Raw genomic sequence first — 129,672 nt, forward strand, 5'->3', positions numbered from 1 at the left:
AAAGCTTGGCACAATGATAAAAGCCAATGACAAACCGATTCATCATACACACAACTGGCCACTCTAAATTGTCATTCTGAAATTTGGGAACATTTTAAACTTGGTCCTGATGGGTCAAGATCGACTTATTAAAAAGACTTCGTGCGTTTCGTTTGAAAGGCGCGCCACAACAGACGCTAGCAGTTCTCGAGAAGTTCGATATATCTCGCGCTCCAGGTTGCGCGGGAATTTGAAACCGAGCGAAGAGCCCTGCATCGATTCGAGACGTGTCGCGCAGTAAGCAAACCGACGAATAACAATATTTCTGGGTAACAAATCCTCCTCTCTTAATCGTCAACCGATCTACGAGCGAGAGAGGAATCGGCGCTGGAATCGGTGCAAGAACACGCGAAAAGAAATCGGTTCGGTTCTGTCGCTAGCTTAAACGAGAACCTCGAGACTCTCGCGCGATCGAGCCTTCTGCTGGCCACACTTCCCATTCGCCTGAACGATCATAGCGACCGACTGGCAGCTGCCCTCGTTGCCGATCGGTCGAACAGGCGGCATTGCCAGTCGAAGCTGGTACCAGAACTTTTGGTTGCTGGAGGCGCCGATCTCGCCGCTCTCCATCCAATTGAGGATCTTCAAGCGATCGAGGGACAGGTCAGCTGGGTCGCAACCCCGACTCGATCTCTTCGCGATCGTCATCACGTTCGGCAGAGCCTTCGTGGCGATCACTATCACTCGGGCCTGCAGCGACGACAGCTGCTTCAGAACCACACCCACGCTCGACTCGTTCCAAACATTCCCCAGGGACTCGGGGCTGAGGATCACGATGGTCCTTCGGCTGGTGGCTGCGTGAGGACCGATCTCCAGGCTCCCTGAAAGACAGATGATTCTTTGTTTTAACGCTAGGTCGACTAGACTGCTAAGGCTGGTCAAATATGACTGGCACAGTTACTGCTTGTGAACATTTTATTCTGTACAGAGATTATAATTTTTGTTCGTTAACCTTGAATTGAATTGAAGAAGAACGTGTAACTTAACTTATCGTTATTTGTATGGATTATGTATATCAAAGACTTGTGATTTTGGCAGTTTGATAAAAATAGGCATACGTTAACCTTGGTGATTTTAGTATTAATAAAAGAGTAGAGCAGGACAGACTTCCATATTCGAATATTTTATAATGTGATCTAGCAGCTGAAAGAATATGGGTTCTTCTTAAATATTGAAATAAATATCAATTTTGTTAACTTCTACTTAAATAAATGAAGTTTAACGCAAAAGAAAGTGATTAATCTATTATCCGAAAATTCTATTACCCAGCCACTTCTGTCTCGCTATTAGTTCGTTTACGAAACACTGTGCAGCCTCGAGTTGCACACAACTAATTCGAAACTACGGCCCTCTCTCCGACAGAGACAGGCGAGATGCAATTCTCAGCGTCCGAGAATGCGGCGAGCAACTTTCTAATTCAATTTACGAACTCCAACGTTGTGATTCCGCGATCCTCGAGGATACTTTGTTATTGTGCGGTAATCTTCCAAAATAATCACATTTGTTAAGGCTACTATTCATGTCCCGCGAGAAGTCCTCTGGAAAGCATTAGAAGCAAACTGAAAAATGTTGAGAAGCGAATATTTGAAAATTTGGAATACTGAATACTTGAGAACTTGGAAATTTCCGAGTTTGAATGTTGAATATTAGAGAATTTAAAGACTTGAATATCTGAGAAATTGAACCTTTGAATATTTGAAATTTAAATATTTGCTAATCTTCCGAAGTAATCACATTTGTAAGTAGACAAGGTACAACTCGTGACCTATGAGAAGTCTTCTGGAAAGCACTAGAGACAAACTGAAAAATGTTGAAAGGAACTTGAATATTGTAGAAACTGAAATTTGAAATATTGTAAAATTTAAAGACTTGAATATTTGTGAAATTGAACCTTTGAATATTTGAAATTTAAAAGCTTACTAATTTTCCAAAATAATTACATATATCAAGTCACGAGGTAAAATTTATGTCCCACAAGAAGTCCCTTAAAAAGCATTGTCCCTAATGCTTTCCAGGGGACTTCTCAGAGGACACGAATAGTAGTTACATTCTATTTCTCTGACAAGATTTCGCGATCGTCCGAGGCAGCCGGTCCTGGGCAAACGAAAAGAGGAAAAAAGAGAATTTTCTCTGCAAGTTATACACTTTGCATCGCAGAGGACCAGGGCCAGGCAGCGCGCAGCAATTTGCATGAGTAAAATCGCGGTTACTGGATGCGCACGTCCAATTTTGACCTGCCAATTAGAAGGAAATTAGCGGCTGAACGTTTTTCGTTGGGCACTCCCGTTATCACGTTGCACACCTAACTCAGCGGTTGATATTCATGAGATGCAAAAGTGAGAGGGTGCGAGGTGTTCGCGAGATCCTTCTCGTTCTACGCGTTGCCCAAACTTTTGCCCATCTTTGGACGCGATACACTATTTTCTCGTTATAAGACTGCCGCTAATTTGCTCTACTTAGCTTGAAATTATTTATTATATATTAAGAAGATCTACTTGCGCAGCTTCTGTCATTATCAGTTCTATCGATGGATCATTAGACAGCGAATTTTTATGCAAATTTCTATTTTCATGCATACAGTTAAAGAAATGGAATTTAATTAAATATTATAAAGTGCAATTATAAAATTATCTTGCAAATGCTAGAAGTTTCTTTTACTTTGTCAGATTCTTATCTAAAATAGGTTCAATTCCAGCATAAAGTATCTGACTTTAAGAATTACAAGGCAATTACAAAATACGACCGCCATTTAATAAGAAGCAGCAAGAAGTGGAATAAAAAATATTTTTCCTCCAGTTAAAGAGTCTCTCTTTATGTTCTTGAAACTTTGGTACAATAGAGGTTTTATCTCTCTCTCAAAAAATTCAAGAAGAACCATCTAACTTTAGTGTTCCTACACCAGAATCTTCCCTTAAATATGTTATTTTGTATGTTGAAATTGTTGATAAATGTATAAAGATGTGCAGTGATCATGAAAGTGATGTAAGTCATTTATTATACTTATTGTTAGAGTTATTATCATAACTCTTTCTATGAGCAAGCAAGTGTATTAATATGCAGTTTTTTGCAGGTGTGTACGCATCGTTCATCAATGAAACATGGAGCAAAAGTCGATACTTACAGTTCTGATGAAGATGAGACAGCTCGAGTGGCATGCACTTGTATCGATGCTTCGTCTCCAGTGTGGGTATCACGATGCCGATCACCAAGCTCGAGTCCTTTTCATGGTAACACACCAGAGCGTCGCATTCTTTGCCATCTGCAATTCGTAAATGCAGTTGATGCAAAAATATTGTGCCTTTATATTTTCAGAGTTAATAAATTTCAGATGAGGATTTCATTATGATTTACAGGAACTGGAAATTCTTTTTTGACTTATATTGAGAAATAAGGCGAGAGAAATTTGGATGGTGTGAAACAGACTTTGCGATAATGACTTTGTCATTGGTTTCTTAGTAAAATTGTGTTACGTGGAATCGATGACATGTGTTATCAATCTCGAATGGATAAGTTGATAATGGTTTTATAGAGAGCAAGGCTATTTTAACTCTCCTTATACGTACTAATTTTAGGTGAGATCATCTTAAGTGAGTTTTTAGAATGTAAATAGATAGCTCCAAGAACTGGAATCTTAAAATAGGAAGAAACACAAAAAGACTTTGAAGATTTGAAAATTAAAATAATAATCTGAGTGTCTGAAACTTTGAAAATTTCAAGGCTTTGAATGTTTGAGAGTTTGAAACTCCAACAAAGGAAACTTTCAAAAATTGAAGATTAGCACTTTAAATATCTGAAAATTTGAACAAATAAATTATAAATGCTTGAAATTTCTTTCTCCACCAAAGTTCATTTCTAAAAACCATCTAAAATTCACTGTTCCAAATGGAAATACTATTTCAAGCTGATAATACACTTCAGTGAATTACACAGACTTTTATTTCCGTCTCCGAAATTGTTCTTCGTATCAGTTATATAAGAAAAAAGGTTCACAGAGCAACGATAAGCACGTTTAAGGCAACAAGGAGGAAGCAAAGAGGCGAAAGATATAAGAGAAGACTGTAGGCGAGTGCATACATTGAGGAACGATAAGAGGAAACGCATTACCGCCATGGTAAACAATCGACAGTTAAAGCGAGCTTCTTATTTGCTCAGAAGGAATCAGACTTTGCAACATAAAGACTGCTCGTGGAAACCTTCGCTACGAAGTTTCTCTCAGCCCCGAATGGCCGATCTGTTACTTTCCAGCGGCGAGAGTGCTCGCAACAGCGACTTTTAAACAATGACTATCGTGAATGCCGTGGCAGAGAGTGAAAGCGGCCGATTGTTCACCAAACGATTTATAACGTGGCGTGAATAAAGGAGAGTCGCTCACGAGCGAAACCAACTTGCATTAGACTACGACTATTCTATTTTATCGACGATCCCTCCTTTCAATTTTAAAAACATTCGTATGTTTGAAAATTAGCCTAGGGTAAGAGACCCTGTTGCTGTGTCTGAAACTATTACTGTGCTTTACATAGATTTTACATAGATTTTACATAGATGTTACATAGATTTTACATAGATTTTACATGAAAAGCACAGTAATAATTTCAGACACAGTTTCAGAGCCTCTTCCCAGATAACATACGACGTCTTGAAGACGTCTCAGTCTTATCGCTACGACTTGGTACCCTGTTACTGTGTGTCTGAAACTTTACTGTGCTTTACTGTGCTTTACATAGATTTTACATAGATGTTACATAGATGTTACATAGATGTTATATAGATTTTACATGAAAAGCACAGTAATAGTTTCAGACACAGTTTCAGAGCCTCTTCCCAGATAACATACGACGTCTTGAAGACGTCTCAGTCTTATCGCTACGACTTGGTACCCTGTTACTGTGTCTGAAACTTTCCTGTGCTTTACTGTGCTTTACATAGATTTTACATAGATGTTACATAGATGTTACATAGATGTTACATAGATGTTACATAGATTTTACATAGATTTTACATAGATTTTACATGAAAAGCACAGTAATAGTTTCACACACAGTAACAGGGTACCAAGTCGTAGCTATAAGACAGACATCTTCAAGAGATAAAACAGACGTCTTCAAGACGTCGTATGTTATCTAGGAAAAGGCTCCAAAACTAGTCAAAGACTGCATCATACAATCTCAGCAAAATCAGAATTATTTCTTCAAAAATTGCCCGATTTCGCGACGACCCATTCAGGACAGAGTATTCGCGAGCAGTCGGATTCTCAGACGGCTAACAAAGGGCGAACGATCTCCGTGAAACGTTAATGGGAGACGATGTCGCGTCGCGTGGTGGTTCCGAGAAGCACCGTAATCGCGGTAATTTTCTACTTTCCGTATACGGGACTCGCGGCGGCACTCGGTGCCCTAAGCCCCGCGTCGACGAGGCCTCGTCCACGAGACGGGGCCCCTATCTGTAACGGGCTACGGTTTACACGTGTAACTCGCGAGCCACGGCCACACGTTCGCGATTTATCGTCGCTGGTTCCAACGATGCTACCATTCTTCGCGCTCCTCTCTGTTCTTGGCGACCGACGCCGCTCTGAGGCGTTGTTGATTGGGGCAGGTGTCTTCGAAAAATTGGCAAGACATGTGAGCATTGAGAGGGGGGCTAGTAGGGTAGGCAAAATGATCCACATGTCTGTTAGCTGTTTAGGGTAAGAGTAGGGACGACTGGGGCTGGTTGAAGTAGTGTTTGGATAACGCACGATGTCTCGAAGGCGTCCATTTTATGTGTGAAATTTAAATTTGAATGTCTTAGAAACGTCCAATTAATGTAGCATGAGAATATAACATGAGATTGTACATGGATGTCCTAAGAATGTCTGAAAATGACTTTCATAAAATGTACCATGAGACATACATGGATGTCTTGAAATAAGACATTAAATAAGATATCTTAAAGACATGCTACATGGACGTTTTAAGGCATCTTAAATTTACATTCTTAAGACATTTAAAAGATGTACCAGATAGATGTTTTAACAATATCTGAAATTTACGTTCTTAAGACGTCTTAAAGACCTATCAGGTGAATGTCTTAAAAGCGTGTGAAATTAATGTCGTTTAGATATCAAGGAGACGTATCATACATCTTTTATTTATCACAAATAGAAACTCGAGTCAGGAGTTTTGTAAGATTTGAAAACCCTCGAATCTCGAAACTTTCCAAACTCTGAAATGTATTTAATTATACTCAATTGCATTTTTATATTTCATTTAATTATATTCAATAAATGGTTTGATTTTCTTAAAAAAATAATTAAAAAAAAAGAAGGTTACTGTTTTAATTTCTGACAAAATTGAGACTCTATGTAGGCAAAAGGAAAATAATGAGTATTCAGGATGTTGTAAAGAATGATTGCATGATTTAAAAGTTACTGCGAAAATGTGGTCATGGTGTGAGAGAATGTGAGAGAAAGGTCTAGAAACTTTTTCTAAGACTCGCGGGACTTCCGGTGTGTGATCAACCGATTTGATTCTTTTATTACAACTGTTGCCGAGTGTGTTTTTCTCTTGTTAAGTTAGTTGTTAATTGTGTTCAGTGAAACAAGTCAAAGACTTATTACACACACTTGTAATACTCTAATTCTAGATATTAAAGTAAGTTATCTTCTCGTTGTACAAACTATTAATAAAAGTTTGGATTCTAAGGCAGGATTTTAAGAATTTCGAGGGTTTCAAGACCTCAAAGTTTCTAATTAGAGTTGAATACTAAAATTAGGTTTCAACACATCTCTAATTTATAAAATAAACTGATTATAAAATAATAACAAGGCAGAGTCTAAAGACAAAAATTTACGTAAATTATTATTTATCTAAATCCTGAGAATTTTGAATCATCAAAATGGTGCGAAGTTCACTTCTCGAAACATGGAACTTCCTAAATTTCGAGGGCTTTCGAGTGTCCCATGCTTACAAATACCTACAATATTACAAATTCTATCCTGAAATTAATTACATTTTGGAATTTGCAGATATTTGTTTGAAAATATTAGAATTTCTGGAATGTCTGTCAGCATTGAGTACACATTCATGGTTTATTAGCGCTCTTAGCTGAGTGGACTCTCAATATAAGCTCGCTGCTACGTTCACCGTACCCTGAAATTACTCAGAATAAACAAGTTCCCTTTATTATACGCTATCATTCGTGCCTTTCATAAAACCAAAGTGAATCAATACGAACACGAGATGATTTTACAAACGTGTCCTTCATTATAAAGCCACAAACCCATGAGCCTATATTAAGGATACTCTATAGATCTCTTATTATACACTATCACTCGTAACCTTCCATAAAAGCAACGTGAATCAATACGAACATGAGATTATTCCGCAAACGTGTCCTCCATTATAAAGCCACGAGCTCATGAACCTACCATCAAGGACCCAGTTCCTGATCATATAAGAGTAAGATGCATGATTTTCTTAACGTCCTCACGAGAAAGTTACCCAAACCCAAAAATGCTTGTTACTCATGAAAAATGTGCGAAAATAATATTAATTAAATCATAATTTATTACTTAAAGTAAAACACATAAAGGGAGCAATATCTGATCACTTAAATTATGCCTCACTGCCAGCTATTAAATTTCACGCATAAATATCAAAATAGGTAGCAATTATTTATCAATTTCTCGGAACAAATTTTCATCAAAATAAATCTCATATATGTATTTAAATACTAAACTGACCAGGAATTGGATTCTAATCAGTAACTGTGCCTTAGATGGTATGTCGAGGCTAGCCTATAGTAGCTTTAGTTAGAGCTATATCGACTCAGAGCGATATAACTATATCGTTCATCTTAATCGTTATTCTTAGCGTTTAGTACTCACACATTTCTCTCTCGAGAACTTAATTAAACTCAGGGAAAGACGAGGGGAGAAAAACGTGAGGAAGAAACAGGGAAAAGGAATTTTCTTGGTGTTTACATGAGCTTAAGAGAGATGAAGCGACGCGGAGTATCGTCGATAGTCGATAGTCGCCAGTGTAATTAAGGTTCGTAGTTAACGAAGCAGCAGTGGGTTTCGATAATTACCGTTCTCCTCGAGAGACGCGAATTTGTCGCGACAGAGCAACACTAAAGGTAGCCAGCAGCGAGCGTAGAAGGCGCCAGCGGATACTAGAACGAGCAGCACCAGCATGCCCAGTAGGAATGATTTCCTCCATGATCCATTCTGCAATCCCAATGTGAACTGCGGTTCTGGAAAGAAGAATTAATAAGATTTGTTATGTAAATGCCATTACTATTCTGAAACACACAGAACTATATAGTTTTTGGAAAGCCAAACGTTGCATAGGCTGAAATGGTCATCTACTCGTGAAAAATTATTTGTATTTGATGTATTTAACTCTTTGGGCACAGGATTTTGAAGAAGAAATGACTCTAGTTGCATAGAAATTTGATTAAAAATAGAAAATGGATGAAATTGATGGGGTATATTGTAAATGCTTTACTTTGTATTATATTGATATTTTAAGATGGGTTGGGGAACATGAGACTGTGGATTAAAGGTGAGACACATTTCATCTCACTATGCCTCGAAGATTTAGACACTCATTGATCAAAATATTGTGCTTCTTGATAAATCAGAAATCTCAGAACATACAAAAAAGCGAATAAAAGAGAAACACAATTAAACATAATACAATTTTTACCAAGAAAAAATAAATTAGAAACAGTAGTCTGACCTACATAGTTTACGTTATGGGTACCTAAGAGTAAAATAAAATTATAGTTAGACAAATTTCTATGCTTGCAACACAAAATGGCCTAAGTTACATATTTCTGTTTTCAAGATACTGGCAATCAAAAACTTTTCAACTTCAATAGTCTTTTATAGACTCCTGTTTTCTTAAGGCCTTATTTCTAAGTGAAAACAATTCAAATTTTTAGTGCCTTTTTCTTCCTGAAAACACAAATTCTATATTCTAGATCTCAAAGAACACCTCAACGCAAATTTTCTAAAAACGTGCCATAGGTTGTGCCTTCAGCCACAGATAGCATTTACCAAAAACAAATCATTCCAATTTACCCAGTTGAGCTCTCAGAAATGCTGATCCACCAATTCCCTTCAAAAGCACCGAATTAAAGACATAAATTCCAAAAAGCTCGCGAGCCCATGCTAAAAGAGCCCCCATAAACGTCCATCGATACATTTTCCCCTACTTTCGCCTCCCTTCAGCCACGAATTCAGTACGCCTATGAATTTCGGTTAATTGGCCGGAATTAATTGGGCCATGCTGTCGCGGGCGGTAACGAGTGGCGAATTAAATCGAGTCTGATTGAAATCGGTACAGGTCGCGTCGATTTAAAGCGCATCGAGCTTGTTAATTAGTCCGCGGGGAGTGCGCGATCCTCTTCGCGTCTGAGCGTCTCTCACGCTCTCTCGCCTTTGCCCATTCATGAATAAAAGCCACGGATGACTTTTCACGTCCGCTGGCATCAGACAGCGATGGCAAACGTTTCGAATCGCTTCGAATCTGCAGGATGTTGCTGAACAGCATGGCGTAACTTTAAGGGGTGATTCTGGACATCAAAAGCATGGACAGCATGGCGTAACTTTAAGGAACGACTCTGGACATCGAAATAGGACGAAAGGCAAGAAGGACCAATGCACACGAGCGATATTCTGACGCAGTATTTCGTTGTGGATTTGGCATAAGGATGATAGAATGTCTGTGAACATCCTTTGAGGACTGTTTTCAAACGCTTGTGAACAGTGTTCACTGGTGGAGACCCAGCTTAAGGAGAGCACTCAATAGCAGCTGTGGTGCAGTGACAAACGTCGCTGAGTACGAAGTTTTTATTCAAAGCTAGATCTCATCAGAATATTTTTTTTCCTATATATTTTTGTAAAAGTAATTATGCTGAAGTTTAATAATATAGATTATTTTCTGCTATTTTATGCAGAGAAGCTGCTTCTCTGCCAGAAGATCAAAAGGCTTGGTTACTCACCTTGTCGGTAAACGTGAGCTGGTAACGTGATCTCCTCATCCACGCCGTTGCTAACTTCGCACTTGTACTCTCCGTAATCTTCCAGCGTTATGTCCTCGATCTCTAAATAAGAGCCGACTATCTGGTTGTTCTCCCTGGAACAGAGTTGTCAGTTTTGAAATTAGTTTATTTGCCTTAATTGGATGCTTGCTTAATATATGCATAATATTTCTGCTGGTAATTATGAAAGTGGTCCAAGTGAGAAGGTTGAAGTTGAATTTCTCGGTTATTCTGCAATGTAAATAACGAATTCATTTTTTTTTAAATTTCTGAATTAAACCACTTCCATGATCACTGGCACATTTATGATCATTTGGTCATCAGAACTCTATGAAGCGAGATATCTTTCAAGCGAGTACTTTCTTAATACTATATGGTATCTAACTCAGAACCAACAATTTTTAAAGCATGGTTAGGCTACAGATTTGTATGCAAATTCACATTTTCATTTTGACCGAAGAAATGGACCTTAATACAGGTCTTGTCCACCCTCAAAATATACTTTCAAGTTTATTCCCATAAACTGTGAGAATTCTGTTCTATTTTGGAACCTTAAATTTCTCGCAAATACTTAAACATATGCAGTCTAGTAACACTGCAACACCTGGACCGTGTCTGTCCTACCAATTCCTGTCCTTATCTACTAACTTAAAGCTGTAACACACAGTTCAACGAGTTTACAAAACGAATGACCCTAAAACCAAGTCTTACGTGTCCCCTGTCACTCTCGAGGCCCCCTCCAGCTAAAACCGCGCGAGACGAGAAAAGAACAGAGCCTCCCCTCGTTTCGTATTCCGTCCGCGCGATGGAACATATTCGCGGTCCACGTGCCTTCTCTCGGCAGTTCGACAACCCTGACCGATTCTCTCGCGAGTCTCCCCCTGGTCTCTGGCCGAGAGCGAAAGGATGGCGAATCGATCGATGGAGACGGCCATAAATCAGTCCGAGTCGAGTGGCCCCACGTTCCCCTGGACTTCTTCCATCGGTCTCTCGCGATCTGCGCGGAGCATCGCGCGGCTTATTAAGCTTATAGAGCCGTCAGCTGTCCACGTGCGTCTGTACTTCTGCCTCGTATCGCTGCAGGACGCGTCCCCCTCGCGGTAAACTAATCGCTCGCCCTGATCGAGCCACCAGTGTCCCTTTTTTCTCAGAACCTCTCGCCCCCCTCCTCCCTCGACACGTGACGCAACGAGGCTCGTTCACCTCTTATCGCGGCGATTCGCGATCTCTGGAATCCATTAATCATCCACGAAGTTCCCGTGAAAAATGAGGACGCTTTGGGGATGGAGTTTGAGGTTAGGTTTTATGGTCGCGTCTAGTAAGATTGCAATGGAGACACTATTACTTCTATGGTAAACACTTTTCTTGTACAGGGTGTTTCATAACTGGGACAGGCTGTAGCTCTTAAACGATGAGAGATAGAATAAGATTTTATTAGAGAAACTTAAACAGTATTGGATGATGCGTCGTTTGGTGTATGTGTTTACTCTGAAAGTGGAGGCATTTCAAAGATCTTAAGGTCGTCTCTATTTCTTTTCTACGAAACTATACACTTTTTGTACACGATCGAATGCCTCTTTTTATCCTCTACAAAAAGGTATTAGAGCACCTGGGTCGAAAATAAATTCGCTCAGACGATACTTCAACTTTATTGTTCTCGGTTCACGTTCGACAATTACTGTCTTCATCATACTCATGTGTCATGAACGTCACGAACGCCTCATGAGTTAAACGTGTTAAATAAAAAACGATTTCTTATTTGTACGTGCACATTCTACACATATTGCTCTTCAGAAATATGCTTTTATATTTGCTATAATATTTGTATTTATTACGTAGTGGTACACTAAAAATATAGTCTCTCTCGTCTGGAATGACCCTATTATCTCTTAAAATAGAATATTACTGTAGCGAAATAGAAAGGTTCGAAATAACATCGAAAGCCCCAACCAAAAAGCGCTAAAAAATTGAATACCCGTCGAACAAACGCGAGACGACTGCGATATGAGCACATCGCGTGGGCGGCCGAGATTGAATTCAGTTTTTGATATTTTTTCGGCAGTTTCCATTACCCTGGCCTCGATTTCCCAGCGCTAAGCGAATTTCGAAAACTCAGGGAAACACCCATGATGGAACTCGATTACTTTTCCGAGGCTCGCTTATCGTGCACGCGTTCCCATTAACATTTCACTTTCCTGGAATCCCTGCTAATCTCGCCAGCAATTCGACGCGATCGAAATTGTTCAGCAGCGAGCTCGACGCTTCGTTCCGCGGGAGATGAGTGGACAATCAATTTCTAGGAACGATTTACCAGCTGATTTTTTTCATTAACGGCGACCGTGATCGCGTGCATCTCCTCGAGATCCATCGACAGGAATGAAGATTGATGGGTCGGTTGTAGGGATGGGATCAAGTTCAGCGTGTACTAACGAAGCTGAGTCAATTTTAATAGCTAAGTTTCCTTTGAGATTTCGAATGCTACTCGTAAGAAATGTTTCACTGACAAGGAATGGTTTTTACGTGTCTGCTTTCGATTGCTTCGATTTTCAGAGATGTTATAGAGGACTAAAAAATATGAGATGTGTTTTTTATTGTGACCAGATTTCATTTTTTGGAGGTGAAGTCACTACTCAAAGATGAGGTGCAAAAAATCACAGTGTTGGCCTAAAGATGATTATAAAATTTGGTGTAAATCTAATTTGTTTCGTTACTAGCTGTATGGATGTTCTTGCCATCAGTCACTCTTATCGAGAGGAAAACTACCCTCACTCGTTTGAAAGCATATTTGAAAGGCTTGAATATTTTTGCACCTCAGAGCCAGAGTAACCCAAGTCCTTCTTTGTTATTTTTCAAGAGAGTTGAAAAATAAATGCGATTACCCATTTATTAACATAGTTTATGCTATTAAATTTCCTTCACTTACGACGTAACTTAACTAGACTCCTATTATTCTAATAAAGTGAAGATAAAGCAATAAGATCCTGTACGAAACTTAATTTTGACAAAAATGAATTCAGGTTACTCTGGTCCTAAGGTGCAGATTTGTCATACTCTATAACTGTTTTGGAACCGATATAGAACCAAGAAAATAAGAGTTATAGAATCGATATCAGAGCAGACGTAGAACCGTAACTGAAACAGACATAGCCCAAAATTTCGGTTCTTCATAACAGTTATTCAGAATAAAAGTTCTTCACAACTGTTTCACTCGATACATTTACATAACAGTTTTATTTTCGGACCCGTTTCAAGCCTCGAGCAGGACATCGATTAAGACTTATATACTGAATCAATAGTAGTTTCCTAAAGAAAATAAAGCCAGCTATCAAAACAACGCTTCAGAATTGGATCTCGTGGCTGTTCAGATAGTCGAGGTTCTACAGTATTCCTTTCTTTCTCGAAGCACTCCTGAAGCGCTCGAACCTATGCAGTCGGATTCGAACCTACTCACAAGTATACTTCAGCCCATCTGTAGTTGTAATAACGGGAGCTCGTAGAGCAGGCCTTGAACGGTCAAAGCATCCCATCGACCGAAATAGTTTGAACCGACTTAACAGCTCGGAATTTATAGCGCTCGCAGAAACGCGGCACGATCGCGGGCAGACCTTAATCTCGCGATGGAAAATCGATGGATCTGATACTTAAGCTCTCCCTCCCCGTCTTCGCCGCTCTCCCCCCCTCGACAGCCCATGTATCTCTCGGTACATCAAACGTCTCGCTTGGCTGGTGATCCCACTTAATTAAGGGAAACCAATAAAGTCGATGCTCTTCCTCTTTACGTCCGTCTCGAATCGACCATCGTTTACCGTGTCCATTGAGACTTAATTAAATCTCGATAATGCCGACCTCTCCTCCCTGCTGCACGATTAAACGGAACCCTTGCTGATTCCAGACTCTGTACACGTATTCAGAAATTCTGGCGGTCCTCATGAATGCTTGAAGAGATCTGTTTAGTGGTTTTTTTTTCGTGGAGACTTTTATAGGAAATTTGTGAAAGCTGCAGAGTTTTTTATTTTTGGGAAAATTGAGATCTTGAAGTTAGTAAAAAGAGCGAACTCCATTATTTCATAAATGCTATTTAATTTATTCGCTCTAAGAGAACGTAAATAAAAAGGGTTCTTGTCGTTTAGATTTATTGAGCTCCTTGCTACCCTCAACGTCTCAATTCATATCGAAGATTTTTATATAGGATAGTTAGCTATATCGTATGGATCTCTTGAAACATATTTGACAGCTTTGAAGTTAATGAATATGGATGATATTTGACGATAAAAGAATAAAGTATGCTTTAAAGTATGAAGAAATAAAAATGTTCCGTGTGACGTCACACAGATGATTTTATCTTTGCCTAAAGGAAGTTATCTGAAGCCGTGTCTACAAGTATACATGGTCTACGATATTTTACGATTTGCAAGGCTGACGAGGCCTCACCCCGCCTCTCTCGTGCGCTGTCTCGCGATTCGACAAAATTCACTCTGCCTACCGAGTCGTTAAAGATTTGGAATGCCTTGGAACGCATCCAACCACTTCCGGTTCCCCAGCGTATTCGACGCGTTTCCTTATGTATCTACGTATTTGCATAGAACGAGCACGACGACGTCCTGAAACTTTACGATCGCAACGCGATATGTACTCGAAGCGGTTAAGTCGTCCTTCTTTCGACGACTTCTCCATGCTTTTTATCGTGGGCGCAGAGAATCTCGAATCGACGAAGTGGAAGCCAGCGAAACGTGGATCGACATTTCCCTCGAATCCAGCCGCGGCTCTTTGTTCGCCTCGAGCTTGTATTCGTTTCGAAATTCGCGGGAAATATGCACAGGTTTTCTGGGCTTAATTAACTTGTATTATGTCTGCGAAGCCTCGAGGCTGATCCCTGTTTTCTATTTTGGAGTGAACAGAGTCAGCTAGTTTGAACTGCCATTCTATAACTAGGATATGTAAGCGGGGAATTTATTCCCTCGGAGTCATTCAGTCATTTGTTTCACTCTTCTGCGCGTGTTTCAGTTGGTCTGTGCTTGCGTGCAACTCATAGGATAATTATTCTGGTAAAACGTATAAATAAATAAATTTTTAGAATCACATGTGTCGTTCACAGTCACACTAGAAATTCAATTCTTCAAATTTTGGAGACTATCTGAATAGTCCCTAGAAAAGACCAAATATTTCAATATTCATGCTGCAGAAATGAATTCGATGATACTTGCATGTTGCAATTATTCGAATAAGAGTAGCACAGAAGCACGCAACAAAGAAATACATTAAGTCACGCTGCAGCATAGTTTCCAGATGCAACAGAAACGCAAAAACTTTGAAATAAAGTCGCGTTCAATTGTTCGAAAACTGGGTCGCGTTTCTCTTCGACGAAGGGCGAGCCTGCTGGAAGGAAGGTGGAAGCAGGAGCAAAAGGACAATGCGCGTGACGTAATTTCCTGTCGGCGCGGGTGGCGACGGCAGCTCGGAATAATTAAACGGCGCGAGACCCGCGATGACAGTCCCCGTTGTCCTGCCAGACGGGCCTCGTCTGTCAAATTCCAACTGGCTGAATCAGGCCAGATTAAGTTTCCACCGAGGAGACAGTTTCGCGTGCGTAGGCACAGGTCAGGCAGGATTAAATGTCCACGCTGCGATTTCTCTCTTTTTCGCGTGCACTCGATGCGCATCGAGCATGCTCAACGCAATCTTTCGATTCTAAATCGAAATCCTGCCATTTCAGGGTGGCTTCTAGTCGAGAGGTCGAGAAACAGGGACTTCTTTGAGAATTTTTTCCAAACAAGTGGTGAGACTTTTTAATACGAGGGCTTCGATCACTTCTTTATCTGCGTTTAGAGAATAATCGAGAATTTTGTCAATGCAAAATAATAAAAATTGCTGAAGTTATGGAATGATATACGTAACATTGATCGTGTGACTTCTACCTGTTCCCAAGAATCAAAAATGCATTGAAGGAAACACATTTTTAGTTTGTTGAATATGTAAAAACGAAAACGGCAGAGTTGTTGAAGAGGCTGACAAATGATGAGAAACAGCATTGTTTTAAACGATGGAAGACACGTATGCAGCGGTGTGTAGATAGGGAAGGAGAGTATGTTAAAGGGGATGAAAGTTGAATGTAACTTTATTTGCAATAAATCACATTTTTCACACCAGTCTCGTTATTTAATTGCCACATCTCTTAATGTTGAAAAATAGCGTTGAAATGATTGAAAGATAATATTTGAAGGGTGAAAAATGTCTTCAATTAAGTTCCACTTCTCTAATTTTGTATATGAAAATAGGAATTTACATAAACATCTATTGTGCTAGAAAGAACATTAATCAATTGTTCAAGAATTAAAAATGCTACAGTCCTATATAATAAAGATGCTATAAATATAGAAGGATATGTATGATTTAATGAGAATTCCAAGCCAAATCCATTTCTGGGCTGAAGAGCCAACATTAATAAAATTATCGTTATTATTATTATTACCTACAATCTTATTTTAAGTCCCATATTTCTGTCATCACTAGGCATTTGTCAGTTGGACCTCTCGTAAACTATTTCGAACTAAAACTACTATAACTGCATTTTATACAAAAAAAAATTCGACTTTTTACCTAACGTCTCAGCAAAACCGAGGCAAAGCTCGCTGGAGCGTAAGACTCCCTCGAGGGGAAAAAAAGGATTGTAAAAACTGCTTAAAGCACCCGAGCGGGCGAACATTAAACGGTCATTTTTTCGGGTCGTTGGTAATTCTGCGAGCAATTTAACGCTAAGAGGACACGAATTCCATGGGCTCGCATCTAACGATCCAACTGTGCGCGTGCTCGCGACGTAACCGATCGAAACGTCCGATACACTAATTTAATCGGGAGCATTGGAGGACGTGCTCCATTCCGCATGCGCTCGAGCTTCCATCGATCGCGAAATCGAATCAGTCAAACGGGCAAATGTTAATTAATCCGTTTGTCGTGGAACTATTGTAACTTTGTCTTGACGTTTTCGCTGTTACTGTTCAATTTTAAATACCGTTGCATTCAGCAATTGAAATATTTCAGTGTTGGAATATTTGAACACTGGCCAGCATAAATACTCATTTCAGTAATGAGATAGTTGAAAATAAATGAGATTGCAGCAATAAGCCCTAATAACATTTGGTGGATGTGGAAGAGAATCATTTGCATTATTATTGGATACTGATACGAGCTACAGTAATTTATTGATATGGATAATAGCAGTCAGAAGCATCTTTAGTTACCTTGTGAATTTTACAAAATAAATCTACTTGAAACTGATTTTTTTCGTATTTAGTTACTAGTTTAACTAATAAGAGACATTTTCGAATTTTCATACACCGATTTGAATGAAATTTTAATTTTTGTAGAATAGTATTCTTTTGCTTTAAAAAAATATTTGATATCTATTTTTTTATATCAGTAATCATCCAGATGTAAGGGTTGGTAAGAGCTCCCGAAGTTGGGGGTGGAAAACATATTTCTTTCAATATCTCGAAAACTACACATGCCAAATGAAGATTTTTAAAAACACACCCTTTAAACCACACCACACGTAAATCGTCTAAAAGTAAGCTTGAACTTCTGTTTAAGAAAAAAATGAAACCATGTGGAGCGAGTATTCAGTTTACTACATATGTAAACCTTCTCGCCGCGGTTTCACTTCCGGTGAAAGTTCTCAGAGTCGAAAATCGATCAAGACAAATACGTCCTCATCAAGGACCAGCATCTGGTAAAAACACTCGCCCTCCTTGCCCTCTCTCAATTGTATTACACAACGCGACGGTGAAGAATGAAACGAAATGGAACAAAAGCTGATTGGCTGCGAGCGATCCATTCAACGAAGTTCAACGACGCTCGCCAACTTACCCCTTCGAACGGTTTGGGTTTGCGAGGGTTTGGGTTTGCGAGGGTTTGGGTTTGCGAGGGTTTGGAGCAGCCATAGATGAAATTACGAGCAATGGAATTTCGTAGAGAACTCGTTTCAAACGAATCAGCCCACTCTCTCTTGCACCATCACCCTTCAACCATGTTCGGTTGTACAGTTTCCCTTTGGAGAGCAGAGCAGAGTTGCCATACGATTCCCTCTTTGTGAATAGTGAGGGAAAAATAAGAGCTGTCCTATCTCTACGCTGTAGACAGCGTGGTTCACTTGAGTAAGGTCACTTAAATATTTCTTTTTCTAATTGTGATGACAAAATGTGTATATGCAATTTGAAGCCACATGTGGCACGTTACTCGAGGTAATGATATATATATTTCGCGATTAATGCAGTGTTATTTGTCGTCATGTTTAGTGCATACTGGTTAAATCTTGCTCTTAGGAGGGAATTCGTGTGGCAACTCTGATGTAGTATCTACCTTGTTTTCCATAACGATGTGGATGAGAAAAGGGGAAACCACCACTGAAGGCAAGGAAGGCCTGTCTTGAACAGTTCTATTTGAGGTCCACACTTAAGTGAGACCTTTAGCACAATGCAATAGGACACTAATTATTTCTTCCCCCACTATACCTAAACAGAGAATTCGTATGGCAACCCTGATGTAGCGTCTCTCTTGCTTGCCACAATGTGAGTGACGAAAAGGGGAACCACTGAATGCACGCGTGCTTGAGCAGCTCTATCCAGAGCCTAGACTCCAGCTAGATCTCAGCAACACAATCCAATAAGACACCCATTATACCCAAGGAGGGAATTTGTGCGGCAACCCTGACGTAGTGTCTCCCTTGCATCCCACAATGTGCATGAGAAAAGCGGAAACTACCAAGGAAACGCGTGCCCTATCTTGAACAGCTCCACCTAGGATCTAAACTCCAGTGAGACCTTAGCAGCACGATACAACAGAACACTGATTATTTCTTCCCCGCCTCCCAATTTCCCCCACTCCGACCAAACAGGGAATTCGTGCAACAATCCTGCAGCAGGCGATGAAAAAATGATCCCGTGGGAAAAATAGTTCGTCCATTGGCAATGGCAGCGACATTCCCGCGGCATTAATCGATCCCTGAGTTAAGTTTGCTCTCCTCCTCCCTCCTCGACTTCCTCGTTCCCCTGGAAAATGGGGTATTATTCGAGAGGAACGGTTCGGAATCGAGTTACTGGACCGCCCATTATACGACGGGGCCATTAATATTAATTCGGCTTCCGGATATCGAAGGGAATTGAACGGATTACGCGGGAGATTTAACTCGAAGCCGCTTTCCTCCAGCGGAATTTCAGCGTCCGTTCTGGGAAATAATGGCGTGCAATATACTTTCGAGGTTTCTTTTGAATTCATCCAGGAAGCGAGCGACGCGGCTCGCTAAAGCGTGCAGCGAGGAGGAGGAGGGAGGGGAAACGGCGGAACGAGGCTGAACTCGGGGATCCCCCCGATGAGGCGGATTTCGTTTGCGAGGGAATGCCCCGCAAACTCGAAGTAATTTCCCAAGAAATTGTTACGAAAATGAAATTAAATTGCGGGGACGGAAACGAAGACGGTTACCGCCTTCCCTGCTTTCCTCCTCGCGGTTTTACGGTCCTGGGATTTTTCCTGTCGCTGATGCCCTTCACTAAGGAAATTTCCTTATCTCTGATTTTGTTGGATGTCGCAATTAAGAGAGTACGTACACTGCGTTCATAAGCTTTTGAAGACACTGATTATGTGAGCATTTAAGTCTGAAAAAGGAATAAGAGAAGAGTAAGAAATTTTTCATCTAATGATACGCGTATGAAGGGAAGAATTGTGTTCATAGCATAAAACTGTCACCAAGAAATAAAAGTTATTACATTTTCTTCTCATCGAAGATTTCATCACTCTTCTTTATGGCGTCAAGATTTGTATTATTTATTGTTCAATTGATGACTACAATGTTAAACACGCTTTCCTTGAAACTACGTTTTTTAAATTTATCGATCACATCATCGACTGGAATTTTATACACTCATTTTTTATGCGATTTTCTAGTCGTTATCCTAGAACTGCTCGCCTCATTAAACCGCCGCGTTTCTAGTCGATGCATCGCGAGAAACGCCATACATCGCGAGTCTCGTGACGTTCCTGCAACTTCCGCCGTACCGAGCGCTAAAGTTTTCCAGCTGTTTCAAGAACTCTCGCGCCTCCGCCAGCGACTCGAAAGTTTCCCGAAGCTGTCTCGAAACGACGGCCAAGATTTTATGGGTGATTCTGACGAGACGACCATGGTAGTCTCCTCGTAATTTCCGCAGCCCGAACGGTCGAGGTTCTTTTCAACGTCGGAGTTATTCCTCAAAATCCTGCCAGACGTATCCTAAGGCGGTGGCACTCGTACGGTTTCATTACCCTCGCGAGCTGCTGGAGACGGATGACAGTCATGCCCGTGTCGCGGAAACGCGGCGAACTTCGCTCCGAGGCGGCGTCAGCGAATTTCTCGATGGCTGATGGAAATAGGGGGCCTGTTGAGGGAAGTTCGCTCGCTCGTCGAGGTACAGAGGAAAGTCGTTCTTATGCAGAAAGTACTCTAATCAAGTACACGACTTCTGGTTTCATGAACCGTCAAAGACTGTGAAATGTGAATGTGATTTCGCTATCCACTGTACCGTTAAGGCGAATGTTCCAATACCTGGATGCTTAAGATGTGAAATATCTCATTACCTGAGTGCTTAAGATGTGAAATGTCCCAATACTTGAATGCTTAAGATGTGAAATGTCCCAGTAAATGAAGAACCTAAAGATGGGTTTATACTACATATTGTATGACAAAGTTACACAACTTTCTATAAAACACAAAAAAGACAGCTGTGTAACATTTCTTTTTTCTCCTTTTTAAAAAATTATGTAACATTGAAGTATCTCCTTTGTTTTTAGTAATACGAAATTCTAAAGAATTAAGAAAAATGATCCTATAAAAGATTGTTCCTCAACAGGATAAGTCCCAAGTCAGACACAGAGAGATAAATAGAAAATGGCTTAAGCCAGACACAGAGAAATTCAGTAAAACAGATCTCAAGTCAGATATAATAAAATCAGTAGAATATACCCCAAGTCCCAGTAGAATAAATCCTGAGTCAGACACATCAAAATCAGCAGAATAATCTTCACATCAAACACAGGCAGATAAGTAGAATGAGGCTTAATCCAGAAACAGAGAAATCAGTAGAACAGATCACAAATCAGACATACTAAAACCACAATAAGTCCCAACTCAGACAGCGAAATCTCGTCTTATTTTAACATGTAGAATAACCCCTTAAAATGTCTGACCACTAACAATTTATAGAATGAAACCCAGGTCCTCTGACGATAGTACGTGTCCCAATACTTTCAGACAGGAGCGTGCATCAAGACACAGCCGAGACGAATGCAGCAAAGACGGCTGTCATAAAACGAAACAGCTCTCGTCGTCGAGACGTCATCCTCGATCGCGCGATGACAGCGTAGTCTAGATACCTGTCGATAGAAGTCGAATGAAAGACAAACAGAAAGTGACGGGAGCTCGCGTGAGTAGTCGCGGGAATCGGTGATCTCATTCGATCCCGACGACACGCTTAAGGAATATGAGAAGCCCGACGACGAAGCGACGGGGACCACCCATGACCCGGCCGAGGGCGCTCGCTATCTCGCCACGATGATCGAGAGCTCGACGACAAAACGAGAGGCAAAAGGAGAACCGGCCAGAGGCCCGTGACCCTGGCTCCGTTTCATTCCGGTCTGCGCGACCCGGTTCTTCCTCTCTTCCGTCGCGACTCGACCTCAGACTTTTGTCTGAGAGCAGCGAGACGCCAGGCACAGGCTTCTTATCGACGCTGGGACTCAACCTTATGCTCTTGCATGGGTTTAATTGGGGCCTCCAGTTGGCGATGCGTGCGCACGTCGAGCGTTCTGTCTCGTGATCTTGTTTCGAGGTTAGGATTCTTTGACATCTGGGTTTCAGATGCGATCGCTTGATGTAGAATTAGCTTTTGAAAGGTAGATTTGTGTTTAGAGGGCTGGGTGGGATAATACGAGCTTCTAAGGGACAAAATGATCACCTTTCTTTTTAAAAAAATTTCGTTTTTATCGTTGAAGGATGTGACTAAAGGCGGGTCTACGCTACAGGTTATATGATGATATTATGTGTCTTGCTAGAAAACAGGGAAGAGAGATGTTATACGTACGTCTCTTTTCTGGGGTTTAGAAAGTTACAGGGATAAAGGCGGGTCTACACTACATGTAACTTTGTTATATAACAAAGTGAAGCTGAGTCTACGCTACAGGTTATGTAACAAAGTAAAGCTGGGTCTATATTATATACAACTCTGTTATATAACATCTACAATTGCATGACAAAGATATGTATCTTCTCAGAGAACAGACATATATTTGCTTATAACTTTAAAACTAAGACCGACCGCCTATTACAGGATGATCAGTTTACCTGTAAACCTTCACCCTCCCAACGCCCATTAAACTGTTTCCAGGGTGATCACTTTAACTGGAAACCTTCTACTAGCTATTATGAGGGTGAAAATTCCCAGCTAAACTGATTACCCCATATACATATAAAAAAAAGTCGTCCAAAATCTCGTCCTCTACAAAATACCCAAAGATCACCGAAATCAGCGACGGCGCGCCTAATCTGCAGGTTCACCCGAACTTCAAGTCGCATCTCTCATCTCGGTGTCTGCAAGTACCGCGGCGACCGATTCGCCGAGGAGTGTCGCAAGAAATCGAGACCAGGCGGCACGCATCGCGGCAGCGGATGCTGCTGGACAGGCGGACGAACCGTCGGTCGACATTTTTCTGTTTCCTCTCCGTCCGGCTGTCCAGTTTCGAGCTGGAATCGGTCGGCCCGAGGGAGAGAGGAATCGGCAGCGGAGCAACGGAAAGGGACACGCGAAAAAGGGGCCGATTCACCGAGGAAAGAGACCAGGGTATCATTAGCGTAATGACGGAGCTCGCGCAGACAGAGGGAACGAGAAAGAGAGAGAGAGAGAAAGAGAGAGGGTCAGAGATTCCACGGAATTTCTTGCGGCCTCGCTCCCCCTCTGGCTCCCTCTCACGATCGTTCCATCTCGCTCTCTCGCCTCTCTGCGGCGATTTCTTCCGTGGAAGGACGGATTTCGTGCTCGTTCTTACCCGGTCGCTCGGCCACTCCGCTGGGTTTGTCTCAAGCGTTATTACGTCTATAATGCCCCGAGAGGGTCGCCGCAAAAACCCTCATCACTGAACCCGCGATCTCGCTTCGTCGACCCTGACCAACGCTCCCTTGCGTCTGTCTCTCTCCCAAGCTTCTCGACGCCCTTTTTTCTTTCTTTCGTTGACTCTGACCGCTCGTTTCGCCGGAGAGAGTGGCGCGCGTTCGCGGAACCGCGGCCGATTCCAGCCTCGAAATTGCGCGCCGCTTTTGTCTCGGACCGCCGAATCGCGAGCGAGAGCCAACGAGCGCGGCGTCTCTCTCTGCGCGGCGGACACAGGGGAAAGCTCGTTCGAGGAAGAAATCCTTTACGTAACTCCGCTTTCCGCGGCGAGCTCGCGGAGGCCTGATTGGCAGCCCGCGAGGAGATTGTGGTTAGGTGCTGCACAGGGCTGGCGAGTTGGCAGACGAAGGGAATGCGGGTCTAATTGGCCGTGGCGAAATAAGTCAGGCTGCTTGGGTAGGATCGGTGATGCCACAGGGCGGGACAAAGTGTATTCCAGCGACGTTGGAGGGTGGGAAAGTGGGTGTGCAGGGGGCGATGCAGTTAAATACTGTGCAGTACTGCCTCTCCTATTCCTCTTCTATTCTATGACGTCATAGGGAGACATTTTGTCCTGGCATGTGGCAATATAGCGTTAGAGAGTTTAGAACTAATATAGGATGAATTTAAAGTAGTTTGAGGATTTGAAAATTTTGAAGTATTTGTGTATACAAATTTCTTGATATTTGAGGTTTTAAAAATTAAAATATTAGGTTCATAAATTACGAAAAGGACTTGTGAATCAATCGAATATGTATGTAAATACCACGGTTTTTTAGTTTAGTATTTACGAAAATTCTAAGTTTGAAATTGTCGAAAGCTGAATTATTCCAAAATTTGAAATACTGAATTATTAGAATGGTCAAAAATTTGAGCGATTCAATTATTGGAATTTTCTAAAATTTGAAATATTAAATTATTCGAATTCTTTAATATCTGAAATACTGAATTATTCAAATTTTCCAGAATTAAAAATTCTGAATTATTCAGATTCTCTGGAATTTGAAATTGAGGATTTAAATGTTTCCAAAATCTAATATTCGAATTTTCAGATGATTATATACTCAAACTTTCAACAAGTATTAAAGTTTTCAAACCTTGAAACATCCATTTAAATGTATATAAATGTATACATCTTTAAAGCTGGGTCTACACTACATATTATGTAACAAGGTTATAGAACTTCTAAGAAAATAGATAAGAGAAATGTTATACGTATATTTTTTCCGTTTTCTACAAAGTTATATAAACTTTATCATACCATATAATGTAGACTATTATAAACCCAGCTTAAGGATTCATCCAACTATTAACTCCAAATTCAAGGAAAACCTGAGTTCAAGTAAACCAAACCCAAACAAACCATCCAAATCAAGCTCCCCAAATCCAAACCTCTACAATCCACAATCCTCCTCCAAAGTTCCTCAAATCAAACCCCCTACAATCCTTTTCTAAACCTCCTCAGCCAATAAGAAGCACACAGAACCTCTACCACTCTCCTTATCAATAATTCGAAAGTACGACGCTCTAACCCCGTCCTTGCCAGCGTGAGAAAACGCAGCTCTCCATTTTTCCTCCCAGCCGATTCTCAGAACCCCACCGCCTGGCATAGTACTCCGCCCGCGGGCTCTGGTATACCGAACGCCTCTGTGCCCCGTAAAACCGCGGAGGAACGACGGACATAATTTACTTTTGCTCGGTCCGCGAGGGAAGCACCGCCTCAGAAGCAATAAGGGAATTTGTCGCCGAGGCAGCGGCGCAAACAGTGGAACGACGCATCGCGCTGCTCCTCGTTACGCTCTGCACGGTGCCATTATCGTAGCGGCGGATGCGGTCACTAATTGGAGGGCTGGCTGGCAGCACAATTTCGAAATTCACCCGTGAGACGCACGGTTGAACGCGAAAGCATTTGCATTCGCGGAAACCGCCGAGGACATCTGTCCCCCCCCCCATGGACATCGACAGAAATGTTACGCGAGGCTACCTTCCATGGACAACACGCTGCAGGAATCGATGTAATTTCATAGCTCCCGCGCTTAATGGAAACTCCTGGATTTTCTAAGACGCGAGGCTGCTGGTTCAGTTTCGCCAGGCGGCCAGATTGCGTTAGTTTCGGAACCAATTACAGTCTGGAACGGTTTTCGAGGGAATCGAGGGTAGACAGAGCTTGGCGGGATTCTCGATTACATTGGGGAAACGTGGGCATGGAAGGGTGTGCCAACTTTCGGTTTGCGGAAGGAAGTGCGAAGGAAAAACTGGGGAATGGGGAATCCCTGATTCCTGTGATAATGTCCGCGGGGTTTCATTAGCACTTTCAATGCGCCAGGCGCTTTGCGTGGACTCTGCGCGGAAATCCTGTACGGGAGAACTTTCGTGGAATTGAATTGTTCGGATAAAGGAATTGTCGTTGCTGTAACTGGTGACAATTTGGTGATAATTGAACCTCGAAAGCTGAGAGTCTAGTTGAAGTCTTGCAAGAATTCATGTTACAAGTAAGTTTGACAGAGGAACAGAGTTGCTGCGCAAATTTTTTTATTAGGGACAGTGGGGTAAATTGAAATAAGGAGTATCACGTTACTAAAGTTTCACTCAGTAGAAGGACCTAGACCTATACTAATACAGCACTCATTATTTTTCATCCCCCACTTTACCCAAGGAGGGAATTTATACGGCAACCCTCTACACGAATTATAGAAATTAATAATTTTGTTCCAAGTATATAAAAAGATCTGCTGCTTTTGGAAAACATTGTTTGAAGTCATGTCACTTTTGAAATACCTGCATATGAGGTATGGTAATTTGTTCGAGGCGATTCTGTGGGAAGCTAAACGCTGAAGTTCCTTGGAAAATTGAAGGAAGGAGGGGAATCGATCGGAGCTAAACGGTGTAGAATCAATTAAAGGGGTAGTGAGTAATTGAAAACTAATGGAATCGAAGAGTTAATTAAGGGTTACGAGATCTGAGAATATTGGAATTTCACTTTGATCCAGGGCCCTGTGTATTGTTCCCTAAAAGCTCGAGTATGCGCGTGAAACAGTAACAGCTCTTCAATTAGAAACAATTCTTGTTTTAATATTTGTGGCTAAATAATAATTATAAAATGTTTCTACTTTATACCATGCAAAATTATAAATAAACCACGACAGAATAGAGGTATCGCAAGTAAATGGGTCATCACAAAAATTTGACTAAATTTTGATATAGAATCTATTCCAAGAAGTCCTTAAATATAAAGTACAGTTTATTTGGATAATATCTTGGAAAGTATTTTTGCAAATAACGAGTAGCTATTTTTTAAAATTATTATCCACAGAAATTCTATTATTATTATTAGACAATCCTATCCTTTTTATCAACATTATTAGTTTAGCAAATAATTTTCTTCCAAACTCATAAATAGTTTTCTACTTGCTCTGGGAAACACACTTTCCTAAGTTATCTCATTTTCGAAATACACCTACGATATTCTACTCGCTCATTCCACGCCAAATCGATAATTTTCCACCCCCAATGTCAGAAACTTTGCTCATAATGAAATACCATATTTACGTGAAATTACGAAGGATTTCCAGTCATCAATCTGTTGGTTTCGAACACTTTACAAAACTACCAATCAATTTCCTAGTTTTCGTCAACTTTCATAAAAACGAGCAGTTGTCACAGCTGCGTCTCGTAATCAAAATCCTTGCCTCCCTTTCACGGGCTGAACTAATCAGTTGTGATAGTCAGAATATTGATCATGTGGTTTGGTATTGAACTGAAAAAACGCAAAACACAAACCGACCAGAACAACATCGCTACATGTCGAACTCAATATTGCATCGTTTTCACGTATTCTGTTATTCCTTAAGAAACGTGAACTGCATGCATACATTTAGAACAATTTCTATTTTTGTATGTATAGTGTACAGCAGATAAACCTCTCAGGAGGTCTGAACGCTACTAATAATAACAAAAAATAAAAGAAAATCGAAGTCCCACCCACCGATAAAATCATAAAGAGTTCATTTCCTGTTACACTGAGTCGACGTCCATAACCGAAGTGAAAGAAGAACTCACCTGGACACTCTGTGCTGAGCGATTCTACCATGGCTTGGCAACGTGACGTTACTGTCGCTTTTCGACCAGGTCACTGAGTTCTTCGCATCCGGTAGTTCAACTTTTCCGAGATAAGCCTCGCAGAACAGTCTTGCCGCACCTCCCAGGGGAACCAGCTGCGACGCTGGTCTGTACGTTGGCAGAGGCTTCCCTGTATACCCTCCAGACTTCTCCCCTGGAAACAGAATGCATTTACTGGTCATAACATGTTATTATTTATCAGCGAGTGTGCAACCAGTAGCACGAGCGAAATTAAAATGTAATGCGCAGGGCGTTCGACTGCAAGGGGGTGAAAATTTAAGAGGTGTTCGAAACGTGAAAACTTAGAGGGAGAACACATTACTGTCACGTCACATATTAGAGCAAGCTTGTTTCATATTGTAGCAAAATAGATCTAAAACGAGGAAAGAACCTTAGTTCACACTATGGATTTGCTATAGTATGTCATCTGAAGTGATGTTAGATATTATAGCAAATTTGTTTCATGCTATAAGAAAATAGGATTAAAACAATAGATAAACTTCGGCTTACACTGTGAATTTGTTATATGTTGTATGTAATGTGCGTTCACGTTATGTGATAATAGTGTTTTGTGTTTCATTATTGTTTGCCTGAAGTTTTTCTCTTGTTTTATACCTATTTCTCTATAATATGAAACAAATTTGCCATAATTCGTGACGTGAACTAACGTGACGTGTAATAATGCGTTCGCACCCTCTGTCGCCTCACGTGACCTCATGTTGCACACTATAGCAAGTCGATAGCGTGAGCCGAGGTTTTTCCTTGTTTTAAACCTATTTTACTGTAATATGAAACAAGTTTGCTATAATATGTTATAATTTACTATAATAACTAATGTTACGTGAAACCACATTAAATATTATACAAATCTGTTTCATATTATAGCAAAATGGACCTAAAGCAAGGGAAAAACGTGAACTCACACTATGCAATTGCTATAATATATAACATAATTTCACGTGACTTTGAATTTGAAAAACAGAGTACAGCCCATCCCAGATTTTCAATAAACTTAATTATCTCAGATTTTTGATCTCATACTTTCGCCTCTTAATTATCTCATATTTTTCATTTTCAAGATGGACGAACATTCAGCAGTAGATATTACTTTCAGAAAATTCATTTTTTCAGCAGAATGTTACTAAATTCTTCAATCTACGCCATGTGCATCTAACTGTCCAAAGTGCAGCAAGCTCAACGCGTCTAGTCTGTCGGTCGACGAGTCCCCGCTAAAATAGTTTTGGAAATCTTAGACAAGTTCCCAAGCTCGATGTTGAAGATGGAGCAGCGAGAGAAGGAAGGACACGATTCTGTCTAAGTACATTAGTCCTGACGTCTGCGTGTTTATTAATTTCTTCTTCGCTGGCTTCGTATATAGCAGCTGCATTGTTCCTGTTTGCTAAAACGCATGCTATAGTCTTGGCGCGCGATTTAAACTGGCAAATATGCCGAAGTTCTGCTGACTTGACTTTGAAGCTGAAGAAGCTTCACGAAATTTCGTCTTGAAGGACGAATAGAAACTATCGTATTAACGTCTCAGTTTAGTCCTCCCTGTTATCCTTTAATCGTAATCGTTCAGCGAAGACGCTAGAGAAATCGTGACTCTTCAAATTTTGTAAAATTTTTGGAGTCCATTGAAACGTTTTTTAAAAAGTAAAACTAGTACATAAGAAGATATTTTAGATAATAGTTCTCATTGACTCACTCATTTATGTATACGAACTATTTTCCCTGCTGTTGAATCATACCATGAAGTATTGTTCACTCATTACAGAGCACCCTATACACTGGATATTCCCATAATTTAACTATCAGGAGATTGATAAATCCACAAATATTGAAATAATGTGAAAGAATTTGATTTCAAATTTATCAAGATTTCATTTCCCTCGTGGTCTCGAGCAAACTTTCCTCTTCTGCGACAGGAGACAAAAGAACCGAGGTACAAGCTGCTCGTGAAATGGGAATCGAGGCTAACCAACTTCTGGCTAACTTTATCCCGCCAGATGGACAAAGACGGATTCCTTCCCTCGGGATAACGCTCGAATGGCGCGCGCAACGCTCCTCTGGAATTCACCCTGGCTCCCTCCCCCAGCTTCGACGAGACAAAAGCAAACCGGAAGGGCGGCGGGGTAAACGGATGTTCATCGAATGCCTCGGAGAGATTTAATTCAATTCGACGTGTTTGAATCGCCGAGGTCCAAACTTGCCCGAGAAGGGGATCGTTAGGTCGTTCCATCCAACTCGAACGCGTTGAATTCGCGTTAATGCCTCCTGCCCTCTCTCGCTGCGATCGAAGGGAGCCTCTTAAACGATCTCGCGAGCTCGACACAACGCGCCCCGCCGTTCCATGTTCACGGTCGATCGATACGAGTCCCGAAACGTAACGGGATTAATTGGAGTGCCCGTGGCGGGAATCAACGGGCTTTGTCTTTTGGCTGCGAGGACACCGTGCATACGGAAGCTCATCCCCTGAAACGCCTGTGCCACGGTTGTTGGACAACGATTGCTGTTCAATTTTAATCCCCAATCAGCGAACGATTGGAGTAAAGCTGCACGTAGAATGAATATCAGGAAAGTGGTTCGTTTATTTATTTGCAAACGGGTACCTTTTGGTATCAAACTTTTTAATATATAAGACAGATTAAAGGTGTATTGAAAATGGAATGAAAAGTTATTTGCTGTATAAAATCTGATTTTCAGAACTCGATGAATAGTGGATAATAAATGATAAAAAAAGATCCAGGAGATGTAATAATACGTAATTCATGAACGAAGGATGCACGGATCAGTGCGCCTTCTGCTGGCCTTGTGCCCTTATGCACTGCACACAATTGCCCTCCCATAGCTACGTCACTGATTATACGTTTTCGTGCCTAGAAGCTAACCCTAAAAAAATATCCCACCTGTTTGGAAGCACCCTGTACAGGGGATATATCGATTCAATTAATAGTTACGACCACTTCGGCCAATAATACGCTACATCCGAAAGTGCGTGGAGGATCAGGCGGTCCCATCCGCTGTGACCAATTAGATCCACATTCCTCCCAGGTGTAATCTTTCCAGCTCTGTGTAATACGCGTGCAGGAACGCGTGTCCCGGTGCACACGCTTCGACCACGCGCGTGTGTTCGTCGACGCGAAACCTCATCGGACCGTGGAACTGATGCTCACGCTTCATCCGCAGATGCACGTATCGCTAATGCCGCTAGCGCTGAAATTACGAGCGCATGTTGCCTTAAGCTTCGAGCGTTTCTCATGGGAACATCGGCCGATTCGTTCTCCTGTTGGACAGGTGCGCGCTGGATCAAAGAGAAGCAGCGAGATTGCGAAGTTGCTGAGGGGAAGCGCCGAGAAGGCTTTCGAGAAGGTGAGAAGAGACTTTGGGTGAAAAGTTATGTACGTATACCTTGCTCGAGACCCTTGTCTTCTGTGTATCACCAAGCTGAACATTTAGTGACATATTAATACTCCAGGGTAATCGATATAAAGAGTCTTTTTAGACCCTGATCTGTCTATGTTAATATTTATGTAAGCAATGGTTACTTGCTTTTTTATTTCTGAGGAATTGACTGAGATGTACATTGTCATATTCTGAAGCACGCCATTTTGTTCAGTTTTACATTAAAAGTATTTAGTAGGAAAGAATTAGGTAACATTTTAATTCCTGGATCGAAGAAGACCTGGAGACCTAATGCAACTGTGAAATTGCATCTAGGCGGATACATGAACACTGCTACTAATACCAAAACAGTCAAACACATGATTACCTATACCATTACAGGAACTACACGTATGAAAACACTGAATTTAGCCTAGAAAGATAGAAAGTGTTTAGCTAGGTAATAAAGAGGAAAGGGGTGCCTCCAGTCTCCCAAGACTCAGTGACACCAACTCATGAGGCAAATCTCAAGCCTAGTCGCATCGTGTATGGATCCCTGTAAGTCTCCCCAATGTAACTTATCTCGCGACACATCTCCAAACAGATAATAAATTCGAGACCATTAGGAATTATTTTGAACCTCTTTGTCTCTTCAAACACTAAGAGTCAAAATGATTCTGGACATGCCTCGAAGCAAATCTCATCTTGTAGGGGCTATACTTTACACTCATCCTGTGTTATATTAGTCCCTAAATAATCCCTAGTCTCTCTAACTACCGACACTCCAAAAATCCAAAGCTACTCACCGCCAACTATAGCTGCTCAGCTGTGGGATCCCACCCACGGCTGTCGGCAACAGATGATTACTTTAACCAGCTTAACGCGTCAACGTTGGAGGCTCGTTTTATTCATCGCATTTTTCATCCAACCCGATTTCAGGTCCCATCCCTTCGTCCCATGCCACCGACTCTCGTTGCGCCGTTACCACTGGCATCTGTCTCTGTCCTCTGGCTGACAGGCTCGTTTCCCCGCAGCTTCCGTCCGCTTCCGGGGCAGGCTTTATCCGCTGACCGAGCATTATTCTTGCCAGCGTGTTACCAGCGGAATGAGCTTTTTCGACTCGCCGCGTATTTGCCCCAAGAATATGAGAAAAGCCCGACAGGCTTGCCACACGAGTTCCCTCTGTGGGTGCAGTGGGGGAAATTGGATGGCGAGGGAAGAAATAATCGATGTCCTATTGTACTGTGTCGCTAAGATCCCATTTGGGTCTAGACCCTGGATAGAATTGTTCGAGGTAAGGTACGCGTGCTCTCGGTGGATTCTCCTTTTCTCATTTGCATCCTCGTGGAAAGCAAGGGAGACGCTACATCAGGGTTGCCATACTAATTCTCTTTTTGGATGTAATGGGGAAAATTGGAAGGTGGAAGGAGAAGTAATCGGTGTCCAATTGTATTATATTACTAAGGTCTCATTTGGGTCTAGGCTGTAGGCCAGATCTGTCTAAGATATGACATGTGTACTCTAGATGGTTCCTCCTTTTCTCATTTGCATTGTCGTGGAAATCAAGGGAGACACTACATCAGGGTTGCCATACTAATTCCCTCTTTGGGTGTAATGGGGAAATTGGAAGAGAGAATTGGGGAAGCTGGAGGAGACTTCAGGAGAGCTGTTTGATCAGTCTTCGAGCAAACTCGAGGCACACGTGCTCCACCCTAGCGCATCGTGTTTGAAAATACAGAAATAAGCTGCATTGATAGGGCGACACCAGAATCTGTCATCGAGTTCCTCGCGGAAAGCATCCAAGGATATGAAACGCGTGACAGTGAAGGGGAGAGACTCTGGCTCGACTCGTAAATCGAGCGACAAAATGCCTCGAGTCAGAGATCGAGTGTGAAATAGCGTGAAATCGCGTGAAGTTTGGAGGGAGGAAGCCGCAACTTGCTGGGGAACGTTGCGCCAGGAACGAAAGGTTTCGGGGATGGGTTCGTGTCCATCGTCGCGATGGACAGGACAGAGCAGACTGAAAATCCGATTTGTTTACTGAAGGCCGACTGTTTCACTACAGTGTTTTTGTAAAGTGATATTTTCTGTAGGTTGATTCTAGATGAATACATGGCGGTAAATATGAAAGTGGTTTGAGTAGAAAGTATATAAAAATTGAATTTTTTAGTTATTTGGTGTTGCATCGATTTATATTGCAAAGGAAGTGATCAAATCTACTATTTTAGATTGTATTATTATAGTTAGACCACTTTAATTATTCATGGTCCATGGATTATTGGTGTTTCATGAGAAGTCCCTAGAAAGCATTAGAGGCACTAAGCACCACACATTAGAGGCTTAGACACCTCTGGGGATTTCTCATGAGGCATGTATAGTATCCAGTCATAGCGAATAGACAATAGCATAGATCAGCCATAGTAATTGAGATATATCTACATAGAATGTAGATTCTGTTTAGTGAGACTTCTAGAAGAATTTGAGTTTAAATATTCCTACAGGCACATCTGCATACACTGGTACCTGAATGTATGGAACCACCTGACTTCTTATTACGCATGTACCAACGTTCTATTCTATCATTCAATGTGGACTAATCTTTCTAGACTTCTCTGCTATCATTCATTACTCATTCAGTATCATAACATTTTAATAATTATATCTTTCTTCTTACGTATTAACTTTCCAGCAAGTAATTTGTACATACTCTTTCCCTAACTCTAGGGGTGTAGACCCACACTTTTGTCCACCAGTGCAGGTAAATCTACCCTTCCACGCGACAAATTTGTCACTTTCCTGAGAACATTAGTCACCCACGTTTATTCTACCTATTTCCTCTTCTTTGTCTTCCAAATTCCGCAAGCAAAATGATAGACGCGACCGAAGCGAAAATAAAAGCAGCGGGCCAATGTGCCAACAACTTTGTTATCGGTCAACGAACGAAGAAGCGAAGAGAAAGGAATGGGACCGTGTCTGGCGAGACGAAATTAATTTCCGAGCGAGTAACCCCTTGAAACTCGGCCCGTATAAATATGCATACGTATTTAGCGATGTGGCGGTGGCGCGAGAGGAGAGAGAATTACGAGCCAATAGCTCAGGGCTAAGTGCACCGAGCGGTTGTGTGCTACGTACATTAAGTAAATGCGTATGATCTCGCTGAGTGAGGGGGTGGAGGCTGCGTCGATGATGGCCCTGCTGTTGGTAATGCAATTAGCCAGCGCATCGTGTGCCATCTCCCCTGGATATTTCTGCTCCTGGTTGTCGAATCGCGTTTCACTCGGGCTCAATTCCTTGCACGCAGGCTTGCCTTGCGTTTCATCGCAGATCAAACTGATTGCACATCAATTTTTAATTACTGAAATTGGAAATATATCTACCTTCCAAATACTCACTTAACTTACTATTCACATTTTTATATATTTCGTATATTTCTTTCGAATATTTAAACTACTTAGTACTTAATCTTCAAAACCTCAAATATTTAATTTTTCAAATATTGTATTTTCCTTTTATTCGTTCCAATTATCTCTCAAGACACTTTTCTCATAACTTAACGACATACAATTACGAATAACGATTACATTATCGCGCAGAATCGATAGACAGCACGCACAAGCGAGAAGTTACCACGTACCTGTACGTGGAGGCACTTCTACGTGCTTCTATGTATGCAAGCCACAATCAAACGAGGTGCCTCCGTCGTGGCACGCTTATCAGCATTGGCAACGACATAACCAAGCCAGGAAGCATACGTCGTCTCGTCGATCGTCCACACGTATCATCGAACGCACGTGCATCATCTCGTGACCCGCAAATTATCCTTCTAGCGCACCCTGTATAAGTCAAATACAGGCTCCTCTACGCTATAACGTCACTCGAGGCCATTTTCTCCCGACACATGGCACCAGTGAATCGACAGACCCTCTCGAAGGCGAGGGAAATAATTTTCGACAGTATCTGAAGCGTTGCCCTCGGCCCTTCGCGATCGTCGCATTATTGCATCCCAGGGCTGCTGTCTCCTCTCTCGATTGTCCTCTCAGAGTCTACCTCAAGTTCTATATCCATCGATTTCTCTCCGCTGCCGCGGCAAACAGAGGGAGAGGCGGAGAGGAGTACGAGTATTTGAATAAGGCTGCCCACGCGCGCTTCCGAGAAGCCCCCTTAAAACCACGAGAGGAATCGTGCTCGCCCTTTCTTCGCCGCGGTAACCGGAATTCTTGGAAGCGTTTCACCGACCTCTTCGCCTCAGTATCGCAAGTCAACTGAGCTTTCGCTCGTAACTCCCCGCGCGACGCAGTTTTCGAAACGATACTGGTGTCTGATTTATAGTTAATCGATTCAAACGTCGGACCTCGGCTCTGATACGCCAGGGATTGCGACAAATTGAAGGGAATTCAAGAGGTGAGGACCGCGAGGATCCTCTCCATTTCTCCTGTTTGCTTTTCGCTTGGTCTTCTGATTTTGTGTCTTCAGGATGAAAGATCGTGGGAGATGACGAACCTTGGATTCCTACTGAAAATAAATCGATGTACGACATATTTTCAGTAGGTATTCATGTGTTTAAAGATTCTTGTAGGTATTTGACTCTTCAGAATTTTTGATATTCTACTGCTCAAGCTCTTAAATTTGGGTTTGATGGCTGCAAAATGATTGTGATATTGATTTCTGCCTCTAGGTAGGTTCAGTTACATAACGTATATACGAAAAATGGAAATTTGACTATGGCTGTTGGGAGTGAGAAAGTTCTGACCAATATCGATTTCGGTTACGGTTCCATGGACTATTGTAGTAGTAATTATCTGTAATAGTAATCCTATAATGTTCTTACTAATATTCTGAGTACAATATTCTATAACTGTTCTATACTGATTTTATAGGTTCCTCTATTATGCTTTTACAATAAGCAACAGCAGTTACAACTACAATATCGATACCTTTATTCTAATACTACGTACCTCAGATAAATGAAATTTCACAATAGAACTAAAAACCTGATTATTTTATATTTTTTAGTTACCTTCAGTATTCTTCCATAAAGAGCTTCTGTTGCTTGATGTACAATTGTTAATAACATGATCTAATACAACAACCTATTATTCATTAGAAACTAAAGAGTTAAGTCTGACACATAGTCTCAGTTAATTGTGAATTAAACCTGTAAATAATTTTCTTTCTGATGCAAAACCAAGAGTAGATGTAGGAAAACTTGAAATCCAAATTTCGTTAAGAATGATAATACGTAATAAATATATAATAACGAAGAGTAAAAAGACAGCAAAATGAAAAATGAAAATAGTGCAAAAAGTGCAAGGATTGGGCACATGAGAAATGCACCAAAATTAAAAATATCATGTAATAAGTGTTTTGAATTTGTCTGGATGTCCTCTACAATATGGTAAAAAAAAATATGTGTTCCTATTTGTAAAACCCAAGGTAACCTTGATTTCGCCATGAAAACAAACTGTTTTCGAAATTTTTTTACTGATATCTATTATACACCCCATACCCTGCAATTTTTGTTCTAAACTTTCTAACGTGGGTGACAAATCGTGCGTCGCGTTAAGGTGCGACTACACCATATGTTATACAACAAAGTTATGTAATATTTAAATAAACACAAAAGAGAGATGTTAAACACATGTCTCTTTTCTATTTCCTTGTTACACGATATGTAGTGTAGACCCACCTTTAGGGTAACACCCTGACCATCCAAAGATCATCGAAATCGGTGGCGTGACTAATCTCTAAGTTCACCCATTTTCCTGTAAATGTAATAATTTTTGCACAATCCTAGACCAACCTCAAATTATTTCTTTCAATCCCCCTCACTGTCCACCCTCCAATCAGCCCCAAAGCTGCCTTTCCCACATCAATTTCCCAGCTTCGACTCTGAACCGAACAATCCCCAGAAGTTCGTTATCGCGCCTCCCACAACCGGTTCGTCGACAGCGACGAAAAGTTGCAGCGCGAGGGAGTGGTCGGCAAAGTGGAACGAGCGCGAGGCCGCGTTGGGAAGAGCGCGAGATACGTGCCGCGAAACGGCGGAAACTCGTTCGAGGAAAGCGTCTAATCGAGATTCCTCGAAACTAAGCCGAGATAGCTCGCTCCCGCGTCGAGTTATCGTCACGACGCTCGCTGCGTGCATCCGACCGATAACTATTAAATGGCGCCTCGGCAACGAGCCCCTTCCCTCGCCCTGCTCTGCACCCCCCCTCCTCTCTCAACCCTCGCCCCATTCCAGCAGACGCGACGTGGTTCTAATTTCCAGGAAAAAGAATCGATTCGCGCCTCCTGGAAACACCACCTACGCGAAGCGTGACGCATCGATCGACTTGACGTTCCCTCGAATCGTTCGTCGTTCGCGCTCGACTCCCATCGAGCGTAAATCATCCCTGGAATCGAGGCGGCTCGAAAAGGGGACGGCGGGAGTATATAACCGAGAGCAGAGGCAATTCTCGCTTTAGGACGTCGAGGCCGCGATACGATGATGAGCAGGGGAATACGGTGTCGAAAATCTGTGGTGATCCTGGGGGAGAAGGCTCGTCTACCAGAGAGAGGGATTATGGGGATTTAAACTTTGATATGTTAAAGCTTCCTAGCTTTCGAATGTTGAACATGTAGAACTGGTTTTCATGTTTGGTTATTATGATCGTGGGATCTTTTCGAGGATAGCTTTTGTGTTTCTCTCTTTTCTTTAACTGCAGACGTGGAGTATATATCTGTGGTTGTGAGGCAAAAATGGAGTTTATAGTTTTTAAATTCGATACTGTGTTATGGACTTCCGCCATTTTGATGCTTTATGTTAGGTGAAATCGTTTTTTTAATGGCCTTTTTTCATTTTGAAAGTATGAACTCTATATTCTAGATGTCAATGGAGGCTTTTGAGAATGTAATATACGTCGTTTTGCCTTATCATCATAGATATATTGAAAGCACAGAAAGTATGTAGTAGCTCTTGTAATTCTAAACGTTTTCTCTTCTTTAGTCAACTGTAGGTGGTATTTGTCTCAATCTTTGTCAACCTATAATGGTTCTTTCTGATTGTATAGAAAGAGTTTTTTACCCACTAACATAAACTAAATAAATATGTTCCAAGAAATATGTAACATAGACCTAATTGTTTCCAGAAATCATCTCAACCTCTGAACAATGCCTGTCATTACAATAACACCTGTCAACAATATAGCAATACTTGTCATTATTATATTATAATGTCATAACATAGATATCAAGAAAAGTACCTTTATTAACCCAAGGCTATTAGAGACTTACTTCTTTTCTTTAATGCTACATCTTTTAATCAGGTTTTAGGTATTTATCGAATTATCTCCACATTGTAGCTTCTTAATATTGAAAAAAATTACTCAACTAAGTGGACCACCCTGTATATCCATAAAGCTGTTGTCTGTGATATTTAGTGCATGAAAAAAATGACTACACAAACCTTGCAACATTCTCCTAGCTATACTACAGTAAGAACAGCTTTGTTAAATCTGCAAAGTCGTCTCTTACTAATTCCACTAAACTCAGGCCTATTAGAATACTTTTATAAATCCTACAAAACACTTTAATAACTTTAGCATAACATTATTTTCCATGTTGGTTAAAACTATAATACTTTTTTCTAATCTCACATAAGTGAACTTAAATAAAAAAATAAGTTCTCAGTTTATGTACTATACAAGTTCACTTTTTATAAATAATTTTAATTCAAAGGTGCAAAAATAGGCACAAGGACCGAAATATAGATATGTATGCCCTGAACAATCCAAAGCAAAGACAATTCTCGCTTTGAGCTACCGATACTGCAGGATCGTCAGCCTGCTGATGAGCAGGATGTTGAAAATATGTGATAATTGCAGTGGATGAGACTCACCCAGCACGGCGAGAGTGATATCTCCCTCGAGGATAGTGGTATCGTTCCTCGCTCGACAGGAGTATCGGCCAGCGTCCGAGGCCCTCACCTCTTGCGCGTAAATCGTCTGGTTTGCGCTCTCAGGATACAGAATGAAGCGGCTCTCGCCACCTGGCCAAGGATAAGCCCTGTTGTCCTTGTACCTGTAACAGATGATGAGCGAACTGTTAGTGGATTCTCGGTGCGGTTAATGCTTTAGCAGGTATTCCAGGGGATCGTTTGTTACTTCTTAACCCTCGGACAGCAGACTATTTTACATTCACGTGAAGCGCCAGCGGCCTCAGGGTCACTTTTGAGCCAGCGTTTATTTTCAAATTTCCAAAGCTTCAGATTTTTAAATATTTCAAACGTAAACTGCCGATTTTTTGTGTGTCACAATTTTGAATTTTCGAATGTTTAAATATTTCAAACGTAAACTGTCAATTTTTTATGTGTTACAATTTTGAATTTTCGAATGTTTAAATATTTAAAATACAAAACGCTGATTTTTTATGTGCCACAATTTTGAATTTTCGAATGTTTAAATATTTCAAACGTAAACTGCCGATTTTTTGTGTGTCACAATTTTGAATTTTCGAATTTTTAAATATTCAAAATACAAAACGCTGATTTTTTATGTGCCACAATTTTGAATTTTCGAATGTTTAAATATTTCAAACGTGAACTGTCAATTTTTTATGTGTCATAATTTTGAATTTTCAAATGTTTAAATATTTAAAATACAAAACACCGATTTTTTATGTGCTACAATTCTGAATTTTCGAATGTTCAAATATTGACACGCCAACCGCCAATTTTTCAACTTTCAAAGTTGAAGTAGGTTACTAGAGCAAGGGTACCAATTACTGTGTTGATCGATTGCCGTGCCCCTCGTCATCAAAGTTGTAGCAATTTTAAAGTGAAAATTGTTGATTTTATTAAAAAGAAAAAAAAACTTTCAAATTGTACTACAATTTTAAACTGAAAATAGTTGATTGTATTGAAAAGAAAAAAAGACTTTCAAATTGGACTACAATTTTAAACTGAAAATAGTTGATTGTATTGAAAAGAAAAAAAGACTTTCAAATTAATTGTGCTATATCATACATGCATACATACATATGAGGTATCGAGTGCAAAATTGGTCCAAGCCACAATTCTTCCGAAATTGTATTAGTAGCATTAATTTATTATGAAGAAACCCTGTAATTTAAATAGCCTGTTTTTTCGATTTTTCTTACTGATAGAGTTAGTCCGCTGGCCTCTCAATGCCTCATATGTAAAAAAAATGGTGGCGCGCAAGCACAGTAATCAGCCAGCACACAGTCATTAACACTCTTCCCCTCTTCCAATTTAGAACTCAAACATTGAAATAGTCAAAGCTTTCGAATTATCCAAGCTTTGAATCTCTACACTTGGATCTCTCTTTATCAACGAATCTATATCACCTACAAAAATCACGTTAAACAGACTCCTATAAAAAGTGACTTACAATTTAGATTAACTCATAAAACTGATTACAAAATTATAAGATTGACTCCTAAAAACTGACTTACAATTTTCCACTTTCAGAGCGGAAATTTAGTGTCTCATTACGGATTACTGCGTCTAATTAAAATGATCTAAGATTGAATTACACGCTGAATGAAATTGAAGTATTTTAACAAGATGGAAAAACAAATAGGAGTTACTCAAAGAAACGATTCCCCTGCTGAATAGCTTACATTCATCTTCACCATTTAGCAATTAGTAACAAATCAATTTTGGGCCGCGATTGTAAGTGTCCCAAGTGTCTCCTAGTTTCTCCTCCAATCTTCCTTTCTCCCTCCCCATTTTTCTCCGTTGTTCAGCAGAAGATCTTTCTCAGGCCGCTCCCAGTTCCACGACGTTCCTTTACCTCGCGACTCGCTCACCTGTCTTCCGAGAAACTTCTATTTGCTTTCAGCAGTGCCGCGAGCCGACGCGACTGAACGCGGACCGTGCACGTATATTACACGCGGAAGAGATTACAGGCCGACGACCAACGGTCGCATTGTCTTCGACGTCCCTTTTGTTCGGCACCCTTCATCGCACGACAGAAAGTCACGTTCCGAAACGTTCTCCCTTGGAGGCCGCCGCGCGGCAATAGCCCCTTGTTCCCTCGTATTTGAGCGGAATAATCATTGCGAGACGCCATCGGGAGCTCAAAGATAGCGATCCTGCGCTTTTCTTTGCAGACGCAGAACCAACGATTCGTTGGAGACTCTGAAAGCGTTACTCGCAGGCGAAGACTTTTTTCTTCCTCTTTTACTTGAGCTTCAATCTCGAGGAGAAGATTATTCTGCAGTGTATTTTACGTCTGTTATACAGGGTGGGTGGAAGATCGTGGTACAATTGACTAGAAAGGTCCAAAATTCGGGTGAAGTGAGTCTAGGGCTTATTCTACTTGTAGCGTGTATTAAGTCGGACAGCAGAGTCAGTGGAATGAGTCCTAAGTCAGACATATTTCACTCACGTCTTAGGCTTTTTCTCAACGACTAATGGAAACGGAATTTTATGTGTCTTTATTTTTGATTTACTTCAGCATGTAGAACCATCCCTTAAAATTTCTGACACCTGTTGCTGGGACTCTCTACTATTATTTTCTTAAATCACTGGGGTGCCTTCTTTTAGAAACGGATGTGGACGGCAAACAGATGTTGTGACTTTGTGAAGTAAGATACTGTACTGTTATTAGATGCCAAATAATGACTGTCGTGTCCACGTAGCTTTTGAAGTTGGAAGCTAGTTGCATGGCATTTTGTGTCCTTAACTAATTTCAGTACTTCCTAGAGTTTGTCATCTTTGATATATAATCTACATCTTCTGTATTGTCCACGAACATCTTATATTATCAATGTCCAAAAAATCTAGAAATTATCTGGCTATATCTATATGGTGATCATTCGTCCTTTTTTTAGAGGCCAGCCTTTTTTTCAAGTCACTATCTTTTGAATTTATCTATTTCTTCAAAACTTGGTTTTGTCCCTTTTTTATAAGTGGTTGTTCTATTTTGAGGTTAGGACAAAATAAAAATTACTAGATCTCCATGCCAAATGCTGACCCACTTAAATGTCTCGTGGCCCTTAGAATATTTGCAGGATAAGCACTGAGTCACGGCACTGCGATTCATCTGCGCATATCAACGATGACAGCGCACGAGTGTCGTTTTTCCTTTGAAAAGCAGGGAAACGGAGTCGAGTGTGGGTAAATTGCATCGTGAGAAACGACGAACAGGATACGCCGATTACGCACGGGACACGTATCGATTTCGAGCCGAGTAATCTTCTACTTTCCTGTTCGTAGAAGCGATTAAGGGAGAAATGCGCGGTGGCACAGCAATGCCCTGACATTTCCATGGACGCAACCTGAGTTGCGTCGCGACGCGTCCATCGGTGGTTCTCGGAAAGCTTGCTACTATTTCTGCGGCCGATTGACGACCCTGCTTTCATTTTCTTCCCCGTGCATGCGAGCTGTCGATGCCACACGATCATTTGACGGCCATTGATAATTAAACAGTGTCGCAACAACTCGAATATCTGTTACGGAAGCGAAACAACAGACTCGAGAAGTCTGAATATTTAAATATTTCATTTTCGAAAAGCTTAGAAAATACTTCAAAATTGCTTTATGATTAAAAAATATGAATATTTCAGTGCTCGAATACTCAAAATTATGAATATTAACAGAATTAAAAATTCTAATATTTAATAACGTAAAAATTGTAACGTAAAATACTTCAACATTTGAGAAATGAAGTATTTAATAACTTGAACATTTGCGTAATTAAACATTTTATGTATCACAATGTTTTAAAATTCAGATATTCCACGGCTTGAAAAACGTGTATATTTAAAAATTTCAATGTTTGAATATACATCATCGTGTACTTTTTCTCTTTTCAGACACTTGAGTGTCTTATTACGGATTACTGCGTTTGATTAAAATCATTCGAGATTTAATTATACGCTAAATAAAACTTGAAATATTTCAAGAAGAGGGAAAAACAGATTAGAGTTATTCAAAGGAACGGTTGGCGTGCTGAATAGCTTACATTCATTTCCGCTGATTACTAGCGTCTTCAGACCTGTAGCGTTTCCTTAATCGACTGCGACTGGGAATTAATTAAGCTTCGCCCCCACCACCGTATCGCAGCTCTTTAGTCAGGATCGCGCTTCCGAGGAAATTAATGACCCCAAATAAATGAAATATGATATGTAGCTCGATAAGTATTCGATTACATTGTTAAATGGAATAAATTTCATAGAGCTGAGCATTCGAGTGTTATTTGAATATCTGATAAAAAGTATCCTAATAGATCATTATGCAGTCATCAAATTTGAATATGACTTTGTATACTCAGGTATCATGAATCAAGACTCGTAAGTCTATTATTACGTTCAAACCTCATTATCATTGAGCACTTAATTAGAATACTAGAATTACCAGAATCTTCAACGCTATTTTCCAATATGGCAGAATTCAATATAAAATATCCAGTTAAACTGATCACCCTGTGTAGTACATAGTCCTAACCTTACAATTAGTCTATATATGTCTCAGTTAGAAATCCATACATTGGTAAGTCCTAGGCTTTACTAAATTCTAGCATTTACCCAAACAGTTTAGTAAAAGTCTAAAATGGGAGCGTATACAAGCATTATTCAGACTTTTACTACCCACCTCTGGTGAACGCTAGGATTTACCAGTGAAACCTTAGATTTTCCAATTTTCGGACTTTTACAGTAACATATATAAGAATCCAGGTCCCAGAGACAAGAAGCAAGCGGGAGCCGTCTGCATCCGGCATCGAGACCACTTTTCACTAGGAACGTCGTCGACTTGGATAAGAAGGACCAGAAAGAAGCAAATCCTTCGCCAGGGAAGTCTAGCTCCCTCCGTACCCCACGATCCCCCTTGCGCGCTGAACATCTCCCAGCTTCTGTAGAAAAGAGATTCGTCCTGGAAGATATTAAAACGACGGGGAATTGAAGGCACGGAATAATACTTTTCCTTCTATTTCCATCTGTTCGATCACGCTGCACGCGACGGGCTTTCGCTGAGCTTGTCGTTCTCGGCGATAGTTTGTCGAAGCCTTTGAAAATTTCTTTTGATAAAGTTTCCTATCCTCTCCTATTCTGCTCATCCCATGGACTCCTCATTAATTAGACATCGCTTTGGAGAGCTCCGATTAATGGGCATGGTACTCCAAGCAAAGGATCCCAGGTGACCTATTTTTAGAGACTGGGAATCGTTTAATTTGAAACGAGTTGGTTCCATAATGAAACAGAATACGAAATGTGATAAATGGGTGAAAAATCGATTCCACGGTTTGCGTTTGGAAATAACGCTGGAAATTACATTACATACTGTTCTGACACTTCTTACTGTAAGTAAGAGTGCTTCAGAAAGTTGGTGCTAAGTTTTAGAGACGTGTACTACTCATCTGAAGAAGCAAAAGAGTCTTAATAAGGGTTATATTTTGAACAGCACTTTTTTCTGGTAACACAAGTATTCATTGAATTATATATTTTTTAGGTTAATCCTTTTCTGCGAAAAACGACCTTTTTTATTCAAACTGCTGTCATTTCTATAATTCTTAAAATTTTAAAAAGAAATAGCGAATATCTCCCCTATTTTATAAACAGTTTGCTTAAAAAGAAACTGAAAAATAAAGCTGAAAGATATACAAAAATATTACTATTAAAGAAAAAATGGAATTTTTCACTAAGTTAATTATCTGTGTGAAAGAATTCCCAAATACTGTCTATTTTTAGGCAAACGTGACACGGTCAAGATGGTCTATCCCCTTAAATATATGTTACTGCTCCCCTGACCATCGCCTCGCTCTATTGTATCAAGTTGGAGCAGTTATTTTCGGAGCTTTTCAACCCCTGCTTTGACCAACAGTGCCTCGAATTCAACGAATGTACGTGTTTCTACTAGGAAAACGCTTCGAAGGTCGGCGGCGTGCGTGTGGCAACCACATCCCGTGTCGCGGTTATTTCTCGGAAAACGCGGCGTCGTCCCAGAAACCCTTTTTCCCCACCACCGAGCATCGATTCCACAGTCGTCGCTAGCGACAGGAGCTCGAATCTCAACTTTCGAGGCGATTCCAAGTTTTTCAAGACTGTGAAAATTCGAATCGCTTCGAACACGATTCGAAGTCTAAAACTCTTGAGAGTCTTCAAAGGCAGCTGAAACTTTTCAACCCTCTTTGATGCTTTATGTTAGCAGTACTGCTTCGAGAAAGATAGATATTGAATCTGCGTTCAAGATTTTGAAGTATTATACATTTCTCGAGAGCTATTGAATCTCCCAGAAGTTAACCAATAGCGGTTATAGAATTTATTTCCTCTCTGGTTCCGTTTCCAGCTTTAAACATACTGTCCGTGATTTATATCTCTTACTTCTCACCTGACTGTATTTTCGTTTTACTTTTTGGTTACTGTATTTTCGTTTTACTTTTTAGTTACTGTATTTTCGTTTTACTTTTTGGTTACTGTATTTTCGTTTTACTTCTTGGTTTCGGATACACACCAAGCCACATTTTTCTCTTTCTGTTCCTCTTACGACTGTCTTCTGACTCATTTACTCAGCCTCTGTTTTCTTGTGTATATTGAATATTTCGTCCACTGTCTTTTCATTAAATAAAAAATAAATAAATAAGCTCCTAAAACTATCAAGACTTTCAAGAGCTCTAAGCTTAGAAACATTTCAAAGTGATTCGAATTTTTCGTCACACGCAGATTCGAAGCGGCTCGAAACGTTTCAGTCGCCATCGTCAGTCGTCACAAAGCTACGAACGCCTTGGGAAAACCGTCGTTCCCTCTCTCCTCTCGTTTTCCGCATTATCTCGAGTCATTCTCGCGTGGAGCTCAATTCGTAATAACAATAATTACCGTCGCTATTGTTACGGTCGCGAAATTCTGGCGAACCGCCGAAGGAAAAGAAGGAATTCTGGGAAAAGTGGTGCTCGAGCCAGCGGGGAATGGACCTTAATGACGTCCATTTAGATAGGGCGACCAGTGCTCGCTCGAGCGGGGGCGTGTGCATCGGCGAGGGAAACGACAAGCGGCTGTCTTGTAACGAGGGAGGACGCTGCTCGAGAGATTTTCGCGCGATCGCTTATCGACTTTAATTAACGCCGAGCACCTGAATCGGTTGCAGCGGCGTTAGAGAATGAGCGATCGCGTGCGCTGCCCTGGCGTCTCGTGAACACTCGGCTCGTCCTTAGCTCAGCGTTAATTACTTTCTTTGAATCTTCGAGGGAAACGCGCTGCATTTGCAACAGGATTTTAGTGATACTTATAGAATGGCGGTGAATTAAGCAAATTACTTTAATGGGTAACGTAAACTGCGCGGAAGTTTGTTCTGGAATGTGCTACCCTGACGGATGAGACAGAGCCTCGCTTTTCCTACTTTATTTTCCGAGCTTGAATATTGTACATGTAATCCTACTAACGAAATTGGTACAGTTTGCTCAGAAATAAGGTAAGTGTCCCAGTACCTGAACGTTAACTCTAATTTTGTTTTATTTTTTAAGCTTGGATTCTTATGCATTACGTATGCAGGTTTAAAAATAAGAACTAGTGTCGTAAAATAGTATATTCAATCAAATATTCAGTAGTAAAAATTCTTATGTCCCAGTACCTGAATGTTAACTCTAATTTTGTTTTATTTTTTAAGCTTGGATTCTAATGCATTGCGTATGCAGGTTTAAAAATAAGGACTAGTGTCGTAAAATAGTATATTCAATCAAATATTCAGTAGTAAAAATTCTTATGTCCCAGTTGCTGACTATGTCCTGGTACCTGAACGTTAACTCTGATTTTGTTTTATTTTTTAAGCTTGGATTCTAATGCATTGCGTATGCAGGTTTAAAAATAAGAACTAGTGTCGTAAAATAGTATATTCAATCAAATATTCAGTAGTAAAAATCCTTAACAAAGTTGTTCAATTACTAGGACATTCGACGTCTTAAATGTCCAAGTATTGGGACATTTACCTTGTAGCGTGGTAAATTGAGGCATCGAGTGGAAATGGCGTCTAATATAAACAGATAACAATGAATTATGGTTCTGCAAGAAACTGAAGCCCTCTCCTTCCAAAATTCCTATCACTTCTTTTGCCTAGTGTCCTAAACAAGTTCATTTTACCACTTGAATACTTTTGTGACTCTAATTTTATTTTATTTTACATTTGAATTTTAACAAGCATAATAAAAGGTAAAGAATATGTGATGAGTATCATGAAACAGTACATTCAGTAAAATACTGAATAGTAAAAATCCCTAAAAGGGTTGTCCACTTACTGGAACATTCGACATCTTAAATGTCCAAGTACTAAGATATTTACCTTATAGTGCAATAAACTGAGGCATCGAGTGGAAGTGAAAGCAACCATGCTTCTACTTTATAGCGAGTCACCAAATTGTTCTAGAAGGATAGTTAAATTCAAGTTCTGAATATTTAACACATTCTTTGTTCCTTATCGAATATTTCAGTACTCTTTTAGTACAAATTGAAAATCCACCGTTCCATTAATAACGAAGATATGAATAATATAATGAGTTTGCACTCGCGAATTGAGAGCCTGTTTAAATTAGAGAGGAACCAAGATTCCGGCGAATTGGAAAGGGGCTGAGAAGCAGAAGGGGTGTGAGCAGAAATAAATGGACGACTCGAAGATAGAGCGATATTCGCGATGATTACGTATTTATCGCCACGAATATCCATGAGTGATGCGAATTTGCGCGAGTAAATGGGAACACGGAGAGACTAGCCAAAGCTGATCGCCAGGGAGGGTTGTTTTATAGGCCACGAGTAGATGACGAAAATTCTTGGCTTAAGAATATTTCTAGTGAAGGCTCATGGAATTTAGGTTTATCGGCATGGAACGACACTGAAATTACAGTGTCAGGAGGAATTGTAAGTTCACTTTGTTCCTTGTGAATTATAACTGCTTGTTTTTTTAAGATGCAATTTTGGTGGAGGTAGTTTAGTATTATTTTAATGGAAATATTGTAATATCCAACATAAGTGGCTTTAAATTAAAAAATTTTCGAATCTTAAGTTGGTCGAATATTTAACGTACAAATTTTCAGTTTTCAAATCTTCAAATTTTGAAGTAGACAAATATTTAAAATATAAATCAACAACTTCCTAAATTTGCAACTATTACCCTCTAAAATATCTAAAGCTTTTAACTTCCCAAATTTTCAGATCTAAAAATTTGCAAATTTCTTAAACATTATATAAATCATCAATGACTCAAATTTGAAAATTTGAAGTTCTGAAATATTCAAAGTTTTCAACTTTCAGCCATAAAAACAGCGTACCTACAAAACTTTAGTCATAAAACACAAGAGGCTTCATAAACCATACAAACTTATAATAATTCTGTCCATCAGCATCAGTTTTAGTCTCACGACATAAATGATAACTTACCATGAGACTACAACGAATACTAATGAACAGAATTATAAATTCATATCGTACTAACATCCTCAAAAATGACGCGAGACTAAAGCAAGAGTAACAGTAAGAATAAAACAGGATACGAGCAGCTCTTAAAAAAAGAAAAAAGAAAAAATACAGGTAAAGGCAGAGCCAGAAACGAGCCTATATCGAGTAACTACCGCCGCGATTGGTATCGGTTAAACGTCCACCCTGCCTGGAAAAATACTCTGAAAGGCGAAGTCGCATAGAATATACGGTTTGGTGAAACGAATCGAGGTCACTGCGCGGGGCCCTCGTTCGTTACAACGAGAAACGAAATCGCGTTGGTCAGCTCTGTCGCGTCTCCTCCGCCCCTTTCTCCCATGGAAACGGTTTTTCCAGATAGCCGTTGAATAATTTCCCGCTCGCTATTGATCTCATGGGAAATGAACGTCGCGGATTCGACGGGCCACGGTAATATTGCCTGGTCAGCCTGGAGTCCGCAGTGAAACACAACGGTTATTAAAATTGCTAGCGACGACCGATTCGATATCGATCGTGTTACGAAGCGAAAGTACTGTCAGGATTAATGGAAAACGAAATACAAGTGCTCGGATGTGCTGTGATTACAGTCTACGCCTCGGGCTAGTTTGTAGGATTCTCGAACTTGAAATAAGTATTCAAATATTCACGTTTCAAACGCTTTGAAGTTTCTGGACTTTTCAATTCGTGAGATTTTTCTCTTTAATTCTCTAGTTTATGTGCTTTCGAATTCTGAGGTTTATTGACTGTCAGATTATTACTGTTTCTGTCTACTTTTTTCTTGAAGCTATGCATACTTTTTACTGAGATAATTTAAGTAGCTTAAATTAACCCTCTAACGCAGGAATCAAAAATACTTCTTTTATTTTAATGGTAGGTTCCTGAGATCCACCATTTTGTCTATAGTTCATTAATAAATAAAGTTTCATCAGAAACTCTATAATAACATATAAAACACATATTGATTATTATTTAAATAAATATTTTAAAAAATACAAAATTATCCAAACCATCCATTTGAGAGTTAAAAAAGAAAGGTTATTCTTAAAAAACGAAAATATTTCAAGTTCTCGAATACCAATACTCTGATCCATAAACTCTGAACTATGAATGCCAATATTCTTATTCTACTCTGAACTATATAATACACCTCTGTTTTTTTTATCGAAACGCTCCACTTATTATTATAGATATTTGACTATGAAACTTTCCCAAACTTCGCATTTCCTTCATAACCGCCAGACTACCCACGGCCACTAAAATTTTATCGTCCATTAAAACCGACGAGGATCGGCCACGATCCTCTCCTGGCGATCTATAACCCGAGTCCCATACAATAAATAAAATGAATCTAAAATAGTAGAGCTCGCCATCGCGTCGATTGAGCTCGCATGATATAATAATCACGCAGGGGAAGCAGATGCGATCGATGGATCCGTTCCACGCTGGCAACGATTCCTCGAACAGCAGGGATTAGATGGAGGGAAGAAGTTCGCGGAACGACATTATTTCATGGTTAACACGCGGCTTGAATGCGAGCCGCGCACCTTCCTTTCCACGGAACTGGCTCGTTGGCGAATCCGACTCTACTCTCTCGAAACTTCCCCTTGTTATATCTGTCGCTTAGACGGGCCGTGAATTTACGAGGGTCTCGAGTCTGGCAACTCGCGGACTCTATACTTCGTTCACTGGGAGAACGCAGTTGTCGGTTGACGAGTTTTCGTACCCTTTGCGCAGTTCACGCCTACGCTCATTAGTTATTGGCTCTGTCACTCCCGAGCACATCCCTACCCATGAACCCCTTGTTGGGCCCTTGGAGGTCCTATCATTTCTAAAGAAAGTCACTTCTTCAAGTGTTAGCGCATAAACGGTGTGAAAGAAATTTTGAGCAAGCAAACGATATTCTTTTAGATTTTAGTTTTCTCCGAAACTATTAATGCGGCTCTGTTAGCAAATAAAAATCTTCTTGAATATCGTCTCTGTCGACCGAAAACGTACTGGTACTAGTCAGAATTCTTACTGCGTTGCAATACCATAAACGACCCTAGATTTCCCGTGTCATAAACTACCTGGTCGCATCGAACATTTTGTAGGAAATCCAGGAAACAGTTCTACCGTTACTGTTTCCTTATAATTAAATAAGCTGTGGATTCTTATACATTGATATCTCAAATATTGTTTCTTAATAGATAGAAACATTTGTTTCGTTTGGACACTAGGTATACAGAGTAGAAAGAAGCAAGGCGTGTCCTTTTAGGCTCTTGAATCCTTCACCAATCTCAGTGGAAAAGTCAGTCGGGGCAATAGAAGCCATCTGAAACGACTGCGTTCTCTCAGTGAACGCAGTATAGACGCTGCGCGAGGCCGAAGCATTGCACAGCTGTACATGGTGTTAAAAGAAGTATCGGAGGGACTCAGAGGACTCACCGAGAGAAGGGAGAAGTGATTAATCGGCGTGGTTCCTGAAATCAATCTTCTTCAGGCGAGATTTACTTTTGTTGCTTAAGCCTCGTTCAGATTATTCGAGCTACTGGAACACTGCAATTGAATGTAAAGCCTTGTTCAGATTAGTCAGGTTACTTGAATTCGAGTTGCTATAATATTAAAAAACGTGTTTCGTTTTACTTCAGTTGACATTAACACGTTCGTCGCCACGTCACACATATCTGGGTGACGGGTATGCTTCCTTGGGGTCCCCGTCACCCAAATATGGGTGACGCTGTTCTTGTTGAAGTTCATAGGATTTTCAGTTGGGCCCAGTGAGAAACTCAACCGAATCGCGCTGGGTAACGAACGTGTTAATGTAATACCCTCTAATCGATTTATTGATATCTTAATAGTATCGATATAATCAACAGTCCTAACTCTACTACAGGTTCCATGGCTCCAGATCATCCCCTTCAATACACTTGGAAGAGAACCACTCGCTAAACTCGAAACCAATCTTGTAACGCTGAACTCCAAACCATTGGAAGCATTTGACGCTTAATATCTCCGAATTTCTCTTCCAAAAAAGAGAAGCATCTAGAACGCCAGATAATTCGGTTACTCTAAGCCGATAGAGGCAAATTCGTTGGAGAAGCCAACGCTCGATGGTTCCACGTCGGATCGTTTCTAATCCATTCAGACTACAACAGCCCACTAGATTCGGCTCTAATTCCAGCCCCGAGCCTCGGCCCTCGTCTTCCGCGATTCCTGTAACCATAGCGCAGCAAATAAGCGGCTCGTTAATCCGTCCGAGGCTGCATCGAGAATCGATAGGCGCTATCGGTCCCAGCGTGGCTCCTATTAAACTCCAGGTCCAACCGAGAGAACCAGAAAAATAAGTTACTCCTGGTCGAGGGATAACGACGAGGATTAGCGGTGAATAAAGGAGAATCGAAATTACGACGAAACCCTCGGAAGACGATCGCTCCGCGTATTCCCCGTCGTCTTGGCTCGTTGGAACAGGGATTTACGAGCGAGCAGGGTTATAATTATGCTCGGGAGGGGCTCGTAGCGACGCTCGAAAAGCGCGGCCCAATCGGAGGGGGACGCAAGCCCGTAATTATTCTCGAAGACGATCCAGCGACGCGTTCGATGAAAGACAAAATCGCGAGTGGAGGTGCGCGTCGCTTGGATGACGGGGACGAGGGTAATTAAAAGCGTTAAGTTGTTAATTAAAACGGCTTGGGGCGGGTTCGTATCGAAAAGCGACGAATGGGGACAAGAGAGAGAGAGTAGTTCGTTTCATTCTACAGGGTGGTCTGTTTCAAGGGGTTACGTGTGAAATTGGTTTTATGGATGTGCAGATGTCCAGTTTAAATGTTTACGCGCGATTCATTCTGTGAGTAATAAAAGTATACAAATGTTTCAGATAGAAGTTGTATGGCGTTAGAAGATTCTCTTCAAATTTGAAGTCAATCGGTTAATTAAATTTTGAGATATCGTGAAAGTCAGTGGAGCACCTTTTTTAAAAGAGTCACTAAGCAAGAAATTATAACACTCACAATTTTTGATATTTTTGGATGAAAAAAATACAGTGTGTACTTATAAGATGAATAAATATATCTGCAGAATCTCGATACAGAACAGCTTACCCACCATTTTAAAAAAATTACAGAAAAGGTCGCAAGAATGAGAATCTACAGCAATGGCCCCTTAAAATTATGCCGTGCTGTTCAGAAGCATCCTGTATATTGTAAAGTATAATCAGTCTATGGCGTTTCTCACCCAGGGATCCGCCAGCAGAGAAGAGAGTTTATGGAAAGGGAGGTTTTTCAGGTGCAGATAGGGTGGTAGTTCTCTCGACTTCCCCTGGATCAAAGAGATACATCCAGGCTCTCTCGGACCTTTCTAGGCCCCCAGACTGAATGGAGCGGAGCAAGCAAGACGAGATCGGGTGAATCTCCACTAGGAGAGGGAAAGAATCTTTCTCGCGACTCGGTTTACCGAGACCCAGTCACGTAAATCCACTTTTCTGCTGGCTCCCTAGGAGATCAAAGGCCGATACGGAAGCCATGGCCTGGGGCGCTCAAAGGACGTTCTTGTTTCGCGAGTGGCCTGCATCCGCGCTATGATCGATATCAGGCTCCTCTTTTCTCTGGGAAATCTGGACACCCGCTGAACGAAAACTTCGGTGCTCCTCGCGGCGTCTGGTGGGTCAGACATCGGGTCGTTTCATCTAGATTTTATGGAGAGAGTGAGTAGTTAAGGTTTGGACAAGTAGAAGTGCAATACTATTTCGAACGAGCTATTAAAGGGGAAAGACAGTAACTGTTTCGAACTATATTATACCTGATTGAAATAGTTATGGAATCGAAATGTTATAGTTAGAGAAAATACTTATAGCTAGTAACATAAATTAAAACTGGCATTATTAATAAATCGGTGATTACTCGTTTTAAAGTTGTCAAATATTCACACGTAGAAATTTCTTAATTTTCCAGCTTCTATAATATGCATTTCAATTTTTAGATATTCATTATTATTATTAGATATTCTATTAATTATTAAATATTCTATTTAGATAGTAGATGACGCGATTGGTCTCATTATACGATACGTATTCCAGCACCATCGTCAACCTCCAATCCTCTTAACCCAAAATAAGACGAAAATTAAGAATAACAATTTCACGTATCAGGTTTCTTTTCCTACTTATAAGCGTCTAAAAATCTGGTGGAAAATCGCGCTCTGGTCCAACAAGTTGCGACCAAGACGCCTCAAAGTTCCCACGCAGAGCCCAAAAGCTGGGCACGCGACGTCGGTGTCGGTCAAAGAATCATTCACGTTCCTTTTAGTCGAAAGACATAGTCGAGACGAGCAAAACGAGCAATATCCCCTGAAAAACATTCGACTCGATGGCAAATTAGCAGCTGGTATCGGTGACCTCGCCTAAGTGTGCCTTTTTCGGTCGCTGGGCAAAGAGAACCGGCCTGTTATCGAGGGAGCAGTGGTTCATACATCAGGTCGCGGGCCTCGACTCCTCCTCCCTTCGACCAGTCCTCCTCGATGCGTCTCGTTCGTTGTTTCTCGAACACGCAATTAGCAGAAGCCGTGACGATAACGTCGCGAGAACCAAGAATGGGTCGACTGTCATTAGGACTGATCCCTTTCTTCGTCTCCCTGCGCCATCACGATGGGAATTTCTTCGCGAGGATCCGAAAGAACGACTAATGGCGAAGAATCAGCTGAGAGGATTCCCCGAGGTCCGTATGAGAAGACGCTTTTAATGTCTGCTGACCGGAATTGGAAGGGTCGAGGAACCAGTCCGCCTTCGATTATAATGCACGCATAATTGGGGAGTCGAACCCAATCGTTGGGGCTGGAATCCCAAGCTTCGATGTCCATTATCCTCTGCTTCTTCGTGCAGCTGTGGTTCTTGAGGGCGATAACAAAGGGGCAGCTCGATTTGTGTTGATATTAACAGGAATCAGATTTTGAACATTCTAGTGACAATTTTAGAACCTGAAATATTGGACACTGAAAGACTTGGATATTTGAATATTCAAGGTTCCTTAAATTGTAGAATCTGACATGTTGAAAATTGGAAGATTTGAATATTTAAATATCTAAGATTTCTAAAATTTTAGCATCTGAGAGATGGGAGATTTTCATACTTGAATATATAAAAGTTGTATTATCTGAAGATGTCGAATTTCCAAAATCTGTATTAGATCAATACTTATTAAATAAGTACTATATTCTTTCGACATTTACTCCTATTCACAGTATCTCGAAATCACTTAAAGCAAGTGACTTTTACTTAAACATATGGTAGAAATCCTAGACTCTAAGGTAGACTCATGAAATTATTTTACAGCTCCACATACTACATCTAAACTTATCAGATGTCCTATTTCCCTATAAATACATCACAATATTAAAGCACTTTTTTGTAACCGCCAGCAACTACAAAAATCGGGGAATCAACAGAAATGGACTTTTCATGTTTTCCCCGATGGTCCAACACATTCTAAAACAACTGAGTCCAGAAGTATAGTTTTTCTTCATCTGCTGGCTAGCAACGCTTAGAGTTCAGCCCCCTGGGTCACGACACTGGGTCTTAGTGAACGAACGATGCGAATTGCAGACGCTCTGCATAGGATGCATCGGTATTCGTGGGCAGTGCACGATGCCCGAGGTCCCCTTTCGAGCCCCGAGATAATTGGATCGGCGCAATCTCGGCGGGCCTCGGACCTCGGGGATGATCCTTCTCTTCCATCGAATCGCTCCGAGAAGAGATGAAATTGCTAACCAACCGCCTGCTCTAATCGCGTCTAGCTTGTCCATGAAAATACTGGGTTAGACGCCGTCGGGATACTGCTGTTCATTTTGTTTCATTTGGGGAGGCTGGATGTCCCACAATTTGAATCTCTATGCGTGGTAATGCTTCCCAGACGCCATATTTATTCGTGGAAAATGCGTACAAGTCTCTCGCTTAAGGATTTGGAAATTATATTTATATTAACTGAAGTTTTTATGTTTGGTATGCTGATGTGAGAATCGTCTGATAATTTAGAGATTAATAATCTGACTTGAGTAGCTAAATTTTCTGTGGGCTGCTGGTAATAATTTTTCTAATATTGAAATTACAGTGATTGTACTATATATTGTAAATATGTACGAGATACTTTCACTAAATCAATTGGGAGTTAATTTCTACTAGACAAATTTTAAAACTCTAGAAAGCTAGAAAAATAAAATAATAATAATGATAATTAATTAAATTATATTTATGGGATAAGACACTTTGTTACAAAAAAGAGTAATGGATATATATACATAAATGTAAATAGCTATCATATGGTACACACACATGAATAAATCTTACAATACAAAAACTGAGATCTGGGATGGAATAATAGTAATAATACTAATAACAACAATAACAATAAACAGAGATTTGAGACTTTCACGGCGTCATACACTTCTTACTGTTAAGATTTTCGAGTGTAAACCCTGTCTTTTTGGAAGAATCATCCCCACTTTTTGCTAGCATTGCAGCTGGCTTCATAAGAGGTCAAAAGAGACTAATACAATATTAGTAATAAGGTAAAGAAGTAAGAACTGAACAACAATAAAAGTGTTTATAATAACAATAATAACAGCAGCAATAGTAATGATAACAGCAAATAAAAAGAAAAATAACATTAAAACTGAGGACACAAGCTATAATAACAGTAATACGCGAACATAAAGTGATTAGAAAGTATACTCAAGTAGACAAACAAAAACAGCAGCAGTAAAACCACAAAAACATCTAAACCATTTTGCCGATATCATAGATTAACTCATAATGATGTCATAAATTAAGAGTTCAGTTAGATCGCGATAGATAACGAATAATTAGATCAGTAACAACTACCCCTCGTGACAACCAGTTCCACTCTCCCACCACCCACTGAAATCGAAAGTCCTCACCGAGATCTGTCCTGTTCCTGCCTCGCGCGACTTGTCCCTCTCTTTTTTTTTTTGCAGCGAGTTTGTCTAACTGTTCCAGCATCGAAAGGCGACAAGCGACGACAGTTGTCCGAGATTCTCGCAATTAGCTCCCCTTTGAATAATTTCCGGTTTAATTAGCCGAGCAGAAAGTCGAACATCGAGACGCAGTGGCGAACGATCCTGGGCTCTGTCGTTCTCTGCTCCCGCGGGGAGCCTCGTCGAGGCGAGAAATAATAATCCCCTGGGGCAGCACGAAGAAACGGCGAATCCCTAATGTGCTTGGAACTTGGTCGACAAACGACAAATGAAGATATAAGATGATGCATGGTCCAGGGAGTGAACATTAGGCGGTTGGTAAAAACAATAACGATTGCCAACGCTGTGAAGAAGAATGTTTAACCAATTTTCACTGATTTCACAATTCAGAAACTGAAGACTGTGGCATGGAAAATCAAAGAACGACAGCAGTACTTGCAAGTGCCTAGAAAGAAATTTTCTTTTTCCTGGCTTTTTTAATAATATGTTGCCTGGTTTATTGTTCATCGTGAAACAAGCAACTAATATCAAAGGTGAAACTACATACATTAAATACACGACTGTGTACTTTATAAGGATTTACGAAATTACGTTAGAGAAAGTAACAGAATATTAAAGCACTTTTTTGGAATGAAGAATGGGACACTTCAAGGCCTACAACAATGCACAAATTTATGGAAAACACAAGAATCGGTAAAATACTTCCTAACTAGTTGAGCCGAACGCGATACTAAAAGAAAACAGCAGAATAAGTCCAATATCTAATACATTGAGTGTTTTACAAGAGTTGTTGTTGTGTCATTTTTTAATGAAAATTTAGAATGAGACAGTTGAAAGATGTATCTTTTAGAAGAAAAACATTTGCATTATTTCCATTGACAGTTAAAAAAGAAATTAATTTCTGAACTTATATAGCTGTTTCGGTCTTCTAGGTAGATGTAACCCCTTAAGAATCAAGCCCACTTGTTTTCAGTGTGATTTAACTCAACTGTGCTCAAGTTCCAGAATAGAGAAATTGTTAGAAAAGTTTTGTCTATTCTCAAGCAACGACACCGCTTAAAGCTCTATCAGTATTGCAAGGGCATCAGTTCTCCTCGATACATATATCGACGTAGCATGGAACGTGTTAAGGCACTTTGGCTCAATGGTCCAACATTTGTTTCTGCAAGCAGTTCCTTTCGCCAACACGTACCTGTACCTGTCCAGGTGCTTCTCGAAGGAGGACCATACTCCCGAAACTTCGAGCAGAGAACCCAAGGGACCAAACCGAGGGTGCTGGTTTAAATAATAACGAGCTGGAGTTAATTGCGTCTGAAAAGGAGGGCTAGCCCCATCCCTCGAATTGAATTTCCCAGAGCTGATTTCTTCGATCAAGCCTCGCCGATTATTCAACGAAATTACGTCTCGCGATGCCGACCAATTTCGTCCGCGCTCTGCAATTACTCCCGATCCCTCTCGATTCGGCGCCGAAGAAACGCAAGAATCTGTCGGTGTTGTCTCTGAAGAACGAGGATGGGAACGAAAGCTGCAAGGTCCAGTGACGAAATGGAGCGAATTTTTGAAACCGACAATCGAAATTTGAAGAACTGGTCGATCGATCTGAGTGGCCAGAAGGATGGAGGAGGAATGAGTGATCCTGTTAAGAGATTACATTTATACATGTATCTAGAAGCCCGAGAAAGCTGCACACTTACGTCCGCTTACGTAAGAACATCTAAATATCTCTTTTTTTAATTGTAATGACGTAACAAATATTTTACATGCAATTTGAGTGGTATCGAGGGATCAATGTACCGCAAGGGAGTTTTTTTTGAAATCTCCAATAAAATATTTCATTTGAACAATCGTCCTTTCCTTTAATTATCAAAAAATTTGAAATACAATTTAAAACAGTTAGATTGTCTAGAACAGTATAAGATTCTTAAGAACATCTCTTGCAAATTTGAAGTGAATCGGTCAAGTGTTCCTCGAAATATGACGTTTACTCCACTTGAAAATAGTGATTCGAGAAAAACACGTTTAAAATTTGAAGTAGGTACAGTTTCTTGCATGTAAAGCTGGGTCTACACTACATAACTTTGTTACACAACATGTAGTGCAGACCCACCTTAATGAGTAGCGTAGACCCACCTTAAGTAGCAGCATTCGACCGCGCAACCCTGTATCCTTCAAAGCTGTCTAACTTCATTACTTCTTGAGATATCGATACGAAATTTTCAGGATACACTCTAGAACCCCGAAGCTTTCCAAATACGCAAAAAATAAAAAAATCAATATTTTCTACTCTTCTAGGTAAATGTGAACCCCATAATCGAGTTCGGCCAGAATCGACGGGCGATCTCGAGCCACCATTTATTTAGTTGCCCTCTACGACATTTCCATCGATTCGACCTTAATTCGAGGCTCGTACAGGCCGATGGAAAGACACTCGAGAGTGGAGGATCGACAGAGATGGACGATCTGTCTACCCTCTTTATCGAGGAACGAAATAACCCGCGTTATTTCCCAGGCAGTCAGGCCAGCCCCGACGATTGGTCGACTTCCCCTCGTCGCTTTTTTCGCTTTCGAAATTCCCGATAATTGACTCGTCCTCCGGCGTCGTTGTAACGCCATCGACGTTTCCTGTCTCGTAAAACACGTTGATAGACGACGCCTTCCTGACGGCCATCGATCTCGCCGACCCGAGAAATAACTCGGCGTAACGCGCTCCTGTCTCGTCGCATCCTCGAACGTGGCCCTAGCAATTGCGCGATACATATTGTAGTGGATGACTACAGGTCACGACTGTGGATTACTTTCATTTCTTTAGTGGCTGTACGTGTGGCATATTGTATGGTTAAATAACTGACTATAAAGTATGGCTCTAACAATTGCGCGATACATATTGTGATAGATGATTACCTTGGACCATGTATACTTATAGATAGGGCTTCAGGTAACTTCTTTTAGGCAAAGATAAAATCATCTATGTGACGTAAACACAAGAGTAATATGTGTGAGCTATGCTAGTATTACATATCTGGAATTTCGAAAGAATGACGCGTGTGTTATACTGTTTTACTGCTCGACATTAACGAGAATGTGAAATTGCTTAACTTTCAGAAAATATATTGACTTGATTAAATATGAAATATGTATATGTTTGCATCATTGTTTTGCTACTCTTTGCAGTCTTTAAAATAACAGGTTCACACCAGTATTAATAATTGTTTTGAAACTAGATTCATACAAGCTGCTCGTAGTTTCACGTGGATTGCGAGGGTTGGTAGCGTCCAGTAGCGTCTAAGCGTCTGATGCTTTGTCAGTCATTTTGAATGATTATTTTTTACCCAGTATGACGTCACTATATTCGAAAATTCGAAAATTCGAAAATTTGAAATTTTGAAAATTTAAAAATTAATGAATTTGAAAATTTGAATATTTGAAAATTTAAATATTTGAATATTTAAATATTTGAATATTTGAAAATTTAAATATTTGAATATTTGAAAATTTGAATATTTGAATATTTGAAAATTTAAATATTTGAATATTTAAAAATTAGAATTTTGAATATTAAATACTGAATACTGAATATTGAATACTGTTATTAAATACTTGCAATTTGCACATTTGAATACTTCCAGATTTGAATAAGTAGGTACTCAAATATTGAATATTTCACTATTCAAACAGTAATGAATTTCCTCAAATCAAACACACCTATAACAACACTATCAACTTCGTATAACAAAAACAAAACCACTTACGTCAACTGCTTTTTTGAACAGCTTGCAAACTACTGTAAATACCATCATACGACAGGGACGAACTGGTATAAAAGTTTCACATCTACGGGGCAGAAAGTGCAGGAACACGCATCAGTCCGACCCTGTCGTACTTAGGTCACTGAAAAGCTACGCGCGAACGTGTTTCACAATTCGTCAATTTCAATGGAAATGGTTTCTTCGAAAGCAGCGACACAGACAGGGCACGTTTGTCCTCGCTGTTAGCCCCGTAACTCCGAAAAAAGCAATTTCACCCGGGGAGAGAATCGACGGAAGGAAAACACCGAGTCCGCCGCGCCAGTGGACACGGTAATTTATTCCGTTTGCCCAAACTTTTATCCCTGGAAACAAATTAGCCAGTCGAGAAATTGGAGGGAAGTTTCCGCGAACACTGGCAAACAGCTCGGGTCCTGTTTCGCGCAAGTGAAGTCGACCGATTTAATTCGACCATTTTCCAATTTTTCTTTCAAGCTTCTCTTACTTTTCCACAAGCTGTTTCATAACATGTGGGACCCACTTCGGTTGTTAACTGTATGTCTAAGTTTTGTTATTATTTAAATTAGTTAAATAACAAAACTTCATTGCTTTGTTAGAAATTTGAGTTCTCCATCTCGAAAAAAAATATGAGGATAAAAACAGATAAAAGAATGGAAGGATTAGTAAGAATAAAATCTACAATATTTTAAAATGGGAAAATGAATTTTAACCCACTCGGAATATTCCATGTAAAAACCATTTCAAGCCTTCTAGCTCATTAATTTTTAGTGGATACTGGAAACCGCCAAAAAATGGCTCTTCGAGTAGAAATACCCTCCTCATGTGCTCGTTTGATTTTATTTCGACTATAGTAGCACCGCCTGGTGAGATCACCCAGTGTGCAAAATCTCTCGAATGGCCATCGCTTCACAACCGTTCTGTCGATATTCCCCAGTCCACGAAAATTGCTTAGGAAGCCCTGACTCGAGTAACGAGGTTGAAGGAGAGTCGACGATAACCGAAACGCGCACTCGCCATGAAACCAGACAATTATTATTCAGAAAGCGGCTGGAAATTCCCCTAATCGCGAGGGACGAATAAAAAGGGAATCGCGGACACTTGAGCTTACAAACTATAAGGATACTCAGTGATTCGCTTGTTAAAGGATCGTTTTCTATTGGCACAGCGTCGTTTGCATGGCGTCGAAAGTTGAAGGTCTGACTGCAGACAGTCAAAGGGAAGTTTAGGATTTATGAATATTGACAAAAACGGTTGGCCATGTCAGAATACATTTACAAGTTCTTAAGTATGTAGATTAATGTGAAATAAAAAAGTAAGAATTGTGTCTGCGTGACTGTTTCATAATAGCGAAAAAAGTTCTGTTTCAGTTTCCTGGATTAAGTCTACAAAAAGTAGGGTCTGTGAAAAGCAAGTTTCGAAGTGCACCAAGAGGTTCTAAGTTTTAAATTTATATACTTTGAACATTTTGTGCGCATTAAGTTTTTTATACTTTTAAGGCTGAGTATTATCGTTTGTGTTTCCTTGTTAAAAAGATATTTTTGTAAGAGAAGAGTCATAGTTATTTGAGTATTTATATTTTTTTTATACTTTCTAAATTCCTTCTTATTTTATAAGAACTGTATTGCGTGCTGAATTGTCAACACAATTTGTAGTAAAGAAATTAACAATTCTAATGGTAATTGATAGATAAAATTACTGAAATTGATAGATAAAATACGCAGCCAGGACTACGTATTTTATATTCGAAAACTGTGAAGATAATTCCAGTACCTGGACCCAAACGCTAATTACATTTAATTTTGTTCTCAAATTTTTCTGCGCTTAATAAGAAACAATTTGTACAGAATAAAGAAAGTATCATAAAATAGAATATTCAGCTACTGAAATATATTTCAAGTATTGGAACATCTACCTTATTCATCGATCAACAAAACCTATAGAAACAATCGATATTACATAGTACAAAAATTCTAAACCACACCAAAATATATAACAAGCACCCCCACAAAGCCTGGAATTAACCTCTTTTTAATATCCTATAAAAAAAAATCGCAAAAGACGTCCCTCTTCTCATCTACAAAGTAGAACGACCCCTACAGCTTCGAAACATTTTCGAAGTGATTCAAATTCTTCGTCCCGCGTACATGCTCGAGGCGATTCGAAACGTTTCACTTGCCATCGCTGCCTGTAACCATAACCGACTATATTCGCATTTAACGACGAGCTTTTCGAATCGAAGCCCAGATTGAATCGGCTCATCCTGCAAGAGGAAACGAGGGTAAATCGCTCCCCGAAGGGCGCAGAAAAAGGTAGGAAGGAGGCGGGGGCTCCAGAACCGAAAGCTCGTCGTCATTCTTCAGCGCTGCTGCAGAGCCCGTCGGAAGGAGGATTTCCGTTCTGCCTCTGAACCGAACGATACGTTTCCGCGGACAGCAGCAACGGCCGGAAAATCAGACGGCAGGATCTAGCGTAACGCGAAAATCCTAACCTTCCATCATCCCCCTCGTTCCAATCCCTTTTCTTCGTTTTGCCACGCGCTCGCCATACGAGGGGACTTCCAGACCAACTCTGATCGCAGTTCACAGTATTTATTTCCCCCCGAGCAATAATATCGTCTTCACGAAGCGAGGCTTCTTAAGCTTTTCTGAACGATCGATTGTTTACTTGCGCGGAATCTGTTGTAACATTTGTTGATGTTTCAGATAGAAGACGGTGGACAGAAGGAAGTCAGACTTATGAATGATACTTTGAAGTATTTATTATGGGCAAATAAAAAGAATGTTAATAAGGTTGAAAACTAGGTTGATTATATGCAAAAATATTTGATTACAATCTGTTACAGTAACTTTAATGCTTCTTTCAGGGCCTACCTTGCACCCTCTTTTATTTAGACCGAATAGCTTTGCATCTAAGTTAAATTTTCTAGACCCATTCGCTAGAATTTGTCTAACGACCAATAGCTATAGTAACCAAGTTGATTTTTTTATTAGAAGCATTAGTATTTTTAAATCTGAACTGCATAGATGGCTACCTGATTAGTGCATAATAGTCTTGTATTCATCTCGATTTTCTTTGTATGTGTTTCTGTCGCGCACCTGTATTGTATTTTTTTCTTTTACAAAGTGGGTCTCGTTTGTTAATAAATAAATAAATGAATATGTGACCGCAGATTGTTTTAACGATCAGTGACTAGAGTGCCTGATTATTGAAAAACTTTCGTAGCGCCTTGAGAAATAAAGATGTGAATTCTGCGTAGCGGTTAACGTGTTGATGCTAAATTTAGCCTTCGATTATTAAGAAGTCTATGTATGAATATACAGGACGTTTCTGAACAGCACGGGATAAATTTGAGGGGTGATACTAGAGACCAAAATAAGACGAAAATCAAGATGAGTAAGTATCAAAATTAAGAAATATGGAATTTTTTCCCATAACTTGTTAAAAAATGACTAATTTGAAAAATAAAAGTAAAATGTATCGAGCAGCGATTTTGTATGGAGAATTTTTATTAATACAGTAGCTAACTGACGAAGGAACATCAGCTCTATTTGGAGGCATCATTTTCCTAACAACTGCAGTAATTTATAAACGGAAATTCTGAAATGGGGTCGACGAATTATCATATTTTTCTGCATTTAGACTGCACTGTACGATGGTTCGTTTCTCTTCAGAATAGAAACGCATCGTTATTACGAACGCCAAGACATTATGATAATAACTCACCGTGGAGAAAAATTGTCGTGGAACAAGTCGCGAGGTTTGTTTACGAACTCCCTTGGGACAAAATAAGTAACTCACCTAGAACAAAAAAAGAAAAAGTTGTTAGTGTGACGTAGGAATGCGCTTAGAATCTATCTAAAATAGTTTTTTGATGCTTTTCAGGATTAATTTTTAAATGCTATTGAAACCAGATATCGATATATGTATATGTCCAATAAGGAGGCATTTTTTTATATGTAGATGGAAATATTAAAAGAAATGTCTGTGAATATATTTAAAAATAGGAGATATGGAAATATTTAAACTGGTGATTTTTATTGATCCATCTAAAACATTAAACACTCTCAGAATTGAACATTTTAAACAGATTCAATCAAATATAAGAGCACATTAACTCTTTCATGCTCAATACTGTGCGCATAAAGCTCACAAAAATTAAATTAATTCATAATAACTTAACAATAAATATACTTGCTTTAGTGTAATTAATTGCATATTGCAAATTGGTTCTCGAACAGTACTAAATGAAAAAATTTTAAATCATTAAATTCCCTATAAATATTATTCAAGCTTTCATTAATAACAAAATTTCACTGATCACTGAATTGAAAAAACATATCCCTAAGCCCTCAAAGGGTCCAATTACAGAAGCCCAAAGTTCAACGAAAAGTCTCAACCACAGTGACCCCACGAGAAGTCTCGACCACGATGACCTCACAAAATTAGGTCACTTCACAGACCCATCTGCACAAGTGTACTCAAAAAAGATTCAACTCTAAAGAGCTAAATCCATGTAACAAACAAATTCCTAGTCCCCAAAGACTCCAATCACAGAAGCCAAAAAAATCAACGAAAAGTCTCAACCACGATGACCTCCCAAAGTTAGGTCGCTTTCCAGACCCCCTACACAAGCACACTAAAAAAAGATTCAACTCTAAAGGATTAAATCCATGAAAAAAAGCAAATCCCTACACTTCAAAGAGTCCAATTACAGAAGCCAAAAGATCAACGAAAAGTCCCAGCCACAGTGACCCCACAAAAAGTCTGAACCACGATTCCCTCCCACAACCAGGTCACCTTCCATACCCCCTACGCAGCTCTAAACCTCCGTTCCCAAAGACCGCCATTTTCCTCTCCACTGGAGAAACCGTAACAAACCCAGTTTCCCAATAACAGTTACACAAGCCTCGACGAAATTTCCCACGAAGGGTCAACAGTGCTGAAAGTAAAATCGTTGCTGCGATCGCGCGGCGGCTGCCCATCGAGATCCCGCGAAGGAAGCCGAGAACGAGCGATGGGAACAAAGGAGGCTCACGGCGGAGCTGGAGGGTGGAGGAAGAGACGAGTTCGAGGAACGAGTGCTCGGTTCATGCGCGCGGATTATTATCAGCAAATGAGAAAGCGAGGGGAGAGGAGAGGACGGAGGGGGAGAAGGGTTGAGGCGGCGCAGGACGATGAGGAAAGGAGGTTGAGCAGTTTGTTTTCAAAGGACAGGTAATAATGGGCGGTAGGCGTTGGAGAGAGCGAGTCGGAGGTCGCAGCCGGAGCCGACAGGGGGAGAGAGAATGGTTTGTATGCAGACGGCGCGACTCGTTCCGACACCCGGCACACGTGATGAAATTTCCTGAAGGCGGCGCGGAACCGCGGCCTTTTGCGTCACCGACGGAACGGAAAAACTTGGACGCGAGAGGTCACCGTTTTGGCGGCCCTGGTCCCTCCTGCTCTAACATCACTTCTTGTCGCTAACTCGAGTTTCTGTTGCTCAACACGTGGCCCAGCATCGCTGGGTGGACGACTTTCTGCTTACTCTAGTGGCAGATTGGTAGCTACTAGTGCTGTATAGAGCTGGTAAGCTTAAGAATTTATGTGTTTAGATAGGAGTACCTGATTCGTTGTTTAGATAGGAGTTTATGTGTTTAGATAGGAGTACCTGCATACCGTTGGCTAAAGTTGTGGTAATTATTAATTCAATCGGCGTATCCCTTATGTACAAAAAAATACTATTGGGTTAATATGTGACTTAGGGTTTCAAATCGCTTTGAATCTGTATGTGTGACGAAAAGTTTGAACTATTTTGATAAAACTTGGTATACGAGTAGAGCACTGAAAAATAGATATATTTTTTTAGTTGCGGATATTTATGTTTATGGGGTGAGAACTACTCCTCAAATTAATCTATAAGACGTTCTGATAAAAATAGACGTCTTTAAGACGTCCAAGCAGCGAGTTCTTTAAGACATCCTATGGACGTAAATTTCGCAAACCTAAGATATACGCTGTTGGATGTTTTTAAGACGTCCAAAGCATGTTGTAAGACGTTCAGGCATAAAACGAACATAAAATAGATATCCACGCTATCTGGAAATATTCTTAGCTTTGAACCAAACAAATTTATCCTGACATATTTTTGGAGTCAGCATAAATAACGAAGATGCGCAGAATAAAAGCAACACTCTGCATAAAATTTATAACCGACCTTTAGACTGAGAAAACAGTCGATTTTACCTAATTGTCGATAGTCACGCGTTTTGGCTTATTCAAAGGAAAAATAAGATTGGTAATAAAGTAAGAGTGCGTCAAAGGGATGTAGCATATCGGCGGAGCGAGCGACATGGCAAAAGAAGGGAAGGGTCGGAGCAAGGTCAAATCGGGCAACGAGCTAATTTAATTGCATTTGCATCCTTGACGTGGACTTTTCGAGTTGTCGACGCCACGACCGAGGGAATTGAAAGGCGGCTGCCGTTCCCGAGAACAGCTGCTTCCGGTTCCCTCGTGGCTCCACTGGCTATTTCGAGGACGGAAATTACCTGGCGTCGCGGGCTGACTCGCGGAAAGCTGGAACGTGCCTCGAGTTTTCGTTCCTATGCACGAGGATGAATCAACCGCAGCGAGGAATCGGATGAAATCTCCTATCGATTCCAAGTTTGTGAGATCGTGACGAGAATTTATTGAGGGGTCAAAAATCGATTTTCTTGTTTCTCCGTGTATGAAATTAAGAAGCTGATAAAATGGGCTGTTATCGAACACGATTTCTTGAGTGAAAACATACCCTAGTGGTTAGAAAAGGGATTCATAATCACAATCACTTCGAAGACAATATGTGTGTTGGATTCCCAGGAATAATTAACTTGTATGTTAACTACAATATGCTTTATTGCAACAGTGCGTACAGGTCGACAGTCAACCAAAATCTGCCTTTTTCACCGAAGGCAAGCATCGGACCCTCTTGAGGGGGTAGGTGGTGGTGGAAACTCTGTAGGCATCTTCAAATGAGTTTATGGGTTTTTCCATGGTGCTTGTAAGGAAAAGCAAGGTCGCCACACGAATTATCGAGCTGAGAAATGCTAGGTTTCCAACATGTGTACTATTGTGGGAGTATTTTAGAAGCTCCTGATTGCTCCTAACCTCAATATTCTACTTATTAGAAGGGAGATACAGTATTTATTCGCTGAATGCTCGCAGCTCGAGTCCAGTCGCGAGCATATAGCTACCAGCGATACGGAAATAAAACCTTATTCATTGTCAGTCCTTGTGGATGTAGAGAAAGACGACGAGTGAAAGATGAAGAGGAAGCTAGAGCCTAAGAGAGCCGCCCCCAGTGGAGGGGATAACCAAGTCTATATTTGCGAGAAGAATTCGAGCATTTAGAGAATATATACTGTATTTTTCCATGAGTAATCGAGTCATCGAAGCCTCGAAATAAAAACCTTGGTTGAGTGGCACGATTAGAGAGGGGACATGACTAAGGAAGTTAGGGGTGTCAGAGTGCAAAGACGGTATTATTCAGTAATGAGTCGTCAACTTTTGAATTAGGGACAAATCTATTCCTACGCTATAATAAATATTTTGCTAAAAAGAATATTAATCAGTTGGAGAAGAATGAAATCTGTTACAAGTAAATGCCCTACTAGGTGAAAAGCTATAGAGGGTGAGTCACAGAATTTTCACTTAAACTATTTATTACACGAAAGAATGTTTGAAACCAAAATTGTTTCATATCCAAGGTGTGCTCTTAATAATACCAAACAACTTTTATTTGTTCCCAGAAAAGAGAGATATTCTTCTAAAAGCTAAAGTTACACAACACATAGTGTAGACCCACCTTTACAAATAACAAAGTTACGAAGAGTTGTAGCCCCAACTGCTATCGAAAACCTGCACCTGCAAGCTCGCCTATCTTTCCCTCTGATAACCGTTCCTCTGACTAATCTCTTCGCGCCAGTCCCTCTAGGAAGCTAATTTGTCTCGCGGCGAGTTCAAAAGTCGCTCCACTTTCGGCTCGCTTGTCATCCCGCGAACCACTTAGCATAGAGAGGGACAGCGAAACAAAAACGGGCCCGCGGCGCAGTCGACACGATCAGCTCGCGGGACCGAGATTAATTACCGCCGACAGAACGTTCCCTAATTTGCATAGCGTTTCGCGAACTCGCTTGTCCATCGCGGAAGCTCCGTTCCCGAGCACCCGGTACATGCTGGAATTTCAGCAGGTCCAGACAGGATCCGCCTACCGTCTCTCCTACGCCTTCCCTTTGTCTCTTTTTTCTCTCTCTTTCCTTCCTTCTCTCTCTCCTTATTCCATCCTTGCTCCTTCTTCGTCTCCTTTGCCCTCGAATCACGGTTCCCTCGCTCGACGCTCGCTTCAACGAATTCAGCCTGGCGATATCTACGGTATTCCTCTGTTACAGTCTCGTTCTTATATTTGTTGCGTTTGATTCTCGGGTGAGAAACGCTGCAGACTGATTAGATTTTACTGTATAATAGATTCTGGTAACGTTTCTATTTGCAACACCGATTGCAACTAAATGTTAAGCTAATCGATGTGATGACACTTGGTAGGGTAAGAGACCCTGTTACTGTGTCTGAACCTATTACTGTGTTTTCCATATAAAATCTATGTAAAGATGCAGATTCCATATAGAATCTATGTAAAGATGCAGATTCCATATAAAATCTATGTAAATCTATGTAATATAAAATCATACTATAGCATACTTGACCATACTGTACTCTAACTCTCAGATCAAACTGAAACTCATCCATACCACAGGTCCTATACTCCAGTCCCACCTAGGGTAAGAGACCCTATTACTGTGCCTGAACCTATTACTGTGCTTTACATAGATTTTATATAGATATTACTGGATATTATATGGATATTATTACTATTACTGTGCCTGAACCTATTACTGTGCTTTATATAGATTTTATATGGAAAACACAGTAGTAGGTTCAGGCACAGTAATAGGGTCTTTTACCCTGAGTGGAACTGGAGTACAGGACTGTGGTATGGATGAGTTTCAGTTTGACCTGAGAGTTAGAGTACAGTATGGTCAAGTATGCTATAGTATGATCTAGTATGGTCAAGTATGCTATAGTATGATCTAGTATGGTCAAGTATGCTATAGTATGATCTAGTATGGTCAAGTATGGTCTAGTATGATGTCTAAGAATGTCTAAGAATACGCTCTTATATAGACTATTCAGTATAGTGAATGAGGATAACGAGAGTCCTTAGGTAGCTACAAGTAAGCCTGACGAATTTGTATCATACGTTGACATAGCCAGTTTGACATAAAATAAAAACCAGGAGTGACTAAATAGTAGTGCTTATCAATGATGCAGGGTTAACAGAAGAGACTAACACCTAACAATTACAATATGAAATTATTTTTAAAGTAGGAGAGTTCTATTTACGTGCACTGTTATACACAATTTTTACTAAGTTCAAAGTGGAACAGTGAACATGAGTTAACTTCAAAAATTTATTTCACGCTGTAAAATCAGCGGTGATCAGTGATTATATATCGAGGAAACACTACGTTGATTTTCGTGCAGTTTAACAGACGGCTGGTTCGGTAATAATCTCGATTGGGTAACTGATTGATCCTCGTTTAAAGGAAAGCTGATGAATAATCGACTGTGGCGACGATACACAGTAGGCCCGAGTGGAAACTTTGGATCTCGGAGGTTAACTTGAAAACTAAACGTTAGTTTAATTTTACCCGAAGCGATAGGAAGTGGTGGTTAATTAAAAGTGATTCGGCAGTTCGTGAATTCATCAGGGGTAGTTTCTATGTAATTTTAAGTGGAGCGGGGGTAGAATTTCATTAGAACGTCTGAAAGTTAGATTATATTTGCAGTATTTTTGCCCAGTTCTGCCACTTATTTGACCTTACAACGACCTTAAGAAAGCCTACGAAAGTCAATTTGAAATTTTTAAAACAAAACGTTTTCCAAACACTGCCTACATGTAATTTTTGTATAAAACAATGCTGAAATATAAGTTCTCATATATAAGTCACTGAAAGGTAAAATAAATAATAACAGAATCTGTCCTTCTCGAAACCGTACAACTTTTGTTTGAACCATCTTCTTATATTTTGAAATAGATATGTGTTATGGGAATTAAAATGGGACACTCTGTATATGTACCTAGCGAGTTTAGTTCCTTATTACTCTAAATGCCTCATTTCTAACAATAAATCACGAAATTCACTAAGAACATAAATGTCATGTAGTTTCATCGTAGAAACTAGACTGAAGGTACAAGGCCCTTGACGACCTGTTCAGGTAGCGGCTTCTCTTTCGACAGATTCCATAGATTTGTAGCCCGAAAGGGAGGAAGAGGGCCCACCGTCTCCACCTTTCCTTTCGCCCGCTGTTCTCCGTTTTTTACGGTCTGTTACCTGCGTTCGCGGAACGTTACAAGTTGTTCCTGTGTCCGATGAAGTCGTCGAGAGGGTCGGGGCCCCCTTTTTCTCGCTAATTTCGTTGCTTTACAGGAGAGGACAACGCTGCTCGATAGCTATCCGACAACGCCGACACGCGTCCCTTCGATTGGCTGCAGAGGAACAGTTAAGAGCGTTCGAAAATTTTTCCTGCGAGGTGTTTGACCCGCGATTCACCTGTGGCATGTCGAGGAAAGGTCACTTGGGAATCCCCAGACTATTTCTTATTTCTTCGTCGCGGGGGATTTGAAAATTTTATTTCAATTTTTACATCTCCAAATTGTGAACGTTCAAACTTTCAAATATTTAATGCTTCAGAATTTTACTCGTTGACTCCTTGAATACTACTTTTTCTTCCTATTTGTAGATTCCCATTCGCAAAGCCCCATATTTGAGCTCCGAGAGTTCAATCAAGATGAATTCCACCTTAGTATAATAAGGATTTAAAAGAGAACGAGAACATGAGCGTGACAGACAGGTAAAAGACGATCGTGAACCGAGGGAAGAAAAACGAGGAGAGGAAATTTATTCTCCCGCGAGTTTCAAAGCAGGGCACGAAGAAAGGCTGAAGCAAGTGGATACTGAGCTATTTAAGCGCCGAACGCCTCGGCTAAAGTCGTTCGACAGAAAATTGAATTCCGTTTAATTGAAATTGGATTACAATCAGCGGCGCTGGTTGGTCGGGGAGGAAAAAATGGCTGTAACAGATTGAAACAAATTTACCGCTGTGTCATCGTTCGTTGTAGACGATAAGTGCGTGGGCGGGGCACAGAAAAATGGTAGAGAAGCAGCTTCATTCTTTTAATTAGCTTATTAAAATTTAAGACTGTCGGAGACAAGTTCGTAATCTGGAGTTGCGTCAACAAAGGAAGGAAATAAAATCTCCTTAACTGATAAGGAAGACCATTGTAACTTCGTTTCCTTTCTACGGTTTTGTTACGGGAATTTAAATATTGAAATTTAAGTAAGGACGTTGAAAACATGAATAATGTAAAATTTGAAAATATGGAATACAACAAATTTATAAACTAAGAGATTTATGAACGTGGAAATTAAGAAATACTAGAACACAAACATTTTTGAATTCAAAAATTTGGAAAAGTTAGAAATTTGAAATTTTTAAATTTAAAAAATTGGAAAATTTAACAAATTGAAAGTTTCAAAATTTAAGAATTTGAAAGTTTCAAAATTTATGAATTTGAAAGTTCTAAAATTTAAGAATTTGAAAATTTGAAAGTTTTAAAATTTAAGAATTTGAAAGTTTCAAAATTTATGAATTTGAAAGTTCTAAAATTTAAGAATTTGAAAATTTGAAAATTTGAAATTTTGAATGTGTAAAAATTTAAGAATTTTGAAAACTTGAAAATTTAAAAATTTTAAAGTTTGAAAATTTTAATATTTAACCATTGGACGGCGGATCCTGGGTCAAAAGTGACCCCGAGTCCGCAGGCTCTGCACACAAAAGTAAACCGAAGATTAAAAATGAAAATGTTGAAAAGCTTAAAAAATAATTTACTAGAAAGTTTTAAATTTACGAAACTAAGAAAATCTGACAATTTAGATACATGCAAATGAAAGAAATAGAATATTCAAAAATTAGATATTTTCAAGCTCTTGGCATTCTGATGCCAATTTTCAACGAACTGGTATCTGTTTACTTAATACGTAGAATTTAATTATGACAAAAATTACAGAGCCATCACGACACCACTTGTTCTATCTCACTTCCTGCTCTCCTTCACACCGAACTTATTTCTCGGAAGCGTTTTCTTCGCAGGAAGTCGCGACAACGTCTTCTACACACATTTACCATGAGATATAGTTATCGCGTGCAAGATCATGGCCGATACTTACGGCAGACGTGCGCGCCCGCGCGCGTTCGCAATTATGCAAATAGCTGGCACAAACGTCAGGGTATGTTTATGGCGAATCGTCGCGGTTGGTGGCTACAGGGAGGGAGGTTTTAACTAGGGAAAAACACCGAGGCAGGTTGTCGTCGCTATTAATCGACGCCACACGTTTAATTAACTCGCCCAACGATTATATTGAATCACACTTATCGCTAAGATAGCGATAGTGGACAGGGATTGCGCAATTATCGAATGCCATTTAATATGTTTAGTTCTTGCAAACCAAATGGTAGACTATAATCCAGTTTTTTCTTATACTTAGACACATTTTTTATATTTTACATATTTATACGTAAAGGTAAAACACGTTAAAGGCGGAGCGATACACGAGTTGGATTACAGGGAGAAAAGAGGAAGAAGGATGAAAAATCGAGACATGGCGATGAATTTATGAGTGAAAACAAAATGAGTGTAATTTTATGCTACTTGAAAAAAGAATTGTTGCCTCCCCCCCCATAAAAAGGATGTTTAGGTATATGAAGACCAATATTATATGTAAATTGCTTCTTCCCAATTTTAATGTCAGTACTTACAGCCTTTTTATTTCCACTTTTCAATTATAGGCGAGCTTAATGCACAGGTGTAACGTTGTCAAAGAGTTGGGATCAGCTGCTGGCAACATGAAAGAAAAGGCGACTGGCAATTTCAGACAAGAAAGGACGTCGACAACACTGAATGCTCTGGCGAGGTGGCGAGGGCTCGTTTGTACGTGCATTTATTCTACATATATTATACCATTTTGTATGTACATTGCAGAATCAAGTTGCAACAGATTTTCATTTTTTAATTATGCCAGCTTAGACAGCTAGGAATTTTAAAAGACACAAACAATCATGAAAAAGTAGAATTAATAGAAATGTACCTACAACGAAACCACTTCTTTCGACGCCATTTTTATTATTTTTACCTAGCTTGAATTCAAGTTACCCTTCATTTCGAACCACTTGAATCCAAGCAACTTGACCTGTGGTGAACACAAACTTCACATCAGGTTGAATGTGACTTGAATACAAGTAACTCGACGAATCTGAACAAGTCTTCAGCGAGGGTCATCGCTTCAGACACTGAACACCGTATTTATTAGACAGTGCGCGGCTTCAGATTAGAATTTATTAACATGATCCTGTTTCGATCGGGACTTATCGCAGCGTTGACGCTTCGACCACTCTTGTCGCGTCTCGCTCGTTTGCTCGTCAGGGCGACAGAAAACGTTCGTCAATTATCGGATTTCGCGCGAAGGAGGAGGCAGGGGAGCCGATGAGATCCATGGCGTTCCCTTTTCGTTCCTCGAAATAAATTCAACGATCGTGCCGATGAAATTCCCACGTGCGATAAATTTTCCGACCGCAGTAATTGCTGTCCGGGCTGTGGTGCAGAAATTGCACGAATAATCCGACTCATCCACCGAAAGAACGATCATTGCGCGTTATGAAATTGTCGTGGGTGTAACAGCCCCTTGGCGCGGCTGGCGTGTGGACAAATACTCCGCGATTATTGGACCAGATACTGGCAGCGACGATTTTTGCACCAAAACTCGGTGATCTCAGGTAGACCTAGGGATTATTCGAATATGTTTGCTGTTCCACTATACTGAAACACAGGATTTAGTAAAAATAAAAACTAATTCATGGCATCCTGTAGAAACTCTGATGGCTTAAAATAATATTTCAAAGAACAATATTTCTGTGAATGTTGTCTTACTATTATTATATATACAACGTATAATCAATTTTAAAGCTGTCAATCAAAATTTATGGCTTGAAGTTTGTCATGGTGGTGAGGACAGAAATGTGCTTCTAACAGATCCCAAATCTCTGCTTCTAAGAAAACAGTACTGTAACACGTGAACTCGTATCAACACTGTACAACAACGTCATTCTCTCAACAGTGAATTAAATTGGAGCGTGTTTCAAGAAAGAACAAAAGAACAAGTACAAAAGCAGGCAGCGCGTCTCGTTAGAAGTTCAGCTCGTCCCTGTAACGAGACAAAACTGTCTCACTAATTCAGCCCGCACAGAATCGCTCTCCCGCGATCTGTCGTCACACGAAGGTCGTCCATAGTTTGTTGGGGCGTCGTGCCAGAGCAACTCAAACAACCTGAATCCACGTCAAAGGGCCAGGCCTGAATCTCAATGTGTGTGGATCGCGGAGGGAGAGTCGAGGGCCACGCATACGGTCGCTCGAGTGGCTGTTATCGCGCCCCCGAGGACCCCAGCAAAGAGAATGCCAGAGAAGAGCAGAGGGTGAATTATTTCGACGATACGGTCGCGGTGTCTCGGGTAATCCAAGGTAAACGCGATCGATCGCGTGCAGTGGGCTCAGTCACTCGTCCCTGTCGAAATTTAATCGATATTAATTGGTCTACCAGGAAGTACGTGGTCTGTGGAGGACCCTCGGGAGCGTTGATGAAGCGAACTCTGGGACAAGGGAATCAGGACACGGTGTCGCTTCTTGGCACGTGCCTTACCTGTTATAATTTTCCACGATCGATCGCTGGGCAATTTGCGTTTAATCTTTGTGCACGTTTGAGCACAATCTTGGAGTCTATTTGAGGTGAAGCTCGAGTTTCGTCCTTCTTGGAGGAGGCCAGGAGGAATATACGACAGAGCGTGTTCGATAAGAGGGTTTACTTGTGTCTTAACTCACTGTCCTTCGTTTTCAGCTCCGTTTTTCCCCTTCTTAACATCTTATCTCCTCTTCTTGATTTGAGGCTTGTCACTCACTTGACTCAGGCCACTCAGCACGGGTGCAACATATGTACATATTTGTATGATACGAAAAACCCTCGAGTAGTGGTACCAGTGACTCTCACAAATCGACACGAATTTTCTGATACATCATTTAGCTATCAAGTCCAGAAGAAACCTCTAAATTCCCTGTCACTTAAGAAACTCAGAGTCCTAATAATAAACAAAAATGAAATACTAAGCGCGAAGAAAATCATACCCTGAGAAATAGCTAGAACAAAAATACTGAATTATTCTTAACAATTTTTGTCCTTGCCTCGTGCTTTCGCGAGCAGTACTAGAAGAGTGAAAAACTGAAAAGCGAATATATGAAAATTGATTTCACTTTCGGCGGGATGACAGTCCCCACGGATCAGGGGCGCAAAGATTGAAGCTGAAAGGGGTCTCGAGGAAGAATCCAGCCGCGGCTTTGCAGCGGATTCGTCAGCTCAAAGAGGAGGCAGGGATGCGTTCTATCCTCTCGTTCCTCCCTCGAGTAAACGAGAAACCGCTGCGAGGAAAATACCATGCAAATCCTGTACCTATTTTATCGAGCGGCCGCGTATCCAGAGGCAAGAATGCGGTTCTGCGCACCTTCTTTTCCCGCCCGAATGTGGCGTTCCTTTATTCCTCCGACCAGCCCAGTGAGCCCCATCGCGTTCTCCCTTTCGCAGCTCGTTCCCAGCGCGGCGTGACCCGCAAATGCAAATTTCCCATCGCATTTGTTCGAACCGCAGACCTTCGCCCTTTCCTTGTCCCGCGCTTCTTGATGCCTCGATCCTCCGCCCGCGCAACCAACCCCAACGCCCACGCGACTCTGCTTCTCTCGTTTTGAATTTCATCATAATAGATCTTGCCTTCCCTGTTGATCGAAAATACGGTAGATAGATCAACTTTTCAGCTGCTTTTGACGGTGTACGGGAGCAGATGAGACGATTATGGTTTGAGGATTATCGGTTTTAAGGATCGAAGAGTATTGGGTGATGTATTATCGATGTTTTTTTAATATTGAAGCTTATGAATATTTCAATATTTGTCGTTGGATTAATTTTCTGTACTGTATGTATCTTTTTTATATGGTACTCTTTTTCTTTTGTATTGTTCCTTTTGTGGAGGCTACTTCGAGACTATATTACTTTATCTTTTCAGGTACGCTTACATTGAAGGGTTTACTTCGTGTGTACTGAATAAATGAAATAAAGGATATACGCGAAAATACATGAAACGAATGAAATATTTTAATATCAACAGTTTTTCAAATGTCAGATTTCTTAAATTAAAAAATTTTTTTAAAAATTCCATTTTTCAAATTTCTAAGCCTTCAAACTTTGTAATCTTGAAAACATCACAATATTAAAATTTTCCAGTACGTATTTGAATATTCAAATTTTGAAGATTTTCAACATAGTTTTTATTTTCATACATTTCAATTTCCACATTATGATTCCTATCACAGATTTACTTTGCCTACCTCACGATTTTTATTCGACAATTTACACTGTACTATATTACCTATATTACCTAACAGGCACGTCCTTCACAAGTTCCATTCTTCCACAATTCTAAAGCAGAATTCTCGGTAGAACGCTTCCTATAATTTCCAATAAATTACATCCCTGGAATGAAACAGTTTTTTGCCAGAGTATCACCTGGCGTTGGGTCCTCCAAGTTCATCATAATCTTTGCATATTTCGAATATACAAAAAATTCTACAAAAACTCACTAAAATACTTCCAAGTATATACCTTAAGGTTACAAAATTCGAATGCAAAAAGAAGATTAAAGAACATTTCTATTTGCAATTATTTAGCAAATACGGTAACAGAAATCAGTATATTTTTCTGGGGACCCATAAAAGACCCTAGTGTCCAATGCCAGGGATTATTTTAAACACGCCTTCGAAGGCGACGAAACCATCTTGGTTACCCAGTGAACGAGAAAGTGAAGTTTGACTTCCTCCGCGTAACCAGGCGTCCCTGTATTGTGCAATTATATTGAAATGCCATGTTATTAGTCTCCCCTGCACGTGGATCGAAAACCGACGAGCTCGCCAAAAGAGTCGAAAGCGCGCGTTTCCGCGAGGGGGACTGTTAGACCAGGACAAGATTACTTATAGGGCGATCGAAGCCTGAAGCCAGGGCACGTCGCGGCTATCGGTACTCGTACCTCTCGTGTCGACGAGTCCTCCCCGTATGTAGCTACCAGTGTACTCGACCGGGAGAAGGTGTAATTTAACGGGAACGGCTAGATCGAACGCGAGTTACGTCAGTTCCTGTTCTACACGCTTCAACCTCGATTTGTGCGTTCACCACTAGGAGAATCTTCGCAATCGACGGGGCGAATGTTGCGTGTCTTCTGCTATTACACGGGGCATTTCATGAGACGCGAGAGACCTACTTTGGGAGTTGATTGCACGCTTGGAAACAATGGGAAGAAGTCATATAAACAGTTGTCCTATCTGTCTTTTGTTATTTATTCTAATATGGGTAATAACTCATTAATATACAAGGAACTTTATAATGGTAAACGTCGCTCGTTAAATGGAAAAGATAGAAAGTTTAAATATATTTGATAGTATTATAATTACAAGAGATAGTCGAGGACGCGAGAAAATGTAATGTGGCACAAAAATTTAGAAATTTCCATTTCTACATGTACGAATTGTAGGATTTATATTTCATGAGAGATAATGAGTTTTCTGTTTTAATTACCTCTGTAGAAGATGCTTAAAATGATCATCTTACTTTCTTTTTTCTCTCTTTTTTCTAAGGAACTTCTAAGGATTCGAGAATCCTCACAAAGTATTAATATTGTATTAATATCCTTTGATGTAAGAGGGCAACTAGGTCATGAAGTAAATAATAATACTAATAAATAATAATGATAATTCTTAGTATCTCTTCTTAAACTATTGGTCTCTAGCGAAGAAACGCGCTGTTAACATATTCGACTTGTCGAGTTCCAGAAACTGACACAAACCCATTAAAGTGTTGCACTTAGGAAGCTCTCCCCTGTCTCGCTGCCTCCTCGTCCTCAGTTCCTCTTATAGAGAGTTTAATCGAGTTTCGCGATTCCACTCGTTTCTGAGACTCACGCGTTACAGATTCCAGCAGTGACGATTTTATCATCCGTGAAGGTTTCTCTCCTCGAAACGTTCCTCTCGCCTCCCCGCCCCTCGCTTCGTTAAAGTAGTTCGAGTACTTGTTGCTTCGAGGGGCGTTGTCGGAGCCCATTGCCGTGAAATCGTTCGTTTGCCGTGAGAAAGGGGTAGAAAGGGGCAGAAAGAAGCCAAGTGGAGAGGAAAATCAGCGACGCGGAGACAATGGCACGGCTTGAACCACCACTTGCAACGCGAAAAGCGCGTAGAAAATCGATTCGCTGAGACGAATCAGCCAGACCTGTCTCGTTTTGTTACACTGCTAGACACGATTACAAGAAAATCTAGAGACGTCCTCTCCTCATTCCCAAGGTGAATGAAAATAAACTCAGACGCTTCGATGTGGTAACCAGGAGACACAGGGTGTCCATTTTAATTTATAACCAGGGATGGTATGAAATCTGCTGACGTCATGAGTCAGGGAAACGAAATCTAATGAATTCAAATTCGGAGAACGAGCAGGCCACGCAATAGGACCTCCATGACCAACCCATTTGTTTGCAAAATGTTGATTTAAAAATTGCCTAGATACTCGTCTAAAATGCAGCAGAGCCCCATCATGCATAAACCATGTACGAAGTCTGATATCGACTGGAACTTCCTCTAATATTTTGTGCAAACGCGTGCTCAAAAAATCAATGCACTTTGTGCCTGTTACTTTCCCATCAAGGAAAAATGGGCCAATTAAAAATCTTGCGAGCTATTGCGGTTTATGGAAAGAGAGATCGAACAGAGAATTTGCTCTGTTTATAAAATTCATTGTATCTCATAAACAAAGACAGGATATGTGTCTATATGACTTTTTTTTAATTGTTTTTTGGCACATCTCCTTAACCCCTTGCCTTACTTTGACGAGTCTGGCTCGTGTACTTTTTACAATATCTTCGCTGCCGATTACGCGGTAATGCGTGATAAGAATATTTCGCAAGTAACCGATCACGCACCATCGCGTGAGACGTCTATGTTCGCTCAATGGGAGCTTTACTGTTGGCAGTTTAAGACAGTTACACGTTTCAGATCGGCAGCAAAGGTGATAATATTACGAAAGAGAATTGTAAGGGAAAGGGTTAAACACTCTGTATACTGTTGCTAATACTAACAAAAGTAATTTGAAAAACGACAAACGCTAGATATAGAGACTCACGTTAAGTAGAATGCTATTGTAAAACTTCGCCGAAAACTTGGCCGAGCTGGAAACTCGATACAAGGCGCGTGGACGATCAACGAAAGGACCTCAGCGAAACTCGCAGAGCTCTCCAGCATCCTTGAAAATCTACAAAAGAGCAGGAAGAGGGCCCCAGGCCAGCACTCGTTTATTTCGAGAGAAGCTTCTCGTTCCTGGACGAACTCTCCTCTCTTCCTGTCGATTTACGACGTACTTCCGATTCTCGAAAGCTTTCCATCGAGCTCGCCGTGCCCGAACGATCCCGACACAATAGTTCGGCGCTCGAGAGAGCACAATGTTCCTCCGTTTCCGCTCGGACGAGCCTCGATGCGCGCAGCGTCTGTTGCGCCGAACTTACGATCGAAGAGGGCTGGAAGCGACAGAGACCCAGAAAGAAGGCGGTTCGATCGGGAATTTGTAATGCAACTCGTGCTTTCCTCGCTCGACCGATTAAGCGATCGCTCGACCGAGGAAGGGATTCGTAATTCGCGATCGATCGTCGCCATTTTTGGCAGCGAGTAGTGGAACGAGAGAAGAAAAATTGTGGGTCTTCTCTGGGTAATCGAATAAAGAGGCTTAACTTTAGGCTGCTGGATTAGGACTGCCAAAACTTGTTTTCATGGAGAGAATATTCAAAATGAAATAGATCATATAAAATCTCGTAATTGTTATGGGTATACAGAATTGTCCCAGGTTTACGAGGCTTTAGTAAAAACAAACTTTGTTAGTACATTCTGTGGGTCTAGATAAGAAGAAAATGTTATGTGAATATAAATTGTATGGCGTTTTGGAAAAAAAGAAGTATGAGAAATTCACGATATTTTTACTGATCCTAGTACCTTGCCTGCATATGATTCTATGCTGTCCAGAATTTTTCAATAGTACTTGACCGAAGCATTCAAATATTTTCTATTTGAGTTTGCTGAATCGACTATTCAGCGATATGGACTATGAGCTACCGTTTTTTAACTCGAGGCTGAATTGGAGTCACTCGAGGATACTCCATCGGTCCAACTGAATAATCATTGATACAGGTACCAAGAAGTGCTGTAACACTAGTGCTACTTTTTGGTTCTTTGTTTACACAAAAAGAAATATATCTGTGGCTGTAAGGTAAAACGACTTATGCCATGTTTTCAAAAAATAAATTAAAAGATTAAGACACGTGTCGATTTATTCTTCACGTAGACACACTATCTTCAGTTTCATCGAAATCGGTTATTGGCTCGTGGTGTATTCTTGTAAGTCTTAATGATTGGGTTCTCAAGATGTAAATCTCGTCCATCAACAATTTTCCCATATCTCATGACAGAAAGTTAGCAAAAATTCGATGGCTGCGAGTCGCCTCGAGGTCTCGATGCGTGGGCGTGTGTACCGAGAAGTGGAGAACCACCTGTCTATAAAAAGCGTGACCGGATGTCCCGGACGGCGGAATACGCCGTTTCCTGCACGAGAGACGAGGCTTGTAGATGGGCGCAGCTCGCACGCGTGCGCTTCAGAAAAGTGGCGTCGACACGCTTCAGGAAAATCGGTTTCCAAGCTCGAAAGAAGACTCTGCAATGGATATTTTTGGACCCTCTTGGGCATTGATGACGTTGTATATGATATATGTGAAGGACGTATGACGACATTCTGTGGAATATTTTACGCCCATTATTTATAAATAATTGTGGCAGAAATTATGAAAGAAGTTCAACTCTTTCTATTTGTTACTTTCGTGCCTACCCCTAGAGACAAGTTATTACTTTTATCCCCACTAGCAATATTTCTCATAAACGTGTTCTATATACTAATCTAACTTATAACCATAACAATTTTTATACCTACCTATAAGATTAATATCTATTGAACGCAATACAAAAGAAGTCAGAGCTTTACGAAGCCAGAACAAAAGGATACGTAATACTATTTCAATAGAACACGAAGAACCGCTTATTATCCCATGTCCCTAAAAACCAAGATGAAGGAGAGATGGAAATAACATTCCAAGATGAAAGCACAGGATATTGATCCATTGCTATTTACTTTACGTTTGTTACACTCGTCTCCTCTACCCGATAAGAAACGGTAAAAAGGTCTTCGAGACTTAAATCCCTCTAAATAATCGTGTTGTGTACTCGTCAGTCAAACATAATCGCACGTAAACGCCAGCGCATCATTAGTCATTCCTCTCCAAATATTTTGCACAGCAACCTTAGTCACCATGTACCTTTGTCCCTTTTCCTAGTTCCTTCCACGTTGTCCTTTCCCCACTCTCTTTCGCGTCATTATCACAGCCTACATATATCGACTCTGAAAACGCAACGTCAGACAGAGAGAGATTTTCTTGTACAAAACTTCTACGCTCGCATTTGTAAGACATCGCAACCTTAGTTGAATAAACTCTTGTTAGATTTTAAAAAGTGTTGTACTCAATTCCATACACTCGGAATCCAACAATCGAAACGTCAGCCAGCGCGTCGGTCAGCGTCGCCCTCGAAACGCAGAAGACAAGGGAAGAAACGAGCCGAATCGCGATTAGATTGCAGTCGGAGGCAAGGAGCCGCAGGAAATCCCCGTAACTCGGAGGAGCCACGATAGCATCTGGCACGTATGGTAAACCAGCTCCGCGGAGGTCTCTAACGAAGCCTGCGAATAATCGCAGCGCGGCCAGGAATCACGAAGCCACCGATTTCTGTTTCGCAGCGCGGCCCTCGGGGAACGGTCAGGGCCCGCGTTTCGTCCCCTGCCGTGGCAAAAAGGAAGAACGAGCGACGAGAAGGTCGAGAGCCAGAGCGACGGGAAGGAATGGGAAGAAAGGGACGCGCGAGAGTGGATCGGCGAGTTGGAACAAAGGGAACTCATAACCGCTATTCACTCGCTGCGCTCCTCTGCCCGCCGCGATCTGCCTCCGCTGATTATTCCGCGAACGGTGAACAGCAATTGGTCGGACGAGAAGGAACGAGGCTCTGAGGAGCCGCGGCTCTTTCGACAGTGAACGCTGCACCGATGGCAACAACCCTCGCTGGGGGCGTGCGCATCGATCAGGAACGCTGATGCACCGATCTCAACGGTTATCGGTTTAACCCTTTGAGCACGAGGCCTTTCAACCCTCGACTATGGACACACAGTTTTAGAGAGGATGAAAATGCAGTGGGCCATTCCACGCCGGATCGATCAGTTTTTTCCCCTCTATGTTTGGGTTTTTGATGAAAATAAAATATGCAGTCCATTGGGAGTTCGAGTCAACAGTTTGCTGGTTTTGAATTTAGTTAGAAAATACAGGGCTTTGGAGGTTACGATTCTTGCTCATTTTCGTGAAAATTGATTGTACCAAGAATTTTTATTTTTGACCTTTTATACTCGAGGATTTACTATTTTGCTTTTATAATATCGCCTTAAAGGCAAGTTAAGTGCAAAGGGTTAATTTTTAATTTTGGAGACACTCAATTTTAGAGACGATGAAAATCTATATTGATATTAAATATTTATGAAATTAGAGACGTTTATACTAACTTTATGCATGTCTATTTGCTTAGTACTAGTGACTAATATAGATAGATCTCTCTGCAATATCCCTAATAAGCACTCACAATCACTTCCCTAGAAGTTCCCTAGCCTTCCTAGTCTCTGTTTTTCGTATCACTGTATATAGAGTAATCAGTTTATTTAAAAACTCTCGAGAGTGTTAGCAACACTTACAATACTGACAGCATTTACAATAAATGGTCTCAACACTCGGAGGGTTCCAGTTAAGCTAATCACCCTGTACATCCTACATCCTAATTTCCAAAATACTGCCAACACTCAGAGGGTTCCAGTTAAGCTAATCACCCTGTACATCCTACATCCTAATTTCCAAAACGCTGCCAACACTCGGAGGGTCTCCATTTAAGCTGATCACCCTCTACGTCTTATATCCTAATTTCCAAAACGCCTTCTTGATCCTTTAATTATTTCTAATTAGCCACACTGCGATCGCGAAAGGAGGTTAACGCTGCACCGTTGGTGGAGTTTGTAGTCAGATAAACTAGGCGATGCCGATGAACCGGTCTAGCAGGCAGTTTTTGCGGAAGCTGTCTCAGGTTAAGGGTTCGCGCGCGATCCTGCAATCAGGATTCGAGAGATCTCTCCTCTATTCACCCTGAAAACTTTTCTCCTCTCGATAGCGAGTTTAACTTAAACTCGTCAGGGGACTCTTTGTCTCGCGCGAAACGAGGAAAGTTAAGCCTGTCGGAACGTTCCCTCCCTTTCCTGCCTCTTCCTCGATACGAGTTTTCCGCGTCCTCGTTCCATCGGATGGCGTAATCCAAGCAGACACGGCGGATCTCCCAAGGATACACGATCGAAGAATCCAGCGGTGTCCCTCGCTCCTTTGCACCACTACGCAACAGCCTTCGGCGACGATCGAACGGGGACGCATTCCGCGATACGAGTCACTCGATTTCTTTAGAGAAGTGATAGTGCAATGCCTCTGTCGCTATAAATTCACTGTTCGTCGAGGATGAACTCGTAACGAGGAAGACGCTCTCGAAGTTCTTATACCAATATAGGGCACATGTCCTAAATTACTATTAGTGTCCCTATAACTGCCACTTCAACTGCTTTACTTAATAGTGAATATACATAGAATTACGATACAAAAAATTGTAATGCAAAATGTGGACTTCCTTTTAGGTAACAACCAGAAACATTGCATATCTATTTATTTTTACATATTAGAAAGCGAAGGTGCTCTTTGAGTGAAATGCTACTGACTTAAACAGGAAGCAAGAGAAAACTCATAATGCAAAAATACACTGAAATACGTGAAAGCGAAATTAATTTATTCTGAATAGTTTGAAAGTATGATAACTGTAACAACGAACTCATAACGAGGGATTATGTCCTATGAAACGTTCATTCACCCGTTCTCGAAGAGACGCAATGGCAAGAAGAATCGCAGGACGTTTTCCTCGAGGAAGGAAAAAACGTGGAGGACCCCAGCTCGTGCTCGTATCTCGGTCGTCGAACGATTTATACCTGTCTGAGGCATGTAGCTGGAGATAGAGATACGAAACCCGAGACATCTGATTTTAATAGGAACAAACCGCTGGGCCCAGTGGAAAACAAAAGAGGGGATAGAGCGAAGCTGGTCTTTAAAAGAGCGCGGGAACGCGGTGATCTCAGCGAGATAAAGATCTTGAAGAACGCATCCGGTCTACTCTTTTTGAAACTAATATCTCTGGAGAGGAACAGTAACACAAAACCAAGGCGATTTTCACCAATTGAAGACGTGGCCTCTACATATTTGGTACAGCCTTGAGACTTGTAGCAAGTAACGAAATTATAGGAAGCAGGAAGAATGTCTCTAATGACTTGAATTCGTCTAGTTAGAGATGAGATTAGGAGAAAATGAGATGAGACTTTTGACTTTAAGAAAACTGTAACATGAAAGAGCAGAATTCAATAATGTAAATTTCTTTCAAAAAAGAAAAAAAATGCTGAATGAAATGTTACTGAATGGGTTAAGGTTTCTATTACTAGACAGTGATTCATAGAGCAAGAATTTATCTCAGAGCCCAAAAATTCGGTCTTGAAAGAGTTTTAAAAATTTATCCTATGCTTAAAAGTTGGTTTATTAGACACACATTTAATTCTGAAGTACTCATATCTATATAGGTTAACTACGACAAGCTATTTCCTTTTTCTCCTCAAGTTTATTAAATATGGATCGACATGTGCATCTATATTAACATATTGTTCACGGCTGTGCGAACGAGTTATGCCTTCGTGTATTCTTCTTGTATGCGTGTGTTGTTTGCTCATATTAGCCGCGTGTGTGTGTGTACCATACATGTCATGTGCTATATGCCAAAGAATATTATTATTTTAATTTCCTTCATTCACGTATTCTATTAGCATTTCTTACTATTAACTTTACATAGTTATATAATGTTTGAATATCCCTGTCAAAGTTGAACTAAAAACTAGTTTTTATAATTACTAACAATCTTACTAACAGTGACATTACAGAAACACTACCTTGACCAATATCTTTACTTCTTCATAATGGGGTTTCTCACAAAAACAAATATAAACAAGTAAACACTTTTCATTCACGTGGAACAAGTTCTGAGATCGAGCTTATCGTAGCTCTCGAACGAGGGAGTCTTCGAAGAGGCGTGCCTGGTAGAAGCAATGATGGTCACCACACGTTCGAGATACGCGCGAGGGTGGCCAGCAGAGCGATAACGTGAGTCCATTAAAACCAAACGTTCCTGGCTCGCTTTCTTTCTCGCCGCGCCAGTTCAACGACTCGCACCTCCCCGAAATGGGGATCAGTGGCCATTTACAGCACTTCCTCGTTATAAGTTCCTGCAATACTTGTTAGAACTCGAAGTTACTTAGAGCGAAAGTCTTATTTGCGCGCCACAGACATTTCTGATGACTGAAGTGCTATTACAGAAATGTATTAGTGGACTTTCTCGCTGCTAAATAATTCAGTATCTAATTATATCAGTTTATTCATTCAGTTTCATCTGAATTTTAAAATCTACACCATTTACCAAGGTGTTAATTTTCTCTCCTTTTTCTGTAATGGAGTCAATCAGTTTGGTTCTCGAATGGCTCACGTATGAATGCATTAAGAGAGATTTGTTTAAGCCACACATTTCGCGAGATTACTAAAATTAGCATACAAAATTAATATACAAATTAGACAGACTAGGACCAAAACTGAACACATGAAGCACCTCTGCTTCCTTTCAGTGGCGATCTTTCCTCGCTGCCCTCGCTCCCTATTATCGGGCCCTGAAAGGTAATTTGTGTTCGAAACCACTTATTCTCTCGATTCTTTTCCTTTTTCGAGAGCAGGCCTTACGAATCTTCGGTTCGAACTGGCCTGGCTGGTTCCTCTCGACGGTTGCAGAAAAACGGAGGCTGTCGAGCGAACCCAGAGTGGCAACGAATCAGCGAAAAACAGGCTGGAGGACGATGCCACGAAATTCCGCGATCCTCAGAGGGAAAGCACGAATTGTTCACCTCGGAGGGAAAGCACGAATTGTTCACCTCGGAGGGAAAGCACGAATTGTTCACCTCGAAGGGCCCCGCAAGAAACGTGGGCGCTAAAAATCCAAGAAGTTTTCAGTATCGTGACCTCCACGGAGATCCAATCGTCTGAAATACAATTTCTAACCGAGTTTAACTTGAACACTGTGTACTGAAACAGGCCTTCAACGCCCCTGCCACTTTGCAGCCGTTCAAATTCCCTCGGGCTTATTACCAAGTCGCGCGATATTTTCCCAGAGTTTCGAGAACTCGATCCGGAAACTGTGACAGGGAAACTTCGCTGCAATCGCGTCGGCCTGCCGTCAGAGGGAGGAAAAACGCGATCGACGACGAAATAATCGGCAGGTTTCGCGCGTTTTTCTCGAACTTGTCGGCAAGAAGGAAGGCGTTGCGCAAACGCCGCGGTTTCTATTCGAGCGACTAAAATAAATAGCGCGAGCGATCTGGTCGGTTGCGTAATGCCGACGGTGAAGCTTCCAGGAATGCAGCGCAAGATCATCTACTCATATTTCCATACCTCTTCACAGAACCGTAAAATTTCCTACCTCTCTAGGCTGTAGACTGTTTCTCTTTTATATAGGGTTACTGTACACTTGGTGAATTGATAGTACGGGGCACGCAAAGAATAAGAAACGTTAATAAAATTTTTCTTCTTTGTATATCTTTATTAAATGGTTAGTAGGCACTGTGGGTTTAAAAATTTGAGAAATTAATGAAATCCATTGTTGGATGCAACGTTTTAATTTGCTGTAAACTTAAATGGTATATAAGAGGAAAGTATTAATATTAGGGAATGGGGGTGGGTCAGGGAACATAGAAAATAGAGGCAACAGAAGGGTTAAATTTGGAATTTAAGAAAATCTTACCAGTGACCCAGGTTGACCAGTGCTCAAGCTGCCCACTGACCAGAGTAGTCCACGTTGACCAGTGGTCAAGCTGCCCACTGGGCAAAGCAGTCCAGGTTGACCAGTGGTCAAGCTGCCCACTGACCAGAGCAATCCAAGTTGACCAGTGGTCAAGCTGCCCACTGACCAGGGCAGACCACGTTGACCAAGGCTCCATGGTGGTCCAGTGTCCAGGAGTCCTTCCAGAGGATCGCCAGGACGATCCGCACCCTCCAGAGACTCCGGAGCAAGTGAAGAATTCGTCGTCGTCCTGAGGTATTTATACCTCTGACCAGAAAAGCAGGAACCAATCAGTGAACAGCGAGATTAATCGAACGAAGAATACCTCCTTATGAGAAATGAATATTTCCTATGAAATAATCGTCGTAGCAACAATACCTGCTATATCTATTGTTAATAATAATCATACGCAGTAACTCGTATAAATTATTAATATTTATAATTATTAAATAACAAAATGTAAAGAAACTAATTATTCAGAAATTTAAAAAACGGATTACAAAGCTGCTAATTTCTTTATGTCTCGTTGTTTAACAATTATGAATGTTAATAGTTTGCAGGAGTCATTGAGTATGATTGTTAATAACAATAGAAGTCGCAGAAATTGTTGCTATAATGATTATTTTATGAGAGAAATCAATTTTTCGTAAGGAGGTATTCTTCGTTCGATTAATCTCGCTGTTCATTGATTGGTTCCTGCTTTTCTGGTCAGGGGTATAAATATCCCTGGAGGACGAGGAATTCTTCACTCGCTCTGGGGTCTCTAGAGGACGAGGATCCTCCTGGGGATCCACTGGAGTGACTCCTTGGTCCACAGGCGACCCTGGACCCTTGGAGGACTGGACTATCCTGGCCAGTGGGCAGCTTGACCTATGGTCAACCTGGATGACTGGACTAGCCTGGCCAGTGGGCAGCTTGACCAATGGTCAACTTGAACCACTGGTAAATTTTATTTAAATTTTAAATTTGACTAGAGTGTTGTCTCTAGATATTTTGTATGTACCCTACTTCATTTCGTCCCCTAATATTAATACTTTCCTATCGTTTAGAGTTTAAGTTTGCAACAAAATAAAGCGTCGTATCAATCAACAGATTTCAGTGACATTTCTATTTTTTAAACTCACAGGATGTAGATAACCATCGCGTGAAGATACCAAAAGGAGATGAATTCTAATAATATCTCTAATTTTTACACTCACAAGGTTTAGGTAACCATCAAATGAAGATACCAAAAGAAGATAATTGATATTTATGGGATCGCCTCGTTATATCAAATTCTACTACTTACTAAACTTTGAAGAGCCTGGTAGAAACACTTTCAGCTTGTCTCTCCAGCTCAGACCTCAAGCCAGAGAATTGTCAAGCGATCATTATTGCAACTAGTACAGAAACCTTTGATCTTTGAATGTGAGAATGACACTCGAGCGTACTCGCAAAAGCCCCAGGCGGAGTCTCAGGGTTACTCTCTGCATCTGGCCCCTCACTTGGTTGCGGACATCTTACCAAGAGAGGCCATCGACACCGAGAGTTCCGTAGACAGCCCTGTGACCCTCTACTCACGCCCACCCGTCTACGACCGTAACCGCATACGACTGGGGCAGCCATAGGTTAATCATGGGCCACCTGAATAACCAGACTAATCCAAAATTGGGAACAGTGTCCCTCGTCAATGTCAGGAATGGAATTTCAATTGTAATCTCGATTTAGTCAGATGGATTTTCATTTATAGAGGGGCTTCACTGATGGGAGTTCCTCAGTACAAAGTATTATGTTCTTGATTTGTAAAATTCGAGCTATAGATTGCTAATTATTGAATTGTTATTATATGGGTTCCTTATTTCGTTGATTATTCAATCTTTGTGATTCTTCAAATAAACTAAGTTGTCCTCAACATAATACACACTTCTTAGAAGCAATACAATTTTTCTCGACCAGACAGTCGTTTCAGAGCACACTCTGCAGAATCGTAAAGCATAGAACCATACCACAAGCGAGGAGTCCTGCTCTCACGCAGAGGCAGACCAAGAATAGCGCGAGGCAGACTTATTCCCTAGTGCGGAACAAAAACAGCAAAATCGCCCGACTGTCTTCTAATACTAAAGGAAACTTATCTCAATAATTTATTTAGTTATAACTCAGCTGTCACGTAAAACTTCCCTCCCCTGTAACCGTCTCACAGAGGAGGGCCGACAGGATCGCGTTCGAGGCTCGGTAACGAAGTTGGACGTCGCGAAACTTTCTTTACGTCACGGAAATTGGATTATTTCGCGAGAGGAGATCTCGTCTGGACACAGGCAGCGTTCTCCAGTCGCGTCGTCGAATCGATAAGGTCAGGGGGAACGCGGTCCACAGCTTCGGAGGTTCTCACGGTCGCTGCGGCGAGACAAGAGCGAAAGAAACCGAGGCGAGGACCACGGACTCTTTCGACCCTACGCCGCTCCTTTTTCTCCGTCGCTGGCAGTCGGACTCGAGCCCGGGACATTCTTCGGTCGAGTTTTACCTGACTCTCGAAAGACGCCAGTGGCGGGCCGCGCTTTGGGAATATGCCCAGATTATCGGAGCGAAAAACGACCAAGATGGAACAACAGACTCGAGGAGGCTGGAGAGGGGGAGAGAGGAGAGGAGAGGAAGACCCGAGGAGAAAAGTTGCGGGGCTCTGAAAGGGCAGTCTTCGTGTAACAAATTGAATTTTTATCCTGAATGGCAATTAAAAGTTGAGGTACATTTTTGGGATTAATTATATTATTATTAATTATTTTATATCATTATTCTTACATAAATCTTATTATTATTAAGTATCTAAAATCTTTGAGTAGACTAATAATAAATACTTTCCTGAACCTTTTTTTAAATTCAAGATATTTAAAGATGAAACATTTTTTAATTATAATTGAATCAATAATTTGATAATAATACTAATATTGTGAATCTTTTTTTGAAAATATGTATTTGAGATGGAACAATGTTTTGACTCACATTAGATGGAAGATTAAAGAAATTAATCCAGTGTTTAATAGTTAAATAAGTAGACAATTAACGATTCCAAAATACTCTATGGCTAATAAAATGTGCCTGTATTTCAGAAAGCAAGAATTTCCAGAGTTACTATGTTTATACAATCCTTCTTCGCTTTTATTAGAAGTAGAGCCCTGGTACTAGACTTTAGCAACCTATTCTTGAAATACCCAGTACATCAATTTAACTTAATTCGCATCAATCTGTACAAGATTCAGTCAAGCCACAACTTCGAGCTGTCACTGTGATTAAATTTGCAGAAGCAGAAGTCCTATCTCCGAATAATTCCACTTGAGATCTCGAAACCATAACTACATAGAATCAAATTCCTCTGCAATCTCTGTAATAATATTTGAAAAATTCTTCCTCATTAGCGCCACTCCTAAATCCTTCTTCTTGGTGCCACGTCTTCATACGACAAACGCGAGACCTTCTGACGAAAGATGACAGGCGTAGAAAATTTGAACCCTGTCGTTGAAAGGACTATTAATTGCATATCTCTGCGCGCTCGATCGGCCAACGCCTCGAATCGGCTCCTTTGAAGCGTTCGCCAAAGAAACAGGGTTCCAGGTACAGGACAATGGCTCGGGAATTTATCATTCGCGAGAGACAAGTACGGAGAAGACTACGTGACGAGTGCATAATCGCGATATCCCCTTTGTTCGCGCGGCCGATGCGCAAACATTCGATGCGACGAGCGTTTCGGCGCATGAGAATGAACGTCGCTGTATCTCCCTCTTCGTAGAAGACAGCTAGTGATTTCTAGGAACTAATGTTAACATTTATATTTCACTACTGATACAGGGACTATCATTATCTTCCAACTTCTACTTAACCTTTCCAAGATTGACAGTGTCATGATACAGGGTAATTCTAATAACTGTGTGCTGATTTAACCCTTTCCCTTACAATTCTCTTTCGTAATATTATCACCTTTGCTGCCGATCTGAAACGTGTAACTATCTTAAACTGCCAACAGTAAAGCTCCCATTGAGCAAACATAGACGTCTCACGCGATGGTGCGTGATCGGTTACTTGCGAAAAATCCTCATCACGCATTACCGCGTAATCGGCAGCGAAGATATTATAAAAAGTACACGACCCAGACTCGTCAAAGTAAGGCAAGGGGTTAATACAGTCATCATGAATGGAGGGAGTAAGAAATCCTCTTGAAGACTCATCCAAATAGACCCAGCCAGAGTTTCCCAATAGCTAACAAAGTTTCTACTCTTCTGTATCAAACTATGAAAACAGAAACGATAGGTATTACTTTATACTCTAAGAACGTCCCTATACCCTATACCTAAATGCATTTCTATCTCTCCTGACAGGGATAATTGTATCGCGTACCAATAGGTGCCAATTTCCATGGACCACCACTAATTAAAAATATCGCGAAAATACAGTTAATTATGTTTAATCCCTCTCATATAATTACACACGTATACAAGATTATGTTATGACTATTAAACACCCATTATTATTTTCTCTAAGCATACTCCACTACTCTTCCTCCTTCTCGAATCCTTCCCTGAACACCTTGTCCTATATTCATCTTACAATAAGATGACGTACTGTCATAAAAGTTTAAAAGTTTGATGACATCAAAATCATGCACTCGCAAGTCCTTAAAAATTCGATGAGCTTCGCTGGGTCACGGTATCGCTGGTGTCCTACTTTGGGTCGGTGTCCTCGCCGCTACACCCTCAACGAAGGAATTCGAAGCTCGTGACCTTCCTCATCCCTCGTCAATCTGAGCCAACAATGTACATATTTATGCTTCGCAGACGCAGGGAACTTTTATTATCGTCAGTGCACGCGATCGAGTCACGAAGGAAGCAGTCAGCTGCGAGGCTATCTATCGACCTGTCAAAGCGCAACTCCTAAATGCACGCCAATTAACGCGCTTAAAGACTCGCACGTACAGGGTGTCCGACAACAGGTGGGAGAAAATTTAAGGTCTGGCTCCAGACGTCGAAGTAAGACGAAAGACAAGAACGACGAAATTGCCTTTGAAGTTTCCCTTCGTTAATTATAATCAAAGTTGGTGAGAAAGTAATTTATTTAATGAATGAGAGGAGTGATTGAAGTTGTTGTAATCAGAGGATAATGATTATGGTCTTGATTAGGATTGAATTATTTAGTAATTTGATGATAATATTGTGAGTGGTTTTGGGGAAATATATACTTATAATATGTCAGAGGGAGAACAGTGAAAACTATGATTTATGATCCAAATATTCAAATTTTTAAACTTCTACATTGTAAAATTTCTTAGTATTTGGAATCTTGAATTTTGAAATATTTGAAATCTCTTTAAGCAGGAAAACAGATGTAAAAGCTTCGAAAATAAATTCATATTTGATTATTTTATTTTAATATTATATTCATTGAGATTATATTTATTAATAAACACTCTGCGATTAGTTTGAACGTTTGATCTGCAGTGAATGATAGCATATTAAAATATTAATATAAAATTTAATTGTACAACTCGTTTCAAATATTCTGTACCATGTACTTCTTTCGTAAAATATAAATTAATCAATCACTGACTGATTACGAATTATTATTAATTTATGATCACGGTTTATAAAAATTATTCATGACTATTGGCTTATTTCTATGGAGGTTATATTTCTATAAAAGTTATTCAATAAAGATTAACTGATTATTGACTGTAATCACTATGATTATTTTCAACTCTGATTATAATTCACTACTTGGTAGATAAATAACACAAATCATTAATATCTCAAAAATACGCAATTCCTTCCTCTTTACTAAATACTAAGTATGACGTAACAATATCTACTTCAATATTCGGAACACAATTTGCATAGCGAGTGACTCACAGTTAGAAAGCAAAGAGTTAACGACCCTTTCAATCGTCGCTTTCGCGCGCGATCTTGGAATATCGAATTTTCCCCTCTCCTGAATAATATCCACCCACCAATCGACACGGAGTCTCCTCAACCTATAGCAGACTCCAATTCAGCGCACAGGATATTGCATCCTAGGGGATCTCCACTTATTACACTTAACTTTTCCAACCTCGACCGCGTCACCTCGAATCTCCAATTCATTCGCGTCGCGTAAATTTTCTCCTCGTTTTTACCCTTCACCAAGGATTAAAAATCAGCAGAAGGTACGCCCTTCTAGTTTCTCAAAGTCTCCCGCGGGTTTCGTTTACACGTTTAGTATGCCCACTGTGTAGCCGAGAACAATTTCTTCTACTGTTTTTCATAATGGAATTACAATACCCAACTTTGTCATGTTGTTGACACCTTACTAATAAGGGAACACCACTAGGTGTGAATCTTCGAGTCTGGTGAAACTTGTAGGTTTGTAGAGTAGCTGAAAATATAAATGACCCCAAAGTTGGAAGTGGTTTTCAATTTCACTCTTTTGACATAAACGTCAACTGATAAAAAAGAATAGCTAATTTCTCATTTCAATTAAGATCAAATTATAGCTCGACCCACAAGGAACATCACTTTAGTATTATCAAACTTGGCAAGGTAAATGTCCCAATAGCCTAAAACTACGTGGACACTAACACTAATTTTATTTAATTTTAAGCTTAAATTCTTGTGTACCTAATGAAAAACAATATTTACAGAAGAAGAAAGGAATCATAAAATAAAATATTCAGCTAGCCCAGCCCAGTTATTTACTTACTGGGACATTCATCTGTATTGGGACACTTACCTTACTTGTCAAATATTTATTTTCGATCGCTCTACAAACGTACCAAGTTTTATCAAAATCAGAGACTCACACTTCTGAGATGTTCCCTCATAAGTGAGGACTAAAATATCCCTGAATTATCGAGGGTGGACCAGTAGGTAATAATGGCCACTGCTGAGAGCAAGTAATTCAGCTATGCACCTACTTGCTGGTATCGTAATTCGCAAGGCTAGCCAATAAGGTTACCTACCTAAAACCGCTGATTCGGGTCCTGCAATATACATATAGTACATGGATAGAGGTAATGACTGCAGCAGCCAGCTTTTGGCTGCTCAGTAGCACCGAACGCTGCTGTAAACGACCGCCATAAATTTCTAGCAGCATCGGTGCAATTAGTCTTAATTCCCAGGGAAGCTTATCAATTATCTCCGTCCTCAAGCTGCTCTTCGATCGCCAATACTTTCACTCACTACTCTGATCCTGTTGTCCCATCGCTGGTGCAATTAAGTGGTCACGGTTCTGCGAGTCTGTGGGGATCTAGGGACGAATTTATTATTGCGTTGATCACAGGTCTACTCTTTTAGTCTCCAATACTCGATGGACCTATAGAACCGAGCACTAATAAACAGACTTCGAACTAGTGGAAATTTAACGACTCTTCAATTCAACTCTCAGAAGCCTAAATGTTGGAATATTCAAATTTCCTGGTATACGAAACATACAATTTTTTAACTATTATATAAATATTTAAATATTCAAATTCTCAAATTTATAGTTACTCGAAATTTCATACTTTTCAAATATAAAATACCCCGATATTTAAATATTCAAATTTTTAAATTTATAGATATTCGAAATTTTATACTTTTCAAATTTAAAATACTTCTATATTTAAATATTCAAATTTAAACATTTACAGATATTCGAAATTTCATACTTTTTAAATTTAAAATACTTTTATATTTGAATATTCAAATTCTCAAATTTATAGTTACTCGAAATGTTATACTTTTCAAATTTAAAATACTCTGATATTTAAATATTCAAATTTAAACATTTACAGATATTCGAAATTTCATACTTTTTAAATTTAAAATACTTTTATATTTAAATATTCAAATTCTCAAATTTATAGTTACTCGAAATGTTATACTTTTCAAATTTAAAATACCCTGATATTTAAATATTCAAATTTAAAATACCCTGATATTTAAATATTCAAATTTAAGATACCCTGATATTTAAATATTCAAATTTAAAATACTTCTATATTTAAATATTCAAATTCTCAACTTTGTGGATATTCAAAACTTCATTCTTCACAAATTTAAAATATCCTGATATTAAATACTTAAAATTTCAAATAACTGATTTTGCCTTCGAAATTCTCCTTTTTTCCCTATTTCTTCTCTCGAAAATCTGTGATATTTAAAGTCACGATGCGTAAATATGTACGCTGTTCGCCCGACATGCAGTCTTATATCACCCACCACGCTTGCCGCGTTAAGAGTCCAGAAAATCCCTCCGCGTAGATATAAGAGCGAAGCTCAAGCGACAGCTTCTGAACTGGACGTTCTCGCGAAGGGTGTTTGCGGGCGAGAGGGAGTTGGAATTCTCGTGGCGTTTCGCAAACGAAGCACCGACTTCGTCGTCGAGTTCTGCCTGGGAGCGCAAAGGTACTCGAGGCAAGGTCCGCTAATCCGTTTAAAACGTACACAACTTGTGGAGGTACTGTATGCGTTTCCATAACAACAAGCCGAGTATTAACGATAACAATAGCAGGGGTAAGCTAGCTGGCTGGCTCGAATTCCGAGGCAGAGAAACTCTAGCATGTGTATCGCAACTGCAGTCCCGCTGCTACCTTCTATATGTCGATAGAGGTTCGGTTTATTAAATTTATCGCACACGAAACTGTAACTCGAAGGTGCTTCTGTTCCGAGAATCGATCACAAAAGGAAGACTTGCTGTATAGGTATCGTTCGATAAAATAGCACTCATGCTTAATCATCACCAGCTAAATCATTAGCAGACACCGACTAAATTTTGAACACAGAAATTATAGATTCAATATAGTAATTATATACAAGGTGTTTTCTTGTGTTCTTTCATCTTGCAGATCTTAATATCTTCGTTATTTTTGCTGATATGAAAATACGTGCCAGGATAAACTTGTTTGGTTCAGAGCTAAGAATATTATGATCCATGCTTCCGAGGAAAATGGAGTCTAAACATGGCACAAATTAGTAATACTATTATTACTAATCAGAACCTCGTTACCCTGGATAAATTATCAGGAATTAAGATAGCTTTATTTACCTCGTGTTTGGACTCACTTTTTTGTAAAAAGCTCAGGAATTCATTGGCAAATACAAACTTGAAGGATTGTTTCAAGTCACCTAAAATAACACGTTCACATTGGTCAAATTGCCCCAGAATACTTGCATTCAAGCAACTCGAATTCAAGTACACACTCGACTGATCTGAACAAGGCTTTACTCTCAAGAAGATAAAATCAAGAAGAATTTCCATTGTAGTAATCGACTTGAAATTCGTTTTATGTTTATCTTGATCATTTTTAGAGAATAATCAGCGACTCGAGGCAACTAGCAAGGAACACGAGGCATATCGTCCAAAGGGAGAAAGGGAAGCGAGGCATTTGAAGCTCGGAATCGCTCGAGTGGTTCCAGTCCGAGATAGAAAGCCGCGAATGGTTCTCGTCCAGAGTACCGGAAGAATGCGAGGTTCTGCGGAAATCGCGACCATCAGGACGCGTTTCGGGCGATTTCCACCAACGAATACGCTGGTCGAGTGCCAGTGTCGATTAGATCTGGACTCTGAGATTTCGGGGCTTCGAATTTCCAAATTCCTCTCCTGCTGCTCCCTTTCTCCTTTCACGCGCTGACGCTAATTTTATTTCATTTCAAGCTTAAATTCTTGTGTACCTAACAAAAAACAATATTCACAGACCAAAAATGGTATCACAAAATAAGTAATTATAAAATCTCCATTTATACTAAAAACACTTCATTCAGATTCGACTTTCATTAAGGGGTAAAACCACTCTAGGATTTTAAAGAAATTAATATTTCTTTTTTTCGCTTAAATGATACTTTAAGGTCATAGAAACAGTGTCATTTGATTTATAATTGAAAACAAATTTTAAAAGGTCCAATTATCGATTTTGCTGCAGCGCCTCCGAGCGCGCGTTGAGACTTTTCTGAGAGATTTCTTAGCGATGCCGCAAAAAAACCCGAACATCCTTAGAAGCATTTAGGAAGGAAGAGGAGGAGGCGAACATCGACCTGCATGGCCAAATGTATGGTGCAGGCATTGCAGATTAGAGCTAAACAAAAATTTCAAGGACCAAAGTGTTCATAAAACTTTAAATGCGTTTTTCTCGACACCACTTTTTTCAAATTGGGAGGACGGATTTCTGGGCGACTATTGAATGGATCGATTTGAAATTTTTACAGTATCTTTACAACAATATTCTCTTTGAAAGTACGTAGCCGTTCTTTGATTGAATGTAAACTTTTCTTTTTATAAACAATTCAATGCCCATTTTTAGGGCAGGAAATCGATTAATTTCTTAAAAAGTGCGCTACTTCCACAAAAATCGATTGAAAAGAAAAATCCTACGTACTTCCAAAGCCAGTTGTATATAGATTACAAAATCTTTTGATCTTTTGTTCCAAGACTCATACATGGTGAGAAATTCGTCCTCCCATGGGGGTGTTTTAAAAAAAGGTGTTTCCGACGACGGGCCCCGTCGCCGCCATTTTGTATGAAAATGAAAATAAAAATATTGCTTTTCATACTTCAATATGTGTTAAGTAAACCCTCTGAAAAGAAATTCTATTCCGTTTGTCATACTCCCAAAATAAATTGTCAAATTTAGGTGTCCTTTTTACGTCTAGAGTGGTTTTACCCCTTAATACTTCACGATTTTTCTCTATACATATTTTACAGTCATTTAAAGCAAACAAGTTTCACTTGTATACCTTTCAATTCATGTCTCTGACGAATGCTAGGTAACAGTAAGCCTTTAGCCCAGAAGTGTACTTTGGAAGCCTGCCCCTCGCTGCGAGTTCGTTTCCAGCGAACCATGGATCTATACCCAGGGAACACTGTCTTTTTAAGACGAGTGGCATCGTCAGAGTTTATTTTTATTTCCAGTAGCATAGGAAGATTCAAGGGGGTCTGGCAAAGGGATCGCGGAATTCTCTACGATTCGAAGCTTCTGGGCGACCGAAGGGGCCCTTTGGTTTGAAGAATATCCTCTTACCGTGGGACGCTCTTTAATTACCGACCGCCAAGCAGGCGTCCAGACTCTGTTTAAAAAGAAAGCCCCATTACCGAGGCTCGAATTAATACGCGTCCGTGGCAGTGTGAAATTCAGTCAGGGTTTACGGGGGCACAGAAAGACGGAAGGCAGAGACAGCGGCGCACAAAGGGACTTGTTCTTTCGTGGAACAGCGAGGCCAGAAAAAGGGGAAGCGATTCTTTGCCCTGCGCGAACAGGATCGCGCGCTACCTTAAGCTCAAGGTGGGTCAGGAAATAGCCACAAGCTCTTGACTAATATATTTTACTTAGTCCTTATTATGCATAGAGGTAATTTGATTTTGCTGCAGAGAGTAATTGTATCAAATGACTGTGGACAAAAGAGATATACAGAATGTTTCATAACATGTGGGACCCATTTTGAGAGTTGATATCCTCCAAGTGTCTCACGTTTTTCTTATCTTTTTACAGGATCTGAGACAACGATTTACGCAACAAAAAATAGTGTATAACTGTAAAACTACGTATTTACTGATATATGTTCGTATGAATTGTTTTCATTGTCTATGTATGTAGAACCTATCCCCCCAAAAAATGTCCCACATGTTTGGAAACACCTTATACATATGTATAATATATGTATATGTATATGGGAAATTACTATGTCAACATGCCTCAGATGCAATCTTAACCACTCTGCGCAGTAGTTACATCCTGAGAATCCCAAATAGAAAAGGAAATCGTTCATCGTGTTTATTATTGGAAGTGAAAACGACGTGAAAGTACTGGCGAAGGGAATCTCGATCTGCGACAATAATTTACTTTCACAGCCGCGAAAAAAGAAGAGATCGATATGGGACGATACGTTAAGCCTTCTTCAGATTAGTCAAGTTACTTGAACCCAAGTGGCTTGAATGTAAGTAGTTTGGAGCAACATGATTAATGTCAACGTGTTATTGACTTGAAATATCCTTTCGAGCTTCAAGTGAAGTGGACATCTTTTCAAGTTTTCAAGTTTTCGAGTTTTCAACTTTTCAAGTTTTCAAGTTTTCCTTGCCTTGAAATACCTACACATTAATTGATATATGCCATGGTCTATACTATACCATACAAGGCAAATTCTTTAAAAACTACATAACCAAATAACCAGAATGCACCACCTCTTCCGACGCCATTTTTATTATTTTTGCCTGGAAGCTTGAATTCGAGTTACTTTTAAATTCGAACCACTTGAATCCAGGTAACTCAGCTTGCGTGGACACAAGCTTGACATCGAGCTACTTTGGACACAAGTGGCTTAAATTCAAGTAGCTTGTCTAATCTGAACGAGGCTTTAGCGAAGGCTCCGCTATTCGCGAGGACTATTTATAGATTTCACGCTCGTGGCCGTGTGTAATGCGCATTCCTTGATATAGAATAGCTGACACGCGTCAGAATCGACCGGTTCCCAGCAGACAGGCTGTCCCCAAACTGCTCGTTCCGATCTGATAACTTGGTCACCAGACGAGGTCCTAGTATTCGAAACGAGGACAGCCTTCAAAGTGTTATGATTTGTGATCCTCAATGGTTCCTCGATAGACTCGGGGCTTAGCCCTCCATCTGCAACCTTATCTTTACTGACGATGTCTATGAATTTGGTCCACTCAGTTTTTTTCTTATGCTTTTGTATTTTAAAAATTCTTAACCCAGTTTAAACAACATCCCTTGCCTATTTTATTTGCAATGATATTAAAAGAGTCTCTAATTATATTTAATGATTTAATGATATTTAATCACTGTTGACTTTTTTATGGATACCTATTTTTCTTTAACCAGAATGTGAAATACGCGACGCGACGATACTATTAGTGGGATGACCTAAAATTTTAAAACACTAGACTGGAAAGTACTTGTCGCATAAAATTCTGTTAAATTAATAATCGTTGTTTAATTAAACCGATAAAATTAGCCGTCTTGTGCGTCTGGAATCTTAACTCATACTGAATTTTAAAATTTCTTAATCTTTTAGCATTCAGGTATTAAAGTTTTTAAATATTCAGATCTTCTATTAACTGAATCTAAAGATCTTCAAATATTCAAGCACTGAAGGTCCTGAATATTCCAACACCTATTGTATCCAACACCTCCACGAGTGAACCCTAAAATTCACTGAAATTTCAAACATGAAACTGTTCTAATATCCGCAGTACAAAGCTTGTCCCACATTTCAGCTCTAAAATTCCCAGATATTCCAATATTCAAATCTTCGAATCTTTAAAACCCTCTTCCGTTTCAATTTCCGTATTCTAATATGCAGAACAAAATCGTCTATCTTCTCCCCATTCGTTTCCCTCGCCTTTCATTCGCCCCGAAAAACAGTCCTATACATAACCCACCTGTGTATTTTAAGTAACGCCTTCCAGGATAAGCTATCGGAGCACCAGTTATGCTGAACTCTGCCCATTCATCACTGTAACAGCAATGGCGTGACAAAAACTCGCTACTATTATTATTATTTGTAAGGGAAAGGGAGGCACGATGGGGACGATAAGGAAGAATTATTATATTGGGTTGTTTGAAAAGTAATTTTCCTTTTCCCAAGAATGTCCTCAGTTGTATTTTCAATGAAATTGCTTCTCGAACAACCCAATAGAACATTATACTTGCTGAAGATATATCTCTAATTCGTTTCAGATATAGTATCACTATTTGGTTATACAACTATATCAAGATAATTCTGTTAAGACAGTATTCTAATCTAGAAACTTAAAAAAGTCATTTTTTTAAATTCTCATGAAAATATATGCCCTCCACAATATTTCTGCCATTAATGAAGTTAGAAGCTTTTATGCAGAACTTGCGACACATAATATTATTGTAAATTGTAACTTAATAGTCGAAATTCAAAAAATTACAAGAGATAAGATCAAGACTTCACGAAGAAGAAAAATGGTAACTGCACGCACAAGGGCCAATGCACACGAGCGATATTTTCGTTGTTATCACAGATTTTTCTTTATTTTCCTAATTAGAAACAATGAAGATAGACATAATCGCAAGAAAATCGTGCATCAAAATATCGCTCATATACATTTGCCCTAAAGGTCCATTTATGCAACCGACGAACCGAGCACGAGTTGATCAAACATTCACAAATACACATTTACAATGAAACCCTAACAGATGCCACAAATTGACCATAATCCTTGAAACTGACAAAATTCGTTTTCTTCTCTTCAAGATTTTATAAAAAACCCTGATTGACCCCAGCGTGCCCTCTCCTCTGCCTTCCTCTACAGCGACGAGCTTATAAGAAGGAAATACTGCACTCCAACACACGCCCCGCCAGTTTTACCTCGTCCACATTCACTTCGCCCTTTCGAAAGAAATTTCAGCAGAGTTTCGGTCGACGGAGAAACCGAGCGCATTACGAGGACTCGAAAAGGGAACGGTTGCATAGGAAACGGCTCGACAGGGGAATAAAATTAAGAGGAAAGGGAGGAAGAGGCGAAAGAAGAAAGGCATCGCGGTGGGCCGAGCGCGGGATGGAAATTTATTGCTCGGAGAGGGAAGAAAGTGGTACGACCAGCACGGGTGTCGCGCGCGCGTTGCACCTGCGCTCATGGCCACGTAGTATGCGTGTCCCATGTAAATGGTTACATTCGTGCAACACGCGCTACGCGTTCCTCCGATGCGCCCTGCCCCCGCCCGCCTGCAGGCGGCTGCTCGAGCCCTCTTGCCGACAAATTACGTGGGAGAGGATGAAATTCGCAACACGATGGGATCAGAACTCCTCTGATCTGAGGGCTTCTACACCCTCGTTCAAAAGTATTAGGACACCTATTTCCAATGAGCTTTGCAATAGGGAGGATGGATACGAAATCGCTGCTTTTTGTAAAAATTTAGAATATGTATTATTATTAGATATAGAGTATTATTATATACTGCGTTCACTGAGAGAACGCAGTCGTTTCACGCAGATGGCTTCCATTGCCCCGACTGACTTTTCCACTGAGATTGGTGAAGGATTCAAGAGCCTAAAAGGACACGCCTTGCTTCTTTCTACTCTGTATACCTAGTGTCCAAATGAAACAAATGTTTCTATCTATTAAGAAACAATATTTATTGAGATATCAATGTATAAGAATCCACAGCTTATTTGATTCTAAAGAAACAGCAACGGTAGAACTGTTTCCTGGATTTCCTACAAAATGTTCGATGCGACCAGGTAGTTTATGACACGGGAAATCTAGGGTCGTTTATGGTATTGCAACGCAGTAAGAATTCTGACTAGTACCAGTACGTTTTCGGTCGACAGAGACGATATTCAAGAAGATTTTTATTTGCTAACAGAGCCGCATTAATACTTTCGGAGAAAACTAAAATCTAAAAGAATATCGTTTGCTTGCTCAAAATTTCTTTCACACCGTTTATGCGCTAACACTTGAAGAAGTGACTTTCTTTAGAAATGGTAGGACCTCCAAGGGCCCAACAAGGGGTTCATGGGTAGGGATGTGCTCGGGAGTGACAGAGCCAATAACTAATGAGCGTAGGCGTGAACTGCGCAAAGGGTACGAAAACTCGTCAACCGACAACTGCGTTCTCCCAGTGAACGAAGTATAGAAAGATATAGATAATAGATATAGAGTATTAATAATATAGACTATTATTGCCTTGTGTCTTCTACTCTTTTTAACCCACTATTTTTAAATGAAAAAGTTCTTTCAGTGGCCTTCCCTTTTTCTGAAAATATAAATTCCACATTCTAAACCTCAATTTACGGCAGTAGCTAAAATTTTGTGTAGATGTGACATAGGTCGTTTTGCCTTGCAGCTACAGAAATATGGTTCTAAAATACTGTAAGTGAATTCGAAAAGTCGGCAAGGTTGAAAGCACTCAAACGTAGCGCCACAGGGCCTGGAATTGGGGCTCTCCATTATATTAAACGTGTTTCTCTTAGAATTGCATTTTTACGATTGCAGATCGTGATATCTCAAAAAATAATCATTCAATTTAATCAGAGCGTGACAGGACACTCCCACTGACTAAGATATGGATCAAAAAGGAGGAAGAACACGATAATAATTTACACTCGGTAGCCTCAAATAGTAATTACTATGGAAACCCATTCTGTGAACGTGTACAGTGTATGCATAATTGCTGAAAGGGGTGTTGCATATTTAGTAACTCTTTCTAAAGATGAATAATTAACATGCAACATTTTTGTTATTCATTCAGAACTTTCTTCTCTCTTAAACTGCGATTATTTACTACTGGATTTCCCCGCAGCGTCGCTTCCTTGAATATCGTGGATGAAGAAACTCTGTTTGATCTTTTGAAAATACCGCGAATATAGTAAAAGCGTGTTTAAAATCTTCATAAATGTGGGGTTTCATTCAAACGCTTAACTTATGGACTAATATCGAAGCTCATTTAAGTCAATCTATAGTACATTTTTTATCTCGCTGCTCTGTGGTATTAAAGTATTGAACGTATATTGATTTTCAGAGTTTCCAGTTCCAGATTCTAGATTAACCAATATGTAGTTGGTCATCAGGATAACAATGGGGAATTGGCTAATGGGTGACACGTGGATTGGTGATAGGTGCGAGATGTATATGTATTTGCTTTTACTGCACATCAATATTCCTCTCTAAACAAAGCGTAAAACAATGTCAGATATAGCCTGTATCACTCAGGAAGAAAGAGTCTTTTAAAACAATAGAAAAATTTTTCCAAATTGGTTCAGTACTTTCAGAACTTACCCTGAAAAACTAAAGCAATTTTACCCCTTTATATAGCAGTACAGATACAAGTTTAGAAAATAACAGATTTATTAGTAGCAACAAATATACACTTACTACAAAGAAACCTGTATTTTTCTCAAAATGTGATACTGTTCAGATACTCACGATAATAAGTATAAAAATAAAAATACACCACTTTATTCTTCGCAAACATTATTTCTTTTTTTCAACTAATCTTAAAGAAAAATGAAAGAAACATATGCATCTATAAAAGCACCAGGTATTTCTATTAATAATATATTTCTCCAGAAGCTTGTAAATCAGCTTATCATTAAAACAAACCATAAAATAACATCGATATTTCCAACATTAACAGGATTAAAAATGGTTTCAGCAAATTTGGAAATCACTAACACGAGCTAACGAGGGCAAAAGTGAACCACTACTAGAAAAATAGTTTTCCTCTTTATCTTCTTTACCTCCAGCCCCGCCACTCTACGAAGATATTGACCCAGCCTCGCAGTTTTCTTCGTCGTTGTCTATCGACTTCAACGGGCAATTCAATTTCGGTAGGAAAATACAGAAGAAACAAGGCACGTAGGCTCGGTCGTACCATAAATTGTCACGTGCACCGAGCTCGCCGCTATCGCGTTTCCCTCGTAAATTCAACGTCGCTGGAGAAACCGTGAGAATGCTACGGATGGCACTACGATGACGTACAACAATACATATGCACTTGAGGAGACAGGAAAACACGGCTGAAGCAGCGCGACAAGATAGACGAAGAGTGGCTAGGCGAGACAGGGCAAGGTGTTCGAGGTGGAAGAGAACGAAGAGGCAGAAATCGGAAAAGTGTAAAACTGTAAAGCGTTTTCTTGAGACTTTGAAACAATATTCATATGTGAAAGGATGAAAAGAATTATTTTTTCTTATAGCTCTCTCTTGAAATTATTTTTAGGAGTATAATCTCTAAGTTCTGATAATCATTTTTATCTGTGTCACTGTTTACAGTTGTGTGAATTATTTTGTGACTAGCATAATTTTTATATCGAAATTATATACACACTTCTATTTCTTTTTTGTATACTGAAGGAATGCATTAACCACTAATAAGAATAATAAATAATCTCAAAAATCGATCGATCATGAACTTCCATCAACCAAAATCTTCACGAATCTAAAAAATCGACTGACTTCCAAATTTCACCGATCACAAATCTCAAAAATCGGTTGATCTTGAAATTCACAGATCACAAATCTCCAACCAGGAATCTCCACAAATTTCAAAAATTAATCAACATGAAAATTCCACGAATCACAAATCTCCCCAAACCAGAAACCTCCGCCCACCTGAAAATTCCACCAATCAGAAATCGCCAAGGTGGCCAACCTGTTACGTATACCTACGTGTCCACTATATTCCCACGGAAACGATCCCCTCGAATTCGTGCTCGACGAGCTGTAACAAGTAGATTCGCCGAGAACATCGAAACTGTTTCAAAAAAGCAGGAAACGCTTGACGAGAAATCGGTGGACGAGCACATATTGGAAGATCGTTTCGGAGAAAGACAAATGATCCAGCGTACATATTTGGCTAGGATCTGGACAGACGAGAGACATCGATTCGTAGCAGCAAGAGATATCTATCGTCACAAATATTTGAGAGAACCGAGTTTATTTTTCCAGCGATACGCTTCCCTGTTTCGTGGCTGGCAAGCCGCGGCACGAAAGTCGAAATTCACCGTTACTCGAGGCAAAACGCTCGTCGCGGCTTGCTAATTACGTCGACTCCACTTCCAAACAGAAACTGACGATTCCGAGCGAGTCAATTTTTGCTTGGCTCGGTGTCGAGCGGACCAGGAAGAGAAAAGGGGAACCAAAAATAGCTTTCGCGGAAAAAAAAAGAAGAACGGGGCTTTCGTACAGTGGCGAACAGGAAAAGAGTAACATTCAATGTATTTACCATTCCATTCCGTTTTAATGTCCATACACATACGCGGTATATCGTCTTCGCTCTTTGAATACTATGGTATGTACTTACACCTTGCGGATTTGTACTTCCTATGTGCGGAATTCTCACGAACTGTTAAACCATTTCCTCATTGCTGGATTTAATAAGTTTAGTCGAGTTCAGGGGAAATATAAACGTGCTGAAATATACAAATTGTCAAATAGGTATCCAAATTTTCAAATTTTTTCATTTTTTTATTTTCGAATTTTTAAATCTTTTAAATGTTTAAAGTTTCTAATATTTAAATTTTCAAACTTCTAAATTTTCAAATATTAAAATTTTCAAACTTCTAAATTTTCAAGTGTTTAAAGTTTTAAACTTCTAAATTTTCAAGTGTTTAAATTTTCAAACTTCTAAATCTTCAAGTGTTTAAATTTTCAAACTTCTAAATTTTCAAGTGTTTAAATTCTTTAATTTTTGAGTTTTTAAATCTTTCAATTATGTAAATTGTCAAATATTTAAATACCCAAATTTCTAAATTTTCAAGCGTTTAAATTTTTTAATTTTCGAGTTCTCAAATTTTCATACCTTTCAAATATTTAAATTTTCAAACCTTTAAATTTCCAAATGTTTAAATTTTCAAACCTTTAAATTTCCAAATGTTTAGATTCTCAAATTCTTAAACTTCCAAATATTCAAACGTTTAAATTTTTAAATTTTCGAATTTTCGTATGTTTAAATCTTCTCATTTTCGAATTCTCAAACTTCAAAGTTTTCGCATGTTTAAATTTTTGCATTTCTAAAACGTTTAAATGTCCAACTTTTAAAACTTCAAAATTTTCACATTTTTCACAATTTTCTTAATTAATTACATAAATTTTCTACTATCTAAATACAACAATTACGTAGTACAGAAAACTCTTTATATACTTGAAAAATGTACTCTACGTGTGTACTCTGACGTGTACTCTTTCATGCTCTAAAAAGTTACTCCACAGATTTTGCCCTTCGTTTCCACGAAGATATCGTCTCATTTTTTGCACGTGAAGGTAAAGGGTTTCATCGTCGCGATACGCGATTATACCCTCAAGGATAATCGCAATTTGTCACAGGAAAAGGCGAATCGCGTTTGTGGTTGACTCAAGCGAGTGCTGTTGCATGAGCGATCCACGTTGTTCGACTTGGCAACCCAGTGATTACGTATACACGTTTGCGAGCTACGGCTCGGAAACGATGCCACACGGTAGAAATTTCTGTGATAGGCTAGCAATTCATGGAGCTGGCGATCGATAAACATAACTGACGATTATCATTATTATCGTGCTAATGCAAGTGCCTTTTACACATTAGGCTAATGCAACGCAGTAACACCATATGAATTGCAATACAAGGCAGAGCTTTTGCAGTGGGTATATAATTTTTCAAATATGAATGAGTATACTCAGAAACATTATTATGCTTTTAGAATGCAGGGTGTCCACGCTGAAGCAGACCACCTTGTAGGTTGGTAGTGTCTTTAGTGACGAGTGACACAAATTGGTAACAATGATAAAAAGAAAACAGAAAGTGCGGTAGTCGCGATACATTAGCGTACAAATGTGTATTAAGTTCTTATTATCGAATATATCATTATTTTATTATATTATATTCCGTGTATAATTATTGCATCGAACAACACATCTAGATATCTGTTATTAATAACATGGAAATCGTTTGTGTCATAATTTAAATGGTTTTGAAGAAGAAATATCGTGGAAGAACAATCTTTTGTGTAGAATTATTTTGTTGAGTTTTTCAAAATTTCGTGTTATTAAAAACACAGGAAGTACTTAGGTGACATACTTCAGCTTGAACACCCTGTATAAGTAGTTGAATTAATTAATTACTTAAAAAGGTAAGAAAACTAATACTTCTATATGTATACATTAAATTTCTAAATACATGACGTACAGTGTATTACATATATCACAGTATTGTTGTAGATATGCATGTAAGTTGTACATTGATCTCCCAAAATGTGGTCTAGTTTCTATATTCAATCTGTGGTCATAATCGATTCCGAGGCTCAGCCATATTTGGAAAACAAACGAACTATGTACACTAGACCTTGTCCATACAAGCATCTCCATTAAATAACAGAGTGCATCGTAAGATAATGAAACATTAACATAGTACATGTACAACATTAAAATACCGATACACATTTGGCCCCCAGAGCCAAAATGTATTAAGTCACACAAACAAGTGGGCTGAATACATAAACTGGCTTTGGAATCCAGATATGTTTCATTTCTACCTGGATTTAATCGATTATTGGATATTTCCACAATTTTAGCCAAAAAACAGAATTCCAAGAGAATTCAAATTTCCAAATCTTTCAAATTTTTAATCTCTCAATTTTCTAAATCTTTCAAATATTTAAATTTTTAAATTTCCAGTTTCAAATTCTCAAACGTTTAAATTTTCAAATTTCTAAATTTTTACAATTTTAATTTTTTTATTTAAGTATACAAATTATTTATTATCTAAACGTGACAATTTCCTAGTATGGAAAACTCTTATGTACTCTAGGAATGTACTCCATAAGTGTGTTTCGATATTAACATAGTCTACATACAATGTTAGAATAATAACACATATTTGCCCCCCAGAGCCAAAGTGCCTCAAGCCACACAGACAACAAATGGACTTAATACACTGTGGCTCTGGTATCCAAATATATTTCATTTCTGCCTCTGCTTAATCGGTTATTCGATATTACCGCAATTTTCCCCTGAAAAAACCAGGATTCCAAGAGGTTTTCAAGAAGCATTCAACGAGGATTAGGATTAGAGTCAGAGTTCCTTCCAACTGAAACGAAAAAATGTAACGCGATTCCCGAGTCTCTCGTTGCGCGACCGAAAATGAAATTCGAGGTTATGGTGCTCGCCTACGCCTTCCAGGAAGTTGTACCGTAACTTTCGAGCGCGTGGAATCGAACGCGACCGAGAAGAAGTATGGTGCACTTTCGAATGTGTTTCGATTCTCGAGCAAGCCACAGTTTCGCGACCAACCAGCGGAAGTCTGAAAGGACTCGCGGTTTTTGCCAACCGTTCCTTATTGTTCGCTGAAGTACGGGATATCGCAATCCAGTTGCTCTCTCGACCGTGAACCCAAAAAAGGAGGTTTCTACGCGCTGGGGGAAAACTTTTTCCAGTGACTTGCTGATTCGAAAAACAAGGACGACGTTTTATCCTGTTGGAATGCTGCGTCGCATTTGCATCGACACTCTCAAACGAGGCGACGCGATCTGCCTCTGTTGAGGCACGCTGCTTGCCGAATTCAGTTGCACTATGGATAGGGTAAATATAGCAATTACTGTATCTGTAAGGTGACCCAGTTTTGGTTAAATTAAATGATATTAATTCAATTGAGTATAATAATTTAATATTTTCAATTTAATAGTGTTAAATTTTGTTACATGTGAAAATAAAAGTGGGGCACAGTATTCGACTCCCACACAGTAGTGGGTACTCTTACCCTACATATTATGTATGTATCAGGAAAAAGTGGAATATCCTATATCGCATACTCGCTTGAAAAGTGTCACATCTCAAAAAAGGGCATTTATATTTTATTATTTATATTAACCTGCTTTATGGTTGTAGTTTGTAAAAGACGTTTTTTGAGTTGTGTCGCTTTTGAACTAAAAGTGTGATATGTGAAGACGATTGTCCTGTAAAATAGAGAGCTAATATATCTAGGGAATTTGATAACGTTATCATCAGACTTAACATTATGATAAGTCAATTGCGTAACTGTTAGGCTAGGCTTATATTTATTCCTATATTTTTATGAATTCTGTGGTTTCATAATATGTAATTTTCTAATTTTATAATCTCTTTATAAAACTTTTCTATAAGAATTGTTTCCATAAACCTGAAGTTCATTTAGTATGCACTTATATTATTGCATATTTTATTATTTACTGTAAGATTTATTAACATTTATTATTGTATATTTACGCACTTATGGGAAATTTCAATTTGATAACACTGTAGAATCCTTGTAATATACAAAAATAAGTCTACAAAAAAATCGAAGACACTAAATACACTTTATAACACCTAGAATCCAGACTGTAGAACGAATCTTTAATTATATTTCATCGTCCCATTACCAATATTTAATTGTATGTTAACTCTCATAATCCAGATCCTGCATCAAGAAAACAAACTTCGAAATCCTTATCAGAATACATGTCACACCTGCTTCATGGAACTACACGTGTGCCTTCAACACACATTGAAACGTATCATCTTATCTTCACTCATCGTCAGAGCGTACCCACATCTGAACACAATGTAATCCCGATGACCGTTTATATTCTCCTCTCGTCAGCTATTCTACGAAGAGTTCACGAATTATTTGCACACAGTTCTGGTCATCGTGGACGTGGCTTAAGCGAAACGGAAAAATCGAGAGAAAATTCTACGCCTGGTATCGAATATTCGTGGAAAAGGCGAACGCTAGCAAACACGGAGGAAGCGCCAAACCGAGGATTAATTTATGCTTTCCACGTAGCCACTGTTCCGCGGATGAATTCGAATGCTAATAAAAAGCATCGCCGCCCTTTGTTCGCACGTCGAACCTTTGCCCTGCTTTTTCTCGGAATCGTCACGGGCGAGGTGCATACCGGATGGAACAGGGGAAAATCGAGGGAGAGCAAACGACGGGGGGGCACGAGATGGAATATCGCTTTCAAACTACGATCGCTAGGTACCTTTTTCCATGAAAATCCGGTTCAGACGTAGAAGAATCGAAGGGAAGAATGCGCGATCGAATCGAGAATGAAAGGCTGAGAAATATGTGTATTTCTGCGACGATTTTTAGCTGTGCTACAGAAGTGTCAGGTTACTATTATGTATAATATCCATATTTTTATGTGCTGCTCAGCACGATGGATTTCTGCTTTTCAGATATCAAAGTGTTTCGAATTTTTCAATAGTCTAAATACTCGAGGGAATTTCGCGAAGTAGATACAGAGTTCTTTGAGATGTAGAAGAGAATACATAAAATACTTTTAGGAAATAGAAAGGCGCACCTTTGACTCGTTTTCGAGAAATTAATTATTGATAAATCTGTATGTATTTTTGCGACGATTTTTAGCTGTGCCACAGAAGTGTTAGGTTATTGTATGATATTCATATTTTTATGGACTGCTCAACACGATGGATTTCTGTTTTTCAAATTTTCCAATATTATAAATACTCACGAAGGAACTTCACGAAGCGTGAATCCAGCTTTTTGTTCATTTTTGGTCCTTCAGAAGATCACACAAAACATATTTACGAGGTAGAAAGAAGAATCTTTGCCTCGTTTTCGAGAAATTAGAGTAAAGCTTCCAACAAATTCGAGAAACACGAGGAATAATAGGGAGAGTAACCAGATCGATGACAAGACTAATACAGGCTGTCTTCAAATACAAGGTGGTTATTTTGAGCATCCTCTCTAAAGGTAATTAAAACAGAAAATTCGTTACTCATAAACGAAGACAGATGGTACATGTGTTTATCTGCCTTTTTTCATTGTTTTTAATCATACAATCAACTCCTGAATTCACATATTATGAAACACCATGTATATCGTTTATTTATTCTATCAAGATTAAGTTAACGAGGCACATATTCCCTCGGAGGGTTAACGAATAATGAATACGATGTTATGGCGGAGTTTCTCATTTCCGCGATTGGGGAAGAAAAAAACTGCTACTACATTTCACGTTTCCCAAGCTTTCGAGTTAATCCCGATCGATTCTGAACGAGATACAGAGCTCCATTCCAGCGCAGTCTAATAAAAGCTTCAAAGTTAACAGAGTGCACTACCGTTTCATTCTTAAACGCGTTATGCTATATACATACATATTGTATATGCACAAGCGACGATCGCGGTTCTTTCAGAACTTTTTACGCTTCGCAGCGCTCGAAGTTGGCGGTGGGACCTGGTCGTTGGAAAATCCCAGATAAAAACTCAGGTAAGTGGTCGAGGAAACGTTTAAACCTATGTGCATCAGCCCACTGTTGATCTCCTTAAAAGGATTTCACAAATCGTGGACATTCAATTACTAAATAATTGTGTAAATATTTACTCCCATTGTTTATTCGTTATTTAACGAATATCCAAATATTTAAATAAGTGTTGAGATTTAAAAAGTTCAAATATATCGAGGTACTAGTTTTTCAAATATTTTAATAAAATAGTAATTCTTTTAGTTTAATTTAGTTCTATCAAAACTATAAATTGTCTTTTGTAGATTTGTATTAGAGAGTTATAGTTACTAATATTTTTTGAAATATGACTCATGCTATTTTGTCTTTCTCACAGTTGCTGGTGCTATGAGAAATTTAAGAAAATTCAGAAAGCTTCAAGGTAGTTCTCAGCTAAACACAAAAGTTAAAGTCAACACTAACTTATATTACAACAAACCCTTCTGCAAAATATAGAATCAATTTACTATGTAATTATCAAGAAATTATTCTTTAAAGTTACCACATTTTACTACCGTAACTTGCTACAGAATTTAAAAAAGAAAAAGTTGGACACCACTTTCATGATCACCAACCCAATTGATGTCGAATCGATAAATCCTCGACGCGAAGTCGGTCGACTCGCTCGTCATTCGTTCAAGCACTCGAGACTCGCGTGCCTCGAAGACGGACACTTCCGATAGAGACGTAACAGGTGTGGACTGTTCGAAAGCCCGCGCGCGACCGTTACCCTCCAACCTTTCGAGAACCAGGCACGAAGCCCTCGAACGCATGGAACGAACGTACCGTTTGACACCTGGGCCGAGCACAATGAAGGATAGGCGGCGGTAAGATCCCACTGTGCCCTGAGAATAATAAAATCGACGGAGGACACAAGGGAATCGGGGCGTCGAGGAGAGGCCCTCGAGAACGCGTCCCTTTGTCGACTACCGCTTGACCTGCGGTCACCAAACGGAGGAACGAACAAGCTTCTTAACGAAATACGACCCCCTACAGAGGTCTTCATCCCCTTTGCTGTCGAGGTCGAACTAACGCGGTGGAAACACTTGCAGGTGGACGAGGAAAACGTTCGACCATGGGAGTTTTAATCAGGCTGAAAAATTGTGGGGCTATGGGCTGTGGATAGGGATGCCGATTCTGGTTGAAGAAGCGGATTTTTTAAATCAATGTGGATTGGAAATTAGAAGATCGAATCTTTAAAAAATCGAGTACAAGAAATCGGCTTGCAAAAAATCAATTCTCAACTTTGACAAAGAAATATAGGTAAATAAAATCCGCGAAGAAAGTGGCACAGCTTAAAAAAGTAAGTTTCTTAAGAAAATTGAAAACCATTTGTGAACGTTAAACAAAATTAATTGTTAGACGAAATAATATTATTTAAGAAATTCAGTTTTAGGAAGCAAATCGAACTAAAATAAGTTGTCAAAGCTAATTTTCCATTTATACGTAAAATAATTTTTTCTTGCATGAGATTTGATGTAAAAACAAGACCAGTTAAACAAGTTTCTTGAAGCAAAAATTAAATTCAATTAAAAAACTTGTTTTCAAATCATTTTTATGTTTCTGTATCTGAAAGTTAAATTGATCTAAGTCCTTTTCTTTATTTTTATTCTTTTATTTTAAATTCAATTTAATACAGAAACAGCTCTAAATTCAAAATATACGTTGTATCAATAAATAAAAAAGTACAACTTGTATTGAATTTTATATGTATATTTTTCACGTATTCTTTATGTATTTTTTTAAAGATTCACTTTATGTTTCTGTTATATTTGCATAAAAATCCACCAATTTGTATATTTCTGGAACAGAGATAAAATACTAAAAGTCCACTCTATGGGAATCAGAAATTAAGGATTGTTTGTCAGTCTATTAGAAAGCAGATAGTTATTATTCCAGAAAGGTACAATTACCTGATTAAAAATGTAATAATAAATTCAGACGGAGATCGTTAAAAACGTGAAACTAGCCAAAAATCATTTCTGATCAAATAACATAATTTCTTATTCGAGTAAGTAGTTAAGTACACATCTCTGACTAATACCGAGGCTAACTAACCCATAAATCGTTTCGAAGAAGGTACACATTATCATTGAAAGACCTTTACAAGTCCTTTTACTATTTGAAACGCTCAAAGCAACGTAACGAGCCGAGGATAGCTCACTACTGGAAACCACTTGTGTAGATTGCGCGAGGACAATCAATTTTTCCTGGAAAACTTCGTTACGAGTTCGAGAAAAGCCTACCAACAATTTATCCTGCTCTCTGGACCGTGGAAGTCTCGCAGTTTTTGGTTGAAGATCGTAAAGCCATGTTCAGAGTACTCAAGTCACAGCAACACTGCGAGAGTCCGATTTTGCGCTTGATAGAAAGAGTACACAGCATCGTGTGCCTCTGTCTATCCATTACAAAATCGAATTCTCGCAGTGTTGCTCTTTTTCGTTTAGCCTGACTACAGAGTCGACCGTAACGCAAGTGATTTGAGACAACTTGACCAATATGAGCTTGTTATTTTACTTGACTCGATATTCTTTCCAGCTTCAAGTGAAGTTGGCATACTCTCAACTTTTCTTTGCCTCGAAATTTAATTTTTTAATTCAATCTAAAAAGCTGTGCCACTGCCAAGCTTCTCACGAAAAATTGATATGAATATGACAAAGTATTATATATAATATTTTATAATACTTTAGTATTATAAAAATACACACTGATGCGTACGATTGAACTCAAGTAACTTGCCCAAACTGAACGAGGCTTAACACCTCGAGTGCCATGTCACCCATATGTGGGTGACAATTTTTACACGACTGTGAATAACGATAAGTTACACAATCATGAATGATAATAATATACAGAATTTTAGCGATAGTAAACGAGGAAAAACGCTTTCAAATAATTATATAAATGAATGAAGAGCAATTTTTTTAAAGGTTGGACTCACTGTCAAAGAGATAGAATTTTTACTGAATTTAAGGTGGCAGACGTGTTAAACGAACCGAGCAAATGCTATGGGCATTCAGTTGTATTTGATCGCGTTCTGTAATACAATGTCGTACAACAGACTAGTAACCGGTTTAACATGTTCATTTGACGCACGAAAAAATATGCATAATACTGTTCCATAATTAGTCGCGCGAGGCGCAGCTTTCCAGGTATGCATTCGCAAAAAAGTGACGAGAAATTGCATCAGCTTGAGCGAATGTGAGCATCACCGTTCGAATCGGCCCTCGAACGATTCGTGACTCACCAGATGAAAATAAAACATTCCTGGACATATACTGCGACGCGTTCGAACGTTTAATCATTCATACATGCTTCCCCACGCATTGGGTAATATATTCTAACCTGTAAGCGTTCAGACTTATCGGCAGACGATCATTGCGTTAACCTCTAAGCAATGTTCAAACATTAGAGTGAATCGGGAAGATATTTGTATTTGTATATCTAGTTTTCGTATAATAATATATATAACATAGAAAACTAGTATATTAATAAATTAGTGTATATCGTAAAACACATTTGAAGAGTGACGCAACTGAAAATGGCGATTTTTGAGTTATCACCATAATAATAAATAATTTAGTAATTAATTTCATAAATTGGAGTCGTTCAGGAACTATTCCTTGCACGAAAAGTTAATATTTCGATAAATAATCTTTCTAGACTTATGATTTAATATTGGTTTATTTGGTTCTAATTCTCTTGTTATTTTAATAAAGAGAACCATCAAGATTTCAAAACTTTGTTTTTATACAATGGAAATAATCATTCTGACGTAGGTATTCACAGAAATCATATAATTGATGTACGTATTGCACACAATTATGCAGCATACAGTGTACGACTAATTTCAAGTGGTCAAATTAGACGAATCATCATGCATTATAACATAATACACGTATATTTATATGTAGTCACAATCTACAGTTAAGTGTGTAAATTAATTCGATGACTGTCAAAAAAAAATACAAATTTTATTTATGCATCACGTAACGTATCATTATTCAATTAGATTGCGTGATAGAATGTAAACACAGGTGGTGTTTCCTGAAAGTTGTCATAAGTGGGAAAAACATTTCAATTTCAAAATAGTTACGGGACACGGGAATATCTAATAGCATTGAATTGAAAAATATTGAAAACTGCCACCTGACAGTGGAAAAAAGTCCATTATTCTGTGGCATTGAAAGTTAATATAGATAGATAAAAATAAAAATAAAAATAGCGCGATCAATAATAATGTTCTGAATTACAAAATATCTACGTCTAATTAACAGCAGGTTAGTAAACAGTAAATGAATTTTTGGATCACCAAATAAGCAAAACTTCTATTTCTTACTGTGATTTTACAACTAAAAGGGATATTTATATATGTATTTATTACGTATATACAGAACCTTCTTTAGTCCCCTCGCAAAACGACCAGGTTTCAATTGGTCATTTTGCGTCAAGGCACAGAGAAAGTTGAAACAGACGCGTCACGTTTCGGGGAACGACGAAGAGGTTAGATCACGAGGGACGAAACAAGGGATGCAGATTCTTGTTGAAAAAATCAATACAAATTGAAAGTTACAAAATCAATTCATGAAAAATCGACCACAAAATAATCAATTCGCAAGAAACAATTTCTGATTTTGATAAAGAAATGTATAGGTGAATCAACCTGCGAGGAAAGTGATGCAACTTAAAAGAGCACACTCTTCCAGAAGCGAAAACATTATATTTGTGAACATTAAACAAAATTAATTACCAGAGAGAATAATACTGTTTAGAAACTGAAATTTTAAGAAGCAAATCGAGGTCGAATAAAATCAGAACTAAAAATCAGACTTTATCAGACTCTCTTAAATGTAATTCGATGTAAAAACGAGAACTGCTAACCACATTTTCTGAAGGGAAAAGAGAAAACTGTTTTTTAAAAACAAAAATTGATCCGATTCTATATTAAAAAATTCCATTTATGATGAAATCGCTTAACGAAACATCGATCTCTCGAAAAACCGCTTTAACCCTCTATGGGCCCGTGTAACTTTGAGGTTACATGTTAACTTATCAACATTTTATCAAATAATTTTAGTTTTATCACGAGAATTTCGGAAAAATTCTCTAATTTCTCCGAGACAACCAATACCAATATTCATGCTACGAATATTGCTAGGACTAAAATAAAGAAATACCAAAACAAAGGCTGTGCAAACTGTCTACATTAAAAAAAAAGATTCGGCCCATAGACGGTTAAGATCAACGCTCCTAGAAGAAACAATTCCATTTCGAAGCATCAGCACTCACCATTCGATGCTCCTGTATCCCCTGAGACAGCAGTGAAGCGCCTTGAACGCCCCGATGTTCGCGTACTCCGTCGTGACCACCTCCTTCGTGAACCTGAGGCCACCTGGCAAATTGTCGAACTTGTGCATCGAGCAGTAGTCCTTCAGTTCGTTCGCCTGGCAAATCGCAGTCAAGAACGACGCGACGATCAGGCCGCGTTCCACAGGTGTCATCTTCCGAGATTTCGCGGGCGAATCGATAGTCAATGGGCAGTTTCAAACTTCGCGCGCCTCGCTCCCAAGAGACGCCATCACCGACGCGCACCAACTCGCGATCGAATTCGCGTTCCCACGTTCCCAAGTCTCCTCGAGAAAGAAAACGTGTCCGAAAGGTTCGCAGAGGCAGCGATAAACACGCTGCTCCGACCGACACAAACACCAGCGACTTTGCCTCGAGGGCACGCGTTCACTCGACTTCGATACGTCTTTGTCACCGCTCAGCCACTTTCCACACAGGCCATCCCTCCCGCGCGACCATCTACTTCCGACGTTGCTCACCCTTCGATCGTCCAGAGAATCTCAAGAATATCGTCGCTCTGACGAGGTAACGAAAGTTAAGTCGTACTTGCGTCACTTGACGCAAGTTCAAATTCGAATATTCGATTTCGAGTTAATGGTATTATTTTTACCTGTGCTACCTGTGGATTATAGCTCGCGCCAGTCGTTGAAATTTCGAATTGAATTCCAGGGATGTAACGACGCTGGGATTGAGGGAGGCAACGCGAGAACGAGAACGCGCGGCAAGACGCGCACCAGACACGCGCGCTGTGGAGGTCGGCAGCTTACTGTCAGCGCGCTGCTTCGGGAGACCCCCTCCAGCGAGTCGAGCAGTTTGAAACGAGCCGCCTGTTGCCTCGTGCTCGATCGGCCAGCTTCGGCGGGACTCGGTCTTCTTCCGCGGGCCGTTCGGCACGCGTGGCTACAGGCGGCGTTTTATTGCTTTCTTTTCCTGTTTTCACGCAAACTTTCCGTGGTCCTGCGAGACGATGGGCAAGGCAGATGTGGACGACTTCGTTCTGTGTTTTGCTGAATTTTGTTGGGGGTGGTGGAAAGTGTGGAAGCTGTGGATGAGAGTGGAGAGAGTTTTAAAAGCGGGACACGTGGGTTTTGTATGTGAGTAGTCAGTGTGATGGTAATACAGTTTATTCTTGATAAGTCGAAATATTTTGAAATTTCTTAAATAAATAAATATTCTCGAAATTTCTGTAAATCGAAATGGGATTTACTTTGACTTGAATTATTTATCGCGTTTTTAGGTGCGTTTTTTAACTGTGTAACTCAAATTTAGAGTAACCAAACTTCTAGAAGTGGAAGTTTACCTCTATAAGTTGAACTTATTAAATTATTTGAGTTTAGGAGAAAAGTTTAATATAGATATTTTAATGCAGTTTATTTCCATTTTATCTTTGCATATGTTCTCTCTGTTTTTCTTCTTATTCTGTATCTTTCACTGTATGAATGTTTCTTCTACTTGTATATTCTGATATGCAAATCAAAGGGTCATATAACATTCATAAATAAATCAGTAAATAAATAGAAGAGTATTTACTAAATACATAATATTGACATAGAGAGTAGTTTTACTGAATGAAAGTTATCTTACTTGAATAGTTAGTGTAAAAGTATTTATGTATTAGTTGCTTTGATTAAATGATTTTCTAGTTATTGTTTAAATAATTTGTAATTTATGTTTGAAGAGTTCTTTGAATAAATTCTATAATTTTTATGTGTAGCTAGTCAACCTTTTATGATAAATAGGGATGTATTTATCAAACTTAATCATCGTTGTAACTCAAAAATCACGTTTATTGAGTTGTATCACTTTTGAAGTACATCTGCGATATACAAACATATATTTAGATTTGCAGTACTATGTATAAATATTTGGACTCTTTCATATTACTGGAAATGTATGGATTTCACTTTACTTTATTTATTCTATATAATTGACATCAAATATTATATTTTCATCAATGTTTGTAAACCTTGTACAATAATTGTTTAATATAATATCTGTGGTCATAGCTATATTAGAGAATTTTACTTGAAGTATATTTCATGCATTTGCCATAATATGAAAGTGTCCAGATACTTATTCACAGTAGTGTATGTATTTCTGTACTTTCTCACTGTCAAAGATTATTATGTGTTTTGAAGACTGTGGTTTCATAAACTATATAAGCTGTGCATAGTATTCTGTAATATTCTGAGGAAAGATGCTACTGTGATGTATTTTTATAATTCTTTTGTTGATGTTTCAGGATGAAGGAATGTGGGAGCCATGAAGATGCAGCCATTGGTGAGTCAATTATAAAAAATTAAATGAGAAAACTAGAGAAGTGAAAAGCAGGTGCCTATCAAAGCATTTTAAATGCACAAGGAAATAAGTTGTAGGAAAAACAATTTTCTCAGGATACATCTAATTATAATTATTTTAACTAGTAATTGAAATGTAGATTCTGAATGATAACTGCCTCAAATCTTATCTCTAATTACTTGTTAAATGACAACGTTGATTACATTCTACTTTAACTTCAAAAGAAATGCACTATGAATTCATTAGATCTTATTCATATTATACATAAAAAGAACTCTAACATATTCCTCCTTAACAAAGGGTATTTACATATCAGAGCTCTAAAACTTTGTGACATGGACGCAAAACTGCACAAATTATTTAATAGTATCACCAATCTATATTAAAAACATCGTGTGCCTTTTCCATTGTCTTTCTCAAATATTTAAATTTAAAACTTAAAACTGGCAGAAGGGACGTTTGTCATCGATGCGTTCGAGAACTTTCAGAAACGTTAAGAGGGTCGAGAGCGTACCGAGAACGACGATTTATCGTCTTTTTCTTCGCGTCTCGTGCGGACGATTTTTCTTTTTTGTATAGAAATAGCGGGCAAACTTAGGGGACAGGTCGTAGCGAGAGGGATCGCAATGTTTGCTTTGCTTTTACTCGACTCTCGAGGGCAAACAATTCGAGCGGCGAACGCGTGTAAACGGACGAAAACAAATAGCCAAGGAATATCCTTGTTTTTCGACGCATGGCACGAGCATAACGAGATGCTTAGGTAAACGCATCCGCAAAGTCGACGCGTGACGAGTCGTTCGAGGCGATATCGCTGGCGATTTCGGAGCAAGTTCGATTAACGTGTACAGACGTTTCCAGGAATGCGATAAGTTCCGAATTTATGCATTCAGTGACGTCGCGGACAGATAACTTTTGTGGATAAGATTTCTGTTCAAGGGCATGGGGCTGTTCAACATGATTCCACGTAATGTGTTAACCGAAAAACTATAATTAACCCTGGAATTTTGGAAAATATATAAAACATTTTTATTTGAAATTATACAATTGTATAGTACAGTAATAGGAATTAGTATTTTGTTGAGGTTATGAAAGACCCCAGTGTGCCATTCCAGGGTTAACAGGGTTTGACGCTATTCTGGCTCAGGTCTTGAAAAAAAGACACTTCTTTAGTTAACCATATTCTGGTTTGATATATTTATTCATTTTTTCATTTACTATGTGCAAATTTTTAGCAAAACATATTCGTAGGTAATTTTTTAAACCAGAGGGAGATAAGGAAAAGTGTTGAAAAATGGTAGAAGTCATAGTGTCTTTTCTGGTTATCTGAAACAAGAGATATCTACAGAAATATTTTTAGATTATGGGAATACGCGTACAAGATATGTAAATGAAAAGGAAGAAAAGAAAATTCAGTTTTTTTTTGTGATATAATATTAATAGATATTTATCTTGCCTTATTTGTGTAAAATTTGAAATTAATTACTAACAATAAGTATGTACCTAAATAGACAGTTACCTCAAACATGAAAATGCTCTGCATACCAAATAGTCCTTTTCCATTTCTAAATAGAGACATTTCTTCTCGAGTCACAAGGAACAAAAACCCCTTTGCGAACGACCTGCAGCTTCATCCCTCTCTCTAAATCCTAACCTGCACACCAATAAGCGTTTTCCGCACGCGCCAAGCCAGGTTCCAATAAGAAATCTAATCTCGACTGCCTGCGCTTTTAATCGAAGGCAATGGATAATTAGATTGGACCCAGAAAATAGGTATCTTAACAGCCTGCTTTGCACAGGCTTATTGCTCCACTCGAGCGAGCAGATTGTCCGCGATAAAAGTGATCCCCGACTGCCTTTAAACAAGTTTATCCTTAATCACAGTTCAAATTAGTATTCCTATCTCCTCTTAATTTCTTTCGCGGTATTAGCCCAAGCCTCGGCGTACTTTAATCTCTAAACGTTCACGATGCCTTCTCTTTTTTATTTCACTTCCATTCGCGTACTATCTCTCGCGTTCCATTTTGAGTTATCATATCCGAGTTCCTCGGAAATCGTGCTGTTCTTATTATCCAGTTTCCAGCGCCTCTTGATCGCGTATGCTTGCTCGTGATTCGGCACCGACAAACGCTATGTCCTTTCGCGGGTTCACTACCGCCACGAACGTGCACGCACACAGCCTTGCTAGCGACTTGCATTCCAGGAATTCGAGTATATGCGGTCAGACGTGTCGTGCCGTGTCGTGTCGTGTCGTGTGGAAACGATTACGCTGGATGATCGTGGTCGAAGCTGTATGTACGTACACGCCAACATAATGCACATCAGAGGCCAATTTTATATGAGTCGATGACGAGATGCATCTTTTCCGAGCGACTGACCCTTGGCTCGTTTCATCGCGATTAGGATTGTCTTACAATTAATGTATCGTCTGGTTGAACGTATACCTTTTTATAGCCAGAATACCTTTTTGGAAAAATTTGGCGTTAGTCTAGCGATCGTCAGGGTTGCCGCGCAAATCCCCTTCTTGGATGTGGTGGAGGAAATTGAAAGCTGGAGGAAGAAATGACGAGTGTTCTATTGTACTGTGTTGCTAAGGTCTCGTTCGGGTCTGGGGCCTAGACCTGTACCAATAGGACACGTTATTTCCTCCCTTACCTTTCAATTTCCTCCACTAAACCTAAGGAGGGAATTCGTGTGGCAACCCTGATGATTATGTCTGTAAAGCCTTGATCAGATTATGTAGTCAAGTTTTAATATAAGAACTCAAAATGAGGAATATTAAATTAACTAGTCTGCAATAGAAGGATCTTTGAATAACGAATAATATTTTACCTTCTCTTCCTATAATTAGCTTTTATACAATGTTTACCAAAGGGTTTTTTCCTCGTAAAGGAAATCGAATAAAATAAAGTAAATATTAGCTCACTAATAGTAGCAATAATAGTGTAATGATACTTTAAAAAGAATAATTTCAAGTCTCACGCGATCGATTATTATTGTCCAGTGGTTTTTCTGCCAATTTTGCAGAACTATCATCATCTCTGGCGTTGAACTTCAGAGAATGGCCATGTTATCAATTAGAGTTCCGAGATCACGGTGTACGTAACGAAATTAATCTCCTCTTAATTAATGGCGTTAAGGCGCGTCCAGTCGCGGAGGCAGTACGAGTTTCCTGATTAAGACGACGATACGCATTCCTAGAAGAGCCATCGAAAGAGCCGAGAAAGGAGCGTATGACCGGCACGCTTTATTGAAATCTTGCGCGATTAACCCTAGAGCATTCCCCTTTAGGACCTCGTGTGAAACAATCTTATCCGCGATAGTACATCATTACGACCGCAGATAATGAATTTTTAATATAATATCAGAAGAGTAGGAACATAGATATTAATAACAGCTTCTTTATATTCTTATTACATATAAAAATATAAAGCAAAATGTACGGTTGGGTGGAAGAAAGTTCGTGGAATATTGTGATTATTTCGATATTAATTGTCATACAGGGTGTTCAAACTGAAACAGGTCACCTAAATATCTCCTCTGTTTTTAAAGACAGGAAAATCGTCTGATTTGAATCGCCTATAATTTCAATGGTTTCGAAGGAGGAATATTATGAAAGAACAATTATTTAGGTGGAATTATTTTTTCTAGTTTTTAAATTTTCGTATTATTAAAACTAGGGGAAATATTTAGGTGGCCTGCTTCAGCTTGGACACCTTGTAAAACTGAACCAAACTGTATCAAGAAAAAGAAACCGAACTGAACCCAAGTGATTCGAAACTAATTGTAAATTGCAACGAATCGACTCAAATCGATTCAATCGATCTCAAATTGAATCGAATCGAATTCAATCGTACTGATTAAAAATCGAACTAAACTAAATCGATTTGAAACCGACTCGAATGGAATCGAATTCCTCTACTCATGCACTTACGTTTGCTTTTTCCTTCATTCACTTTGCGACTCTTCAGCCGTGATCAGAATTTACAAGTGACTGTTCTGAAAACATTGTATTGTCATTGTAAATTGTGACAGATGCAATAGGCCCTTGTTTTTGCAAGAAATAGTTACATATGCATCTACAAACGACTCATTTAATTTCGGCGTAATATGCACACAGTCACGAAGATACCTCCACATTACAATTTTACAGTGGTGCGTGCAATCTACCCTCGTCACACGGTAATCTGATCGTTCATGATAATCTCACGACATTGTTAAATGCTGACTAGCGTGTTTGTCATAGTTGTAATTGAAAAGACAGAAGCTTTTAACATTTGGAATTTTAAAAATTGACTACTAGAAATATTAAAAAATTTCAATATTCAGAAACTCAAATATTTAATATTTAAATATTTGAAACTTAATAAATTTGAAAATTTCAGTATTGGGGGATTCACCTCTCGAAGACTGAATTTTTTGAGACCAAAGAAGGATATCTAATTATTCTAATAATAATAAAGTAATTTTACTGCTCGAAGAATAAGTAAGTATAAGGTAACAGAAATCTAGTGCAAAGTTATACAATATACTTCAATAATAATATGCGAGTACGATATTTTTTGTTTGAGAATTTCTTAAGAAACACCTACTTTCAAACGTTTTCACCGTGTCTCCTCTAATCACGGATAAAAAGAAAAACTACACATGCACATATATATCTACCAGTATCCCAAGCGCTAGCAACTATGAAGATACGTATAAAGAATCTGAATTTCAATTGAAATTCGAGTTAAATGGTATCACGAGATTATCGCCGCGGTGTCATCGTGAATGGTATAACACCCTCGCGGTATCAGCGAGCGAGAGTACCGTCTGTCCCCTGCACATGTGCATGTTGGGTCAGAATCAAATGAGCTGTCCGAACCTCTGTTTCTCGCGTGTACGTACGTACGGGTCGCGACGATATCGACGTTTCAGCGGAAATGAGAAACTGCTCGCAGTACGACGCCCGTTTTCCTCGCTTTACCGAGAATCCGTAATTACACGGCACACACTTGCCACTTACAAGCGTTCAGCCGACCTGCACGTACAGGCTGTCAAGCGTCCCGCGCGTCGCTGAAAAAACAAGCCGCCGTTACGAGATTAGTCCTTAGACGGTGCGGGTCGTTTTTACTTTCGCGGGATTCACAGGTGCGTCTCTTTCTCTCCCCCTTTTTCCCTCGGTTTCCTTCTCCCTCGTGCTCTTTGCGTATCTCTGCCTTTTCCACAGAGCCTTGAAGGAAGCCGTTTCGCTTATTCGACCACTGTAATTGTCAGCTATCTGCCTCCCCCCCTCCCCGTTTATTTCGCGCTCCGACTCGCGACCGGTTTCCATCGAACCACGCCATTTTTCTATCATATTCCCATGGAACAGCGTTTTCGAACACGACAATCAGCTGGTACTTGATCGTTCGATTCTGGGTAGAATAGCGATAGAGGAAGAAATACTGTTGATAACTCGAACCTCTTTAACTCAAAAGGGTTAACCTCTACAGGGTGATCAGTTTATTTAAGAAATCTGTGGTGGTAATATTTATTATAATTGCTGTGAGCATTGTAACTGCTGGCGACACTCACTAGAGGGTTGCCAGATCAACTGATCACCCTGTACTATAGGGTGATTCAAGTAACTGTAACAAGTCGTTTGTATTTTTTGGACGATGTTAGAAAAAAAATAGAGGAACAAAATGAGTGGTTTCGAGGGAGGCACAAGGTGGTTAATTAGTTTTTCTCTAGGTGGATAGGTAAAAGTTATATGAAGGTCATGGTTCTTTTTTAAACAGAAGCATTGAATCTTATTATTTTATGGAAAAAAGTACTAGGGTAACGTGGTGGAAGAATGAATACTTCACGAGATAGTTTGGAAAATTGTCTTTGTTAAAGGAGATATTTGAACGCTTTTCCATCATATTTTAAACACTTTGTACAATACTTTTTAATTGTTTTCGTTACTTAATTCAATTATACAGCGATGTAAGTATGGAAGAAGTGTACGTCTACACAAGCATTCAATATCTCTTTTAATAAAGACAATTTTTTGCGTTCTGCTGCAAAAATCTCTAAAAAATAGAAATAAAACTTACTTTGGTTTTTACTCCTATAACTCGAACCTAGAATAGCTAGGCCACTATAAGTCAGACTTTTATCGTCGCTAACTCTATTACTCGAACTTATAGCTATGTATCTTAATTTATCAAACAAATGAATGCTGAAACGTGTAAGATGACATATACCGTGTCTATACAATGCACCTTTATCCATGTATATCCATGCAAGCTGGTCGTTTGTCATAAATCGAACGCATAATTCCCATCATTATCTTAAATTATCGCCTTCGCGTTTACGTTGAACAGAATTCTGAGTAAAATGAGCTCTAAGAGGAAACCTAGGACACTAATACTTTCTAAGTTGAAACTGAATTTTTCTTAGTTTAAGTTATTGCAATCAGCAAATTATTAAGTCTAGTACAAACCTTCTGTATGTTGAACTTCCGTATGTTACTTTCATATGTAAACCTCTTTTACTCGAAAAGTTTGATAAGTCGAACTCTCTATAACTCGAGGATTTTAGTGCTTCCTTTGACGTCCGAGTTGTTAAGGTTTGATTATATGAATATTTGTAGAAATATCTGTGTATTCATTTTTTTGTCTTTTTCTCAGTGAATATTTTATAGTCAGTCATAAAAGGATAATTTATGTATCCAGTTTGCGTGCAATAACGGTATGTGGGATAATAGTACGTTAGTAGTAATGATATTTTCCAGTTTGCTATAGGTGTACGATTTTCCCTGTATTACTCAAATAACTTGGAATTACTTCTTAGAAAAATTTGTTGGATAATTTAGGACTTCAAAATTCAGTTACTAAAATTTAAAAGGATGAATTTTCATGTTTACTAAGCTGTTTCGATATCTCAGTAATTGTAATTCTTAGGCCACGTCATTTTTGGAATACAGATGAAATATGGGTACCTAATTTTTTAATTGAAAATTGCTACATGGAAACCAAGTGCATAAATAATTTCTTGGCTCTCAAATTAACATTTAAATTAACATCTCTAATATCAGTGCCATTTTTCTGTGTAACATTATTCTTCGAATATTCGGAGCAGTTCAAAGAGCACTGTTTAATTCACTATATTTTCCTAATAAATTCTTAATGCTTCCCCGACGCAGCTTTTCACAATTTCCTACCGTTCGTTTTCCACGAAATCTCATTGCCCCCGATATCATTCTATACATCGAAGATAAGACAGTTGGATAAGAATTTACCGTAATATCATTGCCCTCTAACTCATGGGTTCGTTTCACTCAGCAAATCGATTCTGCATCAATTCTCGACTAAATACGTCGTTTAAGAGCGAACCGCGGATTTAGAGGGTTTTGAGTGAATTAGTCGCGAAAGGTAGCGGAATGGCGTAACAGATGGGCTTGAAAGCAAGAAGAGAAAATGCGGAAATGCATCGAATGCACTTAGAATTTCAAATCGTTCTCTTCGTAAAAAATTGGGAACGTTTGTCTGTGGGTTAAGCCTCGTTCAGATTAGTTAAGTTACTTGAATTCAAGCCACTTGTATTCATGTAGCTTGATGTCAAGTTTATGTTCACATAAGTCAAGTTACTTAAGTTCAAGTGGTTTGAATTCGAAAGTAATTTGAATTCAAGTCATCATGTAAAAATAATAAAAATGGCGTCGAAACAAGTGATGCGTGCTGGTGATTTGGTTATGAATTTTTTAAACATAACCTATACGTTGGATCTTAGACCATGTATACTTACAGACATGGTGTCAGATACTTTCTCTGAAGCAGTGAAAGTGTTTTTCCTGCCAACCTTCAACACAGCGTGTTTGCATCATTTTTAATAATTTATGCTGTAAATTAATGCCGTGTGAACCATTTTGAATCATCCTTTGCTCACATGTGCCGTCACACTTTCCACGTTATCTGTGCTTCACTCGATTTCTGAATTTCCTGTACACGTACTATACATCGATCGCGTCTAGTAGAATATATGTATATATGGTCTAAGCTTTAGACAGCTACCTTGATATTCAGACGTTTGTCAAATCAAATTTGCCCTGCATAGTACAGTACGTATCGATCAATGTGTATTTCAAGGCAAGGAAAAGTTAAAAAGACGTCAACTTCACTTGAAGCTTGAAAGGATATCTTAAGTCAAGTAAAATAACACGTTCACATTGGTCAAATTCAACTTGATTAATCTGAACAACTTTTAACATAATTAACATAGTATACACGTATTCCTATTATCAAAATTCGAACAAGGAAAGAGGTATGGAAAGCTAGGAAAGGAAATAAAACTGAGTGAAAAAATAACAGAGATTAAGATAGAATTAAAAATGATCTTTTATTGTACAGTTCTTATTAAGCGATTGATTCACCCTAAGATGTCAGAGAGCGATACGTTCTGCAAAAATTTGTTCAACACTTTAATGACGATGGGGCCAGCGGCCTTGGACAGTTGATTTTGGTAATCCTCGATAATTCCAGGTGCTGTTTCGCTGATGATCTGGCTGACCAGTTTAGATGTGTCTTCGTCGTTGAATAGTCCAGTGATGCGAAGCTATGAAATTGTACAGCGGAAAGAATTAGTTATTAGTCTGAAAGTTCTCACGCAACACAGTGTCGAAACCATTTGAGACTTACCATGAGCTTCTTAAGATGAACGTGCAACAGGAGCTCCTTCACATATAATTTTCCGTCGCTTGCACCTATTTTCATGTCTACTGAAATTTCCAAGCCACGGATAACAGCCCTGCAAACAGAACAGATAAATTTTTAATCTTTTCAGTGCAAGCAAATTCTGGTTTTCAAATATTGAGATATAAGAATGTTCACTTTTCTAATGCTACAATACTTAAATATTTAAGTTTCGAAATGTTCCAGTGTGTAAATAGTAAAATTTTCAAATAAAAATATTTGAAATACTTTGTTTTTAATTTGAAAATTTTCAAAGTCTATTTTTTTTATTTTTACAGTTTAATTCCTGATGTAGGAATGTAAATATAACTGTAACTCTTTGTATATTTATATCATCTTTGAATTTGCTGTTTCAAGTAGAAATTTGAGTTTGATCAGGTAGGTTGCATGCGAGGTAGAAATCGATGATACCCGATACCATGATAAGGCTGTTTTACTGACGCTAGGAATGACAGAATCGTCAGTCTTTATCATAGACTTCTTTCGAAACATTGATAAGGCACAGAATCATCCTATCGTTCAATATATTTTGTTATTACATCATTAATAAAGTATGAAGCAGACCTATCACAACATAGTTTTCGATTTGCACATTAGAAAAGTCATTTGACCATTTTTATGTCACTTCCTACGTTACCGACTCAATTTGAAACAAAATTTCTAATTAGAAGATTTTATAATTGGGAAAATTTTAAATGAAACATTTCTGGAAAAATTTGAAGCTTGAATTAATCTTTAATTAATTAAGGAATATGTTACACAATTTCATTTGCTAATAAATTTTCATTACAAATGGGATTTTGTATTTATTTGTAGGAATTTCGTAAAAGTTAACACATGTATATATGTACATACATACATAATGTGTATTAAAATTGCACGAGGCACTTTCCTCGATGCAAACATATTTCTATCGCTAACGTCCCCTCTGTCGCCATCTGGCGGTCATTTTATTAACCACCGAATCAGGACGCAAGCCTTTCGTCATTCGTTCAAAGGTTGTCAGAGTGTTTAGACAATTTGAAAATTTTGTGAATACTTAGGTACGTTTTATTTACTTGTCAGCTCCTACACTTTTTTAAACATCATTAGTATCTTGTTTGGTTTTTGTTACTACTACTATCTGATATTAATTTCTATCTTTTCTATTTTTTCTATATTCTCTATTTCGTATTAAAGAGCAGGTTAATCAGTTTATATGTCGAATTAGATCTTTTCATCTCATATTTCAAATTCAATTGTAACTAAATGGCAATATAGTGTTGTTATTTAAATATATTTGTTTTATATTCGACTTCCTTTTCTGTTCCAGATCTCTGGTTGAAATTAAAGTATGAAGTAACAGGAATTGGCGGTAAAGTAAAACCGACGCCATGATAGTTCGTTTCAAACTTTTGCTCATGGAGAACTATCAACGATTGAATTTTTACTGTCAAACAGGTGATAAT

The 129,672-nt window shown here is 39.5% G+C and overlaps 1 protein-coding gene and 1 long non-coding RNA gene across 2 annotated transcripts; both read right to left on the bottom strand.

Moving 5' to 3' along the window:
• Positions 1-420: 420 nt before the first annotated feature.
• On the bottom strand, positions 421-117,869 carry LOC143184456 (interleukin-1 receptor accessory protein-like 1-B). Its single transcript, XM_076386701.1, has 7 exons — positions 117,171-117,869; positions 38,608-38,789; positions 27,291-27,504; positions 10,027-10,160; positions 8,107-8,271; positions 3,161-3,298; positions 421-860 (listed from the first exon to the last, which is right to left on the bottom strand). The coding sequence occupies exons 1-7, from the start codon at positions 117,380-117,382 to the stop codon at positions 421-423; spliced, it is 1,485 nt and encodes a 494-aa protein (XP_076242816.1). The 5' UTR covers positions 117,383-117,869.
• Positions 74,432-75,050, bottom strand: LOC143184755 (uncharacterized). Its single transcript, XR_013002814.1, has 4 exons — positions 75,046-75,050; positions 74,933-75,014; positions 74,677-74,845; positions 74,432-74,541 (listed from the first exon to the last, which is right to left on the bottom strand). It is a non-coding gene; the product is annotated as an uncharacterized LOC143184755 (long non-coding RNA).
• Positions 117,870-129,672: the final 11,803 nt, after the last annotated feature.

Source organism: Calliopsis andreniformis, chromosome 10 (assembly GCF_051401765.1).
Source record: "Calliopsis andreniformis isolate RMS-2024a chromosome 10, iyCalAndr_principal, whole genome shotgun sequence".
In the NCBI taxonomy this organism is placed as follows: Eukaryota; Metazoa; Arthropoda; class Insecta; order Hymenoptera; family Andrenidae; genus Calliopsis; species Calliopsis andreniformis.

Bases quoted from the DNA above. Each gene is read 5' to 3' on its own strand.
- LOC143184456 (XM_076386701.1), bottom strand. From the start codon at position 117,382: ATGACACCTGTGGAACGCGGCCTGATCGTCGCGTCGTTCTTGACTGCG. The intron at 38,790-117,170 runs GTGAGTGCTGAT...CATCTGTTACAG, and splicing joins GGATACAGGAGCATCGAATG to GTACAAGGACAACAGGGCTT. The intron at 3,299-8,106 runs GTAATTATCGAA...TACGAATTGCAG, and splicing joins CGCGTCTCTCGAGGAGAACG to ATGGCAAAGAATGCGACGCT.